This window comes from Carassius gibelio, chromosome B3 (genome assembly GCF_023724105.1).
Source record: "Carassius gibelio isolate Cgi1373 ecotype wild population from Czech Republic chromosome B3, carGib1.2-hapl.c, whole genome shotgun sequence".
In the NCBI taxonomy this organism is placed as follows: domain Eukaryota; kingdom Metazoa; phylum Chordata; class Actinopteri; order Cypriniformes; family Cyprinidae; genus Carassius; species Carassius gibelio.
This window is the reverse complement of record NC_068398.1, coordinates 13,491,391-13,635,569: the sequence shown is the minus strand read 5'-3', so window position 1 is coordinate 13,635,569 and position 144,179 is coordinate 13,491,391. Positions and strand designations below refer to the sequence as shown.

The window sequence follows — 144,179 nt, the reverse complement described above, 5'->3', positions numbered from 1 at the left end:
AGTTTCCACATAAAAATGTAACCCTGCCTGTGAAAACCCAGCTAAAGTCATTTTTTTGTGATTTACTGTTTTCAACATAAAACCATCCTTCATGAAGACGTAGAACATTCTGTGAAAATATAACCTTTATGTCTTTGATATTGACTGAGGCCATGTCAAAGATTGAAATCAGTGAAATGAAAGGCTGAAATCAAACATTGATGCTTGTTCTCTCATAATTAGATTTTGAGACTTTAGCTTAGATTTCACAGACAGGAGCACAAATCATAAGTAGAACAACTGTTTTCAACATTGATAATAAATATTGTGTCTAGAGCATCAAATCTGTATATTAGAATAATTTCCGAAGGATCATGTGACAATGAAGACTTTACATTTTAAAACATATTAAAACAGAAACTTTTTACATTGGCAACATGATTGGGTATGAAAAGAGCCTCTCAGAGTGGCAGTGTCTCTCAGAAGTCAAGATGGGCAGAGGATCACCAATTCCCCCAATGCTGCGGCGAAAAATAGTGGAGCAATACCAGAAAGGAGTTTCTCAGAGATAAATTGCAAAGAGTTTGAAGTTATCATCATCTACAGTGGATAATATCATCCAAAGATTCAAAGAATCTGGAACAATCTCTATGCGTTAGGGTCAAGGCAAGAAAACCGTACTGGATGCCTGTGATCTTCGGGCCCTAGACGGCAATGCATCACATACAGGAATGCTACTGTAATGGACAGTACTGTAATCTAGACTTTGTCTCTTTCAGGGAAGACCTTGCATTTTCCAACATGACAATGCCAGACCACATACTGCATCAAATTACAACATCATGGCTGTGTAGAAAGCATCCGGGTACTGAAAGTGCCAGCCTGCAGTCCAGATCTTTCACCCATAGAAAACATTTGGCGCATCATAAAGAGGAAGATGTGACAAAGAAGACCTAAGACAGTTGAGCAACTAGAAGCCTGTATTAGACAAGAATGGGACAACATTCCTATTCCTAAACTTGAGCAACTTGTCTCCTCAGTCCTCAGACGTTTGCAGACTGTTATAAAAAGAAGAGGGGATGCCACACAGTGGTAAACATGGCCAACTTTCTTGAGACGTGTTGATGCCATGAAATTTAAAATCAACTTATTTTTCCCTTAAAATGATACATTTTCTCAGTTTAACATTTGATATGTGATCTATGTTGTATTCTGAATAAAATATTGAAATTTTAAACTTCCACATCATTGCATTCTGTTTTTATTCGCAATTTGGACAGTGTCCCAACTTTTTTTGGAATCGGGTTTGTATATAAATAATGACCACTCATTTCTTTTATTGGCAATCTACTCTTTTAAGGATGACAGAAATATTCCACAAAATAAATGAATTGGAAAAATAACACATCAAATAAAAACGCTTCTACGCTGACCAGAATCTCAAACTGAATGCATAAAGGACATATAACACAGGCACAAGATGATAGTGTTTATGTTGTATTTAACTAATCAGCTGAGTAGTTTTGAAGCTAGGCTTCTTGTTCAGCAAGATCTGGAGCAATTACACGTACACATACTGCAGAACTTTCCATTTACTGTAAACAATATAGTCTACATAATGACTTAATGGCCTGGTTGTTCTTATCGATTTTCTCTTGGATAAAATTCAAAAGGCTACAACCTCCTGGGTGGAAAGCAGGCCAAACTGTGAGGGAAATCTGGAAAGGTATAAATAGTTTGATTTAATGCCAAATATACAACACAGATCGATCTTCTCACTCTACAGAACTTTGGTTCCCCTAAACATCTAAGCCTACATCTGACGTAAGTGCTCTGACAATGAAAAGCAGACCTTGAATGGATAACTCAAAGTAGTGGATGACAAAAGTGTGTCATCCTCAGTGAATGAAAGGTGACGAAACTGCTGCGTGGAGATCTTTTCATCATAATGACTCAGCAGCTGCATGGAGCAACAGTCAATAAAAACTTTTCAAGAACAAGATGATTTTATACTTCTGCTCACCTGATCACATGAAGTCTAGATGGTGAAGAGTCCGTTTGTCAAATGGCATGACCTTTAGGGAAAAGAACTGATGAGGCATCTTGGATGAAAACCTCTTCAGATTAGATTCATGAGCTACATGGGCTGATATTTTATGATCTAAAGAATCAGTAAGTCATGAAGTCGTGAAGTTGTGGCCTAACATTGGGTTAATGGGTTAAATACAAAATACGAATTCTGAGTATGGATCACCATCCTTGGCTGTATGTCATGACACTTTCAGTAGATTAACAGCATGGCAAGAGCTCTCATTATCCAGGGTTGTCAGCACTGTTTGCTGAATGTCGGAGTGCTGACGAAAAACAAATGCATTTGAAGGTTGTTTAAAGCTGATTAGCATGGCCCTGCTAGCGAGATGCTAGATGTGATAACTACACCATCTGACCTGAAAAAGAAAAAAGTAATGGTGCTCTCTGACAGAATCAAATTTTAATAAGCTATAAAAGTAGCTTACCAAACAAAAACAAAAAAAGTACATTTCAAGCATACTTAATGTAATACATCAATGTGCTAGTAGTATGTGTGTAAGTGTACTGCTATTTCAACACTTATTGAGACTAAATTGGCTTTTCACTTTGAGTACACAACTTCCTTTTGTATTGCAACTGTGAACAATGTACTTCTAATTGTACTGTAGTTTACAAGCTTTACACTTATTTACACTTACACTTATCCTATTTTCCTGAATGCGGAAGTCTTGCCAGAAAACTGGTTTACATTTCCAGTTTCCAGTGTTTTCAGTCAAATCATAGCTGATCATTTAATGATAAACCTATGAATATGGCTGAAAATAAGCATATGGCTGAATAATGGCGACACAGTGTTGTAATGACCGTCTTTTGCCAGTGCCTGAGCTATTAAAGATTAATGAGTGGGTAGATGACTTTACATCCACAACATGATGAGAGCACTAAAACACCTCATTTGTGAGGTCCTGACATTAGAAATCTAAATTTCCTTGATCTTTTAATATAAGAGGTCTTTGTATCATTAAAACAGCTTTAAACATCCTCATTATAAACAGTGCATTTAACCAAGCTCTAAAATGGCTCAATTGGATATTGTGGGATCTGTGACATCACAGGCAAATACAGTTGCGTATGAATGGCATTAGAGCAAGACAGTGACAAATGGCGATCCACCTATTTTTTTTCCCGTAAGAGTGGGCGCAGCCATTTGTAAAGTTAATGTGTCTGGCTTCCGGTCTAATCTGCTTCCAGCTATTTTTAGCTGTACAAAACAGCTCATTCTGCTGCTTGATGTTGCAAACCGGTGTTTCTCGTCATATAATTTTAATGTATAATCTTAATTCTGAACACACGGGTTTGTAGTGCAAACAGTTTCACCGCTGACCACACTTCGTTGTTCTTCTCATTAGACAGCGGCTAATGAACCAGTGAACCAATGTACAAAGCATTGATGCTATTTCCTATGCAATGCCATTAGCCATAAACATGGCTATTTACTGACAAGCCTTAAATACAGAGAGTCAGAATTAGGATTGAAAATAGTATTTTTTCTGTTCTTTGTTTTCATATGAATATCAAGGAGCTTATTAAAATAATAAAACCCCTGTCATTACCCCTATAAAAGCGAAATTTTATCTCATCAGTCTTGAGAATGCAAGTCATACCGATGCAGACATCCTTACCTCTGTAGTTTAAACGGAAGCAAAGCTGGACGTTACAGATATGAGATAAATTGTTAATCACCTAATTAAGAAAACTGTACTTTAAAGCCCTGGATATCATTTAGAGCTCTATTGTATTTACCTGTTTAGCTTTAGAAGTTTAATGAATGTACAGTACATACTGTCCAAGTTAAAGGATACAGACACCAAAAGGCTGCCAATAAATTAGTGAAAATGTAGACATGCACTAATTAAATGTGTATCAGTTGGACCCAGAGTCACTTGGCAAACTGATCTGACCTTTAGAAGAGCACTTCAAATCTACATTCCCGCTCTGAGATGTGTACATTTTAATTGACAGAAACAAACTCCACTGCTGGGCACGGCTGTATAATGTCATGCTGCGAAGGCTTTCTTCTCACCCATTGGCATGATTGTATCTTTGATTTCTCTGTGCATGATTTGTGTCGCCGCGATGTGACACAGATCACCTCCTGTGTGCTGTTGGGGAGGTGCTCTTTCCCTCTGGCCTTCAGCAAACATTTGCATTACCAGACAAGGCAAGTGATTAACATAAAACTGAGAACATGGGCTGCTTACACTGGTGTTTACTTAAAAAAAAAGAGAGACTTAGTGTATCTCCATATAATGAGAATATTCGGAACATCAGGGGCCTGCTGCACAAACTGTGCATACATTCAAATTGGGCACTAAAAAGTATGTACATAATTTCTCATTAGATACTTTTACTGAAAAAACCATTACCACAGTAATATGTGTTTTGATGTCAATATATGTATATTATATGCAGGTGAGGTTGTGCATATTCCACTAACAAGACTTTCTATAGTGATTCCTTTTGTGTTTTTTTTTTTTTTTTTTTTTTTTTTTTTGAGGGTTATGGTATAACTCTGAAAACTTGCAAACGCATGCATTTTGCACAAAACACTGGCCTTTTTGTAGTTTGAAACATTTCTGCCTGGTTGTTTACAGCAGAAGTAGTGAGTTTTTTTGCTGCAGAGACCACACAAATGGGCTGATGGAAGAGTATAATGTGAAGTGGGCTGAAGATTGTACTGTATTTATCAGGATAGACTGGTGAGGGCACAGATTCAGACAATGCACTCTACTGCTTCACCACATACCTTAATACAAAGCTCTGGAGTGAAAAGCATAGTCCATTTATGGAAAAGTTTTCAGCAGACTCAATGAATTGATGATATGCAAGCATTCCTAAAAAAAAACTGTAATATAAACCAGTTATAGTGTTGCATTCAATGGTGACATAGGATGGTTGACTAAGCAATTGGCAAGGTAATCTTTTTTTTTCTCTCCCAATTTTTTTTGCTTTAGCTTATTGCACATATTATATAAGATAAGAAGTGTACAAAAGTTTGTTTTGAAGCATATTGATAGAAGAATAATACGTTTTATTTATATAGCGCCTTTCCTTAGCTCAAGGTCACTTTACATAGTGCTATACAAAACATTTGCACACCCACATACACAGTACAAACACATGGGCCACATATCACCACATTATCCAAAGAGTCTTGAAGGTAGACAATGATATATTACGAAGTGTAAGGGGTAGCGAAATCCATAATTTAGCAGCATTAACACTAAATGAGTGTTAATATATATATATATATATATATATATATATATATATATATATATATATATATATATATATATATATATATATATATATATATATATATATCTTCTATATATATATATATATATATATATATATATATATATATATATATATATATATAACTATCTGTTTTTTTGTTTGTTTTTTACTTTTATTTATTTCAGTTTTTCATTTTACTTTCTGTTTTAGTTTTAATAATTTTGAATATGCTTTTGTGATTTTTATTAGCTTTTTTACATTTAATTTGTTTTTTTTTCTTCATCTAATATTCATTCATTCATTTATTCATTCATTCAATCATTCAGTTTTACTTGAATTAATAAAGTAATTGCTCTGAACTAGTTAATGAGTATAGTCAACCAAATTCATTTATTTATTTATTGAATTTATTATTATTATTACAGTTTTTCTCAGTCACTTTGGTGCATTTTTCAAAACAGAAATGCAATTTTCAAAACTACTTGTACAACCTCCACATCATCTAGTCATTAATACACATCATAAAACCAGTTTCTCATTCTTTTGAACAAGTTGCGATTGCTATTGTACATTCATGCAATTGATTACGCACATTTATCTGCGGTTTCCTACATTATCAGTTGCTAATGTCATGTTGCTCAAAATGTATTATACAGTTGTCTGTGCAATAGTCTTACCCCCCAAAACATCTAGTCTTTAGTTCATAGTATAAGTCATTAAATGCAAAATGGTTAATCTAGTTGTCATAAACTGCCAAGCACACTTTTTATTTGTATTTTTACACACTATTATTAGATGTTTTGTCAATTTGGCATGAATTGTGCAAGTGAATCTTTACTAATGAAGAGAATGTAGATGATAAACCAATGATAAACCATTTCTCTGAAATAGCTCAAAGGTTCATCTCATGAATCTTCAGTAGGAAAGCTTATACTGTATAGACAAAGGACAACACAAGAGTTACAAATTCTGAAAATGGAATTATTTTCATCTTTGTTCCCATATTTCCTTTTCTATATCACAATGGCATTGTAAAAGTATTTTTTATTTTTTTATTTTTTTGGTCAGACCACTAGTAAAAGTGTAACTGGGAATTCTATCCAGTCTCTTTCAATCAACATCCCACAAACAGTAATGTGTAAATGTGTAGTTTTGAAATGGATATATGGCATACATAAGCATATGGCATACTGTTCAATACAGTAGTTTACATCAGAACATCCCTCCACTGTTAAATTGACAACATGACTAAGCAATTTGACTGTCTTATCCGTAAACTATGACACAAGGACTTGTCATTCTGATGGCACTGACATGTTCATTGACACAGATATTTATTTTTGAGAGATGAACTAAGGATTTTGAGCAAGAGACTGGCTTTTGCAGGTCATCCATTGTGTTTTGATATTTGTACGAGTTGTTTTGAGAAATGCACTTACTGTTTTGCAAATCTCAAGAATGATTAGAGAAATGTACCAAAGCGACTGAGAAAAACTGTATTTGAAACAAATTTACATGCTATGGAAGAAAATTACCTATTTGTGTCAGTTGCACTATTTGTATGTGCACCATTGGTTTCTTGTTTTAATGCCACCTTTTTACACATGATGTACTATGTTATATCACATTGTCTGTCACAAATGACTCATGCGGCCCTGCAGCATCTATCACAAATAAAACCACACATAAAACCACTCTTCCCACACAACACTTGTCATCCATGGTCTGTTTTTTTTTCCAGGTGTGTGTCATTCCAGAGACATATTACAGACCATATGTAAAAGATAGGTTCAGTGCTCCGTGTGGATGAAGTCTCACACTTGTACCCGCCGGAAGCCCTGGAGACAAAGTGAGCAAGGGGACATGTCTATTGAGAGCGGTTCCTGTCCTGTCTCAGGCCCCTGTGGATCTCATGTGTGAAGAATGCAGCATATGGAAGCAGTGGAGTGAAAAGCCTACTGGGCACCTGAGCAGAGATGACACATTGAGTACAACTCTGTTTGCACCATGGAAACATGGGAGTGGATCAGCGCTCATCATTCTTTTATAGCCACATCAACCCACCGTGTTCTAACAGACGTCATTTTGTTTCATGCGTATATGAGCGTGTTCGGAAAGTGAAAACAACTGGGCTATTATTTATGACGTTGAAGCATCTTTTTTTATAATCAAAACAAGGCAAGTTCGTGTGAAGAACTCTTTTAGGGCAGTTCAGAAATCCTTGATCTTTCATGTCTGGATAACTTTTTCCTATTAAACTGAGATTGGAAAGTTCAGGGTGACTCATAGTGATGTGTTGGTTTGCTGTTGCTCCTGAGGAGATTCTTTTTTAACAGTCAGCCTTATCTAAGTCAGTAAATTGCGGCTGCTCAACCTACAAGAGAAGAGAAATGCAGAGGCTGAGAAACACGCGGTCAGTGGAGATCACAGACCAGATGGGAGGACACAGTTAGTTAAAGGAATAGATCACCTAAAATAAATGTGTCATCATTTACTCACCCTCATGTTGGTCTGAACTTGTATGACCTTATACTCTTTTGTAAAACTCAAAAAGAAGTTCTGAGGACTTTTACTGGACATTCTTTTAGCAAATTAGCTCAAAAGTGAAATGTATATAAATAATCACAATTACTGATTGGGCAACTGTGGTCTAATGGTTAGAGAGCCGGACTAGTTACCAGAAGGTCGCCGGTTCAAGTTTCATAGCTAGCAGGAGTTGCAGGTGAGAGGGAGTGAATGAACAGCACTCTCTTCCACTCTCAATACCCATGGCTGAAGTGCCCTTGGATCTATAGATGCACACTGCTCCGGGTGTGTGTTCACTTCTCACTGCTGTTTGTGTGCACTTGGATGGGTTAAATGCACAGCACCAACTTTCAAACAACGAGTTTCAGGTTTTTTTTATTTATTATTTTTATCAAGTTGCCAGTAGTAACTGTAGCAGAATGAATTTGCCATCAACTAATCTGTTTGTCCAGCGAACATTCAGTGTAACTTCATATAAACTCTAGGATATATAAGGATATTTTTTATAAAATAAAAATTTGCCTATAAATTACTTACCCTCAAGTCATTCTAGGTATATATGACTTTCTTCTTTCAGACAAATCCAGTCGGAGTTACATAAAAAATTGTCATTGATCTTTCAAGCTGTTTAATGGCACTCAGCAGGTATTGCAGTGCTTCAATCCAAAAGAAGTAAAATAAAAAGTGCCCATCCATAAAAAAAAGTGTCTCAATGAACGATACTTGCATTGCTTTGGTCGTTGACGAGTGTCCGGATGGTTTTAAGGTTTGGACTTGTGATCACGTTCTTCTGGTTCGAAGAGTGATGAACTTCAACGATGTTCCTTCCCAGGCGGAAATTGAAAAGCGAAGAGCGCAGAGCTCGAGAGACATCACCTGAAACCAAACTTAGGGGTCAAGAGTTCTAGCTCAGCATCCCCATCCTCTAAGGATCTACAAATACCACAGACTGAGCTGTGTTGAGGCCTGCCAGGCACAGCAGTTCACAGGCCCTTTGGCTTGCAATGATATACACATGGAAATGGCACAGGTTTCCTCTTTTACTTTCCTAGTCCATAAAAAAACAATAAGAGGAGGCAGTTCACTTGACAGACTTATTGCTCAGTGTCAGGGGATATTTGGGTCATGCCTTGTGGTGCCTGATGAAAAGAGAGAGGCCAAGAGGTGGTCAATCCTGTTCAGATATGCCCATCAGTTCAGATCAATACCGACCCCACGACCTGCTAGTGTGAGATATAGGTTTGATCACAGAAAGCCTGAAGCTATTGCCCGATCTATATGCACTGACCCTCAATGCTGTCAGATAGCTGGAGGTATGTTTGCCACTTACTAAATATTGCAAATGTTCAAGGTTGAACAGTTCCTCCATGTGCTAAAATCTGTCTGTTCTTTGATTATTAACCAAAAGGCTGTTTGTGGAGGCCAAGGAGTTCTATAAAGTCTGGGGAATGCAGAGTGTTTGTATTACCATTAATCTCAACTACACACTCTTTCATCTTCTGATGCAGAAGTACACAATTTAAAATCTTCCATCTTTGCTCATAGATATCTAGTTTTGCAGTCAGGTTGTTTTATGTCAATCACCTATTGTAGAACTAAGAAAAAAATAACTTAGAGGAAAACAGCACCATTTTTCCATATTCCACTATGTTCTTCCCTCAACTTGATGATATGCAAGTATATATATATATATATATATATATATATATATATATATATATATATATATATATATATATATATATATATATATATACATACATACACACACACACAATTAAGATTGAGCCACTGATGTCACATGGACTATTTTAACATTGTCCTTACTACCTTTGTGGGCCTTGAATGTTTCAGTTGCTTTGCTATCTATGCAGGGTCAGAAAGCTCTTGGATTTCAGCAAAAATATCTTAATTTGTATTCCGAAGATGAACAAAGAACTCACTAGTTTGGGACGATATGAAGGAGATTTTTGGGTGTACTATCCCTTTAATGGTGTAATGGCCCCCAAGCCGTAAATGTTACTGTATGTAACATCAGTTAGCCATCAGTCAGTCCCACTATACAATTATGAGTCGTTTTCATACTTTTAAGATCTGTACAGTTAAATATTTGTGATTTAGATTAATAAAACTTACATTTTATCAAAATATATGGCTTTCAATAGAAAAAGATGCTTTTGCAGCCAGATGGTATAGTTAAAACATCACCAACAGGGACTAATAGGGCAATGCTAATCAGACAAATCTTGACCCCTTGATGGAGGCAGTGTCACTGTGAAGTGCTCACAGGAAGTCACCGGATTTAGGCATCCTGTCTTATGCGTTATTCATTCTCTGAATAGGAACATGACACTCACTTTCTCATTCATTGCATATGTATATGCTCTGTGTATAAAAGTATGCATATTCAAATTAACACAATGGCATAGTCATTATTCTGTGCTGCCAGTTTTCTTACAATTAAAATGCAATGCATTAACTATGAAACTTCATGTTTAGTTTGTTACAAGCCGCTACACCATACACCACAGCTACAATCCTTAATGACAATGTGAAGTAGCTTGTTCAAATAAATTAAAACAGGGTCATGCAAAGGAAGACATTCATTATGTCCCTGACATCCTGGTCAATATAAAGTCTTTTTCCTTTATGATTAAAACACATATGGTATGGTACATAAGGTAAAAAAAGCACAAGTGCTATTCATTTCAAATACGCATTAATCTTAGAATATTGTGCACAAGTCCATGAAACATTAGCATTCATTAATATGCAAATGTACATCACATGTGTTGCCTGTGGTGCATGTGTATATGTAATGACAGTGATTTAATATCTCCACCCACCCCAAATACCAAAGACTGTTCAAATGCTTTATCATTGTTTCAACATGCCCCAGTCAACACTTCTCTGTCAATATAGTAATTGTTGGTGCTCAGTCAGCCTCAATGGTCATTGTCCTTCTACAGTGGGCATGGGAGCAGTTACACCCAAGGATTCGCAGATATTTTGATGTTGTGTAAACAACTCCAATTTTACCAATTTTTAAGCTGCTGCAGAGAAATATACAAATTAGTGCTGTCAAAATTAGCGCGTTAACGCATTCGATTAATTTGAAATATTTAACGCGTTAAAAAAAATTAACGCAATTAACGCGGTTGCGGTTTTTTTTTATTTTCAGTTGTGGCCTATGTGTGTTCAACGTGCAAAGAAATATGGATAAGACCAAGGAAGGACTTTTAGACGGAAAGTTTCAGTATAAAACTCTGCCGGATTACTCTTCAGTCTGCCACAAGAAACATTACTCTTCATTCAGTCTGCCACAATTAACAGCAACATTAAAATCATGAACTCAAATGTCATTGTTTAAAAAAAAACAAAAAAACAATGACTGTAACAGTGCGTAAATCAGACCTTTCTGTAACGCTAACGTTAATAAGCTTAAACGAAAATAACAAATAATTGTGTAGCGGAGTATTTTTGTACACAGTGCCGCGAACTGTCAATCACTCCTGTACGCGTGCATCACTGTCCTCCTCGCAGCTGCAGCAACATGCGCTCTCACTCTTCATCAAGCTTTAAAACAAAAAGATCATATTGTCTTTGTGCATAGGCTATAGATTAATTAGATAAATGAATATCTAAATTTGTGCCTTGCCGTCTAAGGTATTTTTTTAGAACTTAGAAAAAAGATGCTGCAGCCAATGAGCAGCCAGCGGGGGCTGCAGGACGACTCAACCTCCGCAGACAGTTTTTAATGTTTATCAGACAATAAATACTCAAGATTTTGCTTTAGTATAACTCACAACGAGTTTCACACACCTTCTCCGGCCACGTTGAGTTGTTGACACTTAACAGTGGGAAAAGCGACACATGCGCTATTCACTTGTATAACTTAAGCGTGAATGGGTAATGTAGTTTCTGCTCTGGGTGGGATGAATTAGGAAGCTTGCATTGTGAAGGGCGCTCTGAAAATCGGCAGTGCAGGTAAAAGATTAAAACCTCTATTAAAACAGATGTCCAAATGAGCGTACCGGTACGCTACAAGCACGTTCTGGGCGCACGGAGAGGTGGCGGTACGCTCAAGAGCTATATTTGGAAGTGGCGGTACTGAGTACCGGTGCGTACTGGCCCACTTAAAGCACTGGCAATGACTATACTTTGGAATTTTTTTGCAGTCCACTTAGAATTCAACATGGAAATCATTTTTGTTTTTTATTGGCATTGATTGTTTTGAAATTCAAATGGTACTTACATGCCTGTGTTTTTATTTCTGTAATAAATATGGCTTTCAAGCCAACAGTTAATTTGGAGGAAATTGATGGTTTATTGCAGGTATGTTGTTTACATGAGAAAATCAAGTTACAAGTTAAACAAAAATTCCAATAAACAATCATATTTTGAATTTAAATAGTTTCTTTGTCTTGAGTTTACATTAATTATTTACATTTTACATTTACATATCCAAAAAGTTTCAGTCTTTTAATTGCGATTAATCGCGATTAATTTTAAAAAAATTTGCGATTAATTAGTTAATTTTTTTTAATCGATTGACAGCACTAATACAAATATATTATTTTCTCTCTTGCTTTCATGTGCAGGGCAGGTGAAAAATATTAATACAATCAAAAGAGGAAGGTGTATTTCTATCTTCCTTTTGAAACTGGAGTGAATTCACTAAACAGGTCATTCAGTGTGAAGTCATTGGGCCTTATTCACCAACAATATGCATATCGACAACAGGTGTGTATGTGCATAAATTTGATTTTACAAAAAGACAACAGAACCCATTATAGGGTGAATTCCAAACAATGTTTTTGCATACTTAAGGTCACTTCAGGATGGGAAAACCATTTGTAGGGGTGTTCCAAACTAAAGTGAATGCCTGAATCCCTTTACAATGACCCTTCTATAAGTCCGTTAATGAAGGGTGCATGTGATGGTCACTTTAAAGAAGCAATTTTGCTTATGGTCATGTAACCCAGTGTGAAGAGTCCTCGTGATTAATATTAAAGACAGATATGGCGGTAAAGTTCGAGTTAACGATTAAACAGAATAGTTGACGTTGTTTTGTTGTGATGTAAGAAATGGATTTGCCATTTTGTTGCATCCAATGCATACAGCCTCAAATTCTTGCAACATGATGTTGTTCCAACTATTGCGTTCAGTGTAGACACAGTATTAGGAGCCATCACACATCATTTGCAGTTTAATGCGCATTAAGGCTGGAATACATAACGTGATATTTGCCCCAATTTTCTGCCAATTTATAGTCTGGAGAAGTTGATTCTAGCTGCCGATTAGCAGATTTTAGTTGAAAGGTTTCGATTAAAATCGTTTAGTCTATTGTGGTCACAGACTCTGATCTATGATCTAGTCAAAAGATATTAAACATATTTGATATTTTGAGCAGATTTAAGAACACATATTATTGTCATTTGTCATGCATCCCCTAGCAACAATGCTCACGTTTCTGTGAGTTTGTTGTGATGGGAACAACGTTAAAGTCTGGTAGTGTTTGATTCTTTAGACATTTAGTGTATGATGGCTAGTTTTTCCTCTGTGACTATTACCAAGTCGGTATACGTGTGTGATGCCCAGTGTTTTAAAATCTGGTAAGGAGGTGGGGTTTTGACCTATACTGCAGGCCAGCCACCGGGGTGATCAAAATATTTTGGAATAACTTTTAGTGATGGGAAGTTTGCATCATTTTACCACCTCGGACCTTTGAGTCTGGTTCAGCAAAATGAATTTATCTTTTTTTAATCATTTGTTAATTTAAGCAAAATGTAATTAAAATGATGCGTGTTACTCATAACATACCATCAGGCCAAAACCCAGTACATACCAGCTTTTTGTACATCATCTCAGTTTTTATATATAGATATATTAAATTGGCAGCTGTACAAGCCATTTAAAAAAATCAAACAGCTGTCAATAGGCTTATTTAATTGTTGTGTACGCATGTGTAGGACTAGCTGGTTCTAAATTTGAGAGACTACATAGAAAATAAATTGTGCAAACTTGATGCATCATGATCTCAAATTAATGGATGGTTAGTGAATGTAGCCCTTTCTTTTTATTTTCTATGGCAGTAGTTATTTATCAACTGATTATTAAATTCTAAAGAAGAGTGTTACGCATATATATATTCAGACATGCTGTGCAGACAAGTGCACTTTCTGCATGTTAAAGAAGAGCCGATTTAGGTGCTCAATGGATCGCAGTGGTGGATGATTCTGTAAAGTCCCAGTGAAGTATGTCAGATCGATAGTTTGCATCCTCCACAACCTTCAGAACCAGCCCACAAGAATGGGCATCGTGCAAATTGCAGCCAGCACAGATTTTGTGGATGTGTTCGCATTGTTACCTTATTTGCATAATTTCTTTAGTGAATCGAGAGCTAAAACAACCCAGGCAGCATGTGCGCATAGACGGCGCCATCAGTTGCCACAATTCACTCTTATAATTGAATTCCGTCCTTCGTCTCGCACTTTGTGAAATAAGGGCTGCTTTCACACAGATCATTAATACGTGAGACTCAAACGGCAGAAGGCCAGCCGTTATGCATATGTCTATAATGACTTTATCAAGTTCCTTCATCTGCATGCAATCATACGGTGCAGTCAGCCATTAAGAGGTGCAGGGATTAGGACAACCTGCAAGACTGATGAGGAGCCGGCACCCATCGGAACATCCAGACGGGAAATTATCAGTCAATCAGTAGAGCTGAGAATGTGACACCACTGTCTACTTATCAAAGACAACCTCTCAAAGCAGATGAAATCAACTCACTGCCATAATGGTTCTGTGATTTATTACAGCCAATATTTTGGCGTTTTGCATAACTTGAGCACACTCTGCTGGGATTGAATGGATGAATATATATCAGCCTCTGAACGTTTTGCACAAAAATGCCAACACACAAGTTCTCATTATTCAGTCTAGAAACAGATGGTGTGGGGCCAATTAGTTAGTGAATTTGCTTTATTAGTATTTGGGATTTTGCTGCTGGCCTCAGTTCAGTTTCTAGTTATGCTTCTTGTGTTTTGCTACTCTGCAAATTATCTTCTTACCAAGCAGGATGTCCATACATGCATCATAAGCCATCATCTGGGGGAGGATGATATTCTCCCTGCAGCTTGTTTTTCAAAAGCCTTCTTACCTTATTGTTCAAAAAGTAGAGTTGTTTTATGCAAATGACTTTAAAAACTGAAATATTACTTGCTTTTGGGGTATAAGGTGAATCCTGTGAAATTATGTTAATTTACAAGAGTTGCTTTTGGTCGTTTGTGGTCAAGGATAGAGATAGATAGATAGATAGATATTTAGATAGATAGATAGATAGATAGATAGATAGATAGATAGATAGATAGATAGATAGATAGATAGATAGATAGATAGATAGATAGATAGATAGATTACTGTTATTGTTATTTTAAAATCCAAAACGGTTGGAATAGTGGCAGTTATTATTGTTAACAAAAATCCAAAAAATATAAAAACATTTTTGTTTATTAAAAGAAAAATTACTTGCATGGGGAATAAATAAATAAAATTTAAAAGGCAAATAAATTACATTTACATAAGAACACAGAGGGGGTTTTTCTTCGTAAAACACCTCTATTTTTAAGAGTGTAGTTTCTGAAAATGTTTACAACCTGCTTGTGTTAAGCACAAAAATGACTCATTTAATGTGCTAAGCTAAGACACTGAATCCTATTAAACATCATAAAACCAAAACTGTACATTTCTGAGAAAAACAAAACAACAACGATAGAGTGAAAACTGTAATCTAAACTGAAAAGTCAAATTTGTTGCGATGCGATTGCTAAGGAGTTCTGGATTCTTGCTGAGTGGTTATTAACTGGTCCAAGTCAAAAGAGCTCATTCCAAAACATTGATATGGTCCCTGTATGCCCTATGAACCCAGAGCTCTATTCTATTCTGTTTTTTTGTTTTGTTTTTTTCGCCCATTTTATCATTCGTTGGGTCAAAAATGCAAGTCAGATTGCTTATAAATTTAATAGCCACTTGATTTGAGGTATCATTCATGTCTGCTGCTTAAATCGTGAAGGATAAGCGACACAGTAATAGTTCAAATCTATACCTTATGAGCAACACTTAAAGTGATTCATGCTTTAGTCACTAGATCCAAAACACCTATTCTTCATCTGAGATCCCTGGGTCACAATCATTTGTAATATATCTGGTGGGGATTGACGTCCATGTCTGTCACAATTTACCGACCACTGTGACAGAGGATTCAGAGGTAAAACCCTGCTCTTTCCTGCCTATTGATTTGGACAGAAAGATTTCATTTAATGAAAAATGACATACACTGCTCTATGCTCTTCCTCTGCTGTTGCACATTTGTTGCACGACAGACAATATCCCTTCAAGAATAGCTAAATAATTAGATAGTCCCCAGCTCATTTGCTATAATTGTAAAATTAAAATTCTCTGCGTGTTGGCACCTGACCCATAGAACTGAATTGGGCTGCTGTTTGTCAGCTTGCCTGTCCTTGAATAAAGCCACGCAGAGCTATGAAAGAAAGTTAGAGATAAAAGATTGAATTGGTTTATAGTAGTCCTCCATCACAGTGATTCCCAAACAGTATGTGTTTCAGCAGGAATAGAGGAAAACATTTGATTTTGACTTTTGACAAACAAACATTACAATGGGCAAAAAATGAACACATATCTGGCAATATTTGGAATCAATATAAGCGTACAGGAGTCATAAGACAAAAAAGTCTGGCTATTTTGTTGTGTTTGAGATCACAGGGGATCTCAAACACAACAAAATAAAAATATTGAATCCAACCCTATTAAGAGTAGTTCACTTTCAGAAGGAAATTTGTAAAAAGCTACCATCTTTACAAATACTGTAGTCATTAAGACAAGATTGAAAGGTGAATCTTTAAACACAGTGACTTGTTGTATAATCTAGTGAATTGTTGTTGCTCAAAGCTTACAAATCAATATTTTAGGATGACAGCTTCATTATAGTTGTAATAAGATTGGCATTGCACCAACACATTTTAAAAGGACAATGTGAGGGTGTCTCAGTTTGAAATGTAAGTTCACCAAATGTGAGTCATGCATCAAAATGATGTTACAAATGAAAAAGGAAAGTTGTTAATAATAAAAGTTCATTATTCTAAACAATTTTCAGGCAAGTTAAGAGTGAGGAATTCATGCAAGCAAGCATAAAAATATCACTGAAGCCATTGCTGCTTACCAGTCAGTAAATCAAAAGTTCAAAACGCTTTTTTACAAAGATAGTGACCTGAAGATCAATTTGATATACAAGTCTCATTCTCGTGTCATTTTAGCTGAATCATCTCTTTTATCTCTGACTTTGGGGGTTAATAAAGTTTCATAGCTGTGGGTGAAAACGTCTAAGATTCATACTCGAGAGCTTCAGTGAATTCAACTCTGTATTCATCTAGCTGTGTAATAAACTGTGTCTGTCATAATAACGGTGGCTATTTTTAAGGCTGTGTTATGTGAAAGTCTAAATTGTGTTACGCAAGTGGACAACAAAAAAAGAAACAGGAAAAGAAATCAAAGAAAAGAACAGTAGTTTGCTTCTTCCGATTGCCGAGGATGAAAAAGAAACGGATTCTCAGGGTACGGTCAGTCATTCTAGAACAATGAACAAGCCTTTCTGGAAATACAAAAGATAAGAATTGATTCCAAAACCATTCACAAGTGTTCATGTGTCGCAAGATATTTCTCATGTGCTTTCATCAATATTATATAAATATCATCAAAATACATTTTTAATAGATTCCTGGGATGAATGATTAAAAAGTCATGAAAAGGATCATACATCTTTCATTACTAATTAATTTGATTTCTAAATAATAGCCCATGGCAGAAAACCTTGTCAATCTTGGAAGCTGACTCATGGTTTTGGGCGCATTTCTCATATAAATCCCATTTGTACTTTGATTATATGTCACCATAAAGTGAGATAGCTGTATCATGACAGACCAGCAATTGATTGCTGCCATAATGGTTAAATTAAGAAAAGGACCTTCTAACCTCGCCACAAAAAGATCTTATTACTGCCACTTTAAAATTCCATGGACATTTACGCTCTTTGAGAGGGTCATAAGGTGAATGTGTCGGTGAATATGAAGCATTCTGAATGGTAATATCACGAGCAAAATATGGACTTGAATAAATGAAGACGATAAGCTTGTGTGCTTTTCACATAACCAGAAAAAGTACTCAGAGTAAGTAAATTTTCCCTCCAGAAAATCATTAAAATTACCCTCAAAGAGCATATCATGAATCATCAAACAGAAAGCAGCGGCTCTATAGTCATATATATACATAATGTCCCACAAGTCAATTCCTTGACCACACTGAAAGTTAACACGTAAACCGTTTGACCAATATACTTCTGAACAAGTAATGCATTTGAAAAGCTCTTTTTAATGCTCCTGTCTGAAGCGAATATAAAAGGGATGAACTTAAATGAAATGCACAAAGTCTTAGTTAGTTTCCCCCTCCACTCACTCTCACACACATGAAACACATCACAGACATAATAGTGTACATTTGAAAATGAAAGACATGCAAGAGCCATTTTGGGGCTTTGATTTGGGCTTGTACACGAGTTAATTTAATTTCAGCCAGTAAACATTTAATCCTCACTTTGAACCATATGCTGCTTTGAGATTAGAGCCATGCTTCCGTATTTCATGAGCAAGTGGCTGCCATAAAATGCGCTTTGAACTTTCACCTCAGATTATGTTCAATGGCCATGCGTTGAAGAGTTCAGCTCGTCGTGTAGCCATTCTGAAAATTGGATTTGTGACACAACATTGTTAACACTCATGGTTCATAAACAGCCAATAAGGACAGGCACGGCAAAGATGCTAAATGCTTGAAACTTCCAGTGCTTTGCATGTTCTTGCGTTCCGCTTCACGATTCGGCGAACCGCTCATCTGTGTAAAAGAAATCTACTGAGGAAATGCAAGATTGCCTCTCAGTCAATCTTGTCATCTCTAGTTCTCTGGCAGATCTATAATGTTCCCCTTGATTTGGTGGAGCATCAATCCCAATTAAGGAGAGACTGAGGAACACAGCGCAGCGTGTAAACCGTATACATCAGCAGCAGCATCTACGGCTACGGGATCCTTCGGCATTCTTAAGATGCATTAAGCTTTCACTTCTGTTCTTGAGAGTGTCCCACATAATGGATTCAGACTGTTCAAACTGTCAATATTTACTCAGTCGTAATGAATGAAATGCTTGTTTGAGATGTAATGCATTTTCTTACAGATGCTAATTGGCGGTAATGTACAATCCTCTAGTTTCGGCTGTTTGTGATCATTTAAATCTTAGAGGATTTGATGTTAAATTTCAGTGGGGTTACTATCGGGCCAATTTGTGCGCTTTAAATAATTAATCAAAAACAATAGCACAAAAACATCTTGTAGATCATTATTTAAAAGCTCACTTAATCATTGTACAATAGTCAGTGCTGTAATCGAAAAGTTGGAAGCAGACAGAATGGTTCATTTATATATATAATCTCTCTGATGTTTTGAGGGGAATTTTTAAGATTTATGTTCACTGTCTTGTTCAGGCAGCTGCTTTAGGGCTCTGTGGACTAAACTACTCATTGGCTGATGAAAAGAGCAGTAAAAAGGTGGAATGATGCTGTTACAGTTAGATTCTGCTCCAGTGTAGCACAGAGAAAACAAAATGTCATCGTTGCCCAGATCCGTAATTATTTGCTTACAGGCCCGTGATTAAGATCTGACTGCAAGCAATGATTATGGAATTTACAGAAGATATAAGCTGATGTCTAATTTATAAATCCTATTATACAAGAGTAAGTTCCGGTCCTCGAATCTGCCTTGCTGAGCAACAAAATAAAGAGTGCATATAAAGTATAACAGCTTTGGAATGTTTTCTTGTTTGTTATCCTCCAGGACAGAATGTGTGTGAGATACAAGTGTGCAGTACAGTATCATCCATGTACTGTATGTAACTGTTGCAAATGCAAAATGATCTCTTTACTTTACAGTTGATCTCAACTGATATAGGTGGGGCTTAAAAAGGTTTTAAGATATACACATACACTACCATTCAGAAGTATATATATAGTATATATATAGTATATAGTATATAACTTTTGAAAAGTAAATGTAACTCTTTTTCCATTCCATTATTTTTTTTTTTTTTTTTTTACAACCCAAAAATGAGTCCTCATTTACACATTAACCCAGGAGTGTCAAATTCCTGGAGGACCTGGAGCCCAAGCAAGTTTAGATTGAACCATAATTAAACACACCTGATCCAGCTATCAAATCTTTCAGGTTTATTTTAAAACTACATGTGTGTGTGTTGGAGGAGGATTGGAACAAAACTCTAGAGTGCTCCGGCCCTCCAGGAATGGAGTTTGACACCCTGCGTTAACCTGTATGACAGTGTCCACAAAAAACACTGAACTCAATTGACACTTTGCAGGGAGTTTGCTTGACAGGATATCTGACCAATCAAAACGCCCAAATCTGCCATTTCCATTCGACAAACAAACCAGACAGGAGAGCAGATTAACATCAGTGGGCTTGAGCTTGAAAAACAGTGTTTTTATCATCTTTCCATGGTTTAAAAACAAAATACCTTATGATGTTCATTCATGTTCATTTCATTCTGTAAAGAGATGATTGGTTCACCTGCTTGAACTAAAGTGCTACAGTGATCTGTAGTTAAAGATCCACAAAACTGTATTTATTGTTTGAATTTCTTAAAAAAATTACAAGCAGCACATTAAATAATCCTTTCTACTAGTTATATGAAATAAACATGAATTTACATCAGTAGGTATTTTACTTCAACTGGGGAAAGACTTCAATAAACACCATTTTTCAAGTGCAATTCCACTGATGTTAATCTACTTTCCTGTCTAGTTTGTTTGTCTGGCAAAATGGTGGATTCAGATGTGGAATAGTTATGATTGGTCAGATTGCCAGTCAATCAAATTCCCTGCAAAGGGTCAACTGGCTTTTATTGTTTGGAAAACAAACAAACAAACAAACAAACAAAAAAGCACACAACACCCCCAAATGACAGACTCTTCATTTTTGACTTTCAGTACTCCATGTACTGATTTATCTTCACTAACCTTACCAATCACATAAGGTTAGAGTAGAAGAGAACGTTTTTTGAAAACGATCAAGAGCTTGGAGGATTAGTTGTTTGGTTGGTACCTCTCTGAAGATGTCCAGCTCTGACATGCCCAGGTCCTCTGGGGGTACTTTCATGTTTTTTAAGTAGCCATTCTACCGGGGTCTCCCTCATGAGTACAGCCAGCTCATCTCATTCTCTCAGCTAAACCAAAGAGCTGCACTTGTGACACTTTGAGTTTAGATCAGCTTGTCCTACAAGGACAATTTTCCTTAGCGTCCCTCACTACCAGCGTCTGGATCACCAGGGGAACCGCCAGGCGCTCCCTCAGACACTTCAAAGGCAGAGACGCCTCAATCCAACACGGATTTGTTGAAAAGAATGTGCAGTGCATTTGCATAGATGCTGCATTACTAGCAGGTGCGTGGGAGAAAATAATAATCATGAGGGGAGTGGGGGGAGGGGGATCTATTAAAGGAAACCTCCACCACATTCCTCCTTTCAACATGAGTTTAACTTTTAAGCCCAGCATTTTGATAGAAAGAAACTTTGAGCAAGTCTAGAGCATGACTGACAAATAACTGAAAAGCAGCGCCAGTGCCAGACTTATTCTCAGGTGATGAGCAAGTTATTGTCAATGATTTAATATGTTATATATATACTTATTATTATTTTTATTTTTTTCTCACAAAAAGCAATAAAAGATATTGAAAAAGAATGAAAGATAAACAAAACAGAAATGTGGTCTATACAGGCTTCAAGGAACAAGGTCAGAATTATGTTGCCTAAACAGAAAAAAAAAAAAAACACTGAAAGGCATCCCACAATGCAATTCACTCATGCATTGTGACAAGAAATAATAGTTACACTTATATATATGTGTAATGGACACAATCAAAATCTATTTGTTTGAAATGGAAAAGTTGAACCTTTCGACTAATATTATTTAAAATCTTAGATAAAAAAAAATTAAAAAATTAAAAAATTATATATATATATATATATATATATATATATTAATAAACAATTAAAAATTTATAAACAATCCATATATGCCATGAGGGTCAATTCTGCTGTGCATTTTAGCACGTTACAGCCGGTTTAGATGGCCTACTCATAATTTCATAACGTACTGGGTGTCAGCACAATGATGCTACATGTCACCAACATTTTTAAAACCATCAGAGCGGGGGAAAAACGAACAGAGAAAAGATCTCCTCAAGCGCACATAAAATATGGACACCAATAGAAAAGGTAATGACAGATCTTTTGTGTCTTATCACTTCATGCTACACACAGGTGAAGCACTGATTTTCTGCTCATTTTAATAACACGTTGCTTCAGCTTTTCACGGAGTGAACGGTGATGTTGACAACTTAATGTGCTTCCCATAATTCCCCTAAATTGTTCTTTTGGATTACAGCCCAAGAAACCCGCCGAGGCTCATTAATGCACGTATTACATTAAAACTGGGCTTTAACCCTTTGGCACTGTTAAAGGTTATGCAACAACTAATCATTCTAAGTGCTGCGAGGTGGGGGTTATGTTGGGTGTTTTCTCTCCTGAAATAACCAAAGAACAAAGAACTGTCCACTAAGGGTCATGAGACAATGTAGAGGTCTATGATGTTTCTTCAGGTGCTTTTAAAGGAAAAGGTCAGCCAAAAATTAACATTTGCTGAAAGTAGTCACCCTAAGGCCATCCAAGATGAATTTGTTTCTTCGTAGGAATGGGTGCCGTCAGAAGGAGAGTCCAAACAGCCGATAAAAACATCACAATAGTGAACAGCTGTGTGTTTGCAAGAAACTAACACCTCATTAAGATTGTTTTAACTGCTAAAATACAAGTCGAATAACCATTATATTGATTTCTCCAGTCAAAAAATAAATAAATAAATAAATAAAAATCTTATCTGAATCAGGAGAGTAATATGCACAGATCTAGCACTGTTTACATCGAAAACAGTCGAGAACAGTTTAAAACAACTATATCTGTGGATTTTGATTAGAGAGGACAACATGGAATGGACTTTTTTCACTGGTGGACATGTTATTTTGGATTATAGACCAATTATGGGTTATAAATAGATTATATATAGATTATAGGTATTTTGTCTCTTATTCTGACAGCACCCATTCACTGAAGATCTTTTAGTGAGCACAGGATATAATGACAGATTCCTCCAAATCTGTTCTGATGAAAAAACTAACTCCTCCACATATTGGATGGCCTCAGGGTGAGTACATTTTCAGCAAATTTACATTTTAGGCAAACTGTTTACTCCCCATGTGTGAACATATGTCACTCATCGACGGCCCATGGTTACTCTTGTTATCAGAAATACAAATGTCACCGATCAAGACTGCAGAATTATCTTAACAACATCCACAGACAATAACAATCCCATTCAATCTGTCAAACCCGGCACCCAGAAACTGACACCTCCTGTCAAAATGCACATTGATTAATGTTGCTTACAGATTATAGCCCTGAATAATGCATGTTGTCTTTAGATATGTTACAAGTGCGATAGAAAGTGTTAAACAGCAGGCCTCCATTTGTGTGGGCTGATAAATCGCTGTGCATATCAGAAAACTCGCTCTCCCTATGTCGCATAATCTTCTGTTTTCGACTCCATCCACATGGTTTGTGAATACATATGCGGTTATTATAAAAATGATAATAATAAAGCACAGAATAAATCATAAAGAGATGCTTTAACAGATGTCTGAAACAACAAAAGACCCATCCTGCATGAGTCAGCTGTGGAGCAAAACTCTATATAACATACTTTTCCAACACTGTATGAAATGTATTCATGAAATGGTATCTGGCAAACGCTTGCGTGGTCATAATTATCGTCTTTTTGACATTCAAATGAATCAAGTGATTAATAAAGCATCAAGGTTGGTTCAACCTGATGCATGATTCCCATAAAGAATTGTAAATAATGTAATAAATATTTCAGACATTGGATATCAGTTTCGACTGAGCTGCATGACTGAAGTCTTTTCAAATAAAGCTTCAGATGATTATTGCATAACCAAAGCTTATCAGGGGAATAATTCATTCAGAAATATTCTAGTTGACAGTGAAATGTCTGGTTTAATCCTGACTCTAAAACAGGTACCATGTTCGTTCGTGCAGAGAAACCATCTTTGTTTTATTAGTAAATGGAGCTTGAGGTGCTTCCATACAGCACAATGATCATATCATGAGAGGAATTGCAATCCCTTAAAGATGTTTACATGCCTAGGCTTTTAGTGCTGTGGCACTAAGCAATTGGCTAATGGAAATGTGTTAAGTCAATCCTGACAAGTTATAAATGCAACTATTAATTTGCCTTGCTCCTTTCAACTTGGCATTACATTTTGCATCTCATCTGATTTTGATTTACAGGATTTTGACTGTAACATGAAATCCTCTCCACAAACGAATGAAAACATTGATTTATATGATGGTTTTGGATTTGTTACCCCCATCTCGCGGCATTTGGAGATCTGGCATTCAGACGACAAACAGAAAAACTGAAAGATTATGTCATGCCATGATTTCTAAAAAGGAAGGGAGGGAGGGAGAGAGATGCTTCAATGCACAGGCTCCGACTTGTCTCCCTTATTTGTAGTGACAAGTTACCTCATGCTAACACATCAGTCTCCTGAGCCCTCAGAAAGGAAGAAAAAAAAAATCATCCATTACCAGTGGGCAGGTTTTATTAGAAGTAGGAGAGCAGTAGGTGATGTGCAGACATTGCGAAATATAATAAACATTACTGATGGTTTCCTCTCGGCTATGTTGTCTTTTCGGTTACAGATGAGGACTGCAGCTGAAGAATTATTCATGACGATAGCATGCTTGATCACTAGCATTAAACGTTACTATAGAAAAAATGTAGATCTCATTTCACATTTCCCTTATGTCTCATAACGGTCATGCTCCTAGTTACGGGTTTGGAAAAACATAATGACAGAATTTTCCATGTGGAGTGAATAATCCCTTTAATCACACACACACACACACACACAAAATTATATGTTAATTAAAATAAATTAAATTGAGGACAGCTACTAGCTAGAAATAGCAGATAGCATGCAAAGACAAATAATAATAATAATAAATATTCTTATATGATGATAATAGATGCATTTAATTATTGTTATTATTATTATTGGCATATTAGCTGCTATTTTTAGCTAGTAGTTAACTGTTCGAATATCACGGCTATTACCATATTAACGTATTGGATTTTACTAACTGTTGTGATATCCAAATGCACTAAAGAATAGATAAATACTGTAAATGAAATCTGAAAGTGTTTGCTCTGAGCAGTTGCGGATCCTGGCATGGACTGTATGTGCGCTGCCTCCGCACACATCAGAAACAAGCGCCATAATCTGGACAGTTTCACAGGATTGTGCCCGCTCTCTGTTTCACTCGGCCCTCTCATAGAAAATGAATTGTGACCTATCAAGCAACTTTCTCTGAGCGGCTCCCTGTGCTTTACTTTTCCGCCCCCTCTCACTTCGGCTGCTATCTGTCTGCACCATAGAAATAGGATAAACGGTCTGCTCATGAAAAAAACTGCCTCTTTACCTGCTAGAAGCCAAAAACGTGGGAGGGATGATATTAGTGCTGTACAGATCAGATCAAATCTTTTAAATCCCAAAATAAAATGCTCCTCCACTTGTAATGTGCATCCACTAAAATGCAGTGTTATGGTATTTTGCTGGACTTCACGCTTCTTTGAGAAATTCAAGATGCTCGCATCCCTCTGACATCCACACTGATGTTATTAACTTTTTGTTTTATTTTATTATAGGAAATTATAATATATTAATTAATTAATATTATATTTTATAATTTATATTTTATTATAACCCAGTTAGTACAATGAAGTGTCTTACAATGTAGGATTTACAGATTTTATTATGAGAAATTTGTTTATTTTAACAAGAACAAACACACATTTCCTATCTACTGTATAGGTCTGTACATTCAATCTTGTATGAATAGTCAGGTTGTTTATGGGCACAGTGGTGATAAAGGCAGAATTTGGAGATGTTACATCTATGGGTCAAATGCAATTGTATCTATGTATTATTGCCATATGAGAGAAATGGAATTCCATAATTACTGGCTCTGAGATTGAGGATTCATAAGAACAATGATGAACAAAACATGAGAGATGCAGGTCTGCACTATGTCATCCTACAATTTATTTTATACACACACACACAAACAAAATGAACATCAGGGATTTGCAGTTGAGGTTTATACAACAACATGTGGGAGTTGTTCTTCAACTGCAGGCACTTTAATGTCCCAGGGGTTGAATTTTGTTAAAACTAAGAGATTTCTTTTTTCTTGTAGATTTCTCTCTCTGTTATATGTCACATTAAAATAATCTTGGAAAGTTGAAAACCTAACTTTTTTTTTTTTTTTGATAGTTTTGTATAAATTGTGCTGTGCTACAAACTTAAACTTCAAATCTGTGTGTGTTTATATATATTAATAAAAAACAAATAAATAAATATCAATACATATTTTGTGAAATCTATTTATATATGTTTATGTTTTAACACAAATTCTGACTACCCTGCAGTGCAACAACATCGCTAATGACCAACAATTTTTACAAAAATTTTTAACTTCTACCAAAAGTTTATTTGCTTCCATACAAGATGTGTGAAGAAAGTTTTTTTTTTTTTTTTTATCAACAGACTATTTGTGTTTTTTCCAGTTGAGCTTTAATTTAGTCAAATTGTGCAAAATTGTGTAAAACGTATTTACAACACAAAATACTAAACAGTAAATTGATCACAAAATGCTACTAAACACAAAATTTGGTGAAAAAGTAACTTGATTAATTATTGACCTCTAGAAATATAAATGGGACAAAAAACTGTTCTTACATCATGCATATACCTCCACTGTTGGACATAATTTATTTAAAAAAATCCACATGCTAAAAGTGCCTCTTAGTTGGAGAATCATCCATGTACATGTGCACACTGCAGGAATTATAAAGCATATTATTCTCCATCTGAGAAGCAAAAGATAAATGCTGCTAATTTTTGCTTAAGATAAGGACATTCTTGTCCACAGACAAACAAAAAAAGACAGAGATTGAGACAGCAAGTCATACAACAGCAACGCAACAAATTTCAAGCCGGAAATCAACACCCTTGCTTTTCAGTGGGTGTTGTCTGGAGCCAAACTAGATTCTTTAGCCAGAGGCCACAAGGGTTCCCAGCAGAGAGAGAATCCAGTAAACAGAAATAATGGAAGACTGATAGTGGAGGTGGAACATACAGTGAAACCTCTGTGGCCCGCTGAAAGCATTTATTGCATTTTTAAAAATGGCATAAAGGACGCACTCCAAATTCATTCACTTTGTACATATCTGTCTAAAGTGGCACGTAACGATAAACTGCCGTTTGTGGTTTTCTTCGTTCGAGCAACAAGCAACATTCGACCCACCTTTGAGAGGAAGTAAATTAGAGCCTGAAAAATCGTGATGGCTCTGTGGGCCAGATAAGAACAGGTGAAGTCAAACATAATGTTCCTGCTCAGTGGGCACATTAAATTGACAGATTTATCCTCCTTCTGTCAGACATGCCTTGGACACTAAGCACACTTGAGAAAACCACAGCTCCCTGTGTTCAGCTTAGCAGAGAATCTTTCCAAAACAGACCCCTGACTAAAGCAAACACGGCACAGGTCTGCCACACGGACCCCGGCGGCCCATCAAACACGCTCACGTACAGATGTCCTGATCCTTTTGAGCTCCACGGCAAGCCTTTTCAATCCCGCTCTGAGCTGATGTTGTGTTGTTAATTTACTCCAGCTGCCGGATGGAGAGAGGCTGATTTGCTGAGTAACACAATTTTACGCCGTCCCAATGGAAAGATTGTGCTCTTTCAATGAGTTCATATATGGAAATGATGCACGGCTACATCTGGAATATGGGATTTCAGGGCACTCGGCTGTAAATAATTTACCGTTAGATAAACATGGGCCAAGCAAATCCAAAACACTGTTTAACATCCAAAACCCCGTCTCCTACATCTTCATAGATGTCGTCTGAACATGTGTGATTAGACTGTGGCGTTAAACCAGGCTTTTGGTAGAGCATGACATCTGTGAAATGTCTTTATGGAGGATGATAAATAGATGCCTTTATTCCGACACTCGCTCTTAAGATTTCACGGATATATGGAAGTTACTGAATCAGCAGTTGGCGGAGTCAATTTGGATGAAGGAATAAATGAGAATGGAGTTGAGGCGTTCCATTAGCAGGTTCATCAATGGAGTGCTGCGTGGTCGGTGAAATTAATTTCTGTCAAGTCATTAAGGCTCACACAGAGTCGGATTTAAAGTTAGTCACAGTCTTTTGTCAGACGGTGCCCGAGGTGAAATCCCACAGTTTCCGACATTTCCAGTGTTTCCGAATTTTTCTCTGTAATGGTCACTAAGAACTTCAATGCGCTATGGATCTTGATCTCAGGGAGCAAATGAGGACGGGTCATTCATCTCTGAAATTACATGTCCTGGGAAAACATTCCCTGCACTTTATTTCAATCAGGACCCAAGGATTGTAAACAATGGACATAAAAGCCAGTGGTGATAAATCGCTCTGTTCGGTTACATATGACTCCAGGCCCTTTTAGGGACTTACTCTATCAAATTTTCAATTGATTCTGTCATCTCTCTCCATTCTGTTGCATGCAAGTATTTCAGGTGATGTAATTTGGGAATGTATCCAGATGGGTTTTAATTAGGGCTGTTAATTGATTAAAAAAATTATAATCGAATGATATGTAGATTCATTACCAGAATTAATCACATAAATCAATCTTTACTTAAAAAAGTAAAGTTAATAATATAAATTATATTGTTTTATACTGAATACAACAATAAAATGAATGCAAATATATTTAATAAATAATCAACATATTTCATTTTAGGTGTTCCTTAAATAATAATTAATATATATATATATATATATATATATATATATATATATATATATATATATATATATTATTTTTTCAAATAATTAAAATGACCACATTATTTTATAAACCCAGCTATAAAAGGATTTTATGAACAAATAATATTTCAAAGAGAGTCTTTAATTTTAATTAGACTTCCATATCCATATTTGCTTAGAGAACAAAATTAAGGATAAAGGACATGATAAATCAAATAATAAAGACTTCAAAGACACTCTTTGATGTTTATCAATGAATAGAATTGAACATATCAATTTCTGTGAAGCAAAGCCACGCCAAAAAAAAAGATAATTTAAGACATTACATTATTGTAACAGATGAGCATTAAAAAGACTAGACATTAGAGTAATGACTAGACATTTATATATAGACACTGTCTATAAAAAGGCAAATATTGAAAAATGAGATTAATTCATTTAAGATTAATTCTAATTAAAAGGTGGATTTAGAAGACTTTATTCATTTTATAATGAACAACACAAGCCCTAGTTTTAAAGAAAGAAACACAGCAACTAGAGCAAATATACTAGAGCAAATAAATACTAGAGCAAATAATCTCAGCTTCCATGAAGTCTCATCTCTTGCTTTCAGGCTTTTGGATTTCACGTATCAGACATTCAGGCTAATGTTACTAGTGTACAGAATAAGCAGTCAGGTCAGGGCCTTTCGTGTGCCAGCATGACTGACTTGGCAATATGAAAGCCCAATAATGTGATGGAGAGGCAATTTACCGCGGCTCTCCATCTTTCTCTGTGACCTTTCCTCAGATGTCTATAATGTATGTGTGTGTGTCTCCCACCACGGTAAATAATGCCGTGCTGGAATCTGGGACCTTTCAGCTAACCTGCGCTCAGCATCCACCTTGCACCTCCCATCATCAGCAGGGAGAGGGAAAGATTGATGCCCAAATTCAGCTCAGCCCACCCACAAAAACATCACTGTTGCTGCAAAATGCAGAACCCATTATTTTTTCCCAAAATAAACATATATTGCAACAAATTCATCATGAATGAGAGGAACGTTAATGTGAATGCATTATGCCACAAGCATAAGGATCAACAGCCAAAGGATGGTTTAGGAAAGAAACTTTACAAGCAAATGAGCCACATTTCAAGATATGCATAAATCAATTATCATTTTAAAGGGTTTGACCCGTGTCCCACTCTGAGACTTGATTCTTTTTTCCGAGCTTAATGAATTCTCCAAGAAGAAGAATTTGCTTATGAACAAATTCATCTTTTGACTCATTCCTCGGTGGAGACCAAAGAAATCTGATGAATATTTGATGCGACCTCTGCATGGGAACTCAGATCTCTGGGAATCATCAGGTGCGCTCTCAGGTGTTGAAATGATCAAATGGAATGCGCTACATTTCTGCGTTTGGACATTTCCTCGAATTCCTCTCAAATTTCTCTGTCCTTGTCTCTAGTCAACCACTTCCTCACAATGCGCAGAGATGTAAATAAAAAAAGAATCACACCACTTAACGTGCGGAAAGGTCCATTATTCAAGGACATTTCGAGACTGTTCATTTCTTTGGCTCGTTCGGCAAGTGCCCATCCGGCCTGCTCTTTATCTTCTAAGAATAGCTCGCACAGGAGATGAGGAGCTGCAGCTGTTCTTCCTGAATCTCATTTACCTGCTGTCATGTCCCTGCTCTGAGACCACATCAGTAATTAATAGGGGCCTTTTTTCCACCAGCATCATCAGGAGAAGCCCCTCCAGCCACTTTGTCGATGGGCGGCGGGACGAGCGAGACAACAGCAGCGGTTCTCTGGAGACACGCTGGCGAAGCGGCAACTTTGAGGGATCGCTGAAAAATTGAAAAGAGCACTGAGGCTGGTTTGGGCTAGAAATTAAAAGCAGCCAGCCACCGAGAAGCCAGCAGTGTTGTTTTAATCATTGATTGATTTAGAGCTTCACTTTTGTTGGCTGAGCTTACCCTGCCATTAAAATCTCTTTCTGAACTGTAGCTTCCATAATGGGATCCTGAAGAAATGCATTCTTCATGGGATGCAATCCAAAAGCTCATCTCCTCTTAAATAGCAGCAGATTTGGGAAGGATAGATCCTATGAAGTATGCATGAAGCGGTCCATACGTGTTTTGATCTCTGGTCTCGCATGAGCTGGCTGATGTGCCGCATTTGCATTAGAGAGGAAGTCACTGCAAGTCAGTAACAACTTCTGTGGAATTAGGGAACCCATCCTAATTATCGTGAGAGGGGGAATGAAGGCATTTGCATAGCGCTACGTATTCACGCTCACCTCGACCGTGGATTCTCCTGGGCCTTGTGAATGTCTCGGCGCGTTCAATTAAAAATCAGAAGTCATTCAAAGTGTAGTCACCTTGAGACTGCCTAACAGTGAGTTACATTGGATTCCTCCAGCACCTTGGATTGGTCTTGGAGACAGAGATAAAGCTTTAATTGTCTCCTTGTGAAACTATCAGTCAAAAAAGTCAGAAAAAAAAATGTGACTGTGGTGACATTTCTGCAAAATGATATCGCAATGCTTCTTGACCACAGGAGTGGAGCTAAAACTACATTTAGCTATATCGGAAACAGGTGAACATGAATCTGGCATGTTTATTACGTTGGTTATTGTACATATCACAGCAGTTTGGATGAAATGTTCATGAGTAGTGCTACAAAGTTAATGCTCTTGAAATTAACATGTTTCCACGCTTAACCCTACTTAAACCTAACCAAAAGTTTTTTAACAAAAGCAAATGTGAGGTAAAAGCACATGTGCTGAAGCAACCAAACCATTTTAGCTTTCTTCTACAAGTCTTTGATCTTCACTAAGCACTTTTCAGGTGAGCTTACAAGCAGGTTTATTATGTCAGAAAAAACCATGCATACCATTATGCATTATAAGAATCACAGTGTAGTCATTAAAGGCCACTTTAGTGGTAGGGCATTTTCACATTTGGCTCCTAAACTAGGAAATAGCCTTCACTTTGTATAAATAGATCTCTTCAGCCATTCATTCAAATGATGCATCTCATAGCCTTTAGTTTCACCTGATCAAATGTACATGATTGTGCCTAGTTTGAAATGTCATGAAAAGCTGCTACGCTAACTATTCTCTATTTTGCTTTTCTGTCTAGAGATTGCCAAAGCACCAGTTTGTGTTGAGTTTAATGGTCACATGAGATACAGGTAAACCAATAAAATAATGTGTATTATTTTGATTTATTTTATTTTAAGATGGTTAATTTTAATATTACAGTTTTATGATTTAAAGTAATTATTAGCTTTCATTTAAATCATGAACTCTCTGCAGTTCCTTCATGAACCCTAGTTCGGGAAACCTTGATATAATGTTGTATGCACTTCATGTTGTTAATAACAATGAATGGAATATATTATATTATTCTTTGTATTTTTATTTCAATATGGTACAAGATTATCAAGGTTCAAGGTCAAGGTTAATTTTTTATAAAGAGCCTAAGGCCTCGTCCACACGGAGACGGAGCTTACCCCAATCCAATCTTTTTTTTCCTCGTCTCAAGAAATATCCGCGTACACACGAAACCGCAAAATGATGTAGTATACATGCCAGACCAGTATGTGGCGCTGTAATTCTGCCACAGAGATACACAAAAAACAGAGAAGAAGACTTGGACTATGCTCATAAACCTTGCGCGTGGTACACAAACGAACATGGAACAATACATTTATTAATCAGTGTTAATGTTAGTTAATATAAAGACAATCGTTCGGTGTTTGTTCATGTTTTTGTTGTTGTTACGTGACGTAGAGGTGTCTGACTAGGGGGGAGACGTGGGCTGATAACGTCATCGTTTCAGAAAATATACGGATTAGCCGTCCAGACGAAAACGCAAAGACGGATCCGTGTGGACGAAACGCCTATCCGATAAAATATTTGTGCGTATTCACAGAAACGCTTCTCCGTGTGGACGGGGCCTAAGTTGAATAAAGTAGTTGCACACTCTACACAGTGGAGAAACAGCAGGTTAAATACTTCATGAGGTTGCTTTCTCACAACAACTGAGCACGAATAAAACAAGAAGCCCTTATTAAATAGACATAGGCATGGCTAAACAAACTGTCCCACAATTTACTCCTCATCCCTGTCATTGTTGGAAGGCATAGCTCCAAACATTATCGCCTACTCTGCGCTGAAGTTCTCACATTCCCCAAATCTCATCAGCACAACTCGTTTCATTTATAGCTGCTCATTTATATATGGCTAACACATAGGAGTCAAATGGCAACAGGGGTTTGATGGAGGTATGATAGACTGCATATGAAGGTTTTGTTTGAAAGTGGGGTTCACCCCACGGCTCCTGATATTTTCTCTTACACTTGATCAATTTTAATGGTGTCATTTTCTGTATGAATACACCGCGTGACACCCCGTCAGTTTATAGTGTGCAGAATGTCGTCATGCTTTAGTTCCCTCGCTGCATATATGCTCATAATAGTAAAGTCCCCTAACGGCGCAGGTAATAATAATGAAAGTAAATTTAAAAGTCTCATGTCTCTGTTTTAAATTAGAACAAAGCACTGGTCATAATGGATATGAAACGGTTCCATTAAATCATGCCACCTTCTCAGCGTCTTACAAAGCATCCGGATAAATCTTCCCATTATAAACATAAATAAACGTCCTGATTAAATTACTGTCTAATTGATCAATAATAGAACAAAGCCATGGCAGGTTACTTCAGGGGTCCATATGAATCACATTAAATGTTTAATTATATTTCAATTGAATAGCGAATAACAAAAGCATTGTAGGGATCATTTAAATTTAACGAGATGGGCAAACTGACAGCGGCTGTCACAAAGTTAATCAAACTAGCTCCATTCTGAATAGTGGAGGAATTATGTGAACTAATGACAGCTTTATTTATTTTCATGGCGTAAGATCTCTTTCAGTTCTCCAAACCTGTCAAAACATTATGTAACAGCTTCACCTCTGAAGTTACACCATTGTTCGTAACGAAGAGTGTGTGCAAGAGTGCAAATCACTGCCTCGTTAAGTAAATAATTTTGATTTGAGTCATTATGATCTCATAATGACTCACTGATTCCGTCCAATCATAGAATTCTATTGATTCTGAAATCCATTACGCTTCTGGGCAATGATAGTATCTCCAAGTTATTTTGCATAAGTAGTGATTGTACAAATGTGCTTGATTGCGTACTCGCTTGGAAACCAAGGCTACCTAAAACACACACGCACACAAAGACGAAAGTAAACAAAGAGGATGTCTAATAATAGCTTAGTGTAACCGTGTAATTAGTGCCACGAGAGAAAGAGAACAGGAAAGAACATTGCAGGAAGGTACACAGAATATGCCAGCAAACTCATACATGTGAAAGGGATGGGAGAAACAAGCTGTTGTTGTTGTACAAAGCATCTCTCTCTATCATACAAGTGTTTTGTGATGCCATCCCCCATGACACTCAAAGGATCCGGCCTCGGAGGACTAGGAAATAGTGCCTCCGTTGGTGTAGCTGATTGTCAACATCCCAGTAATGAGGGGGTCTATTGGCAGACAGCACACAGGGACGCAGGCTTTGATTATTCAGACCTCCACTGGTTTCCTCTCGTACTCTGACCAACAAACTAATCAGCCAAGTTGTTGTGTCTGCTGTTACCATCCACACTAATACACCCCCGTGCACAAATCAATATATCTATTTATATTCACCCTGAACATTCATGCTGTGTGGAAAGACTTTCCAAAAAGTTATTCTGAAGCAAATATATATATTCGGTCTGAAATGAATAACGTATTCAAAAATGAAAATTCTGTCACGGAATACAGTGAGATGCATCTCAGGGACTGTATTAATCTGATTTGAGATAAAACTATTCAGTCTGATTTTTGAATAGGAATATTTTGATGCATTTCAATTTGGATTTACAAATGTATAAATTAATGAACAATAATGTATCTAGTTATTAGCACTAACATGGGTTAATAAATGCTGTAAAAGTTGTTTTCTAGCTCATTAAAGCTAATGCATTAAATAATGTTAAATTATTTAAACCTTAATTAACAGAACAAAAAAATGGTCTTGTTTGTTATTAGATACCCATTAGCTCAGTACTAAGAATGTGAAAAACAGTGTTGTATAATTAAAATCACAATTGTTCATTATTAACTTGTGTTGGTTCAACAGTGAATTAAAGCATCTTTATGGAAGTTTTCCCTTTTTATCTTGAAAAATCTTTTTTGAAAATCATTCTGATGGTTCACTCACGTCGAAAGGTTATCATTTCATTCTCATGCTCTCCTCGTCTGATTTGAGATTCTGTAGGTTTTGTGAATGAATACGAAATTCTGGGAAAAGGGCTCATTGCTTTACGATAGCAAAAAAATCCACTGTAATTAGTGAAGGTGGCTACAAAGTCACAAAAATGCACAAACTAATCTTAATAGAAACAACTACTTCTAATTTACAGTATTTTTTTTATATATTAGTTAATCTTGTCTAATGTAGTTCATGTTAATAAATGAATCCTATTAAAGTGCTACCAAATCCAATTCTTAAAGAGCTAAATGTTTTGTTCACAAATTCAAATTGATCAAGAGTAGTTCTGGATATTATCTGTGAATAACAACTTAAATGTGGGCCTCTAAGCTATGAGAAGTAAATGCATGAAGAAAAAAAAATATTTATATTTATTTATAATATATATATATATTATATATATATATATATATTTTTTTTTTTTTTTTTTTTTTTTTTTTTTTAATATATATATTTTAAAGATCTTCTAAAAAAATAACAGCATATGGGTTTGTAGCAACATGAAGGCTAAATAAATCAATAAATTTTTCCTTGAGGCTATAGAATCCAAACAAAAATCCGGCAATAATGATGTCAGCTACTGTTCTCCCTATGGCTCAGAGCGTTTATGGGCTCGTGCATTGAATGCTGTGTCTGCATTTTTGTAGGTGGGGGCACTTTGCATGACAGGAAGGAAAACATTGTTTTTAGGCATGACCCATATGGTCAGCAAGCTTTTCTCGCAGAGCGATGGCTGTGACTTGGCTTCATGGAGCTGAATTGTGCAAGGTCAGCCAGTAGCATGGGAGTAGGCTGCTCTGCTCTCTCACTGCGGAGGTTCTTAATCAGCCTCTCTCCTCAGTGTGTCTACATCCACCTCCACTAGACCCGGCCTGAGCGCCACTGAACCAGAGTTACACTCACCTCACACCACTGAACACACTCACTGCATTAGATCGGAGGGTTAAAGAAGGAGCAGTGATGCAGTGTTTCACCCAATAGACAGTATAAATATAAATAAGTATTGACATATAAAAGACTATAATATAAAAAGTAATATAAAAAAACATATTTACATCAACAAAGCTTTTATATATACAGTTTTTTTTAAGCACATGCTCACCAAACCTGCATTTATTTGATAAAGAAAAACTATAATTAGTAATATTGTGGAATATTAATATTTAAAATAAGAATATAAATGGATGGATGGATGGATGGGTATTTTTGTTCTTTAGGAGTGCCACCATATATTATTTTGAGATGTTCTTTGGTCTTTTCTGTGGAATTGATTTTCTGTATAATTTACAGATTATTTCTATCATTTCAGAGCTGAACTGGCATGCTTTTAGGCAAATCTTAATAGGCTACTCTTTGTTTTAAATATGTGCGTTAACACTATGACTTGCATTTTAAAAGACGGTCTGGCAGCAGTTCATCTGAACTGGTTCTCTCCAACTGTCTTTAATTACGAATTAAAGGCCAAGTTGCAGGTTAACCACCACTTTCAATTAATGGGTACATAAATCACTCAAGATATGTATATCATTTTTAAAATGTCTCAAAAATGGCCTTAAAGACCAGTTTTCTACGTTTTTGGTATTAACGTTTTTTTTACGCAACTCTGTGATGATGTCACGTTGGGGAGAAGTCGAGGAAAGGTAGCCTAAGCCTAGTATGATGCCGCGTTTCAGGCAACCCGTAACCTGTGTTTTTCCAACCTTAAACCCATGAAAATGTACTGGAACGGCAGTCAAAGCGTTGACTTCCCACCCGTGAACTCGTGTCTCGTACTAGATCGATGTTCTCCGAGTTCCGAGGTCACACAGCACGCGAAACAACAATGGCAGCCCCTATGAATAATACTAAAAACGATTTTAGGTCAATGTAACGTTGCAATAAAGTAAATAATCTAGCTACAATTCCTTGTGCTCAGAAAGTTTGGCGTAACTTGCCTGGAACGGTATAAAGTCGTTAGTCGTAGTATGAAATAGTGATTACGAGCTCAAAAACCTGCCTGGAACGCAGCATCAGAACTAACGTTATAGCGACTGACTGGGATGAGGAAGAGGTGGCAAGTACCAACATGTATGATGGCCCGCAGCTGTGTAATTTCGAACCAGCCAGATGTGAGAGGGCAAATGAGGAATTGCCAAGAACTGATGTCCGTCAAAGCCAATTAAATGCATGGTCAGAGGAGAATGAGTGGAGAGTTGGTGAAGTGTCCTGGTGAGTTGCTATCATTTACCATCGCAACAATGGAGCTAGTCTACGAGCAGCAGTGCACAATAATGACACATATTTTTTACTGTTATTTAATAGATCCGAGTGAAAAATCTATGTTTTCTTTATATCTAGTGATGCGACATTCAGCCAAGTATGGTGACCCATACTCAGAATTTGTGCTCTGCATTTAACCCATCCAATGTGCACACACACACACCCGGAGCAGTGGGCAGCCATTTATGCTGCGGCACCCGGGGAGCAGCTGGGGGTTCGATGCCTTGCTCAAGGGCACCTAAGTCGTGGTATTGAGGGTGGAGAGAGCACTGTACATGCACTTCCCCCAACTCACAACCCTTCGATTGTGAGTCCGACTCTCTAACCATTTGGACACGACTTCCCCCTGTGTGTGTGTGTAGTGATCATGACGTTAGTTAAGATAAGTACCGATAACCTTTGTCATAATGTCTTAGAACTGGTAAACTTTGTCATCTAGAAATAGAAGGCATCATGCTAGCTATATGGGCGTTTCTAAGCGTTTATCTCTTCCTCCGGTGAAAATGTTGTTTCAAACGTAGCCTCGTGTGTGTCGCTGTGTTTGGCAGGTGCTTGTGTGGGCGGTGCTGTCCCATGGAAACTGCGTTGGAAAGCTTGTGCTGTAGGGAAGCGAGTGCGTTTGGATCGCTGTTGGTCGATATCTCTCTATCTATCTGTCTGTCTATCTATCTTTATATCTAGTCTATCTATCTATCTATATCTATATATATATATGCATTTATCTATTTATCTATAATCTGCGCTATCTGAATACTCTCGTCTACTACTCGTCTCTCTCAAGTCACTCTCAATGCTCTCAAGGCGGGCTTTGGTAAATTCTCTCCCCAACGTGACGTGACGTGATGCAATGCATTGTGGGGGAAAGGAGACTGCTGTAAGATAGTATCTACTTTTTCGTATTATATTCCATTTTGTGATACCCAACAACATATAACATAATGGATAACAGTTTAAATGTTTATTACCAACAAGCAAATTGCACAAATTCGTTAAGAAATTAACCCTGCAACATGACCTTTAAGCTATGAAGTTTCTATAACAAATACAACTTTTCTGCTTTTATGTTGATATGAGTCTTAATTAGTTAATGTTTCTAGGACTGTTGGTTTGCCATTCAGCATTATTTCTATAAAGAGATGGTGAGTCCTTTAAATATTTAAAAATATTCTAAACTGAATCTAAAAAAAAAAAAAAAAAAAGATTTCTGGAACTATTATTCAAAGCATGTTCACACTTCTTTAAATATCAGGCATTAATTTAAGATTGATTCATTACTTACAGGACGCTATAAGCATTATGGGAAATCCATAATGTGAAGCATGCTTTTAAAAGGCCACATTACTAATATAGTGTGTTTAAGTCTCCAAATTGTATGGGAATGCTATCTGTAATGCTGCACAGCACTCTAGTGGTCAGTTTGGGAAAGTATGCATTTCTTTTGAGAATGCGTGTATGTGTGTGTGTCTTTGTTGGTACACTTATTTCATGAATGAGCCCCTGACATAAGGCTCCAGATGGTAGAAGAGCAATTTTCATTACATGTATTGTTGACTTCCACTCACATCATGAATCTAGCCTTACAGATCAACATGAATCAGATGCTAAGCGACCGAGACGCCGATGCAGTGGATGAACTGGTGCATTCAGTCTCTCTCAAAGAGGGCTGATGATGTATTTCATGTGACGTAGATGCCCTTGAATACACATAAGGCCATTTACGATAACACTGAAAGGAAGAGGAAGGAAGTAGCTCTGAAAATTGTTGGATATTAAACATCAACACAACATCAAAATCAACTCTTTTTATTTTATTAATGCACACAGAATATCATCATTTGTCTTTGCAATCAAAAATCAATTCCCAGTGGATACAATCAAGCTACATTTTTCATATTTTATATGCTTGCTTTAACTTAAAATAACAACAAATAATAAGCAGAAAGTAAAACTGAAAGTAAATGTGTTAGTTTCGACCTCAGCCTATATAATCGCCGTCAGACTGCTGCATGTTCTATGTGTGTCTGTGGGTGTGTAGGACAGACAGAGCTGAATGTTGCCAGGGGTGGGCTGTCATATCAATCGAGCAGAAAGTATTCTGTGAGGTAACCGACCCATGGCAGCTTTCATTAACCCCTGGTGAGTGCACTCTTTCAGGGCTATGTTGGTCTGCACTGTGCCCCGAGCCCTAACCCAGACCCTTTGAATCTGACAACACCGTTCTGACAGGACACTGTAGTCCACACATATGAAAAACATATCATGATGTCCAGAACATACACATGTTCTTTCTTCATTCACATCAGTTTTCTATGATAAAAATAAAAAATAAAAATAGTCGGGGACACTGAAAATGTCCTCATAAATCACCTTGTCGTTGTAATACTTATGTCATCCCCATGTTATTATACACATTTGTGCCCTCATAAACCACATAAACACAAAGGTTTCTAGGATAGGTTTCTGTGAGGGGTAGGTTTAGGTTTGGTGTAGGTTTGGATGATAGTATATTTAGTCATTTTATAGTCTTTAATAATAGATCATGTCTTTTTGAGGTCCGCTTTAAAGACCCCCACAAAGTCAAACTTTCCTTATTTTATTACATTTGTGTGGTCTTTTGGTCCCCACAAAGTAGCTAAAACAAGACAACACACACATGCACACACACACACACACACACACACACACACACACACTTTTATATAGGTTTAGCACATTGCAGTACATTATATACATGTAATACATACACAAATATAAATCTAAATGAAAAGAAAATTAAAAAGTAAAAAATATATATTTAAAATATGAATGTTTGGGTGTTCATGTGTGTGTGTGTGTGTGTGTGTATGTATATATAATTATAACCTATATATAACTATATATATAAGTTTGCAGCTTCAGTATTTATAGATTAGGTTTTAACGTTTCTACTTACAATGATAAACATATAAGATTTAAAGGCTTTTATTGGCAAAAAATTATGAGGAGTCAATATTTCAAGTGTGTTGAGTCTTGTTCCTCATAACCTCTGCAGTTCGCTCTGGCATGCTGGATATTAGATTCTGAGCCAAATCCTAACTGATGTTGATCCATTCTTGCCTTATTCGTTTTCAGAGTTGATCACAATTTGTGGGCTTCTGCTTGTCCACTCACCTTTTGAGGACTGACCACAGGTTCAATGTGGGATTGAGATCTGGGCAGTTGCCTGACCACGGATCCAAAATTTAAATGTACTGATTTTCGAGCAACTTCTTTATCACTCTTGCTTTGTGACATGGTGCTCCATCATGATGGAAAATGCAGAAATCATCACCAAATAGCTCATGAATCATTGGAAGTTGCTCTTGCAGGATGTTTTTATACCATTTTTTATTCATGGCAGTGTTTTTGGGCAGAATTATGACAGAGCCCACTCCCTTGGTTGAAAAGCAACCCCACACATGGATGGTCTCAGGATGCTTCACTGTTGGCACAACACCACAGTCCAAACAATCGATTTTCCAGATGTCCCAAACAGTCAGAAGGAAGCTTCATCAGAGAAAATAACTTGTACTTCCTGCAGAATTTTAGTCTGTTCTTGACTCTTTCCTTGGAGAGAAGTGGCTTCTTTGCTGCTCCTCTTGACACCAGGCCATTGTCCAAAAGTCTTGGCCTCACTGTGTGTGCAGATGCTCTCAAACCAACCTGCTGCTGTTCCTGAGCAAGCTCTGCACTGCTGGAGATATGATTCTGTAGCTGACTCCTCAGGAGACGTCCTGCACTTGACATCCTTACAGTCTTCTGTACCTCAATTGAACCTCTACCCTTGAAGTTCTTGATGATCCAGTAAATTGTTCTTTAAGATGCAATATTCTTTTGTAGCTATTTCCTTGCACGTGAGAGCATTCAATGTAAATAAATGATGGCTGCACATGTTTCTTTGGAGGTAACCATTGCTAATAAGAACACAATGATTGGATTCATCCCTCTTTTTATAGCAATCTGTCTGCTCTTATTCTAATTAGTAGGATAGTGATTTTATCTAAACTAGTACTCATTCACACTTTCACATGCACTGCTGATATAGTTAGTCAATTAATGTTAGTTGGTCATTTTGTGTCAGGATCTTGTCTTTGTCTCAGGACTTTTTTTTTTTGTAAAAATAAAATATTTTGGCCAATGAAGCTTTAAGGAATTATTTTTAAAATTCATCTGATCACTCCACACAATAACCTAGAAACAATGTGAATGAACACCACACCAGCTAAGCAGCAAACTTTGCAAAACACAAAATTATTTTTGTTTTGTTTTGTTTTTATATTCGGTTGAACCATTCTTTAAATTATATAACTGTAGGGAATACATTGCTTTATATTTCTCGTGGTCTCGTTTGTGTCAAATCAATATGAATAATTACTCGCAACATGAATGAAACAAAAAGCTTAATTTTAAGTCACGTCTCCCAACCTGAATAATGGATGTCCATCACGTCTGTATAATCCTGTCCTTATTAGAAACCAGAACTAAAATGAAAGGGAGTCTGAACAAAAGAGTGTAGGTATGTGGCAAACTGTGGGACTTACACAGAGGATAAAATGTACCACTAATTAAATCCTGCCAGCCAATCAGACTTATCTTCCTGCTGCGGGAACAGAAAGAACCCAAAAGACATGCATATTTCCAGCAGAACATTAAAGAGATATTAAAATGATAGTCCTCTTCTTTGGGAGGTGTTCATGAACAATGAATGTGCTTGTTCCTTTCTTTTATAGGCCATGATAGGCATTTCGCTTGCTCCTTTCTCATTTCTCCCTCTGCCTCCGGAGCGCACAAAACCCATAAAGCTTCTGATTGGCGCCTCTTTATAGCACTTTGAAGAGCAAATCACTTCACAGCATGTTTATAGCATGCGTGCCCATTTTACCTAATGCTAACAGCTGAGAATGATTACTTAATGGTGCTTTAGAGGAAAAATGCTACATCTGAGATTTGTTTTGGCAAACGAGTTTCACTTCACATGATAGCAAAATATCACAGAACCATCATCGCTTAAGACCTTTTCTGTCATGACAGAACAATTGATGATTTTTTTATTATTATTGTATGACATGTTCAGTGATGGCTTATTAATTGCGTTCACATGATACTGGCCCAAGATGACGCTTGCTTTGCAGTCGTGCAACACATTGTAAATGGGATGATAGAGATCAAAGTCTATGCTACAATGTGCATTGTACATTCTAACATAAAATAACATTAATGTCACACAGTCGTGCTTTTACCCAAGATCTTACCGGAATTTTATTGTACAATCTGAAAAGCAACAATCGCAAAATGATCATAAAATCTGTGATGTTTTAAGGCCCATTCACACCATGATTGATAACTAAGGTTACTATAGCGCTGTTAGCGTCTAAACCAGAGTGCAATAACATTTTATTCATCATAGGAATGCGCTACAATTATGTCATCTGCCACTTCAGTTCCTTGAACTCTTTAAAGCAGGATTCTGATTGGCTTTCTATGTTTGTAGAATTATTTTTATGGAAAAATAGTTTTGAAAGTGATTCCAATGAAATCGCTGATCTGTGACATTATTGTTATAGCTGTGGTGTAGACTCTGCTATTCTTTACATTATAAAATGTTTTTTTTAAAAACAATATATTCATCATTATCATGATAGTTATTTTCCTTAGTGTAAATGGGCCTTTACTCTTAGTTCTGGTTTCAGTTACAGAAATAAAACTACAATGAAAACAACTGAAAAGAAAACATTCCTGACACTGCAATGTACATACGATACTGAAACAAGCAAATGTGTTGATGTGGATTGGTGACATTTTAAATGACATTTCACATAACTAATTCTCCATTCACCTGAGAGAGAGAGAGAGAGAGAGAGAGAGAGAGAGAGAGCCTTGGCACTTCTAGTCAGCCTTGTGACGAAAGTGCAAAGATGGCAACTTCTTTGAGGCAGATGTAAAGCTCAAAGGCTTCAGGATAAGTCTGCTGAGGAGCTACAGTCTGGAACACAAAGAGCAGCTTCAGTGAACATGGCACACACTGTCAAATGGCCTAGACTCAGCAAATGTATGACACATCCATACTAGATCCACTGACAGGGGCGAGGCAGCCACAAGATAAAGTTATCCAGACAAACCACACACAATCAGGTTGTTCCAGGAGGATAGAGAGGATAAAACAGTTTGAAATAGATTTGCTTGCCTGTTTGTTCGTCCGATAAAATTCCCTGGGCACTGTTTCTTGATCAAAATATTCAGACTTGCAACAAGCCTGACTCCTTTGCATATTGTTTTATAATTTATAAATACATTGCTTTTTATTCCGATATGATAATGGAACATTATACGAACAAAATAGGCTTTTTGTTTATTTATTTTTTTATGAAAAGCATCTTATGCGCACCATCAAGGGCCGGATTGACAACCCCAGGGCCCAAGCAAGGAGGGAGCCCCTGATTGGCTGTGGAGTAGATTGACTGGAGCACAAATCGAGAAAACGCCCAACCACGCCACTCACTTATTAGCAATTTTTTTTAGTGGAGTTTTTCTGTAAATTCCATGTATTAGCATAATAGATTGGAACGTCATGTTTCAATTTGGTTCAATCAAATGTATTTATTTTGTATTTACTTTTGATCTAACTGTACGTGCATCTATCAGGTGATTGCTGCTGTGCCTGATGACCGCATTCACCTCCACTCTTCACTTCCTTCTGGCATCATCTGGAAATTTTCATGCAAAGAACAATCTTCGATCTTTGGAAATGTCAGCTATTCTAAAACATGTGAAAGAGGGGCTCAAAAAAAAAGACAAACGTAAAAGACAAACAGATAAAACATAGTCAGTAAAATCCCCAGCTATCAGTTTATTTTACTAAAACTGATGATGGAGTAGAAGTTGTGGAACAGCAAGTGGACCGGGCACATGGAGCAGATAAAAACACATTTTAACTCAGGTTAGTTTGATTATTAACTTGATGGACATATCTGGCTTTTTGTGTTTGAACAAACTCTATATATTCGCTTGATTGGGAAATAACCCGGTAGAAATGTCAATCGTTTTGATGTAAACTTATCTAAATGCGTTTTAAGCTACTCAGCATAACAGAAGATATTTTGAAGAATGTTCTCTGGTCCCCATTGCCTCCAATAGTGTATTATTATTTTTTATTTAATTTTCATTTTAATTTTTGGGTGAACTATTCCTTTTAAAGCGACCTATAGCTGTTGTTGCCATTTGTGTCAATAATGTAAATCAAACATCAGAAAGAAAACCACTCACTGTCCTTGAGTGAATCACTTTTGTAAAATAAGTATTTTGAATTTATACAGTGAAGACTATTCAGTCTAATTGTACATTGACATTAAGCCAATATGGTTGCTGATACTCAGAATTCGTGCTCTGCATTTAACCCATCCAAAGTGCGCACACACAGCAGTGAACACACACAAACTGTGAACACACACCCGGAGCAGTGGACAACCATTTATGCTGCGGTGCCCAGGGAGCAGTTGGGGGTTCAGTGCCTTGCTCAAGGGCACCTAAGGCCTGGTTCACACGGGACGATTTTAAAATTGTCGGCCGATTTTCCAAACCTGAGAGACCCCACACACGGCGATAAAAAATCACGAGTCTAACAGTTTTGGTCGTTCCGTGTGTGGTGTGCAGCCACACGGCAATATCAACACATCACACACGAACCGATTTGACTCCCAAGCATTCCCAGGTCAGACGGGAAATCTCGCAAAATACCTCGAGATCAAACGTGACTTTAGAGTAAACAATCATGGCAGACGAAGAGGATGCAGTGGCCATAGTTTGTGCTTTGTTTTTAACTGAAAAAAACCATAAGAAAAACAAGAAAAGGCGATGGTCAAAGAGGTGGAGACAACGCGAGCATGGACTATACTTGCTATATCATAATATGGAGATAAGTTGTTGTTTTATCTCATAGACATGTTGTTACGTACTACACAGATTAATAACCGTTGAAATAAACATTCATATATTAGTTTCCATGTACTCTGGTGGACTGCAGTTGTGGATGTAGTTATGCCCATCGACTTTATTTGTATTTGTTATATTTGTTATATTATATACGCCGGCTGTTTTGATTTTGTTTCCCGGTACTTCCTCACCGCCTCGTCACCTCGCTTTCTGATTTGCTACACGCCACAGTCCACAGGCTGGGTGATCGTTTGTCCTCGGGGAACACCACACACGAGAAGAAATCGGGCCAAATAAATCCAACATGTTGGATATCCCCGATTTGAGATCGGAGCGGTCCCAACATTCTTCCGAGCAGAGGAGAGCATTCTTAACACACCACACACGGCAGGAATATTTGATCAGATTATTTTACGCTCTGGGCTAAAATCAGCCTAATTATCCTGCCGTGTGAACCAGCCTTAAGTCGTGGTATTGCCGGCCCGAGATTCAGACCCACAACCCTAGGGTTAGAAGTCAAACTTTCAAAACACTAGACCATGACTTCCCGAACTCTTAGCAGAGGATGGTTTCAATCTATCGACCTCTGGGTTAGTGAAGTGACATTCAGCCAAGTATGGTGACCCATACTCAGAATTTGTGCTCTGCATTTAACCCATCCGAAATGCACACACACAGAGCAGTGAACACACACACACACACACACACTGTGAGCACACACCCGGAGCAGTGGGCAGCCATTTATGCTGCGGCGCCCGGGGAGCAGTTGGGGGTTCGATGTCTTGCTCAAGGGCACCTAAGTCGTGGTATTGAAGGTGGAGAGAGAGCAGTTCATGCACTCCCCCCACCCACAATTCCGTCCGGCCCGAGACTAGAACTCACAACCCTTCGATTGGGAGTCCAACCCTCTAACCATTAGGCCACGACTTCCCCCAAAGGCACACTTCTGCTGCGCCGCAGCTGGGACTCGAACCTACAATCCCTTAGCAGAGTGAACCACATTAGTTGATGCATGTATATATATCCGTGGGCAGAAGCTGCAGGGGAGGCAGTTTCTGCTCTTCACGCCATGGCTATACTCCAGGTGTTCCAGGCAAAACTACTTCAATCCCTTGATGGTGGCACAGTTGGTGCTGACGTCATCAGGGATCTGCGTGCAGCAACTGATCTCATACTGATGGCAACTAAGCGGTCAGCTCAAGCCATCGGCCATTCCATGAGGTTCATGGTCGTCCTTAATAGGTACCTGTGGCCTAGCTGAACTAAAGGACGGTGACCGCAAGACGCTTTTAAATGCTCCAGTCACTCCCTCCGGCCTCTTTGGTGACGCCATGGAGTAGGTCATGGAGCATTTCTCCGAGACACAGAAGCACGCCAAGGCGATGAGCCACGTGATCCCCCGTCGTTCACTCGAGTCATCGTCTACAAGGTCCCGCTCTTCTTCTGCACCTCGCCAGGCTCAGGGATCGGTTAGACAGCCATCATGGCTCCAAGCCCCAAAACAGGCAGTTGTCAGGGCCTGGAAGGAAACATCAGGGTCAGAGGAGGAGCTGGCACCGCGAGAGAGCCAGCGCACCGTCCTCAGTTACCAAGCCGTCTTCCTGAGAAGACAGAGAAGGTGGCACATAAACCGTTTGGAATTGGTGTCCTTAGCCTTAGACTGGAGTTTGTCATCCATGCAGAAGGTGTATTAGGCCAATTGTGGAGCAATTGATCAGTAAACACGCTCTGGTAATCAATTTTCTCAGGGGAGCTAGGAGATTGTGTCCTTCTCGGCCGCCCTCCGTGCTGCCGTGGGATCTAGCTCTAGTTTTGAAGGCTCTATCTCTACAACCGTTCGAGCCCTTAGCTTCGATTGCGGTGAAGGAGCTTTTCCTGAAGACAGCCTTGCTTCTTGCGCATTGGAGACTTACATGCGTTTTCGGTGAACGATGATTGCATCTGTTTCAGACCTGGCGACTGTCGACTCTGTGTTTACTCTCATGCTTGAGTTCTCATTGTGTTGTGTCTGCCCTTTTCAGTGCAGCCTTCATGTTCATTGTATGAAGATATGTAAATTTTGTTAGGGTCGGAGCAGATGTTTAATTGGTCTTGTTCTGCTCATGAGATGCGAGTACTCTATTGACTAGAACTGTCTTGCTTATGGGTGCGTATGATTGACCCCGTTCAGGGCTTATCTTCACTGCTCTCACAACCGGATTTAGTACAGTTCCCATATACATCATAGCTGACGTAATGTTGAGTTACCGCCTTGAAAGGAAACGTTTCCAGTTACCATCGTAACCTCGGTTCCCTGAGAGGTGGGAACGAGACATTACATTAGTCGCTGTGGTTGCTGTTTGATCTTTACTAGCGTTCAGCCTTGATTCTGATGTAATTCTCGCGCCCATGCATTTTATACTGCCCGCTGACCTGTCAGTATTTGCATGCTTTGTGTCAATTGGCCAGCTGTCCCCAGCTGGTGTTAGCCAATAAGATTTCAGCAAAAGTGGAAAAGGGAGGAGTTCCCATATACATCATAGCTGACATAATGTCTCATTCCCACCTCTCAGGGAACTGAGGTTATGATAGTAACCAGAGGCGTTTTCCTCATCTACTTTACTTTGTGATCAAGAAACAAGGGCTGTACGATCAATCGCATGAGATTGTCATGCGCATCTTGTCAGTAAAGCCGGTTCTGTTATTAATAGTGTCCATTACGTGCTTTCAGATGGAAATTGTTCAGATGCATTTAATACACAGAGCCGTAGATCACTGACAAACTATGCTATATCGTGTTCATTAGATGAATCGTATTCGATTATTAACTCGATATTGCACTACTTTTCAGTGTTAGGGTTTTTATTAATGCCATTTATGTTTTTATTAATTACAGCACATAGCACTGGTCAACTAAATGAATGTAAAATGGTTAAGATTAATGCATTTTGGAAGTTGAATGTAAGGGAAATTTAATTTTGGAATTTCTGTGTTCTGTATTCTGCTTATGTGATACTGTTATTCATGTTCTTGTTCATGATGAAATGTTCTTTTATTGCTGTAATTAATTAATAGCATTAACAAGATGACCTGTTGAATTCATTTTGGAAGCGATGACTGATGAAAGTATTTTTAGTCCAGTGCCTGTATATAAGAATAGTATTGACCAAGTTCAATGTACCATGTTGTGCATTCCCATCAGTTTCAATATGAAAAATAACTTTATATAATAATAACTACACACACACACACACACACACACACACACACACATATATATATATATATATATATATATATATATATATATATATATGATAGTAAATCATAGCCCCAGGGCCCAGTAAGGTCTTAATCCGGCCCTGTGTACAATGACTGAATTTATTAGAATGAAATACAATAATTAAAAAAACAGTTATACTGTGAAATATTAAAACAAAAACAACAACAACAACAACAACAACAAAAAACGTTTATATTTGAATATATTTTAAATGTAAATAATTAATGTTATGGATGTTAAAGCTCAATGTTCAGCATCATTACTCCAGGCTTCGGTGTCACGTGATCCTTCAGAAAACATGATTTGCTCAAATAATGAACATCTCACGCACGGCGTTGTGCTGCTTAATATTTTTGTGGAAACTGTGATACATTTTTCATAATTCTATCATAGAAAACAAAAACATATGTCTGATATATATATATATATATATATATATATATATATATATATATATATATATATATATATATATATATATATATAGTTTTTTTACATTATATATTTTTACTGACACTTATTGCTGAGTATTAATTTTCTTTAAAATAAAATGAAAGAAAAAGAAAAGACGTGTATTGTCATTTTTAATGTCCTGACAATAATAAAAGTACAAATTATGTCATATACCTACTATTTAATGATTTTTTTTTTATTTAAAAAATATACAATCTTAAACAAAAGTTATCACTGTAGACAGAGCGTCTCCGTGCAGCTCGCATCTTTTCGCTTGTCATTGCTTTAGGAGAGACGCATCCCTGATCTCTTGTTCTTCTACGCTGAAGGATGTTTGAAAACGGATTCACATTCGACTTAAGAGGATAATTTACGACTTTAAAATAGCGGTGAGAAATGCGTATTACTTATATGGTATTTGTTTAAACCGTGTATATTTGCATAGCATAAGTCTGCTGCGTATAGCACGGTTGTTTGATCTACTGCTCCGCGTAAGTCTCTGAAGCCTCGGTGTTTCCTTTGTCGTTTGTCCGCTTTTGATCAGCTAGTCGTCGGCGATCTCATGCGGCCTAATGTCGTTGCAGCTACCTGCTTCTGCTAAACAACACAGAGCTGAATGAATGAGCTTCCTTGTTGTCTTTCGTTTGCCTTGCACTTAAAAGTAATTAATGTAATACTCCGTTTTCCTTCCTTTCAAATGTTTCAGTCGTGAGATTTTTATCTGGGTATTATTATGCTGCACGTTTATTAACGTTACTTTTATTTATTTTCAGGTGGAAGTAAATAATGGCTCCTCAACCCGTCATCCGATCTAGACAGACGGAAAAAACAATAAACGGAAACGCAACTCAAGTTGTCTGCACGGAGTTCAGCAACTACATTTTTATAGTTTTGACACAGTATGGTAAAATTGGGACTCTTGTGTCCATAACACCTGACACGAGGTCTGGTGAGATCAGCCTACCCTTGTTCAGCACCAGAGTACTGCTGGGAAAAGATGAGGTAATGAAGTTAGTTTTTCTTGGACAATCCATATGACAGATAAAATCATGTTTATATTTCACCTTGTCCCTTTTTTATCCTTTGCAGACTCTTACACATGTCTATGCCAAGAATGTTGCAACGTTTGTCTCACAGGAATCAGGCAACCGACCGGTCCTGCTGGGCCTTTCACTTAAAGACAACAGTGCTGAAACTATGAAAAACATTGAAGATATGATCAAAGCCTGCCAGGTTTGGTAAACAGGAAGTCAAACAGCACTATTTCTGGATGAGGACAAATGACGTATCTGCACAGTTTGTACAGCGTAAATCTTGTCAGAATGATCGCAAGTGCAGCTGCTATCACACACAGTTTGAAAAGCTTGAATTTTTATGTTGAAAATGAGTACTGTTCATGATCAATTCTGTTTGCCTCTATATAATAGATGTCTTTTAGATGCCCTGAGATTAAAATAATATTTTCTTACCTTTCATTTTTGGTGCTTATTTGAATGTCGTCTTTATTTCTACTTGAGGTGATAGTTCACCCAAATAAATTAAAGTTATGTCATTAATTACTTACTCTCGTGTCGTTCCAAACCTGTATAACCTTTTTTCATCTTCGGAACACAAATTAAGATTTTTTTTTTTTTTTTTTTTTTTAATCCAAGAGCTTTCTGACCCTCCATAGCAAGAGCAACAAAACTGAAACATTCAAGGCCCAGAAAGGAAGTAAGGACATCATTAAAATAGTCAGGGTGACTTCAGTGGTCAATCGTAATGTCTTGAAGCTCTGAGAATACTTTTTGTGGGCAAAAATTTGATTACCACAGAGCTTGCTTGTTAATAGCGTAATACAGTGTAATTAATGACAGATTTTTTTACATTCTTTTTCTACTCTATTACATTTATTTTAAATGTTTGTAATTATTATTTTATTATTATTATCTGTGTATGTGTATTTTTAATAGTGCTTAATTTTTTGTGTCTGTCTGTGGTTGAACTATGGGACAAGGAAATAAAGTAAAACAGAACAAAGAAACCTTGACAATTAAAGGACCCCGAAAGCAAAGATGTATTTGAAAATCGGACAAAACCCTGGTTAAGAAAAATTAAATAAAAATGAGTACTTAACTTTAATGAGGGAAAGAACCACAATCACATGAAGTGTAATTTGTTTTAAAATAATGGAGGTTTTTTTTTTTTAAGATACATGAAAAATGTAATGTTTATTGCAGTGTGTAAAGAGTATATGGAGGCTGACAGTGTAATACTGAAATGGTTGTGCGCTAAAGAATTCTATTGAGAGCTTTGTTGTGATTTTCCGATGGGTGGAGATTTCTTTGCAGAATTCTGGGTAATGTAATGTGTTGCCAAAAAATATTTTGTTAAACATTATATATATATATATATATATATATATATATATATATATATATATATATATATATATATATATATATATATATGTTTAAATAATGCAGGTTTATGGCTTTAACATAGGCATATACCATGGACTTTATAGCTCACAGTATTTAAAGCTTTTTAAGTTATCCTTAAAATCAATTTCTCTAGCTCTAAGACAAAATTAATGGAGTTCTTTACTCTCTAAAACTAACTGAGGCACCATACTGTTGGAGAAGAAACTATTTTTATTATGAATCCCTAATAGTGTGAATTAAGGTAATCTCTTCATGGCCCTCTTATATCTCAAAATGACCTGAATTAATACTGTATTATTGATGTCAGTATGCAAAATTTAGTTACAGATCTATTAAAATCAACTGAAGTGTATTGACTAAGACTGCACGTGTCAAGCAAGAAGAACGCAGCAGCTTTGAGCGACAGGTGCTCTTCCCTGCCGGTCCTGTCACGTGACCAAAGACTAATGTCAAGGTCACGTGACCTGGGTGTGTGGTTGTGTTGCGACGTACATACACCTGCCCTAATTTGACACGGAGCGAATAGATTGTTGGTCTGGAACTGGGAAAAGCCTATAGGAAGATAATCGTGGATAGTTTTCTTCGCTTCAGTATTTTGTACATTGATTAATTAGTGTTTGGGCAGTTTCCAGCGAACTGACTGTCCATCAGACCTGTCAAGTGTTAAACGAGGAAGTGCGCTTGACTCATCATCGCTGTCGTCGCTCGGGCCATATCCACCTATGGCTACAAGTCGTAAATTTATCTGTTTTTAATCACTAATGTATGCAGTGTATTTATTATTTTAGTCCCAGTGCGATGTTCAGAGTCAAGCGACGTTTACGGTGAAGTTACTCGAGTTTTATCGCACTAAACTCTTACAGGTGTCGACACTGAAGCAGGGTAAGTGTTTCAGAAAATATCTATGAACAGATCTTACCTTCTGTTTCAGTAATAGGTTTGATTGAAATGATTCCTACTTAGCTTTTTAAGTCTTTTACTGTAAAAAGGGCATATTTGCTTAAAAATACTACACTAGCATATGCTATGTATTAATTATGTATTCTGACGCTGCGTTTACAAATTGTATAATAAATTGACATGACATTTCCTTCAAACAACATAAAGACTGTGGATTGTACTTCTAAATGAAACACCGTTATTGTTAAAAAAAAGTAATCATGGTAATGTTTTGTTTATATATATATATATATATATTAAACCAAACATTACCATAATTTATTATATATATATATATATATATATATATATATATATAAATATGTATATATATGAAGTCTTTGTTCTGTTTATTGAAACATATAGTGCAATTGATAGATAAACATGGATAAACAGATTAGGTTTAAATTTTCTCTTTTTCAATAAAATTAATAGCATTAAATTGATTAAAAGTGACATGTAATAGTACAAATATATTTTTATTTAAAATAAATTGTTATTTTGAAATCTGAAGTGAAAATGTATCAGTTTCCACAAAAAGTTAATCGGGAAAGAAATTCAAATATTAAACTGCAGGTTGTTTATTACTATAAACTTTTTTTAACAATTTGTTTACACTTTTTTTAATACTTTTTAATAAAATATATATATAAAATAAATAAGAATAAGAAATAAAATACTGCTGCAAAGTTCTCCACTAAATAAAATACTCTCAGTCTCAAACCAATATCATATAGTGAAGTGACATATAATAAAATATAATGAAAAATATAAAAAAATAACTATGATTACAGTGCAGCATTACCAATCCCAGCTTGTAGGCCTGCTCATATTTAAAAAAATAACTTTTCCAAAGTGTAAAGTGCAGCATCAACAGTTTCAGTTTTTAGACCTGCTCAGATTTCGTTATTGCGTTGGACCGATCGGAATTAAGAGCAAAGGTCTGTTTAAATGCCGACGGGAGCTGAGTTTGAATTACAATAATTTTTTTCCTAGTTGTAGTGAAATTCACACTCGTGTAATGCCTTTTGAAAACTTTAGGCCGGTGACACACTTGTATATTGCACCTGTCAAACAGTCTATTTTGCCGTCAATACTGTTAACGGTGTCCTTTATCAGTAGGCTTTACATTTATGCTCAACATGAAGTATAGATATTGTTGTCGTGAAGACAAGATCCTGGTCTGTCGGCAGCCTCCCTCTATGTCATCTACAGTAGCAGCAGCGTGCCAGCGCCGCGTCAGGCACGATTCTGGTGTGTAAAGACACAGAAAACACGAAGCAGCTGTCACGCAACTGACACGCTGCAGAAACGCCATGCTCACGCCACGCAGCCAGTGTGCCGCTGTAGGGCGTGACTTCGCCACATATTTACGTTTGGAAACACAAAAATGTGCCTATGTTCCGCACACAAAATATTGCATTCGGTCATTCAATACACACGTGCACCATGCCGAAAGCCCTGTACCGAAACGGTCCGGTACGAATACATGTACCGTTACACCCCTAAAATATATAAATATATATATATATATATATATATATATATATATATATATATATATATATATATATATATATATAATATTGTTATTTAGTTTATTCATTCTTGAGCACCATGTCATGATTTCTGAAGGATCATTAGTTCTGAAGGATTTGAAAAATAATGTATGAACAAAGGTGTAAATGAAAGAGATAATAAATATTCAGGCTATAACTTATATGATATCAAATGGCTTTTATTTGATTTTGAAAAAGTATTTAAGTTTTTAATTTTATTTGTTATTTGTTTCACACAGATGAATGAGTCCGGGTCCACTGCGACAAATTTCAGCACTCTGTCAGTGGATTCAGATAAAACCATGGATAATTCAGTCCCTTTGTCGTCATTCTCAATGCTGTCAAACATAACCTATATGTCTAACATGACCGTGATCAGATCAAGTAATGGGACTGAAGTAGTGGGGGACGACCAGCTCTTCCTCAACACCCGCACGGCCCAAGCCTTGTCAGGGATTTTCGTTTGGTCTGCGCTCATCATCACCTGTCATCAGGTAGGCTCATTTAGAGGAACTAACTGTCACTCACTAGAGGACAACTAATTCATAGTAATCCTTTTACAGCCAGGCACTCACACATCCAGCACAATTTCTAGACCACAGAGTTTCTTATTTGGCAAAAGAATGCATCACTGCTGCTTTATAAACCAGTATGGAGTAAAGCAAGTATAGGGCCATTAGACGAGAAAAACAAATCTTAGCATTGAATGGACTGGTTTTGTGGCCTGGGGAAAACTGGAAGCTCTAATAGCCGCGGTTCATTCAGAGCACAGGCAAATAAAAGCAAATAACCCAGGCAGAGAAAACAAGAGCTTTGCCATGCTGTCTCCCCCCTCGTACCTGACCACAGGCTCATTATCATCTGCAGATCTTGATAATACTGTGTTATTTTAGAAGGTTAATCTTTGCCACAATGTCATTAAAGACTCACTGCAGTAATTACTAACCCTCCACTGGTTATCGATCATCAGAGATCAATAAATACCTGCATGTTTGTTCTGGACCGTCATCCATGTTTCCTTTGCTCTAAATGATTCATTTAGAGTGCTGTTACCGTCCTTGACCAATCAAAGTGAGCTACAGAGCAGAGTGGTGCCTGTTCCCAGAGCTGATAAGAGTGCTGTGTAAACACACAGTATGGCTTTAGTGTACCCTGGTGATCTAATGAGAGGATATTTAACCAATAATACATGTGCCATCTGCCATGTGCACCACGGGAACGCTTTTTAAGGAAATGATTGTCTCAAAGCTGTGACAAAGCTTGTGTTTCACTTGGTCTTTGTGTGTGTACTAGTGTTTGGCAGTATTTGTTGGTGTGTTAATGTTTGCCGATGCAGTTTAAATAAATCTGTAAACAGTGTCTAATACACTAACAGTAAAAGATTTGGATACAACTGAAAAAAAAAAGCGAATAATGCTTTTCTTGAAATTAGTGTTAAATAAATTGAGCCAATCTACACTAACATTCAAAAGTTTAGGGTTAAATATTTGTTTTTTGGGGGGGTGCTCTTATGATCACGCTTTTGCTCAAATATGCTTCTTAAAAAAAAAAAATACAGTTAAAAATGTTAATATTGTGAAATGTAAATCTGTTTAAATATACTGTAAACGATGCTGCTTAATATTTTTGTGAAAAATATTACTGTGATATGTTGCCTTAACATTATAAATATCTTTACTGTCACTTTTACTGACTCAAAACTTTTCAACTTTTATTTCAGTAAATATAGCAAATTATTTATTTATTGTAAATGGGTGAGTTTCAAATCTGTTTAAAAGTACAAATGTAGGTTTTGATTTAACTTTTTTTATTTAACATACTCCCATTCATGTTTAATATTCAAATTGTTTTTTTTTTAATATTCATAGTTTTTTGACTTACAGTATATTATGATTACTGTAACTATTTTAATATGTGGAAATAGTGTGTCCAAACTGTTGACTGGTATTTTATGCTCACAGGTTTGAAGCAGAAAGTACAGCGGGAGCAATATTTGTGAGCCCAGCCTTTTGTTTATAGAGGAAGTTCTTTTGTGCTTGATGAAAGACCATCAGTCACTAACCTTTACACCAGCTGTATCAATAAAAGAGAGAGATAAGGGCAGCTTCTCAGACACCAGACTGCTCAATAAGTTTTCTTGCAAAGGTTTGGCCGTTTCTTTATAGATATGTAGATGCTGAGCAGTTCTAATTCGCTGGGGTATTTCCCTGTCCTTTAAATTTTGATGTTCATTACAGCTAAAAGCGCACTTCATACGTGAATCTCCATTTCTGTGGCATATGAATGAGTTCACTGTGTTGCCTACAGCAAGATGAAACCGGCTGGTGGTGGATGAGTTTTGTGTAAAAGTAATTGTCAGGTGAAGTGCCGCCACAGTGTGAATATACCCATCTTGTGTGTCGAATTACCAATTATATTTGCCCACATTGTTCGGTTTCAGAAAAGGCTGAAATCTAATTTCCCTGCTCTTGCTGGTATAGTTTGAATCCCTTTTCATTGCAGCCTAGTTGACCCATGAAGAAATTTAATATAAGAATATGTTTCTCAAGCATCTGTTATGTAATTGAACTACTGGGATCGTACTGATGGAGAGCAGAGGTCAGGAAAGGTATTTCTTCAGCTCTGAATCGCAGCGCCCGCAGTGTGCCCAGAGGACTATGATTTGATTGCCTCCAAAGCGTCTTGTGTGCCATTCAAAAGCCAATACCTCGGAGAAGCTGACAGTTTTGAAGCGGCCAAACAACGTCGGGATGCTGTATGGAGCCTGGAAATGAGTCCCTGTGTAGTGGTTTTCTTCTTCAAGCCATAATCAAGTCAAAACAGCCTGGTTTTTGTCCCTCAGAGTAGCAGCAGAACGACTCATCTACCGCCACCTCATCCGCGGCTTCGCAAACAGCCGCCCGCGGAGGGTTGCGCGAGGCAACATATGTAAATCCTGAGGAGATTAAAGGAGCCTTCAGGATTGTTTTAGTATTTCACTGCCTTTCTCGGTTTCGCTACAAAAGATTCTCCCGGCGGAGCTTTTCTCGCGCGCTGCATACTAAAGGCAGAAATTGAGATTGCGCTCCTAAACCAACACTGTTCTGAAGTTACTGATTTGCCTGCAAAACTTTCCCATCAGTGCCAGGGATATCAAAGGAGTCTTTGAAGACCAGCTATTTAGAACATAAGCACCTTCTGGGCCAAACCTTCTTAAGTGAATTGTTATATATTGCAATGACAAGGCGCCAGCAGCGCTCTTGTGTCGGGCTTTTCTCAGCTCCGTAGTTTTCAAAAGCTTTACGGTTTTAAAGTTGGTGCTACACCTTGTGATTCACCGGCCTTGGTTTTTGGGTGCCTCACAGCTCCGCCGGTAGTTCCTCTCTGCTACAGACAGGTTGTAATTAGCTTTGACTGCATCTCTGCGACAGCCAGCAGACACACAATGGCCAGAGCCATTATTGTGAGCACGGCTCTCTCTCACTGTCAGCCCCGCATTATGGAGTCGCGGAGACTATGAACTTATTTCCCCTGCAGGCTAGGTGAAATGGAGGACATCAGTTCAGAGAGCAGCTCCCCTTGCTTTTCTGAGAGCCCACAAATACATCAAGCCTCCACCCGTGGAATGAAGGACTCAAATAATCTGATTTCAAATGATTGAGTGTCCAAGAGTTTAAAGAACCCAGCAAATATTGAGCCCCCTCAGTAATATTGTGAAGTTCAAAGGGACTGCAAGGACACGCACATGCCCTCCATAGTATTTTTCAAAGATATGTTATAATACCGATAGTGCCAAACTTTAAAACTATAGAGCCAGTATATGCACATGTGAATTGTGGAAACACATTGGTTGCATTCTGTGCATGGTTACATTTATTTCTTTGGCGTGCATGTTAAAAAATAAGTGCATTCACAAGGAGCAGCACTGATTGGATAGTCTTGACGCCTAGTCTATTTTTTGCTGTGCTGTTCGTGCACAATTAAAATGACCGCACAATTTTGGTTGTAAAAATAAGTATGATTTCATGCAACAACAAAAAAATCACAAAATAAGCATGTCTAATGTGTTTGAACAACAATTGGAGTATGTCAGTGAAGAAAATGAAGAATCAAAAATATAATATAAAATATAATAAATATGTATAGAATATTTACCCATCTAAACTTGTTTTTAATTGTTCCGTTTGTTGAAACGACATGATCAGAGCTGTTTTTATTGTGTACCATTTACATGTAAATCCCCGTCTTAACATGCAAATCCCCATGTTAAACTATCAAGACTTTAAAACTTTCAAGTTTATAAATGACCAGCTTCTAAATGCAAATGTATAGTTGTCTGTGTAAAGAAATATGTAGTTTTGATGCTGATGCTGTACAAACACTTCCAGCGTGAATGTTCTCTCAAGTCTGCAGCTGCAGTCAGTGATGATGTAGTTATGTTGATGTGAAGCTCAAGCTTGCGATGTGAAACAAGCATAAAGCACACTGCCACTGGACTCTGGAGCAGTGGGAACCTGTCCTGTGATGAATCTGTTTGGCAGTCTGATGGCTGAGTCTGGGTTTGGCCAATGCCAGGAGAATGTTACCTGTTTTCTGCATTGTGCCAACTGTATGGGGCTGCTTAGTTCCAGTGAAGGGAAATCAGTGCTTCAGCAAACCAAGACATTTTGGACAATGCATTGCTTCTGACTTTGTGGGAACAATTTGACGAAAGCCCTTTTCTATTTCAGCATGACTGTGCCACAGTGCACAAAGCAAGGTCCAAAAAGACATGGTTAGGTGAGTTTGGTGTGGAAAAAATTGACTGACCCTGACCACAACTATATCAAACATCTGGGATGAACTGGAACTGAGTTTATGATCCAGGCCGCCTTGTCCAACATCACAGCCTGACCTCAGAAATGCTGGGAATAAATGGGCAAAAATTCCTACATAAGCACTTCAAAATTATATTAGGTGGTGGTATTGAACCTTAAAAAAAGACGATGACGCTGTAGCTAATATACTGCCAAGAAAATGCATGTATTGTGTGTTAACAGCTAGTGATGTTAAAAGTTATTTTGAAGTATATAGCTGTTCATATCCTGTAAGCGTCAGTTTGGTTAAACATGGATTTGTTCTATGAAGTGTTATAGACCTCTACAGTTACCCATTTACTGTTCTTCAACGTCACTGGTACTACTGCCTTCAAGTTCCTGTTCGTCCACCTCACTTTTCCTCATACTAGTGTTTAAGAATGATACTTGTTCTTGTCATTTTTTTGGTTTGCACTGCAGTGTATTGATCCACTGCACTCACTAATCATTTGCATTTGACTGTTTTTGCTGTCAAAATTTTTGTAGTCGAGCTTCTTGCTAAACAAAATCTTTGTCTTTTATAGATATACCTGCACCTAAAGTCGTACACGGTGCCAAATGAGCAGCGCTACATCATCCGCATCCTTTTCATCGTCCCCATCTATGCTTTCGACTCCTGGCTCAGCCTGCTGTTCATCAGTAATGACCAGTATTATGTGTATTTCGACTCTGTTCGTGACTGTTATGAAGGTACAGTAAATCTGAGCTGTTCTCTGCTCTTACATTCCCTCCTAACCCCCGAGGCATGATATTATTTGCTGCAGAGATCACAGTGGAGGAATGACGTCTGTTTTTGTTGTTTGGAAGTTTGACCTGCAGTGAGGGAGGAGAGCCTGCTTTACAGGTGTGGGGTGGCAGGTTTCACAGAGGGGAAATGCTCATCGTAACTGAACAAACCAGTTTGTCATGTTGCAGCCAGAAAGGAGGGCGGCCAAATGTCTCTGTTATCATCTTTTCGGGCCTATCCCATTACTCCTAGACACTGAAGATTTGAAACACAGTTCTTCCTGCGTTATTCAAGTTACATGGGGAAATTTTTTGTTTGGCACAATCCATCTTTGTATGGAAGCATATGGGTAGCATTATTCAATTTGGGATGTAATATGCAAAATGACAATGCAATATGTAAAATGGAAATGCATTTCTGTATTTACATTTACATTTTCCAATACATTTGTGCAACGTTTGGTGCGAAATGAAAATTAAATTACATAATTTTCATTTGCCATTTCCTACAACAGTTTTAATATGTTAAATGAATATTAATTTTAACGCTTTATAAGTTGCAAAATTAAAATGAATTTACATATTGCATTGTCATTTTGCATATTACATCCCAAATTGAATAATGCTACCCATATGCTTCCATATCTTTGTACTGTATGGAATAATACTTTTATATAAATTAGTGTGCTATGAAGTTTACAGTGATTATGTTGTTGTCTGTAATAAACTACCCTTTAAAAGTTTGGGGGTTGGCAAGAAGAAAAAACATTACTTGTGCTCACCAAGGCTGCCTTTATTTGATAAATTAAATAAATAAATACAGTAATGTCAAATATGATCACAGCTTAAAATATCTGTTCTTTTATTTATTTGAATATATTCAAATAATTATTTTTTAAATAGATTTTTACATTTATTCCTGTGATGCAAAGCTGAATTCTCAGCATCATTATAAAAGTCATTAACTTTAGATCAATTTAATGTGTTCTTACTGAAGGAACACCTTTATTTCCCTTAATAAAATATAGGTCATGTAATCTAATTGTGATTTTCAAAGTGGTCAAGTCATAGAGACCATCAGGAAAATCCTACCACAAGTAATGGTTGCACACAATGAGAGACAATGAGATCAAACCGTCTAATCTGTCTTTAAATAGACCTCTCATGTTAAGATGGATTTCCTAGACACAAACTCCTCAATCTTGAGCTATTTTCTGCACAAAGTGACAGGATTTTTTTGTTTGTTTGTTTGTTCTGTCTGCTTATTTAAAACTCTCACTGCAAATTCAGCAACATGTTTGCGTTAGGCTCTCATATATGATTGACTTGGCTGTTTTTTCTTTCTTTTATCATTCTAGCGTTTGTGATATACAACTTCCTGAGTCTGTCCTTTGAGTACCTTGGAGGAGAAAGTGCCATCATGTCGGAAATAAGAGGAAAGCCTATTCAGTGAGTGTCTTTACATTTTATTTTATTTTATTTTATTTTTTTAAACAACTGCGAAGTTAATAAACCTAAAAAGCGGCATTTTTAAGGCATGATAAGTGTGTCTCTGTTGTAAAGGCTGTCCCAAATTGTAGACAATTCAATTATGCTACCAATTTAATATGTATGCTGCCACTCTGTAACTCATTTAGACAGCATCACATAAATCCAGCTTGGAGAAGGAAGTCCTACAAAATGCATAGTGAAGAGCTTATAAAGGGAATATAAATGCAGCATGTTGGACAACGTTGGCAAAATGTTCATTAACATTCACAGATCATAATTAAACTCTATTCTCATGAAGCCCCTGGAAGAATGATGGTCGTCATCACTCACATGACCACCATGATTCAGTGTGTTCGAGAATACATGCTAACCTTTAGGTTAAGAAACAAAATGTCTAAAGTGTTTGTGCAAAATAACTTTTTTTCTTTGAAAGATGATTTCATGTACCCTCAAGAATAGCATCAACTTTCAAATGTTACTTTTCATTTTCCTTTAACAGGTCTAGTTGCCTGTATGGGACATGCTGTTTGGTAGGAATGAGTTACTCCATTGGCTTCCTGAGATTCTGCAAGCAGGTTTGCTCCCGATTTTCTTTCATATTAAAATCACTTTTCCTTAACATCAATGTATGTCATAACATTTCTTTGTTTAAACATTCTAAAAACCCTAAAATAATTTGCTTATAAGTGTTAGACCAAACTGACAACCTGAAATGTAAAATCTGGAAATCAGCTGAACATTTTAGGATTTTATGATGTCTCCTATTCGATTCTGTTTTAAGTACAAATGGCTATATGTAAATGATATGAATATGTTAATAAGAGGGTCTGAATTTCTTTGACTTTGTCTCCTCGACCTATATCTACCCTTTCTACCTGAATTGTCATGAAGTGGCAGCTGTTATCTGTGTACTGTTGTGCTCCAATGGTTAAAGCAGGATTAAAAACAGTAGGAAGCAGGTGCAAGTCACTCGATAATAAACGCAGAAAATAGCTATTGCCGCCAGCCTGATGCTGTCTGCGCGGCAGCTGAGGAACCCGCTCGCACTTACTGATGAAAATTGGATTTGAGAGCCCCGTGCCCAAAAAAGAATGTGATTTGAACTTTTTTAATAGCAAGTAGAATTTCAAATCTCATAGATCTGTCTGACCAGACACCTACATGTAGGACTTTTCAAAGCATCAACTCGCGCTATGCCAGACTGTAGTGGAGACGGAGCGTGCTTTGATTATTTTGCGACGGCTTTTCTCCCAGACAGCTTCGATTTAAAACTTGAATTCCACGTTGATGTTTCAAGCAGTCGATTCCGGCTTGCACGTAGCGAGATTGGGGGAAAATTCTCCTTTGTGTCATTCTCAATGAGTGGATTTGTCAGTCATGTCAAACTATGTGTTGATTATGTAAGAAATAAGCACTTCCTGTCAAAAATAAGCATGCAACATTACCATGCCTTTGAAAATGATGAGGACTGGAAGTTCTCTATCACTCAGACTATATATGTTAACTAAATGGAACCGGCGTACAAACTAAACCATCACTGTTACTCATCTGCTTCTGTTACATCTTCTAGGCCACACTTCAGTTCTGTGTCGTGAAGCCCATCATGGCTGTCATCACCATCCTTCTGCAGGCTTTCGGCAAATATCACGATGGAGATTTTAAGTGAGCCATCCAGTGATCAATCATCTCATATCAACGTTCCATAATAACATCCAACTTTTTACATGACCTGTTTGACTCTGTCATGTGTCTTTTCATATAGTGTAACGGGAGGTTACCTTTACATCACCATCATCTACAACATCTCTGTCAGTTTGGCTCTGTATGCCCTATTCCTCTTCTACTTCGCCACCAGTGACCTTCTGAGACCTTTTGAGCCTGTGCTCAAATTCCTCACCATCAAATCTGTCATCTTCCTCTCATTCTGGCAAGGTTGGTTACATTGTGTTATATGTTCAGTTAGGGCTGCATGATTAAGACAAAAATCATAACTGTCAATTATTTCCTTGAAGTTGTAATTACGATTATTAATTACGATTATCACTATTTACACTGAAAGGTGTTTATGCCATTGTTTGATGCAACTGCATGCCATATTTTTACATGAAATAGGCGGAAAACACTAACTGATTTTTTGTGTGTGTGTGTGTGGTTTACTATAGTATTAAGTCCCAAATGTAAAATATACATTGGATTGATTTCTTCTTCAAATTATAAAAAAGTACAAATATGAATGCTATTATAATGTAATACTAAAACTAAAACGATGGAAAAACCCTTAAGAAAACATGTAGAAAGAAAAAAAATGCATCTCAAGTATGCAGAATAACATAAGTGGATGAATAATTTCCACTTTGAACAGTTACGTAGTTGTGGCATCCATAATTGTAATTGCTATTAGAAATTCGACTGTTCAGTATTCATCTCAAGCTGTTCATTGACACATGAAACATTTTCTTTTTATATCGTTGTGGAAGAGACAGAAACTTAGAGTCAAGGTTCTCACTGCAAATGTTTTGGTTTGTCTTTATTTAGGTATGTTATTGGCCATTCTGGAGCGATGTGGTGTGATCCCGAAAGCTCTGGTCATTGATGGTCATGAAGTGGGGGCTGGTTCAGTGGCAGCTGGTTGGCAGAACTTCATCATCTCCATCGAAATGTTCTTCGCCTCCATCGCCCTCCGCTACGCCTTCACCTCCAGTGTGTACCGCGAGAAGAAGAGTGAAGCACCAGGTTAGATGCTCATGAATGTGACACTTCGGAAAAACAAAGCAGAACTTTTTAACTTGTTATTTAGAGCAAAAGTTTAGAGGATCTTAGAAACATGCCACAGCAAGCTTTTATGAGGCAACCTGAAGTTTTCCTCCTCAGGAGGGTTATGACTCACGGTTCAGAGGACTGCTGGAAAGCTCCCTTCATAGACTCAGATCATCATCATAACTCCTGTGTGCTGAGAAACTCAGACCTGTGGCAGGTCGAATGATGCCGTTTCACTTGAAAAAATAGGAAATTAAATTTTCAGTAGGTGTTTTCTGGTAGCAAAACTTTCTTTTGGGAATTTCTGTTGCAGTATAATAAGGTCAAACTGACGACAATTTCAAAGAATAGTGACAATTCTGACATTCGTGCTTATGTTGTTTGTTCGTAAGCATAGGTGTCATGATATCAGATTTTCACTACACAATTATTGTGGCTTAAAGAATTCATATCACCACAATACCTGTAGAAATTTTGGAGGGACAAAAATGCTATCAGTCAAATTCTTCTTATGTTTTCTTCTTTTTTTTCCCCACTTAATATCACTCAGAAGACTTGATTTTGAGAGAATCGTTCTCACAAGAGTCTGTGACCTCCTCTGACATTATTTTGTGTGGCAGTTATAACACTGTTGTTGTTAATCACTCCTTTTTTGACATTTAATGTTAAGTGGCAACCAGTGTTACATTTCAATAACACCACCTACTGTGTTGGAGTGTCAACCAGACAAACTGCCAGTTACTGCCACTGGAATATTTATTGTAATCCTAACATGAAATCAATAACTCCTTTTATTAAATATCACGGTTATCATCAACTGCTGTAAATTACAACACCCATAGTGCACAGAACATAATAGGAGAAATTTAAAAGCATGTTTTTGCAGCTCTTTCTAACGCAATGAAAGCAACAGGGAAAATTATCAGCGAAAAAAAAAAAAAAACTATTCCTTGAAAGTAATCCAAATGTCTACTGCACTATATTCTAAGTCTTCCCAAACCATACGTTTGCTCTGTGCAACAAAAGGACTTAGATTTAAGTAATTTGCTAAAAACTCTCCAAATGATGGTTAGGACTTAAATGACAGGGTAAATGACGTCACTTGTAAAATCCCTTCTTTAACCAAGTCATACAGGCTGGGAACAAACATGAGTCGTTGCCTGTTTACATTCTTGTCACTTTATGATCCGATAACTATGCCGTTTTGAAAAGACCTTTTGTAAATGCCCTCCAAAAAAAACAAAAAAAAAACAAGTGACCAGGTGTTAACAGGCCTTATGACAGAATTCTCATGCTTTTATGAACTACTCCTTTAACTCCTTTAACAATACAGATGGAAACATTTAATGTTGCATATCATACACATTTACATACTTCTCTTTATTTTAACTTTAAAAGTATGTGCTGTGCAGAAAGCAGTATGCTTGTATATCATTCTGATCATATCCTCAGGCCTACAAAAGCCTCTTCACTCTTAACGGATTAGTCATAATCTGCCGCTTGTGCTTTTCAAGGTGGTGAAGAATAGTTCTGTTTCAATTTCCACCGATTTAAGCTGTAATGTCAGTTCAGCTGCTGAATGTTAAGAGCTGCATTAGATTTGAGTTCTGACTTCAAGAGGCCTCCGTGAAATATAACTCGACTGTCAGTCAGATATGCATGTTTCAAGCCTTGTGTCAGTTCGAATGTTAATATTCTAAGAAAGAATTCCTTTTTCACAGAAAGCTTTTTTGAAGCACACTGCTTAACAGTTGTTGGCATGGATATGTGAGAAAACCTACACATGTGTTAAGAACCCTTCCCCTTACTGGCATATGGAGGCATGGTGGTATTTTCCATAGTTTAACACCGAGCTCAAAGGGTGAAGTCACTGCTGGTTTCATAACCTTTCACTGGTGAAAAAAGGTCACGACTGTCGTGAAGCCTGTTAGGCAGAGCAACCTTCTAGGATGGCCTTTTCTCCCAAGCGGCCCAGCTGTGAAGACGTTCAGGACAGTTTTCTCATCCTGAGTTTTCACCCTCCACCCATGAGGGCAGAAACATCCCAAAACGTCTATCTGTTAACACACAGTAGTTCTCAAGCCAGCAGCTGGAGACCTACAAGCACAGTTCAAGTATTTCTCGAATTGGAGGTCAGAAACATGCACCCCTCTTGTGGCAGCCTGCCGTCACCTTTATCCAAGCTCTCATCCATCAGCCACAAGGCAAGATGCAGTTAGCTAGAACTCATCATTCTGCAGTGTATCAGGCTGTACACTGTAACCTCGTTTAATGCATCCACAGCTGAGACAAATCTGGGAACAGTGGGATTTTGAATTTCTTTCCTGGCCTCTCCAGCCTGTAGTAGATAAATGAAGCGGAAGAGTGATTTGGCAACCACATCAGTGGAGCGGAGAGCACCACATTGCTAGTGTTTTCATCCTGGTTTCTATTTTGCGAACAGCTGGGTTGGACCTTGGCGGTGCCCGTGGTGATGTGCTCACAAGAGTGAGGATAATGGCAAGTAGGTATTTTGCTCTGGAATTATTATAGAGGTTGTGTGAGGGGAAAACACAGTCTTGGCAGATTTGGTCGGGATTTAAGGTATAGTTCACCCAAAAATGAAAATTCTGTCATTTATAACTCACCTTCATATGTTGTTCCAAAACCATAAGACCGTTGTTCGTTTTCGAACACAGATATTTGGGATGAGTTAGCAAGGACTTTGTTAAAATAGTCAGTGTGAAATCAGTGGTTCAACCTTGATTTTATGAAGCTACGAGAATACTTTTTGTGTGCAATGAAAACAACAGTAATGATTTTTATTCAGCAGTTCTTTTCTTCTGTGTCAGAATTCGTTGCACGCAGTGTTGGGTAAATTACCGTATTTTCCGGACTATAAGTCGCACCTGAGTATAAGTCGCATCAGTCCAAAAATACGTCATGATGAGGAAAAAAACATTTAAGTCGCATTGGACTATAAGTCACATTTATTTAGAACCAAGAGAAAACATTACCGTCTACAGCCACGAGAGGGCACTCTATGTCTTCAGTGTAGACTACAGGAGCACTGAGCAGCATAGAGCACCCTCTAGCGACTGGAGACGGTAATGTTTTCTCTTGGTTCATTTCTCTTGGTTCATGTCAAATTAATTTTGATAAATAAGTCGCACCTGACTATAAGTCGCAGGACCAGCCAAACTATGGAAAAAAAGTGTGACTTATAGTCCGGAAAATACGGTACTCAAAAAAAAGTGATTCACTACAAATTACTATTTACTTCTTTAAAATTTTAATTTGATTACATTTGAATGATTACTGCATTTAAAAAGTAATCAGATTATTAATTACTTTTTACTTTTTCAAGTTTACTTTACTTTTCAAGTTATCTAACCTAGAAAATACACTACAAAGAGAAACTCTCAGTTCTTTCAGTGAACTCCGGTTCATGTGGTACTGTCACGTTCATGACAGTACCACAAGGCGTGCGTGTGCACTCCTCTCTTTGTAAACAAGCCTCAGCGCATCTGGGTTCTACGCCAGAACGCCGGCTCCTGCACCAGCAGCACCACATGCATGCATCGTGGTACTCTTGTGAAAGCATGGCAAAGACTGACACAGCAGAGAAGAATTGTTGAATAAAGTTATTTTGTTTTCTTTGCGCACTAAAAGTATTTCTGTAGCTTCATAACATTACAATTGAACTGTTGCAAGGACTATTTTAACTATGTCCTTTCTACCTTTCTGGGCCTTGAATGTGTCAATTGTGTTGCTGCCAATTCAGGTTCAGAAAGTCAAAATGATGCCCTGGAAAACTAGTCCTGTCTGATTAGGGCTTAAGTTTTTGAGTCCCACAAGTAATTTCTTTCTCTTGCTTTCTGCTCAAAGATGAATATTTTTTTTTCTCCTTATTCAAAACTTGACCCGTACTGGCCAGGTCCCACAGGAGTACACACCTTTACATTAGACAGGGGCTCAAATGTTGACCTCTTTATATTGTTATAATGTCATGCGTTTTAATAACGAGGCTGTGTGTGAAACTACTGTACCTGTTACCTCCTTTGCCTTTTGGTTGCATCAATCTCAAGTTTCTTGCCTTTCCCAGTCCTGGTAGTACAAAAACATTCGTATTTGCTCAAGTCTCCGATGTCATCAGAAATATGTCATGTGATATTTGACGCTTTAATCTGTTGTTTCATTTTGTTTTTGTAGAGAATGTAGCACCTATGCACAGCATATCCAGTGGCCTGAAGGAGACCATTAACCATGGAGACATGGTTCAGGATGCGATCCACAACTTCTCTCCAGCTTACCAACAGTACACACAGCAGTCCACCCAGGAAGTCGTGCAACCCAACATGAATGGCAAACCAGGGACCAGCACCTCCAAGAGTTCCAAGAAATCTGATAAAGTGATGCTGATCGACACGGATGATGAGTTCTAGTGCCCCGTCTGTCCTGATCGGTCTATTTATTTAATCCGAAACGAATCCGACTCTGAAGAACTTTGAGGACCCTAATCATGTAAATCGCTCCTGATTTTTTTTATTTACATTTTTTAAAGAGAGCTCAATAAAGTGATCTGAACTGTTTCCTGACAAGTAGACCGTGTCGAGCTGGGGTTGTTTTGTTTTCCTCTTCGTAGTCCTGGAGCTCATCCTTTCTTCTGATCCTCCGTAGTAGTCTCGTAATGAAGAGTCTCCTTCTCTTCTCCGACCTGTTCTGAGGCATGGCCGATAAACATGAGGCACAGGGAGCTGTTCAGATGGAATGAACCAGAGACCGACGCTTTAGGGAGCCATTCTTGCATCTGGTCGTTTGAAGTATTTGCTCAGCAGCCCTCTGCTGGGTCTCAGGATGAATTGAACTGGCTCTCAGAGATGCCCTGGCTTTGGAGATCGCACTTCAAACTGTTGTCTGCTGCTCTTTGAAACCTTTGTATCAATCATGCCACTCTGAGCACTGCCTCCACTTGATTTGGAGATTCATTAATTTTCACACCAGGCCTTCAAAGAGTGTGAGATCTGATGCAAAAAAATGCAAGTCTCAGCCGTCATGGTGTATTTTAATTTTAAATCGTTTGTATTCAGCATTATTGGTTGGTTAAAGCTTTAACCTGTGACAAGTGTATAATGGCACAGGTGTTAATTTGTTAATGTTAAATTATGTTGTTTAGTTCTCTACTGTTTGCCGTTCAAAGGTGGTCTGCCTAAATTGTTTGTAAACAGTCCGACATGAAATATAATTTAGGTAATTATCAGACAAAGCTATTGGAATATTTATTTACTACTACAACTTACCACAAAGTAAGTGAGTTAAAAGTAATTCAGTTAAAAGATTTGAAAATCCTGTCTTTTAAAGTTTCTGAAGGCGCCATGTATTGTCTTGATCGAGAATTGTTTTCTAAATGTTTGTTGATGTATTTCTTAATCTACTCTTGTAGTTCATTGGATCACGTTTTGCAAATACTATCATCAAAGATGGCTTCAAAATGAAACTACCTATGTTTTGTGATACAAAGTTGCTGTCTTCACTTTATAGACAAAATAAGTTGACTTGTTCTGTCTAAATTGTAGCCATGTCTGTCATCTTTGTAAAATGAATGTTAAGAAGCAGCATTATGCGAGTATGACTTGTGCCAATGATTGCTGCCTTACAGTTGTGGATAATGAAGTGATAGTGTTTAATATATAGTGTGAATCAGAAATGATCTCTAAACAGATACTGATATTTTAGCTACTTGTGCAGTTGGTTTTGAGGACAAAATCTGTTCTCATATTAAATAAATTCTTTTTTTTCTCTCTCACAAGACTTGTGAATCAAACAAGGTTAGTTACATGGGAAAAGCTTTTATTTAAAAGTACAAAATAAACACTGCAGACTTTGTACAGGAATAATTTACCACCTCAAATTTAGCCAGAAAGGAGAAAAAAAAGAAGAATGATTTAATTTGTACATGAGGGTAGTTCATTAAAAAGGACACAGAAGAATGTAAACAAAATAATTTAGATGTTGAAAATAAAAAACAAAAACAAAATAAATATCAAAGATCAATGTGATACAAGCAGATTAATGATTAATCTAAACCTTTTTTTGCTGCCTTTTTATGGTGTCCGTATTTACAACCGCTATGTTATATATAGCACAATTACTCCTACTAAACCTATCAAACAGGCAAATCTGTGGCTGCACATTGGAAATAAGATTTTACAAACAACCACACCCATTCATACAGTACTTAAATGATGACAAGCTCAATGTTAAAGGCACTACTTTAACTACAAATGACATGACTACTTCCCCCAATACCTTACAGTTTCATCTTAACGTTGACGAATATAAAGTAATAATTTGGAGCAGCATACTTTATATGTCATGGAGTCTCACTAAGATTTTTATAGGCAAGTGTGTTTTAAAGAGCATTGGTTAGAATTCCTATGTGCGTTCATGGTATGGCGTAAATAGCTTTTAAAGACTGACTGAGCACATAGTATATATACTTTAAAAAATAGATATATTCATATGTAAAATATAGAATAATTTATCCTATTCCGCCCAAAAGGCCACATACAGCATATATAGAATTAAAAAAAGACAGAAAAAGTACCCACTTAGTTTAAAGACCATTTTCACCATCTAACTGTGTCGGGAGGAACATTTACTGTACAAAACTGCTTCAAAATAGAGAAATATCTACAGGCCTCAGTCACAAGATGACCTGAAATGCCTCCGTCAGTACTGATTTCGTTTTTGATCTAATTAAATCTACACAAATAACTTCAACGAACTGGCCAAAACCACTGGCATCCCTTTAAAATTACAGAATAGTTTTGTGATGGCATGTTGGGTTCTCATTAGTCTGAATTAGGGCATCACAATCTAGTTACTAGAGGGTGTAGTTTTATTTAACTCACACTAAAAAAAATATTAATAAAAGAATAGAAACGAAGTGAGCTTTAAAGAAAGCGCACTGATGGGTTATGGCTTTGGTGGCAGCTGAAATGAACACAAAGCAAAACAGCAACGCCTCACTAGTCAGAAGAAATGATGGCTCTTGGTGTCATCCGCATTCGATCACAGCATTTTGGAAAAACAGAAAAGAACAAATCACCACCAGATGTCAGTGTAAAGCACAGAATGAGCTGTTTTGTCAGTTTCTCAAACAATAAAAATACTATTTCCATAAAGAAGAAGTGACACATCGCACTTCCTACCAAGGGTTAACTCTGATAAATTCTAATATTATGTAACGTATTAAGTCTTAGAGGAACAACAAAAATTGGCCACAACATGACGAATGAAAAATTCCAGAGTTATTTCACCCTAAAATGCTTTTGTGGCCTAAAGGGAAAATATAGACAGCAATTTAAAACCCATGATTCCAGAAAAGAGGATCTGCCAACCATTTGTGGTCACATTTAAAAGAACTGCACCGGACGCTTTCACAAACGGAGGTCTGAAATGCTGACTGTAGGACCAAAAACAATGGCAAATAAATGATGAATACTGTAATTACAGGTTCTTAAAATCTGCACGCTTAAAATAAAGATCCACAATATCATCTGAACACTACCATTCACCGTAAAACCAATAGTGTGTTGGGTTTATGTACTGACACATAGGAATTGAGAGTGGGGCTTTCTTCTATTGGACATCTGAACTTAAATCAGTTAAATAAACCACTGTAACCAAATCACACCACTCTGAAGGTATTTCGTGTCCTGGATACATATAAACTACAGAAACAATTGGGAACATCAGATAAAGAAACATAAATGTAAAATAAGATGTAAAAATGCTTAGAGCATAACAGGACAGATGTGGGTCAAACAGTGGGCATCCCAGCAGCACAACACCCCTCTAATGCTTCCTGCAGTGGTGGAAGGGCTCACACGAACAGTCATAGCCACTTAGGTAAGAGACAATCCTGATTTCAGCCAGCTTCAGTTTAATGACAGATCAGTTTATACAAATACGGACGGTGTGTTAATGTTTTAGGGATGAATGGTTGAGCTGGTTTCAAGGACCCCAGGATTCTCCTTACCCAAAGTGTCTGTGTCGAAATATCAAATATTGGCATTTTATGTACATTTTAATCAGGGTCACCAACACCGGCAGTGGCACCTTAGCAGTGGGAATGCGTTCTGAGCGGACGGAATTCTCTATACGAAGTTGGGAGCTTAACTTTGACATTACTTTTTTGACATTAACTCAGTTCTGTAATATACAGGTTATAACTGAACTGCATTTTTTTCTTTTTTTGTTTTGCCAAGACAGCTCCTGTTATCACAATATCCAATATGGATTACCTACCATTTTATGGCGTCGTATAGAGACAGGTCATGAAAAACGGTATATCTTTGAGATAACGGACAACACAGATGTGCCGCTTGGATGTTATCATCAACACGTTTCACTTTGAGGATAATTAACTTTATACTAACTAACCTCTAATGAAACAAATACAACAATAAAAAAAAACTCCATGAAGTGCCCTTTTCTAGAAACTCAGTTACTCTGTAATTTCAGTCTTGAATGTTCACATATGTCAGTCTGCTTTGCAAGTGCTTCATAGTATTATACTGTAATTCAGCAGTTAAAATACGGTAAGTGCTGTTTTCCCATTTGGGATTATTATGTTTAAACTGCTGACTAAGAAGAATTGGCTCATTTCCCATTGGATAATTTGCATTGTTTATCAGTTATTGTAACGCTTCAGGATAAGGATTTGCCCTTGATGCTAATAACATCATCCTCAACTTTGGACTGTGTTGGTCAAACCTGATTTCTGACCTCTGGTCTTTCACAATGATTGGTAGCAATGTATGAGTTTATGCCGACGTATTTCATGATGCCAGATGACATCACATAAACTGTGTCAAAAAACTGCTCCCATTCAAAATTTTGGGGTCTGTTATAATTTTTATGCTTTTGCTCACCAAGTCTACTTTATCAAAAATACAGTAAAAACATTCACATAGTGGAATATAATTACAAATGAAAATCATTTCTATTTTAATATACTTTTATGATTTCTGTGACGCAAAGCCAAATTTTCAGTGTCACATGATCCTTTGGAAATCATTCTAATTTGCTGCTCAAGAAACTACTACTTTCTTCCAATTATCAGAATTATCGGTTGTGCTGATTCATATTTTTGTGGAAAACCGGAATTTCAGGATTCTTTTGATGAATACTGTCTTTACTGCTACGTATGATCAATTGTGACCCTGGAGCACAAAAGCAGTCATAAGTAGCACAGGTCTATTTGTAGCAATAGCCAAAATACATTATATGTATAAAAAAAATATTGATTATTCTTTTAAGCCAAAAATCATTAGGATATTAAGTAAAGATCATGTTCCATGAAGATATTTTGTAAATGTCCTACCATAAATATATCAAAACTTAATTATTGATTACTAATATGCATTGCCAAGAACTTAATTTAGACAACTTTTGAGGTGATTTTCTCAATATTTAATTATTTTTCTTTTTGCACCCTCAGATTTCCAAATAGTTGTATCAAATATTGTTCTATACGACCCAAACACCAATGGGAAGCTTATTTATTAAACTTTCAGATGATCTCAATTCATAATTTAAAATAAAATTTTTAAATGGACCCTTATGTGGTCCAGGGTCACAATTTAATGTGTCTTTGATGAATAAAAGTATGATTTTTTTAAAGAAAAATGTACTGTCCATAAACTATTGAACGGTAGTGTAAGTTTACAATATTCGCCTAATATGAATAATAATTACGTCTTATAATGATACATTATTCATTTTCGTTTCTGGTGCATATACAATAAGTCACGGGCATCCTAGCTGTCGAACAGTGCTGCCATGGCAGGTTAAGTCAAGTACTATCTCACACTTTAACAAGTGCTCATCTCTGCTAAGTCTCAGCCTGTGGTGAAGCTGAGAGAAGGGTCGATGTGCCCTGCCGGTGCCGGAGGTTATACCACAGTGCACAGACAATATAGACGTGTTTTTTTATGCAGGTGTTTTGTGAATGTGTAAAAAAAAAAAGAGAGTAGTGAAAAGAAAAAAAAAAGATGCTGCCTGTTGTAGTTACGCATATTAAGGCCCCCACCCTCCCCTCAGTCTGACCACTGAGCTTCCTCTCAGTGTGGGTCGAGCGGTGGCACGCGGGCCAGTATAGGTTCAGAGCTGGATTGGACCAGAAGGCCCGGAGCAGGCGCTGTCAATCAGCACTACGAGTGCGCTGAAAAAGGGGCGGAGCCGGCGCTGTGATTGGCAGACTTGACAATAGTGATGACGCTGGTGGTAGCCACTTTACCAGGAGGCCCGCGTGTGACAGTCCGGGCAAAGCACTGCAGGGCCTCGTACTTGGCACGAAGCGCGTCCAGCTCCAGCCGCATGCTGGCGTTTTCACGAGCCAGTTTGTCCACCTCTTGTTGCAGCTCTGTTTTTTGCCGTTCAAGCTCCTCTTTCTGCGTGACGCGCTTGATGCGGCAGCTGGCCGCGTACCCGCGGTTCTTCAGCGTGCGCCGCCGCTGCTTCAGCCGGACCACGTCTTCCTTCGTCAGCCCGCGCAGGTGCTGGTTGAGCTCCCGCACCGACATGGCCACCAGCTCGTCATCACTGAGCGCCGGGGCATTCTCACCCACCTCCTTCTTGACCTGAAACAACACAAGAGAGAGTTCTGGCACATTACCATCATGTTTCACCTTGCCATTCAACAGAGAAACAAAAGGAAGGTTTTTAAATCAGATAATAAATACACTACAGTATAATAATACTTATTCAGATTCATGAAGGATGCATTCAATTCATCAAAAGTGACAATAAAGGTCACTATAATGTTACAAAAGATTTATATTTCAAAAATATTCAGTTTTTTAGAGCTTACTATTAATCAAGGAGTCCTGAAAAAAAAGTTAACTACAATATTAAGGAGCACAACTCTTTTTAACAGTGGTAATAATAAAAAAGTTTTTGATGCAGCAAATCAGGACAATAGTATGATTTCTGAAAGATTGTGTGCCACTGAAGACTGGAGTGATGATGCTGGAAATTCAGCTTTGCATCACAGGAATGAATTACACTTTAAAGTATATTACAACAGAAAGTTGGTTGTTTTTACCATAAAGTATTTCACAATAATACTGATTTTACAGTATTTGAAATAATAAAGAAATAAAAATCCAGCCTTGGTGAGCATAAGAGACTTTGAAGAACATTAAAAAACTTTTGAACAGAAGAACAGCATGCTCTTTTACTAAAACTCCCACACAGTTACAATTATCAATATACACAGACAATTAAAAGTAAATAAATATTATATAGTCACAGGGAAAAGTTCTTACCTTTAAAGCTTTGCCTGCTTTAAAATGAGTCGTCATGCCCTGCATACAAGCAGCTAGTCAGAACTCCTCAAAAATGTGTCTAAAGAAAACAAAAGAAAGGAATAAACATATATTATATAAATGTGCATAAAAGATCTTACTATTAAGGAACTTTTTTTGTGGTTGCACGTGTCAGTCTCAGTCAGGTAAACTGCATTAAAACTGCTGAGTTAAATGAAGTTATCTAAAGCAACCAGCAGAGGTCACCACAACTCTGCACAATATCTGCGAGACAAGGGTTACCCTGTTTACTTGCTGATCTCGCGTTCTCACGATGGAGCTCACTAGACCGTTACCAGAGTGCAGTAATAGAAGCAGGTCAGCTCTCGGCATGAGGCTTTGTCTGATCTCTCTGCTCAGCCGTTCATGCAAAGCTATTTTGGCCACTGCGCTATTTTTAAAAAGGCCCCTCTGTGCATCTGAACTCAAGGCCTCGAGACACCCGCCACCACCAAATTAGAAAGAAGACGACATTAAAAACCCGCGTGTGACACGCGCTCCTCGGGGTTCATGTCAGGAGCGTCAGAATGCGTGAACCCTGTTCAAGATAGCTGCCATGGAGACACGCTGCTAATAGATGTGGGAGTGCATGCCACGTGACCAGAAAAAAATGGTAAACAAGCTTCATTCATAAACTCGCCACACAGGAGTACCACTCTCAAAACTACCAAAAAATTCGAGTAGACCCTCTGAACGATGTAAGGAGTGAATAAAACCAAAATATCACGTAGGGAGGATAAACATTAAACTAAAGTGTTAAGAAAGTGACACCCTATAGGCACTGATATGCAAAGTGTTGCAAAGTGTTGATAGATAGACAGACAGATGTATAGATAGATAGATAGATCTCTGTTTAGTAAATGGAATATTCTAGGAGGCTGTCAGTCACATGGGAATAGTTTCCCTTATACAGTTATATCTTTTAGACAATGTTCTTTATCAGGTTTAGAACTGTGGCTGAAAGACTGGATCCTGTTACACTAGGCTTTCCTGGCTCGTTCCATGGCCTTATTTAACTGTGCTTGTTATATTTAGCACAGCACGCTGACACAAAACTCCAGTTGCCAGTCACACAATTTTGAGTGGAAATATTACAAGCAACTCATTAAGAATCATTGTGGAATCGCTTCACTTTCACCTGCAACTATTTGCAGTTTTGTTTTTTGTAGAACAGAAAGCCCATGTTCCAACTTGCGCTGTTTATTTCTCCAGTCCAGTCATCTGGCCTTCAACCCTCTGCATACCTCAACCATTTTAAGTGATTGCCTTGTCTTGGTGAGAATTCTTGAGTAATGGTTACATTAAGTATATCTGACCAGAGAGCAGATTCACTGCCTTTGGCATGTTTGGTAAATTCTGAGTCATTCTTTTGATTCAGTCCTAGTAAACCACACCGGACGTGCATCAGTTGCTGGTTTAAATGTTTCAGTTATGACAGGACAAAAGAGTATAGATTTGGTATGAACTGAGGAGCTGAAACCAAATACCACCATGAAAGAAAAGAAAAATCACTTAAGGCTTGATTCGTTCCATCTGGCCCTTGATGTGAGGGCTACATTAAGGGCCCCTCAACTCATTTGGCTACAATCAAACTGGCAGCCAAAAAAACAATATCGCTTTATATTTGAAAAAGCCAAGCATAAGTGGAACTGCAATGGCACTCATTGAAATAATCAATTGAATCAGAATTAACAGATTATCAAATCTGCAATGTGCCATGCATGTTCATCTAAAGCTGTATAACAAACAACTTAAGACGAGATCTGACAAGAAGAGTTTTCCTAGATAGTTGGCTCAGCATGGCTGATTTAAAATGGCTGTGACAGGGAGACCCTGCCTTTCTTTCCAACTAGGACCATGGAGTCACATTTAAAAAAATAAAAAAAAATGCTTCCCTCTCCATTCATAGGGCCTCCAGGCTTTCAGATCTTTCTCACACACACAAACTTCCTTGAAATTCCTTGAGCACATGGTCCCCCTTTTCCATTTGTGCTGAGAACTGGGGTGAACTGACAGGGGGCCCCTCTTTCCTGCTCAGCCCTCACAGAGAGGAAAAGCCCAAATGCCCCAAGGCCAGAGCCGGGGTTTCATAGTTTCCTGGACATAAATTATAAGACTGAACGCCGCCTTTGATGCTAAACATTTGATAGTCCACATGAACACTATTCTTCTTATCGTGGATTCTAAGGCCAGGAAACAAAAGAGAACAAAAATAATAATAATGAATTTATGTTACAACACAAGGCCCTGTGAAGGAAGCCACAAAGGGTGTGTAAAGTGAGGATAACCGAGACATTCCACACACACTCACAATGAGAAGGGGCCCCACTTTCATTCAGAGAACTGCATACTTAACACTATGCATAATAATTATACTACATGACTGCAATCCACTAAATATATCCAGATGCACTCCATGTTATATTTAGCGTCACTTGTTGCAGTGTGCTAACAGTGAAAAAAAAAATGGTAATGGCATATAAGTGCATGTGACTTTATATTAGTAACTATAATGTTTACGCTAATGCAATACTACTATAAATTTACTTTTAGGGGTAAATAATGCAGAAAGAACACTTTTTGTGGGTACGATCCCAGCAGAAAGCCCAAAATCTTTGCACATGTGCATTAAAATTGTATAGAACAAGTCATGTCGCTAAATTTTACTACTTAATACTTCAAGTTTCTGCAAGCACTGCATTTTGGTTGAGAAGACCATATTTTTAAAAAGTTGATAGTTTATGCCTCACTGTAGTAAAGCTACAATTACTGTACATCTTCCGACGGATGTAAGGGACAACAATTATAAAACTGCAGATCTCTCTGACAAAGACAGATTATTGTGGTAGATCTGCCATATTATTTTGCATCAACCATATACTGGTTTGTCCAATTAATACGGCGGTGCTTACACAATCACATGCCTGATTTGCGTTGCTTTAATATGTGGGCGCATGCAGAACTGAAAGTATTCAGTAATCACAAGGTGAAGCTGTTCAGACATGTCACTGGCATCACAAGGACGTTGGTCATGGTATTAAGCCCATCAACAACCTTCAAGGGTCAGCCTTTATTGTACATTAGTTATCTCATGATTCAGCAGTTGTAGATTACAATGGAAAGGACTGTCTGCGTCAAGGTGCTCCGCCAAACATCGCAATCATTTCCCACGAACTACAAACCATGATGTAAACTAGTTTGGCGTCACATAACTTACATTTCAAGTGATTACTTACATGACATCTGATCCCAATAAACCCAACGAGGTGGATTATTACTGACTAAACCTCTGGACCGCACGGATAACGTCTGCTACAGCACTGCATGCTTTGGCTGATGCAGGGATGACGTTCTTTCTAGGCTCCCTGAGCAATATGGCTGGGTGACCGCATATTTTGGTCTTGAGATTGTGAGCTTTCTCAGAAACAGGCCTCAAAGGACCTCTCCTCTTATGGAATTTGACGCCAGCATTGCCATGTCAACACATGTGAGAATGTGAGATTCTCTTGTTTTGACCACTTATGAAAGGTGGAGAATTGTGACAAGGCCTAGGGCAAAGCCAAACACCACTTCAAAGCCATGTGTGCTTGTGTTCCCATGACAAATGGAGGCTTGGCTTGTCTTGGCTGTTTGTTTTTCCTCTTTTGCTCCACTAGTTAAGCAGCGAACAGATAGGCCGCTCTGCTTGGCGGCCGGCTGCTGCGTTTCTGCGCGAGCGAGCCACTCTCGGTTTTTCACAGGGAGGTGGAGAGCTCTGTTTCCTTTGGTCCCAGCCCACTTTTCTCCACAGCGCTGCATTCGCAGGGATATTATGTAAAGGAAATGGAGAGCATAGCAGAGCCTTGAGTCATGCTGTTTACTGGTAAGAGCGAGGACGATCGGCAGGGAATCACACCCTCCCGACTTGACGTTTCCTGGAAAATCCTGTTGTTTCGCAGGGGCGGCAGGAAAAGTACGTGGAACCTTGGGAACGGTTGGCAGGGCCGCCAGAACTTTCTGCGGATTGGGAGGAGAGGTAGTGAGAGCAAAGCTCCTTTCCAACTGGGGACGCAGGGATTCAAAGGAATGTTAAGTATGCGCTAACCAAAGACAAACCCGCCCAGTATGTACAACAGGGAAGCCAGTGCAACGTGGTTAATAAGTGAAGAACAACAAGCACAGTTCTGCACTGGAAAATCGTAACTTGACCAACTTGGTTTTAACCAACAACACTCACTCTTCTTAACTCATTTCTGATGTAACATGGGTTCTCCACCCTCATGCCATTAAACATCTACGCTTAACTAATGGTCTACAGCAAACAGGACAAGCTGGGTGATTGCACAATGCGGCATCAACACATCATAGCCTTATAAACATCCAGTTACTCAAGCTCTTGAGAAATAAGTACCAGACAGCTCTTCCACAGACCTGACCACAGTGTGGTGAAGTCAGTCCTGTCCGATCCAGAAACTGGAAAAGGCCAACAAGAAAAGGGCAGGGTGTTGCTTTGTGGTCTAGACACCCAATAGGCCAATAAAGTCTTGTTCTGTAATACACGGATCAATAGCATGACCTTAATTTTTCTTATTTCTGGATCTGTTCATTTATTCAACGATGTTGTAGCCTTGTGGGCAGCCATTGTTTCCGGTTTCTCATGCATACAACTTTATAAAAACATTAAAAGGCTATTTATACATAGAGTGACTTAATAATAATAATAATAATAATAATAATAATAATAATAACCTGTTCTATATGTAAACATGTTTTTTTACATTTCTGAAATAAAATTCTATTAGATATTTTGGGTTGCAAAATGAAAAAAAATATATATATCAGCATGGCCTTATTAAAATGATTAAATAATTGAAAAGAAAATATTTTAATAATAAATATTTGAAAAGTAGTTTAGCATGATCATTTATTATTATTAATTTGAAAATAAAATATGAAATTTATATAAATTATATGAAAATTATATAAAATATTTCAAATGTTTAGACTATTCCTAATAAAATTTCTGTTAAAACAGAAAGTAAATTAAAACAGGAAATGATATCACATAGAGGACCCCCTCATGACTGTGTCACGATGACAACAAGTCTCTTAAAATGTCAGATAATCTGACCTTTTTATGACATGACAACACTATTTTAAGATTAAAAAAGGTCATGTGGAACAAACACCCCCAAAACCAATGATATTTATGAATTATATGACTTTTTAAACATTTTTTATACACACACACACATATATATATAAATATATATATATATATATAAATATACTTTTATATATATATATATATATATATATATATATATAATAAAGCATTCAGTTTAAAACTTCTGGTAAAAATAGTCTAAGAGCCAAACCATATGAAACCAACGTTTCTAAAAACTTGGCACGAATGACATATTTCCCAATCCTGGCAATGGGCAGATCAAACACTCTCTGGCTCATTGTTTACCTGCAATATTTCTAGTGATAACACAGTAACCTTGCATGTCTCACAGAAACCCATTCAAATCAATAAGGCATTGATTCATGATGACTGGTGATAATGTCGCAGACTAGGTCAAGACGTGGCGCTCAGAGAGAAAGCGACGGGTGCGCTTGACGTGAGAATTGGGTTTGGAGTTCCCCTGTGTTTCATTTTGAGTCATTAACTCACCAACTACCGCTGTCTCATTCACTTTCAAAACCCACGGTCCTAACCACAGAGAGTACTGTAAGGGTTCCTGTTCTCCAAATGCACCATCTAAACCACAGGATTTATTTTTCCAGTTATTCTAGACTACTCTGTCTTTAGAGGTGTGAGACACTTGATGCTACAACAATAATCGTGAACTAAAATTGACACCATGTGACTAACATAATGCTGATGGGTAAACTGTTTACTCATAGAGCATCGCTTAGTGACAAGACACGAGTGGCTGCCCCCTTCAAGTGATCCCATGTGTGTGTCTCATGACAGTGCAGTGTGTGCAGTTCACTTCCCCTGGGTTTCTAAATGCAGCAAGTAGACAACATGCAAGATGTGGGAGGCCATCACCACAGATACCTCAGCAACTCTGAGTCAGACTACCTCTCAGACAAGGTCACACAACCCCACATATAGTAGGAATAAGGAGACATGGCAAGGTGGCCCTCCTCCATGATTTTCCATAGAGATCAAGATGGGAAAAAGGTCACCACAGAATCTAATAGTTGCTCTATTCTCTGTGCCATCTTCCCCAATACACTCTTAAACCAAATGTAATCTGATCCAAGCAACTGTTTGGGTGTAATGACAGGCACTCGATGCAGTTTCCCCTTAGCTCTGCTCACACAACTCTTCCTGGGCAATGACTGGTGCTGATCTAGCAGCCTCAACAACTGATCTTCTGCTGACTCTGGAAAAACTAAGCCAAATTATCAGATTAGAACACAGCAGCCCCTCACAAGTGGATGGTGGCCTTTTTATATGTTCCAGGGTGTGAAATCAACACCCATTCCCAGCCAAATGCAGATACTGTTTTACACAGTGGTGGATATTTTTGCTCATCTACATGTGTGGCGGAGGATGTATAGAATGTCTCCAAATGCTGTTACATACGAAAAGGGCGATGCACACATTCGATTTTATTTGGAGGAACAGATGAAAGACATGCTTTCAGTGTGCGTACTTGTTTTGATGACCTTCATGCATACTATACGAGGTCTTTCCATGTAGCACACATGAATTTCTATACCTTACACCCGAAGGATTTTGCCTTACATGTAAACACTCTTAATTAATAATCTTAAGAGGTGCTTCAGGTACAATTCACTTTAAATCTGGGGTGTGTTTGTTACACATTGAGAAAAAAACCTCATATATTCATAATCCTCCATAACAAAGCTTAAACTTACAACTACTATAAGTATATACAATTTGATCCGCACAGTACACTATCACTATGCCACAAATTAGACTATATAACAAATCTCAGCTGCTTGATTGTTTAGGTCATCAAACTTTGTCATCTAGCTCTAAACTCCTAAAAACAGACAATTAGGTATTAACGTTATGAAACTCTTTAAAGCTGTTTTGAAATAATGTGCATTATTTAAAGCACTGTAAATAAGTTTCCTTGACTTGATCACTTCTATCGATGTACATTCAAAGCTCTCAAAATTGACGTGAAACATTTTGTAATCCCAAATGTCTGTGGCTATACAAAGTTCCACACAATACAACACCTTTTGAGGTTGAAGGTAAATTACAAAAAAGTGGAATAACGTGACATAAATGTACATTGTTGGACCATTTAAAGGGTCTTTGCATGTATATCAGATATATAGTTATTGTAGTTATTCAATGATCCACTGTGAGTAATAGGTGGAAAGTTAATTTCCCACCCTGAATGTCCTTAAACTGTCCGACTGTAGTCCAACACGTAGCCACTCTTTGAGCACAGGACATGCATTTTTCTAGTTACAACGAACGGACTTCACTTTGATGTGGTTTTATCACATTATAATTAGATTCAGATCTGCTATTTTATCATCCAATGTGGAAATGAATCACATTATCCAGTAATGACTCATTTTTCCTGTGAAGGCGTTGCTCTAATGCTAACCTGCCAGAATACAGTGGACACAATCATTCTTAAACAATGTGTTCATAGATATTTCCAATCACCTACACATCACAAACTCATATACATTCCATTCCATATGTGCCCTTCATACAAAATCATGAGAATATTCAATCGCTAGCTTGTTATTAAGTCGAATAAAGTGTCCTAGGTTTTAGTAGACACGCTGAAGGTGACACATGCTCCTTTATTATGAAGAATATTATTTTGTTTTTGCACTGCGCAACGAAAAAATCGCCTGTAACAAAGACAAGGGCAAGCAAGCCTTTTATAGAAGATAATTACAGTGCATTCTTTAAGTAATAGGCTATTCATCACGCGGTGCGCGTGCACTGAGAATCTGACATAACGTCACCCTGTTCTTGAACCCTCGTGTTGATTAAAGAGCGCGAGTCTATGGAGAAAACCGAATCTTTCCGCGCGGCTCGGATGAATCGGGATCGTTATAACAATCATTCCATTCCATCGCTTTAAAACTTCCAATAGTGCGCCAGCCACAAATATGCCCTTTGTCCCAGAATTCCTAAATGCCCACCACGTGTTATTTCCTTGTGTCGTAATATGAATTCTTTTGAAACATGCCCGCTATGAAAAGAGACAAAAGTTGGGATCGTCTCGCCAAGTTGCTTCAAAAAGTTACAAGACGCAGTTGTTTACTTAGTTAAAGATATGATACACTTATCTATTCCGTTTAAAATTTAGCAAACTTCCAATTTACGCAACATTAAAGAGTGTCAGTAAGAGTATTATTTTTTTTTATATAAAAGTGATCCTTTATATAAAAGCAAAAAAAATCCCAACAAGTATTTGTAGGCTGAATTCCGAGTTGCAACCTTTAACACGTGTCCAGACCAGACCGATACATTTTTGTTTTTAATACTCAAATATTTCAAGTATTACATTTCTACTTATGTTTCATCTTTAAAATGAATGCAATTGCTTACTGAACTTTATAATTTTAGAGAAGAATACATTACGCTACGCATCGACCGACTACACAAATATCACGGACAGGCTGAAATCGTCTCCGTCATCGTGAGAACACCAGCAATTTCGAGAGGAATTTCAAAACACTTCCCAGAAAAGCTCGCGCACTGTACCTTGTGAACGGGGAATCTGTGTCCGGGACGCGCAGAGTGTCTGAGGGGTGTCCTGGAATCAACAGGTCGAGCCCTGCCTCGCGTCCTGCAACCGAAGCGAAATGTTTCCCTGTGAACTAAATTAACTACAAAACAACAACAATGTATCAACATTCCACTCTGTGCTTCCGCAAGCACTGACGTCACCGCCCCCTCCATTCATGAAAATAACTTTATGCTGACGTCAGTCAGGCGGGAAAATAGGGAGGCCAGAAATAGACACAACTGAATACTTTGGGAAGGTTTGCTGTACTTAACGCTAAAATTTAGCATTTGTAGGTCAAATTATGTGTACAAGAAACGAAAGGGTATTTTAGCACTTGGTTGAATGATCTTGAGCTAGATATTGTCAAAAGTCAAAAGGTGACATTATTGCGGGTCAGTGCCCTAAAATATAGTTGTTGTATGAGATGACTGTTATATGAACTCGTACACCCATTTATATCTCTTTCTGTAACGTCAGTATTTATGAAAACAATCTGTAAAATGCACATGTCAGTGAAGGGAACCCAAAGCGCCCTCTGTCTGCCATACAAGACTCTGCTTTACAGTTGTTGAAAATAAGCAGTTGCAAACAGCTTCTGTCACTGTGCTTTTGCTTCCACATGGAGGGGAACCGCTGTGTTAACGTTCCACTGAGAGACTAGATGATTTGAATAATTGAATGCATATATCTACATAGCCAATGGTTTTTGAAAACAAAATAAAAAATATTACAATGTAGATCCTATGTGCACAATATTATTTTTTCTGTGGGGCAGAAAATCATCTTGGCATAATCGACTTAGATTTTTCAATTAGTGTTTATTTTAGTATTTTCTGTTTTCATTTTAATGTTACGGTTTCAGTAATTTTGTTTATTTTTATTAGTTTTTTATTTAAAAAACTAGTTTTAATTATTTTAATACATTAAAATAAACAAATTAAAACAAGGAATGTTGCCTTTCAATTTTTATACATTATTTTATTTTAATTGTAATTTTGCAGTTTTTTGTGTAACAAAATGTTGTTAAGTTTCACTTAAATATAATATATAACCCTGCTGTGAGGTAAATGCAAAGTACATAATATAATATATTGTGATATAATATAATATGGATAATAATTTATTCATTTTTAATTGATTTTATATATATATATATTAGAAATGTGGACCATTACCATTTACAGTATTCTCTCACTTTCTCTACCAGAGAGTGACTCAACACAAACACATTCACTATCGAGAAAGCATATGGGTTTGATATCAGTGTGGGTTTCTGACATCTTTATTTTTTCATGCCCAGAATTCCGGGTGGCATTTAATTTATTCTATGATCTTTATCATCAGTACTGAATTTTAACGTAAGGCAACTGAAAACATGTTTTTTTTTTTTTCTTCTATTTTTTGGCATTAAATCTTGTGTGTGTGTGTGTGTGTTTGTGTGTGTGTATTCTCACAAAATAGTGCACAACATCATTTCTAAAGATTGTTAAGAAATCTGTTAAGAAAACGAATTCAAAGTGAAATATCTTCAAGTAATTAAAAAACTAATAATTAAAGTTTGATGAAAACCACTCTCCATTATAAATACTCACAGACAGGTGAAAAATATCACTTTACCAGAACCCCCCACCTGATCTTTGGAGCATTCTTATGGCAGCAAAGCATCCATATACACACCTCCAAAGAGAAAAAGACAAATGTAGCTCAAATAACATAAAAGAAGTGATGGACTGCCATTCTGCTTCCCATGAGACTTGTGGGAAACCACCATGTGGATGTAAAAAAAAAAAAAGTGGAAACACATCCTTAACCCATGCTGGCTTAAGACAAACATTAGACAGACCTGCGTTAATCTTCCAAGACTGAAAATATGTTTAAACTATCTTTATGGCACTTTAGCCATATTCTATATAATTTCTGATACTATAAAGAATCCTGATGATTTCTTAAATTTAAAGTGCCTGAAATACTTAAAAAAGGTCATTTTTTTGCAGGTTTCAAATTTCCCCTGTGACACTGAATTTATATTTGGAATAGTTACTAGTGTGCCAATGACATCATACAAATATGGTTAATATGAAAAACACTTTATATAACAAGTGGGCAGTTTGGTGTGGCAAATAAGTAAGTAATAAGTCTTGTATATTGACTCAGCCAAAATGTTACTAATTAGGGAATATTATTTTACAAGTCCCTCACAACTGCAATGCTCAGGAAATCTGCCTTGTAGTTTAGGGAAACACATGGGATATTTTGTTCCACTCGCAACATTTTAGAAGTGGCATGCATATTTCATATCTGGAGGGCTTTCAGAAGTGGCCATCCATTGTTCCTGTCAGAGAAGAATGTTTTCAACAATACTTACAGCGACTGTAACCAGGCACATATGCGTGTTTTGTTTCTCCACAGAGGTCAGATTACAAACATATGTTGTTTTTGCTGAGTACCTTACAGTGTGTGTTCTCTGCGGTGTTCTTTTCTGGGTGAAAGTTCTGTTTTCGTTAGTCTGGCAGGCACAGTAATGTCTGTTTCCATGTCTGACATCATTTTCAAAGGGAAGATTCTTGGGAACATTATTCATTGCAGTCCCCAAACGCCTCATACCAACAGTGCCACCCAGAGACGGACAGAGTATAAGTGGTTTAAGCGAAAGATCCCATGATTCTGTGGTTGTTTCCATAGGCAGGGATGAAAAATGAAATAAACAGAGGAACATGTATAGGCTGTCGGTCACACTCCAGTGCTGTAGATGGCGCTGTCTCAGGAGACTCTCCCACTGCAGCAGAAGCAGAAACAGGACACCGCTAATCATGTAGCAGCGCCTTTGATAAGCTAAGGTAGTTTATAAACATTCTTTTCATATTATCTACTTATTATGTCAGTATATTTAACATATTTTACTGTTAGCACTAGGTGGTATTTAAACAAAAAGTACATCTCGGCTAATGTTCGATGTTTCTTCTTTTTTACCATGATACAGTATGCTAACTTACCTGCTCAAAAGACTCAAAGACACAGCTTGTAAACAGGACAGAAGACACGGAAATATTAGCTGTTAAAGGCAATAAATGTCGCTTTATTAACACTGCATAGCATGATGAATCAGTAGGTTTTCTTAGTGTAATCATATCAATGCTATCAGCTACATATAACGACGCAGCTTGTATAGTTTACCTGAATGCAGATCGTGTTTGTTTGAAGGATATGATCGTAATTGCTATAATATAAATAAAAGCTTATGGTGTTTATGTCTTATACAGTTACAGTAAGTTGGAACTTTTGGAAATTGTCAAAATGAATCGACCAAAGCCGACAAGCATTAGGCGACCTAGTAACACCAAACCATCAGGTAAGGTTACAGCTGTGATTATGGCAAATAAATAGATGAATTTAATCCTGTATACCCCTCAAATCCATCTTTATCATCCTGTGACGTCTATCAGGTCACCCCCCTCCAGGAGATTTCATTGCTCTTGGAGCGAAGGGTCAGAGCAGTGAGCCGAAAGCCATCCCAGCTCTGTTGAAGCCGGCGTCCAGTGGTTTGCCCCCGGACCGCAAGAGAGAGGCGTCTTCATCTCTCCCCTCTTCCTCTAGCCTGTCCAGTCTTTCCAAACGGCCCAAGCACTCTTCTACTCCACCCAGCGCCCTCTCACGCCTCGCTGAGGTGGCTGCTGTTGACAAAAGATCTATATCCCCCTCCATCAAAGAGCCATCCGTAGTTCCTGTTGAAGGTGAGATAAGAAGCATTTTTAATCACAGAAAACTTTCATTCAGTTTAGGGATTTATAGTATCTGTATTTTAATAGTTGAAACCAATGGCAGTGAAATACATAATTACTGATACCAACTTTGAATCCACAGCAAATATAATTATATAATTTTTTTTAATATATATATATATATATATATATATAAGTAATGTGTAAATATGAACCAATTAAAATGACATGAAGCCTTAAAGGGATACTCCAACCCCAAAATGAGAATTTTCCTTGAATCACTTACCCCCATGTTGTTCCAAACCCTTAAAAGGATGACAGTGTAAGACACCTTGACAGTGTAATTTACTTGGCAGTCTGTTGAACAGTCACAAACCTCCCGGTTTTCATCCAAAATATGTTTAAAATGTAACCTAAATGTATGTAGATTTTCTTTTTTTGCATTTTGTTGCAAAATGAAATTTCTTTACTATATTCCTTCAGAGTGTGTGTGTGTGTGTATATATATATATATATATATATATATATATATATATATATATATATATATATATTTTTTTTTTTTTTTTTCATAAATGTTCAAGTAAAAATCAAATGCAAGTTCAAGTGCATTTGACTAATTAACAGCAAATATTTTAGTATTTACGTGTTACGTTAGACATTCATAGTCCAATCCAGTGTTCGTATTTTCATAGACCTTGTTTGTACACCCGGTGTACATTCATACAACATGTGATTCACCTTTTTCCAGTGTCACCTGCTGTGCTTCTGGATGAGATTGAGGCAGCGGAGGCAGAGGGTAATGATGAGCACATTGAGGGTGTGCTCTGCGGGGCTGTCAAACAACTGAAGATGAACCGAGCCAAGCCTGACATGACGCTATACCTCAGCCTCATGTTTCTCGCCAAAATCAAGCCCAACGTCTTTGCCACAGAGGGTGTGATAGAGGTAGACAGAAACTCCTGTGCTGTAATACTGGAATTACTGTTGCTGCAGGTGACAGCTTCTTAGGTTAAATGTCTTTGTTCAGGCTCTCTGCAGTTTGCTCCGCCGTGATGCATCAATCAACTTTAAGGCCAAGGGGAACAACCTGGTGTCTGTGCTGGCCTGTAATTTACTGATGGCTGCCTATGAGGAGGATGAAAACTGGCCTGAGATATTTGTTAAAGTAAGTGATCGAGCTGTCCAGCTTTCTGATCTCACTGTAATCATGACACTGATACACAGTCATTGTGGTGTGTTTCCCAGGTCTACATCGAGGACTCTCTCGGTGAGCGTATCTGGGTGGACAGCTCGCACTGTAAAACTTTTGTTGATAATATCCAGACTGCCTTCACAACCAAGATGCCCCCCAAGAGCATGCTGCTCCAGACGGAAACAGGGCGATCAGGGGGAGACCTCAGTGCTGGTTGGTGGTCCAAGACTATTCTCAGTCATGGACTGAAATGTGTTAGTTCGGAATATCTAGAAGAATTAACACAGAATACTGTATTTTAGGGAACAGCCCTCATCCTTCCACTCCAGATGAGGATGAAGGTCAGACTGAGCTTTTAATTGCGGAGGAGAAATTGAGTCCAGAGGATGATGGACAGGTCATGCCCAGGTAGGGAAGCACATATATTCAAGACTATGTCCCACCCAGTCTTTAATTATATGCACTAAGTAAATGAATTACATGAAATTTATATTTGCAATGGTAATATTTCTGAAAATGACAAAAGCTTGCATGCTTTACTACATCATGTGTTAACATATTTAAATGTCTGCTGTCTGAATTAATTAATTTATTAATTAATTCTTTTAAATGAAAAATAATTATTTTAATTCAGGTTTGATGCCCACAGTAAAGACTTTTACATTGCTTTGCAAAAGCTTTCTATTTCAGATCAGTGCTGTTCATTTAAACTTTCTATTCATCAAAGAACGCTGAGAAACAAGATATCTTGTTTTCCAATATATATATATTGGAAAGCACATCTTTTTACAACATTGATAATAATACGAATCCTTCTGTGACACTGAAGAGTAGAGTAAAAATTAATCTTTGCATTAACAGGAATGAATTCCATTTTAAAAATAGATTATAAAAATAGTTATTTTAAAGTATAATATTTCACAATATTACTTTTTTATATATTTGATCCAATAAACACCTTTGTGAGCACATGAGGCTTCTTTAAACAAAATATTTAAAATGATCCAAAACATTGAAACAGTTGTGTATGTAACAACGTGTAATATTGATATATATTTATTTATTTATATATATATATATATATATATATATATATATATATATATATATATATATATATATATATATATATATATATATATAATAAATGAATGTCTTAAGTAGTCTATTAGATTTAGCTGTGGTATTGAAATGGATGTTCTGGCTTCAGGTACGATGAGCTTGCTGAAAGTGTGGAGGAGTATGTCTTGGAAGTTTTGAGGGAGCAGCTGAACCGGCGTCAGCCCATGGATAACGTGTCCAGGAACCTCCTGCGCCTCCTCACGGCCACCTGTGGTTATAAAGAGGTCCGACTGATGGCCGTGCAGAGACTCGAGATGTGGTTACAGAATCCTAAGGTACGGAACTGTTGACGAAAGAGAGGAAGCGTCATTGTCTGAGAGTCTGAAAGCGCATACCTACAGGTTTGTTTTTGTCTGGTGATTCTCCAGCTGACTCGGCCAGCACAGGACCTTCTGATGTCTTTGTGCATGAACTGTAACACACACGGCTCAGACGACATGGAGGTCATCTCGAACCTCATCAAGATCCGCCTCAAACCTAAAGTTCTCCTCAACCACTACATGCTGTGTGTCAGGTCGGCATTACACCTTCAGACCTGAAGTCTCAGTTTATGCTCTACATAATTCTAAGTCAGTACTGTAAAGCTGAAATGCTTTTTTTAAAAATGTTTTTCTTTCGTTTTTCTTGTGTTCTGCAGGGAGCTTTTGAAGGCTCACCGAGATAATTTGGGCACTACAGTGAAGTTTGTGATCTTTAACGAGCTGTCAAATGCCAGAAATCCCAATAATATGCAAGTGCTCCATACAGTTCTGCAGCATAGCCCAGAGCAGGCACCCAAGGTGACTTTTCAACCAACCTTATTGGGTTCATGCACATGTACAAATCACTGTCATTATTGCTTATGCTCAACCCTAAGTATCTAACTTTGCCCTAGACCATATGTATTATTTACATGAAGCAGAGACCCGAGAAGTTGAATAACTTTTCTTTGATTTTTCTTTCAGTTTCTGGCCATGGTGTTCCAGGACCTGCTGATCAATAAGGATGACTACCTGCGGGCCTCACGTGCCTTGCTCAGGGAAATCATCAAACAGACCAAACATGAGATCAACTTCCAGTCTTTCTGTTTAGGCCTCATGCAGGAGAGGAAAGAGGCCAGTTATGTGGACATGGAGTTTAAAGTAAAGGCTTTATACCTCTTTCTATTATCTGTAGAAAATGTGATTTTGATGCTTTGCCTGTACATCAATGTCTCTGTTTCCATCTCAGGAGCGTTTTGTCATCCAAGTGACGGATCTCTTGACCGTGTCTATGATGCTAGGGATCACGGCTCAGGTTAAAGAGGCCGGCATCTCCTGGGACAAAGGAGAGAAGAAGAGTAAGAGTTTATTTTTCTCTCTGTCTCTCAGTGCATCATATATCCAGAAATCAAAACTCTGTTTATGCTAATGAAGAGGCATATGTATTTCAGATCTGGAGGTGCTGAGGTCCTTTCAAAACCAGATTGCTGCCATCCAGAGAGATGCTGTGTGGTGGCTGCACTCCGTGGTTCCCACCATCAGTAAAGTGGGACCTAAAGAATATGTGCACTGGTATGATTCAGCTGGTTGTTATTAATGTTAATGGTCAGTAAATATAACCTTAAAATAGATGGAAAACATAAATTAACACTATAGGACTAATTTAAAGTGGACATATGTATCATAATTTATCATTTAATGTAACATATTGCACACGAAACATAATTTATTTGATATTTCCTGACCATTTAACACCCTCGTTAGACTCTTAAAATTAATCTAGCATTTTCTGGCTGCTTGTAAGACTATGTAAACGCTGTAACATATAGCAGATCTTTATTTTACTGATGGTTTCATTGTGTTTCAACAGTCTACACAAAGTGCTTTTTACAGAGCAGCCTGAGACGTATTACAAATGGGACAACTGGCCGCCTGAGAGTGACAGAAAGTAAGACATCAATCTCTGCTTAAACATTTTTAGTACATTGATATAATGGATGCTAAAGGATCTCTCTTGCTTGTTAGTTTCTTTCTCCGGCTGTGCTCAGAGGTTCCTCTACTGGAGGACACACTGATGCGCATCTTGGTGATCGGTCTGTCTCGGGATCTGCCCCTGGGCCCAGCTGACGCCATGGAGCTGGCCGATCACCTGGTGAAGAGGGCTGCGGGAGCTCTGTCTGATGGTAAGACAGTGCTCCTGCATAGACACATATATATTAAGGATTAAAAATAGCTCCGAATTTTTTAGAAGTGGTCTGTTTTTAAAAATGTCTTCTCACATCATGAACTGTAGACTTGGAAGTGTTGCGAGTCGAGAGGATCCAACTCATCGATGCTGTGCTGAACCTGTGCACTTACCATCACCCAGAAAACATCCAGCTGCCCGCAGGGTACGGCCTTTACCTTTCACCGAGTTTAGTCCCTGCTGTTTCACTTCTGTTTTATTATTCAGTGATCCATCAGCTTTATATTGGCAAGTAATCACTGGGTGTCGTTTACTATTGCATTGAAAGTTTAAGCTACATTGTGGCATCCGGTACACTTTTTGTGGGCTGTTTTTTTTTCTCAGAGAGGTGAGATACTTTATTAAATGTTCCATTTCAGCTATCAACCTCCAAATCTGGCCATATCAACTCTTTACTGGAAGGCTTGGCTGCTGCTGCTTGTGGTCGCAGCGTTCAACCCACAGAAAATCGGTGAGGCCAGATATGAATCAATACTTGCATTTCATCGTTAGAATGCTATTATATCACTGTCGCTGATGGTTTCAGGTTTGGCAGCGTGGGATGGTTACCCCACTCTGAAAATGCTCATGGAGATGGTTATGACAAAGTAAGGCTTCTGCATATTGTGTTGAAATGTGTTTTTTTTTGGGTATGTCAGCACCTGACACTTTCTTTTGCTCGCTTCTCAGTAACTACTCCTATCCTCCATGCACGGTAGCCGATGAGGAGACCAAAACCGAGATGATCAACCGAGAGCTGCAGATCTCTCAGAAGGAGAGGCAGGAGATCCTGGCCTTTGAGAGCCACCTGGCAGCCGCCTCCACCAAACAGACCATAACAGAGAACAACAGCCTCCTGCTGTCCCAGCTCACCTGCCTGGACCCAAAGTATGACTTCCTGTCTATACAACGAGACTTGCAATAGAGCGGCAAAGCAATTTGTCAAAGAACCAGCAATATTTGTGATGTTCAACGGCAGGTGTATTAGACAACTGTTCAACTAGATTAGGATGTTCATCAAGGTATACTGACCCAGTCTTTTATTCTGTGCCCAGGGGCCCTCCTCGTAGGCCACCACCTCATGTCCTGGATCAAGTAAAGAGTCTGAACCAGTCTCTGCGTCTGGGCCATCTTCTGTGCCGCAGCCGCAACCCTGACTTCCTGCTCAATATTATCCAGAGACAAGTACACGCTCTCATATACTAGCAGAGCTGTTCTTTATGAAGAGCCATGTTTAAGGCACTTTCTAAATGTCTGATTTCCCCCCATCCAGGCTTCTTCTCAGTCTATGCCGTGGCTGGCTGATCTCGTCCAGTCCAGTGAAGGGTCCTTGGATGTGCTGCCCGTTCAGTGCCTCTGTGAATTCCTCCTCCACGATGCTGCTGATGACTCCACCTCCGTTGATGACGAGGAGGAAGGAGAGAGTAAAGAGCAGCGAGCGAAGAAAAGACAGGTAAAGCTCAGCCATGACTGCACATTGCTGTTTTTTTTAATGTTTTTTTTTAATGTTTTTTTTTTCTCCTGAAGTCTTCTTGTAATGTTAGTCAAGGAATCTTTAACCAAAGTTTTATGAGCATTTTTTTTTTTCAAATCCTTACTGTAGTAATTTACGCACTGATTGTGTTAGGATGGTCCAAATTGTAAAATATATACAAATAAAGAAATGTGATTAAAATACATGTATTATGATAAAGTAATATATCATAAAAATAAATTAAAGATACACTGCTGTTCAAAGGACTGAGTTCAGTAAGATCAGAGAAATACTTTTATTGCAGCAAGGATGCATCAAATTGATCATAATTGACAGTAAATGCATATATGATATTGCAAAACTAATATTACAAACTTTGAAAATCCTGAGAAAAATGTATAAATATTTCTTAAGCAGCAAGTCATCATATCTAACTATATATATATATATAATATATATATATATATATATATATATATATATATTAGTAATTTTAAATTATTATTAAATTTAAAAACAGTCATTTTTAATTGTAATAATATTTCACAATATTACTGTTTTCACTGTATTTTTGTTTTTTTCCCTCATCTCTCCCTGTCAGAGGCAGCAGAAACAGCGGCAGCTTCTTGGACGGCTCCAGGACCTACTTCTGGGTCCTAAGGCTGATGAACAGACCACATGTGAAGTCTTGGACTACTTCCTGCGCCGTCTCAGCTCTTCTCAGGTGGCCTCAAGGGTGCTGGCCATGAAGGTGCGGAGTTAATTTACCAATCACTAGTAACTGATTCATTTTTGCAGTTTAATAAGATGGTTGTTGTGATGTGTGTATCAGGGTTTGTCTCTGGTGCTGACTGAGGGAGCGTTAAAAGACGGAGAGGATCAGCTCATGGAGGAGGACTCCAGAGATGCTGAGCTACTGCCAGGCTACCAGTGGCTCCTTCAGGACCTCCCCAAACTACCTCTGTTTGATAGTGTAAGATGCTTGACGTCCAGCGCCTTACAGCAGGTCAGTCCTCCTACACAAGTACAAGCTTATCAATATCTGTGACTTCCTCAGCTTATTTGAGTTCGTGTGGGTTTCCATTTCAGGCCATTCACATGGAGACCGATCCTCAGACCATCAGCGCATACCTGATTTACCTTTCCCAGCATGCACCAGTGGAGGAGCAGTCCCTCCACAATGACCTGGCCTTGGTTGGTCTAAATCTACAGCTTGCCTGAAGTAAGCTCAAGTGTAATCTTTCTCTTCTCTCACACCTTGTGTTTCCTGTCTTCTCAGGATGTGGCTCGTCTGATAGTGGAGCGCTCCACTATAATGAACTGCCTGTTTTCCAAGCACTCCTGCAGGCCCGAGTCGGATGCCGTTCTCTCTGCTCTTATCTGCATCTTCTCCACCTATATCCGTCGTATGAGGAAGACAAAAGAGGGAGAGGACCTCTATAGCTGGGTACTAAGGAACACCTAGCTGTACTGGAAATTCAAATTTTGTAACCACTGCTTGTGCACATGAATAAAGACCAAATTTTGAAATCTCGCAGTCGGAGTCTCAGGATCAAGTGTTCCTGCGGTGGACCACAGGAGAAACGGCCACCATGCACATCCTAGTGGTCCATGCTATGGTCATCCTGCTCACACTGGGACCTCCCAAAGGTTAGTATCTCTATCTGTATGGGGGTTGATTTAGCACTTGCCTGTAGTAACAGCTGATGTGCTTGTTGCCTTTTTAGGGGAAAGTGAGTTCTACACACTGCTGGATATCTGGTTTCCTGATAAAAAGCCCCTTCCCACTGCATTCCTGGTTGATACATCTGAGGAAGCCCTTCTGTTGCCTGATTGGCTGAAGTTAAGAATGATCCGATCTGAAGTCTCCCGATTGGTCGATGCAGGTATTATTAACTCTATATAGAAATAAATATTTTATAAATCAATACCAGTATTGACTGTGGTTTTGAATTTAATTTAATTGTTTCCCTGATTTTGGCACTGACCCACATATAAAAGATTTTAGAGCAATATACACTACTGTTTAAAAGTGTCTTATGCTCACTAAGTCTGCATGTATTTCACCTAAAAATACAATGATTGCTCATTTTTTAATTTTTCAGAATCATTACACCAGTCTTTAGCGTCACATCAGAAATCATTTTTTTGCTGCTCAAAAAAAACCCATCTCTTATTATTATCAATGTTAAAAGCATACATGTTGTGCAGCTTAATATTTTTGTTGAAATTGTGATAAATGTTTTTCTGTATTTGTTGATGAATAGAAAGTTTTAAGAAAAAAATATTTATTTGAAAACTTTTGTAACATTATAAATGTCTTCACTGTCATTTTTGATTTATTTTAATGCGTCCTTGCTGAATACAAGTATTAATTTCTTCTTCTTCAAAAAAAAAAAAAATCCAACTTGTACCTGTAGTGTAGTTGAGCTGAGGGGTTATTCATCTAATTATTTTTGTTGGTCACATTGTCAGCCCTGCAGGATCTGGAGCCCCAGCAGCTGCTGTTGTTCGTCCAGTCCTTCGGGATCCCCGTCTCCAGCATGAGCAAACTGCTCCAGTATCTGGACCAGACCGTGTCCCATGATCCTCAAACACTGGAGCAGAACATCATGGACAAGAGTGAGGATTTCATTTGGTATACTCTGTTCTCCCATGTTTGAGTGTGTGTGAAGTAACACTAACATCATGGATGTTTCCACCTGTTAGACTACATGGCTCATCTAGTGGAGGTCCAGCATGAGAGAGGAGCCACAGGTGGACACACGTTTCACCGTTTACTCAGTGCTTCACTTCCTCCGCGCAGAGGTCAGGATCAGTGCCCTACACCGGGGCTTCTGTTAGCACTGATTAATGGTGCTGTTTCACTCCGTTTGTACTAATGAATCCTTTGCTGATCTGATGTGTTCCAGACAGCTCCGAGGTGAGCAGAGCTAAGGTTACTGTTGAAACGGCCCATGGCTCTGTGAAGATGAGAGCAGTGAGTCAGGTGCCCGTGATCGGCCCAGAGGATGATCTCGCTGGGATCCTACTACAGGTGCAACATCTCACTTTGATATGCTTATGCTGCTTCATTAGAGGGGTTCTTTCTCCTGGCAAGATTTAATTCTGTCATTCTGTTTTATTAATATAAGATCTTGTCAGAGCTGTAGCACAGCTGCGGTGCTTCTGACAGGGTCTCTGTTTGGCATGCTTTGTGTCTCGATCACTCTCTACTAAAACCTGGGAAATGTTGTCATTTAATACACCGTAATGCATCACTATATGAATATTATTGGATTGTGATGAAATAAGTAAGAAACACTTGATCGGATTTAAAGGAATAGTTCACCCCAAAATTCTGTCATTTGCTAACTCTTGTGGCATTCCACAGACTTTCCTTCATCTTTGAAACACTCATGAAGATATTATGATGAAACCTGAGAGATCTTTATCCCTCCATTGAAAGTCCATTCCAGTAAAAATGTGATTCATAAATACATTGTAAAAGTAATTCGTATGAACCGAGTGGTATGATACATTATTGATATGTAATCCATTTATTCATATAGAAACATTGATTAGTGTACATACATAGAAGAACACAGTATATCTCAAGTGTGGTACATTTAACCTCAACCATGTTCAAGAACAAATATCATTGGTTTGTCATGTTCCAGGAATATTTTACACTGATAAGCTGTTGTAAACCACTTAAACTCCAAAAGACCTTATGTTCTGACGAGATTTTGTGCCAAATGGTCACACACCTTCATTTTTGGATTTTCCTTGAAGTATATTGGGCCGTTTAATCTGTTTTATTTTCACTTTTGTTTGGCTCGACCCTTCAAAGCATCACTGACTGACGCTGACGAATCTTTGTTCCAGGGTTTTCTATTATGGAGACAACCTTCTTCACTAATACAACTTGACTAGTGACGAATGAGTTCATGCAAATAAAACAATATATAAAAAATATAATGAATAACAATTAAATTAAATCATTAATAGTATATTAAAATCAATAATAAAAACATTGATAGAATATAAACAATTTTCAATATTATTTTATAAAAAAAAAAAAACATCCTATAATATTAACTGTATTGCTACAGCTTTAGTGTACTTAATAAATAATATAATGTATAAATTGTTGTAATGATTTTCAAAAATATGAATTTAGTTATTTATGGCTTGACGGTGATTGTGACCTTTTAGTTTTCGCTGTATTCTCTTTTCTCCATCTAGCTCTTCCCTCTGAAAGTGGATCCTCGCTGGCCTCCTCCTCCGGTCCGGCCGTTGTCATTAGCTCTGCAGCAGACTCTGGCCCAGGAGGTGCTGCGGGCACGACAGGGTCACGTCCAGCAGGGTGGTCCCGCGGGGCGACTCCTACAAGCCTTAGCAGCCCTTCTAAACTCGGCCCACGCTGGAGCCCTGGTCACGGCAATGCACCACAGCCATACGATCTCCTGCCCTCTACTGCGCCAACTCCATCTCCACCAGGCACATAACCTACACACTCACTATCCACACCGGTGCTTCCTTTTGCTTGCTCATTCACTCTAACTCCCTTTATTCTCTTCTAGCGTTTGGTGTCTCAAGATGTTGGCTTCTCGTCACTGTTCTTCAACACCGTTGTGCAGATGTTAACATGGTTGGAAAACTCAGCGCTAGAGACAGGGCCACTCCACAGCCTCCTGAAATCTCTGGCAGCTCAGTACTCTCACAAACATCGCGTCACAGATGGTGAGTGGCTCCTAATCCTGAATCTTAGCACATATTGAAGCTTACAGCACAGAACCACACAGTGCTAGTCCTAGCATGCTCAGCACGTGTATTGGCTGTGTCCTGTGTCATCAGTTCGTACTGGATTTCTGCACTTGGCTGAAGCCCTGGCGTACAGACGGGACTCTGAAGTGGCAGTGAGGGGCATTATTGCCTCTCTGAGAGCTGGAGAAAAATGCAACGCTGAACCTGAACTCATTCGAAAAGGTATTTAAAGCAGAACTTGTTCATACTTAAATGGGAACATCATAAAGAATCAAACTGTCCTTGATCTTTCAAAATAAGAGTTTATTGCACTTTGAAAGCATACTGTACATCTTGAAAATCAAAACATCCTTTAAACACACTAAAACAGCGTTTAGTGAAACAAGCTGAAGTTGCACTTTCCAGACTTCACATTAATGCAGGAACACATGACTGCGCACATTTACATGTCAGAGATGCATATTCTGTCCCTGAATTCTTAAGCTGAGCCTTCTCAGTCATAAGGTAATGCAGAGGAAATTAGATCGAGATTATTTTCCTAAATATATAAAGAACTAGCGAGAAGACTTGATGAAAGGGAGTTTAACAAACCTTGTGCTGTCTCAGTCTGTGTGTAGCACCTGCCGCTCTGCACCTCAAACATACGCTCAAAACCAATTCACAACACATCTTTTCTTCAGTATTGTGATATACACAATGCAGACGTCTGACACGATTGAGAAGTCGGACGTTTCATAAGGAGATTGAGTTATGATGTTATGATAGGCAAGCCAAGGCCACAAAAAAGTCAAAATACAACATATAGGAATTTTTCCCAGTAAGATCAATAACAGACAATAGATGAGGGGAATTTTAATTTAATGTTGACTTTAAGCATTAACACAACTTTTTTTTCACAAATTACTTTTTTTCAAACATGGAAAGTGAGTTGTCAAAAGATGTTTATTCAGTGGGCGTAGGATAGAATATGTTAGATCAAATGAAATAGTATGATATAACCTCCTTGAATGTTTTGTGTTTCCTACATTACACAGCACTTGTCTGTTCTGATGTTATTAACTGTAATAGCTCCTCTAGGAACCAGGTGGGGTGTACTCTGACAACAATGTATGCATTGGAAAAATCTCTTTTGAACTGGTGAGATGTTCGTGGCAGACGTAAGGCGAGGAGGGAGGTGTAAGTCAGGTCTGTGTGTTGGTGTTGGAGTGGTTGCCAGCATTAGTCAGTCTCTCCAGAGGGCAGCGTTTGACTCATGCACCAGAATCACCGCCTCTGTCCTTAATGTGTTTCTCTTTATGATTTTAACATTCCGCTCTGAACCTCACCAAAACAAAAAACAACCTCACACACACACACAGGGCCACACATCCACTCCAGGGCTTGTTTACGTCCAGCGACGGCTTCCACGGCAAGGGATGACTTACATCTTTATGAAAGTTAGTGTGGTGTGGCTGGAGGCCTAGCAGACAGGATTACTCAGAAGCGAAGCGTGATGTAGTTCTCATTTTTGCGATGTGGTATTGGCTTCGATGGTTTGTTTTTAATTTTTTGGTCCTGTGTGTGTTTCACAAGAGTGATGGCATTATAAAACTAAACCCCTGCGTGTCTTAGTGTTGCAGGGCCTCATGGAGGTGAAGTCTCCATATCTAGAGGAGCTGTTGTCCCTGCTTATGACCATCGGTACGGAGACTGGAACCACGGGACACACAGCCGGCCCAGTTTCCATGTTGATCTCTCTGCTGCTTCAGGAAACAGAGGAGCGAGGGGTGAAAATGGAGGTGGATTCCAAAATGTAAGAGTGCAATGAGTCACTCGCTGCCTCATCACAGATTTCCTTACTGTGTGCTGGTGATACTGTTTCTAGGTGGGGAAGGAACACAGTAAAAGTGGTTTACACTCGTTTGATCCTTGTCGAATGGCCAAAGACACAGATTAAATGCACATCATACATAGTGTGACTTTTTGTACCCCAACAGTAAGACTCAAAAACCCCTTCATCAACAACAAACTAGAAAATTATTAATATAATTATTATTTTTACCTCTAATAATACGGAGTCAGATTTTTGTCTGTTTTAATCAAATATCAAGTTCATAAGATTTGTGTGCATGAATATACACGACTGTATATGCACACAAAACTGTTAAGTCTGGAAAAATGAATATGGAATATTTTTATTCAAAAAGGATGCATTAAATGAATCAAAAGTAACAGTAAAAACAGTTGTTACAAAAGATTTATTTTTAAACAAACGGTGTTCTTTGTATTCTTCAAAGAATCACAAAAAGCACAAAACTATTAAGCAGCACAGCTGTTTTTCATTTATTAATCATAAAATCTCTTGAGCAGCAAATCGGCTTATTAAAATCATTTCTGAAAGATCATGTGACACTAAAGGATGGAGTAACGTTGATGAAGATACAGCTTTGAACACAGGAATAAATGACATTAAGAAGTATATTCGAATAGAAAACTCTTTAATAATTTTTTAGATGGTAATAATATTTCCTAATGTTATGGTTTTTACTGAATTTTGTGACATAAATTAAGCCTTGGTGAGCGTAAGAGACTTCTTTCAAAAAATCTTACCGATTCCTTAACATGTAAGGAGTGGTGTACAGAATGTGCCACTAATTAGGAGTCACTGTTTTAATTAGTGTACTATTTATTTGCTGGAAACCCTGTGTGTTTTCTTGGTGGATGATGGGTGTGTGTGTTCTCCTTGGCAGCACTGAGTCAACGAAGCCTGGCTCGTGTTCAGGGCTGCTGGTTGACTGGCTGGAGCAGCTTGACCCCGAGGTGACCTCGGTCTGCTCAGATCTTCAGCAGAAGCTGCTTTTTGCTCAAAACAAGGTACAATAGTTTCTCCTAACTGATCCTCATGAGGGTGTGGCTCCGGGGTTTAACTGATACAGAAAATGTGTAAGGATTTTTCAAGGTTATTTTTGTTTTCTTAAGCATTAAATACTTTATCTTTTTAATATAGATTAAATTGTATGCATGGCACAAGTAGTTCATTCATTCACTCACTCGTACATAAATGCAACTCTTGTCCATTATTCAAGCTTCAAAACAAGTGTTGTGAAAATGGGAGAAATACTTCTGAAAGGATTTAATTGCATTTATGTGCAATAACTTTGTGGTTGTCCGTCTCAGGCTAAGAGTGGAGTGAGTGTGGCCCCCTCCTACAGGCCGTACCTGTTGGCCCTCCTCACACACCAGTCCAACTGGAGCACCTTACATCAGTGCATCAGCTCTCTGCTCAACAAACACAGAGACCAGAGGTCACTGGCTCCTCTCTCTATTAAACACGTTCCCTATACCTCCAGTGTGTGTAACTCTCTTTCATCTGATCTCCAGACTGGACCCAACCTCAGCACTGGACTTCCTGTGGGCCTGCAGTCACATTCCACGCATTTGGCAGGGGCGGGATCAGAAAACCCCCCAGGTCTGATCACAGTTAATATAACAGCACTGTTTTCTAATGCATTTAGATAACAACACCTTTTCAGCAACCTGGCTAGATCGAATTGTCTTATTTTACATGCAAATAATTTAGCCAGTCTTAAACAGGCTCAAGGCTCCCACTGTCTTGAGTATAGTTTATCCTGGTTATGCTTGTCCTTATAATATTCTATTGGCTAGAAGCTTTAAGAAATAAGCGTAAATGACATGGAAGATGTTGTAGAAATGAATTAGTCAGAAGGTGTGAGAATGCACCCTGCAGATGTACTTTACATGTGGAGTTCTTAAAGGTACAGTAGCCTAAACAGTCAGGTTTATTTTAAGGACCAACAAGAGCGTAGACAATAATCACTGACTGCTGTAAGAATAAAGTCATTTTGTTATAGAATAGGCCCCTTCATAACTATTTTATTGTTAACCAGGCTCAAGCATAATTTGTAATGGTCTAAAACCCCAATGTCTAGCCTCAAGCTGTATGTTTTTGTAAGTGTATATGTATTAGATGGGGTTTTGTGTGTCTCTGCAGAAGCGCACGGAGCAGTTTGTGTTGAAGCTGTCTTCTGAGGAGCTCATAAGTCTGGTGGACCTCATTCTGTCTGAGTCAGAGCTGAGCTGCCGTGACTCAGACACCTCCAAGAGTGCTTTGGACCAGGTCTCCTGCTCTCTTCTCCAGTCACGCTTGCCCCTCCTGCACAGCTGTCTCCACTCGGACCTGGACAACGTCAAGAAAGTCTCAGAGTACCTCATCAGCTGCGTCAAGAAATGGGGAGACAGGTACATCATTTCAAGAAAATCTCTCAAAGAAGAAAGATTGATTTTCATGATATGGCTAGTGAGTTGCCACTTTCGTTAAAATGGTTTAATAGTCAGAGTCATGATCTAGCGGTTAGTGCAGGTGCTTCAGACGCATTGCATCTTGGGGCTCAAAGAGGAAATAAAGGATTGTTGTTGTTTTTGTCCTTCTCCATAGTTTTCAACTCAAACTGCTTTACATGTAGGTTGGAAACAGTTGCGCCGCCTAATATTCTCATGTGGCATTTGAGTTTGCATCCGAATTTAAGCCTGAAACTTTATCTTACCGAAAAACTACCAGTATTTTCTTGCTGCCTTAAAAGCTCTGCTGTTTCCTTCATGAAGTACAATTTCAGTACTGTTCTAAAAAAATAAGTGGATTCAAAAACCCCCTCAAAACAGCAAGGACATCAGCGTCAGACAGAAGTCAGGGTTTGTACCATGTTGCAAACACTCTCCACCATTACAAAGCGAAAGCACTGAACTTCCTCCTTAAAGGCCCCCTTGAAGACGTTGATAGATGGACGTGATTCCATGCCATTGCTTTGCTTACAGCAGAAATGCTCTACATCAGGCTCAGTAGCAGGAGGAGCTGTAATTAGTTCTTGTGCTGTGAAATGAGAAGCGAGAGCTCGGTGTAGTATAATGAATGCATGAGGATTAAGGCTCCGGCTCTTCCTTTGGCTTCTGTTGTGAGGCGCAGCTCAGACTGGGGCTGTCAAAGAGATCAGACCAGGGGCTTTTTGTGATGGCAGCCCCCCTTCCTTTCGTGAATTTGCCTTTGGTTATTAAACCTCTTAATGAGGGGGAAAAAAATCTTTGGACAAGGTCAGACAAAAAAACTGACTCCCAGAAATGCAGTATTTGTAAGGGGAGCTAAGCTGTCTTATGATGGAGAATGGGCTGGGGTAATGCTGGCATGTAAAGTGCGTGTTTGGTGGGATAAACAGTCGTGTGTTTGTTTGGCATTCTCTCCGTATCTGTTGCTTGTGAGTACAATGGCAGATTAGCAAGCATAAACCACAATTTTATGCAACGACATTGTTGGTAAGAAGGCTTTCGTTTGATTGGACGAGTAGACAAGAGCGTGTGTTCTTCTGTTGGTAATATAGTCTGCTATTGATACTGGCTGGTTTTTATAGTCTCTCTCACTTTAATCTTCATAGTCTTTCTGGGGCGCGTTTCCCAGAAGCATAGTTGGCTAACTTTGGTCATTAGTTCCACTGAACTCTATGGGTAACGACAGAACTTGTGACTATACTTGCTTATTTATTTATTTTTTATTGATAATTATATATATATATATATATATATATATATATATATATATATATATATATATATATATTTAAATGGCTCATAATATGTAATGTTCATTATTATTTAAATTGCCAAAATGTCATATAAAAAAATATTTTTACAATTCTTAATTATTTAATACAATGTTCTCAATAAAAATTGTTTTTAATACAATAAAATAATTATTCATAAAGCAGTTATGACTGTTTCTGGACGATTGACATTAAAAACTTTTGGAAAGTTGTCTTTCTGTAACATGAATCTAAAAGTATTATTATAAACAGCGTTTTGTGCATTTCTGAAATATAATAGTTGCTAAAGTAAAAATAATAAGTAAATAAATTAATATTATTACTATTTCTTTAATAATTACAATAATTATTAAAACGGGCAAAAATGTAATATTCATTATTCTTATTGTACATCTTATGTATTTAATGTTTAGGCAAATAATATTTATTATTAATATACAATATAAAAACTATAATGGGAAAGTTTCCTGCTACGTGGCATTATTTTCTGACTATAAGAGTATTTTAAACAGCATTTTTCAGATTTAATTAAGAAATCTTATTTTCAGTTATTATCAAGTAATGTTATTAAAACATTAATTTAAGTTTTAAGATATTTCAAGTTAAGTCAACCATTAATACTAAAATATAATAATAGTAATTAATAATGTATTTAAATAATATATTATAATATAATATCTAATCTAATTATTTTATTGCTTAATAGTGTTTTTACTTAATAGTATAATAGTATAGTGTTGTGTACAGTTTTAAAATCTTCTTTAATTGTCTTAAATTTATTTGTCATACCACAGGAGCATTTAAAGTGAACTAGTAAGGGACGAAATGGATAAAAAAAAATGGTGAAAAAGAGAAAAGAAATAGTAACCGGTCACAAGACATGACACATTCAGGCAAACTGATGATAAAAAAAAGTTAATGCTTATGAATCAAGCACTCTTCGTTGTACTTGACATATTACTCATGCAGCCTCTCCTGTAACCATCTGCAGTGTAACTTAGTCACAGCTGTTGTGTGTGAACTGTGAATGCTGAAGTTGTTGGCCTGTTTAAGTAATGGTTCTTTCCAGTGTTGAATACTATGTGTGATGTTTCCAGTATAATGAGTAAGAGGTGTCAGACGCTGCTGCTGCAGATCTACCTGCACTTCCCAGAGGTCATCCAACACCTCCGCCTACCAGAGACCACCCTGAGCGCTGAGGGGGCAGCAGACGGCAGCACCTGCAAGGTAACCGCCGCAGTTTCTGACACGTCAGGCCACGAGCTTCCTGTTCACATCACCTGGAAGATTAATGCTGTTTGTTGTCTGTATATTCAGCTGGATGTTCTCGTGCATCGTCTCATCACTCTGCTAGCCGACACCGGCGACTCCGAATCAGCTGAGAACCGCGCGTCTGATGCCAGTCTGGCCTGCAGGAAACTGGCCGTCTCTCACCCCGTGCTTCTACTCAGGTTTATCACACAAGGGTTTTCCATTCAGTTTAGGGCTGCACGATAAATTGCATGCGATTAATGTCCATCACATGCTTTTAGATGGAGCGGCATTTAATCCACAGAGCCGTAGATCACTGACAAGCTACGCAATATGGCCTTCATAATCGGAAGGCAGTTCATCTCATTGATTCATCTTCATTCAGACAATCACATGAGATTTATCGTGCAGCCCTAATTCAGTTTAAGAATCAGAAATATTCTAGTCCAGCAGGTGCTTTGTGAGTTGATGAAAAGCTAATCATTATTTCAGTCATAAAAATACTAGATAAAAAAAATAAAAATACAATATATAGAGATCTGTCTAAATAAACAGTGTGTTCAAATTGATTTCCTATAAATATTCTCATATTTCCTTAATTATTTTATTGTATAAATAATTTGTTATTCCTCCTCCTGGCGTAATCATAGAATGCATCGAATATAAAAACTATCAAAATAAAACATTTATTAAAACAAAAATCCCGTCCTCAGAGAGCAATAAAAATGTGTTGTCAAATTATTGAATTATTATTTTAAAACCTGGGACACCATTTAATTCAATGAAAATGTAGCCAATCAATCAGTCAATTCTTGATTGTTATTCTTCTTTTCTTTTTTCTTTTTTTAAGTGGAGAATAAAATAATAAATAATTTAATAATTAGCCTCGTCAAGAGATTAATATTTTAAATTTAATTTTAATGCCAATGATCAGTTTGGGTTGAAAAATTACCCCTTAAAAGATAATTGATTGTCATTACTGTGATTTGTTTCTTCTTTTTTTTTCTTTTTTTAAACATTAAAAAAAAAGTATCTTTAGAAAGAAATATTTAAATTTAACATTGAATTTATTAAACTGAACTCTAAAGGCTGCAATGTGGCCATAACGTTTTCAGGAGCTGCATCTGAAATGACATGACAGGTTTGGGTGCTTTAAATATGTTAAGAATTATATTAAATGTGCAATAAGTAATATTTTTATATGCATAATTATTCCATTATGACATGAGAAAGTTAAAATAATTTTCATGTATGTGCTGAATGCATAATAGAGTTGTTGTTTTTTTGTTTTTCCAGACACCTGCCCATGATCGCTGCGCTCCTGCACGGTCGCATCCATCTGAACCTGCAGGAGATCAGGCAGCAGAACCATCTGACCTTCTTCAGCGATGTCCTGGTGATCCTGGAGCTGCTGCAGCCGCTGGTTTTCCACTCTGACCACCAGAGGGCACTGCAGGACTGTCTGCTGTCCTTCATCAAAGTGCTGCAGGTAGAAAGAGTAGACAGACCCAATCTAGCAATGTACTCACGTTTTTTTCACGATTGCAGACCTCACACAGTTGCTTATCTGTTAAATTAATATTTGTGTTCGATATAGTGTACCTACTGCTGGGAACATTTTTTCAGCATTTTCATGTACTGTTCTTGCAGAACTTCAAGAGATCATCCCGTATGCCCGTCATAAACAAATTTGTGCAGTTCATCCAAAAGTACATCAACCATGATGCAGCATCTGCTGTGCCGTTCCTTCAGAAACACTCAGATGTGCTCCAGTAAGACCTTCCTTCCTTTTGCATCACGCATGCATTCCTGCATTATCAAATACCCTCAGTGCTTCATTTGCATAAAACGTTTCCCTGTGTTTTCTGGATCTCAGGGGACTATCCACTGAGAATCCGGACCTGGTGCAGCTCAAGTCTTTGCTCGCTGGACTGACTCTGCCTGTGAAGTGTGGTTCCTCTGAGAGCGCTGCTGAGGACAGAGAAGGTAGGAGCTCCAACACCTCACTCACAAGAGACAGAGTTACCTGCGAGATGATCGTCACCACAGCTCGTCTCTCACTCTTTGTATTTCAGCAGAGGATTCGTCTTCCGGCTCCCTCCCTCTGCTCAACATCTCCGCTTCCATGCCGCTGACTGACATGACTAAATGCCTGAAGAAGATCTCCAAAGGAGAAGCAATTGAGGGTGATAGAAATAAAACCGTTTTCAGACTATTTCCTTTAAAAACTGTACTATTCTTAAAATAGAGCCACATTAAATCATGGATGTTCTCCATATTTAGTTTTTAAGAATTTTTAGAATTAGAAGGCATAGAATAAATGAAATTAAATTCAAGTTGACTTTACATTATAATTAAAATTGAGCTGATTGTTTTACACTAATTTTGGAAGCTATAAGAAGGGAGAGGTGTAGGGAATTTTTTAATTATAGGCATTTGAATCTTGCAAATAATTATTTATTCTCAATATTTATTTATTATAAAAAACCGAATAATTTCAGAATTATTAAATAATCCTATACATATAAAAATATGAATAGATTGTTTTATAATACAAAAAACACAATATAATTATAGATTTAGTATTATTCTAATTATATTATTATTATTATTATTACATCAGTATAAACTAAAAATAAAGTGGTTTTATTATTTACTATATAAAATACAAATAATATTGGAGATTAAATTCTAGAATTATTTTAAAATTCTATGTATTGAGTTATATGCATTATTATATGCATTATTATTATTATAACATTAGCTTTATATGCTGCTCACTGTTTAGAATTTATTATGAGTAAAAACTACTCCAGGTAATGATTTTATAGTTATGTTTGGTTGCACTTCACGGTGTCCTTCTTGTAGTGTAATTTCTGTATGAATATTAGTGCTGACTAAATTATAGTAACAACTTGTACTTACTGTAGGGTTAGGATTGTTTAGTTTAGGCTTAGTTGCACTGTAAAATAGTGTTACCGTTTCATATATTGTGATGATGTACGTTTATCTTATTTTGTTCTAGATGTGTTTGAGGGGTTAACTGAAGTGGATGAGAAATCCAAAAGAAATCCAGAGATCATTCAGTATTTTGTTGTAAGTACATTGCACAATGCACACAAAATTGCACAATAAACAGAAATTAGCAAGATTTAGCAAGTACAAGCAGCTTGTCATGTATTATCAGAACGATCTGCAGAGGTTGATGAGTTCCCCTGAAGAAGTGTGCCGCAACATGGCGTTCAGTCTGGCCCTGCGGTGCATGCAGAACATCCCCAGGTGAGGTGCCCGAGGCAAGTATGTAGTATGTGTTAAATCGAAATGTCATGTACAAATACACTCACCATTATCTTTGCTAACTCTAGTATGGCTGCTGAATTCCTGCCAACCTTCATGTACTGTCTGGGCAGCGGGGACTTTGATGTAGTGCAGACGGCCTTGAGAAACTTGCCTGAATATGTGTTGCTCTGTCAAGGTATGAAAACAGATGATGACCTTATTATAAGAAACCATGATAATTGTTTTTGCTCGCTGCTGTTGTGCAATATATATATATATATATATATATATTATTATTATTTTTTATTTTTTTTTATTTTTATTATTATTATTATTAATGGTTAGTTCACCCAAAAATGAAAATACTGTCATTAATTACTCACCCTCCTGTAGTTTCAAACCCGTAAAATCTTTGTTCATCTTCTGAACACAAAGTAAAATATTTTAGCTGAAATCCAAGGGCTTTCTAACCCTGCATAGATAGCAACAGAACTGACATGTTCAAGGCCCAGAAAGGTAGCAAGCACATCAGTAAAATAGTCCATGTTACATCAGTGGTTTAACCTTAATGTTTTGAAGCTACAAAAATCATTTTAGTGCGCATAGAAAACAAAAAGAGCTTTATTAGACAATTTCTTCTCTTCTGTCTTCAGTGTGTGCTTTCGTTTACAACCGTGAGCGCAAGCTACTGTAGATTACAGTGATTATTACGTTTTGAATATGGATATTTTTCTCACAAAAACACATTTTATCATTTTATCAAAACTGTCTTGTATTGTGTTCCGAAGATGAGTGACGGTCTTTTGCATTGACATGAGTGTGAGCAATTACTGACAGAATTCTTTGGGTGAATTAACCCTTAAACTAATCTGACAGCATCTGTAAAATGATGCTGATTACCACAGAATTTGGCTCATTCCTCGGTAGGAAGTGGAAGTTCTAGAAATCTAAGAGGCATTTTGAAAGGTTTTAAGCAGAAACATGCAGCTTGTATTTCCTTCTTTAAATTGTTTCCCCCCACAAAGTGTGTGTGTGTGTGTGTGTTTTCTGTGGAAATGGACGGCATGCCACAGATTCTGTTACCAGTGCTTAAAGATAGCATTTGTCTTTATTTCTTTTTAAAGGAACTATCTCTATTTTGTTTGTTTTTGTTCCCCAGAACATGCTGATATTCTTCTCCATAAGGCGTTTTTAGTGGGCATCTACGGTCAGATTGACACCAGCTCCATGATCACAGAATCCTTGAAGGTCTTGCGCATGGAGGCAACCACATAGACATCCGTTTCAATCATAATCTTGGTCCCTCAGCAGTGTCGTGCACTCTTGATCCTGTTCAGATCTGTATTCAGATACAGCATTTCTAGACGTTATTCCTCAAATACTGAAAAGCATCTAATGTTTCCAGTGATTCTTGTGTCTGCTGGGAGTGAAGCCTGTCATACGTCTTTTTGTCTACTGCTTTGAATAATAAAACAATGAGTGTTGGAATGCTCCTAAGTTGTTTTTCAGGGTTGTTTTACTTCTTTTCTCTCTTTTTTTTTAACACTTGAAGATTGGTATTGTTTGTAAAATAACTCTTTCCGTTGGAGGATAGGGGAAGGCTGTGATCTTTTTCCTTTGCATGATTGCAATTGAGTGAGCATGGGCTTTTCGCTCCCCTTTTCTTCATGTTGTATCCCTAACAGATCTCAGCTATGCTGTGAATGCTGTGATGGAAGTCTATTTGCCATGAAAGTGCAAGTTGTTCTTGTCCAGTGTCACTGATTTCTATCTGTGTGGAGACGGAAAGGGAGAACAGCGCGCCAGCATGCCGGTGAGCCTCGGCTAAATTAAGCGTAGTGGTAATTGTTCAATCACACACACCAGAGATCGCTGTGTGAAGAGTGCATGGGGGCTGGGAGTGAGTGTGCGGGTGTCTGGTTACACTGGGGTCTGAGGAAGCGGGCGATCGGTGGACATGTCCGCACTGGCGGCTGGAGGACTGACAGCCTCTCACCAAGTCCTCCTGATGAAAGGGCCTTCTTCCTGTGTTCAGTTTCACGCTCTGTGCTCTGCTTTTAACATGTCATAAGTGGAATTTGTGAATCTTCATCTCATCTGTGTTTGAACTCTGCCAGACATGTTTCACAGATAGGGAGCAGGAAGACGTGTTATTCATTTACGGTGAAATTATTGACTCATGAGTGTAGCACGTACAGGATGATTATTGTTAGTATTAACCCTCTCAGGCTCAAATTAAGTTTTAGTAACAAGTTTTTAGTACTCCAGATACATAAAATATGTATCTGGAGTAAATAAGCTAGTTAGTTTTTAACTGTTGCAAATCAGCAACGTCTGCCTTGATGTTATAGCACAAGTGAAAACCAGTAAAATAGTGAAAAGGTGGCATTATATGAAAATTACTCATAGTACATTTATACGTTTTAAAAATTCTGAAGTGACTGTAAATACAGGAGATTGATCTGAATTATATATTTGCTTATTTTTCTAATTGAAGGAATGTCTTAATAATAACAGATTATGATTTCAGATTTAATGATTTGTGTCAATTGGCCAAAAATTGGTTATGAGAAACAAGGGTATTTGAAATGTACACCATTGTTCAGGTATTTGGGCTCAATGAGCTTTAGGAGGGGGGAAAGAAGTAAGAAGTGTCTTGTGGTCACAATGCTGCATTTATTTAATAAAAATAGGAAAAAAATTATTATTATATTTGAAAATAATAATTTATATATATATATATATATATATACACGTGTATATATATGTATATATATATATATATATATATATATATATATATATATATATATATATATATACACGTGTACATATATATACATGCATATATACACATATATATACATGTATATATACACATATATATACATGTATATATACACATATATATACATGTATATATACACATATATATACATGTGTATACATATATATATATACATGTGTATACATATATATATATACATATATATACATATATATATATACATATATATATATACATATATTTATATATACATATATATATATACATATACATATACACATATATATATATATATATATATATATATATACACGTATATATATATATACACACACACACACACAATTAAATATTTCAAGTCTTAAACATTATAAATATATTTTTGGTCAATTTAATGTGACCTTGCTGAATAACAGTATAAATTTCTTAAAAAAAGAAACTTTAAAAAACATTTTGTTTTGTTAATTACAAACCTTATTGACGACAAACAGAAAATAAGTTGATAGTCAGCATTTTGTAAATGATGAGCATCTCCATTCACTGACACTTAAAAAGGGTTTAACACCCTATTTTTTTTTTCTCCCTAATCATACAAAAAATATGATTTAGCCTCTTTTTGGTTGTTGTGCCAAAGAAGATTGCTACCATCCATCTTAACCTTCACATACTATGATAAATTAGACAAGCACATACCCTGCTGTCAGTTTATTTGTTCAAATTTGTGCAAAAAAACTTTTTTGATTAACAGTGATTTGTGCATAAAAGGTAGATGTCATAATTGCATTTTTCAAGTGTTATGATTACTTAATGTTTAGCCAATCTCCTTGGAGATGCTGTAGTCAGTTTTTCTCATCATTTGTCACGTGTTGGATGTGCTTGATCAGTCTTAATTGTGGCAGTAAGCTGTCACAAAACAGGGGTTTCTTTAGTGGAGTTTCTGTTCTTTTGGTCAGTGCCCCAGCAGGTTTTCTCATAGGCTGGCTTGCGCTGGGGCAGAACGGAGATGAGTGACAGCATGGGTGGCGTGTGAGTGAGGAGTGAGTGTGATGAGCCACTGACACATCCATAACCACTCACCTTTTCATGAGGAATGCCCTTGCTGCTCCGTGAAGCAGCTGCACTGCTGTATATCGTCTTGAACGTTATTTAAAGTTTTTGTTAGATGGTTCTCTGTTCCTCTAGCAGATGGGCATGAATGAAGCAAGCAATGTCAAACACTTGGGTTTGGATGAAACATGGTGGAAAAATATGTGGAAACAATTTTCACTCAAATATTGCTGGTAAATTCAATTATTTACAAAGATATGGCAAGTAGCATTCAATTAAATGTGACCCTAGATCAAAAAATGCAGTCATACGGGTCAGTTTTTTTAATTGAGATGTATACATCATCTGAAATAGAATAGAAAAGCTTTCCATTGATGTCTGGTTTGTTAGGTTAGGACAATATTTAGCCGGAATCTGGAATCTGAGGGTGCAAAAAAACAAAAAACAAATCAACATATTGAGAAAATGGCCCTTTAAAAATTTTCAAATGAAAAAAAAAATAAAAATATTTTTTTTATATATTTATGGTAGGAAATTTACAACATATATGAAACATGATCTGAATATCCTAATGATTTTTTTTTTTTTTTTTTTTTTTTGCCATAAAAGAAAAATCAATCATTTTGACCCATGCAGTGTATTATTGGCTATTGCTACAAATATAGCTGTTATTTATGACTGCTTTTGTGCTCCAGGGTCACATATGGGAAATTTTAAAGTAGATAGACTGAAATAATATTTTCTTATACATTTTAGTAGTAGTGAAAAAGCATTAAAAAAATATTATTAATTGATGTAATTCTACAAAAAAATCTGGAATATTTGGAGACATGAAGCCTAAGCTAAAACCTATTTTATATATATATATATATATAAATTTAAGCCATTTTTAGGAGTATATGTAAACACTAAGGTCTTTGGAAAACATGTACCAACACATTAATCAACATTGGATGTTTATCACACAGTTTTCTATATTTAATTGTGCTCCTTCACCTTATTTTTGCATTTTGATTACCTTTTACATTATCTAACACTCGTTAATGTGTGCATTATAATGTTGATGCCTCATGCAGCATTGGTTTCTGTTTTTAGTGACTTTTTCTTTTTAATGCAAACTAGTATAGTTTAATATTTTATTTGAATAGTTTTAATATTTAATTTATTGTTTATCGACCATGACATGAAAATATTTATCAGAATGTTGCATGAAGCAACATTTTTATATTGCCCATCTATAACATTTTTGTTCATATTTATGACACTTGGTCAATAGATGCTGCTGTCACTAAATTGCTCTTGTACATTCAATACATAGTTGCAAAAAAACAAACAAAGATAAAGTCCTAAGATCTTTGCTGTTACACATGTTGATCGGTTTGATAATATGTGACCCTGGACCACAAAAGCAGTCTTCAGTGTCAATTTTTATACATACAGCTGAATAAATAAGCTTTGCATTGATGTCTGGTTTGTTAGGTTCTGACAATATTTGGCCGAGATACAACTATTTGAAAATCTAGAATCCGAGAGTGCAAAAAAATCTCAATACTGATAAAATTGCCTTTGAATTTTTCCAAATGTATTCTTAACAATGCATATTACTAATAAAAAAAAAGTTTTTCTTCATGGAACATGATCTTTACTTAATATCCTAATGATTTTTGGCATAAAAGAAAAATAGATAATTTTGACCCATACAATGTTATTGTGGTTATTTCTAAAAATATACCCCAGTGACTTAAGTTTTGTGCTCCAGGGTCACAAATATATGAGTTTTTGACAAGTATTGTCTTAAGATCTTCTCTCCCAAATGATGAAGATATATTAAAGTATTGTATAATGATAATAAGAAAATCAAGAGAGATAAAACAGCAGTTTATGCATCTTCTGCTTTGGCCTTTGATGGATATATTATGACACTGAACTGCACTTAAAAGTGTGTGCAGTTCATTGAATTAGACCACAAACTCACTTTTCTTTGCTTTCTAACTTCACTCAGTTCAGTGTCCAAATACGTTTTGGGACAACTGCACCAAATTCCCCAACTTTTATTGATGTATCAGTAACTCTGTTAACTGTGATTTAATTTTCGTAAGGGTAGCAAACATGAAAGTGAAAAAAAAGTGAAAGTCGTGACATTTGCCAAGTATGGCAACCGATATCAGAATTGGTGCTCTGCATTTAACCCATCCAAGTGCACACACACACACACACAGCAGTGAGAAGTGAACACACACCCGGAGCAGTGGGCAGCTATATATCCAGCGCCCGGGGGTTCAGTGCCTTGCTCAAGAGCACTGAGGGTCGAAGAGAGCGCTGTTCATTCACTCCCCTCCACCTACAACTCCAACCATCACCGAGACTCGAACAGGTGATCTTTCAGGTAACTAGTCCAAGTCTCTAACCAGTAGGCCACAGCTGCCCAACTCATCCACAAGTACCAGCAGGTGACCGCAGATAAATGGAAAGAGCTACAGTAAAGCACTGCTGTCTCACCATTGGGAGGGACAGAGATGTGCTGCTACCTGCCTGCGCTCACCTGTCGGCTCTGTGTTCCTCAACAGTCCCTTGGCTTAGATCATCTCCTCTTCCTCCACGCATGAGTTGTGCCTAGCTAGCGTGGAAAAATGTGGACCGGCTCTCGCCTCCCTTTTCCCTTGCACTTTGAAGTGTAAAGTGTGATTGCTTTTGGATCGCAGCCGCTCTCAATGAAGGGTTTGACATGAAAAGCAGCCTGGGCTCTCAGGTTTATCCCATTGCCAGTGATCCAGGACTAAAGCAATCAGCTCACTGCCTGAGAGAGATACAATTACCAACGATGACTGAAATATTCTTACCTATATATCACTTTTGTTGAGAATTGCGCCATTTCTGTTTGAATAGGAACGATTACATGTTGTTTGGCTTAAGAACCAGACCATGAAGCCATTTAATGACGATTGACCAGAAGCCTGACTAGTATCTGTAAAGGGAATGGAGAGAATCTTGTTATAACCTTAGTGACTCAAATAATGGATCTTCATTTCACTTGCACTTGTAAGAGTGCAACAACTGTTTTGTCTGAAAATTAAGGCACTTTTCCCATGACTCATGGACAGTCATCCGTCATATTTAGTGTTTCAGGTGTTGTGTATTCTTAAGTGTCACTCCGGTGTGTATTAATGTTATTATGCATTGTCCCAAGAGCCTGTGCCGACACATCCTCAGGAGAATTTGATCACTTCAGAGCTGATATCAGAGACTGTGGAATGACTTGAGGGTGTGTTTCATTTTTTTTTGTACATATATAAATTTATGTGTGTGTGTGTATTTGACTTTTTTTTTCGACTGCATGTTTAGTTTATCTCAAAATACGCTCCAAAACAGTAATATTGGAAATATTATTACAATGTTTCATATATATGAAAGTCATGTTTATGTCCACTTCGTTTTAGGGATAATGTGCATATAAAAGAATATGGCTAGTTTTGGTGCTTTCTTTAGTGAGTTACCTTTCATTCTCTGCATTGGGAATGCAAGTCTGCATTCAACGGCCACATATTAATGCAGAAATCATTTCCTGTTGCTGCTGAGGCAATGAACCCCTCAGAATTATGATCCAGCATCAGAAATATCTCATTCAAGAGAATTTCTGCCACACTAAGAACATTTGAAATGGGAAATTGGATCTTGAATTAAGCCTATCAAATGGTATTCTCCGTTTATTGTTTGATGTTTTTGGATGACTCATTTAGGCAGTCTATTTCCCATTTTATATTTCATTGATTTACTTTAATTAGGATTCCGCATTAAAACTACTGAAATTAGCAACTTCAACCCCAAGGGAATTTTCAGGCTGTTGTCTTAATTCCTCTCTCAGATTTAAGGAAAATTCACTCTTGTATGCCTTCACTGACGCCCCGAAGCACTTTGAGCTGTTGTTGATGTTGTTAAGCCCCTGTGTATTCAAATGACGGCACACAGTCCCAGACAAGTGTGAGCCTAAAAGATCAATACAGGCCTGCAAGATATGCTGCCATTGTGCCCTAATGCCTCCTTCAGTTAACTGGAAAAGGCTCTGAAATATCTCCTCTCTTTTTTTCTTCACATACACTTTTTATGTAGACCCAGTTTATGTAGTTTCAAATCCTGTGATGGGTTTTCATGAATTTTCTCCATTGGGCTCTTAAGAATGTAACCCCAGGATGCCCCAAGCTTCAGATAAAAGTGTTTTTTCTATCTCTCCAGATGTATTTGAGCCCTGACAGATTGTTGTGGAAAAGTATATACAAGCATACTCTAATAATTACCATTCTAAAAGTATGAGAAAAAGCAATTTAAGACTAAGATCCCTCAATGTTTTGACAGCTGCCTGAAGAGTTTTTGTCCTTCACTGCTGTTGTGGCCTTAAAGTCAGTGACTCACTCAGCCAAGATCGGCCCAGCTGTGTAACGTGGATGTCTGGATCTGATCAAAGTTAGCGCGGGATTAGCGGTTAGCGCTGAGGCTGGTGACAGCTCTTGAGTCTCTCTGCAGTTTGATCTGATTAGCGGATAGAGGGTGGATGAAGACGATTGTGAGGTGAAATGTTCCTGGGAATTAATTCACACCTGTTGTGTTCTCCAAGAGGTCATGACAACTCTTCGCTTATCCGTCAACAATAGGGATGCAGATGTGTTGCTGTCTGCTCTCAGTATGAATGTCTAAAACAGAAAGAATTTAGGTTATTTCAAGTTATCAATCATCCACTAGCCTCTTTTTTTGTGTGTTATTGCATTACGCCAGTCATTCTTTCTGAGTTCACCAAATATGACAATTTCTGTCATCTTTTACTCACCCTCATATTTCTGCCCTTTTGTTCTTCTGTAGGACAATGTAGATTATTCTAGTAATTTGCTGATCATTCTGGAGATCTGGTCGGTCTACAGTCCAAAAAGACACAAATTATCATAAAAGAAGTCCATTTGACTCGTCCACCAAATGTTGTGTCTTCTGTATTATGAACAGGTCAACAATTTAGCAATTTTTCACTGATAATTTTCTTTTTAATGACAACATCCCAGATCTACACTGTTCATGTAACGTACCACAATGTTAGATTAAATAAATTACTTTTTACTAGTTTAATAAGGAGAGGCTCTGAAATGTAGACCTTCATTTATGTGTTTTTGTCCTATATTGTACATGACTTGAGAACTGTTCACTATTTAGGTTTGTTCCTTAGCCAGAGATACTTTGCTGAAGTTCAAGATGAAATTACAATTTAGCTTGAGCAGAAAAAAAATTGTAAGTTAATAAGTATGTTAACCAGAAAATGAATGTTTCGTCTTCATTGGGGTTTATTGCTTAGGAACATTTTGCTCTGTTTTGTTTGGGTTTAGGAAATGTGATCAAATAAATTCCTTTACTCATCCTCTCAGGATGGAATCTGTGTTACAAGTACACCAGGCACATTGTTTTTCAATTTTTGCAGCTCAAACACCTCAAATCAGCTCAAATTGATTTGCAGCTCAAATCAATGAAATCTTCCAATGTTTCTCTATGGCGCTAAAAACGAAAGATGCCTGAGTTCTGGTTTGCATGCAACGAATATTCAACAGCCATTGGCTCATCTGCATTTGAGCTGAGGGGCTTAATGATAGGTCAATTGAAGTTATATTTAAAATGCAAGACATTGCCATAGCGTACGCTCCAGTGAAAAGTGCAGAGGAGAACAACACACTAATTGGGAATTAGAAGTACAAAATAAGGATTTATAAAGAAAAATCTCCTTATAAAGGATTGCGATATAAGCCAAGAGGAGACTGGTTTTCCTTTGCTAAACTCCATTAATCCTAAAAAAACACTTGGTTCTCGCGAGACTAGCATGTATTCTCACCAGAGTTAACGCTACGCATACGTCATCCGCTGGATCGCCACTCTCTCGTGAAAGAATGTACAACAGTTAGTGGAAGCTAAAGATTACGGTTTACAAAGTTGTAAATATTGTTTTTTTTTTTTACAAAAACACACCTATTCACTTCAGAAAGCCTTTATTAAACCCAAAGCTGTGTAGAGCACTTTTCATGATGGATGGACGCACTTTTTGGGGCATCAAAATCTTGACCACCATTCACTGCCATTATAAAACTTGGAATAGTTAGGACATTAGTTAATAATACTCTGATTGTAATTGTCTGAAAGAAGAAAGTCATATACACCTAAGATGTCTTGAGGGTGAGTACATCATAGGGTAATTTTCATTTTTGGGTGAGCTATCCCTTTAATTCTTGAATACACTACTCGACTCTTGCCCTGCTTTACAGTCTGCAGAGTTCAATGCTAGTTTCCAAAAGTCGGAGCCAGACTGCATTTCACAGAAAAGTGTGTAAGGTATGATGGGCAGAGATTCAGATATTTTTATCATGCTATGAATCTATCAAGTCCGAGGATATCATGTTTGCTTAGAACACATTGTTTTTAGAACACTCATCTGTTACAGAGTTCTTAGTAATGGTGCGTGTTTCTATGTGAAGTTGTGAGTTCAAATGTGTGATCCTCAGTCATTTAATTTTTAAAAAATCTATAACCATTTCCAAAGTTGGCAAGCGTATGATGCATAGTTCTTTAAAATATGTTCTGATTTGAAAAAGCCGTGTAGCATATTCCCGTCTTTGAGATTTAAATCAGCCTGATATGCGAATGAATGAATTAGATGGTCGATTAATTGGGAAATATGATTCCTTCATGACAGTCATAAGAACCACTTATCTACATGAAAAATATAATTTCTCACTCACAATTTCCTCAAGCTTCAGTGAATAGTGTGGTATTCCTCTCAAAGTACAATTTGGTCTTAGTTGGGAAAGTGATCTGTTTTCAAAGACCAGAGATCCATGACCCAAAACCATTGTTAGTGAACTCTGTCCTTGGCTCAGGACTGAACAATACACCTTGTTTGGACAGGTGATCTTATTCCTAATGCGCAGAAGGCTTTGAGTGAGATAACAGGCTTAGACGTCATTTGGAACAAAGGCGTCGGGTTTTAATCTGACAGCAGAATTCCCAGTTGATGCCACACATTCTTCATTTCAGATGCTTTCACAAAGAGGAGCACGTTGATTATGAAAACTCATCAAAGCCTTTCCTGAAGGATTTTTTTTTTCATTTAGTCATGTTGTATCTCAAATTAATGTCATATAAACACCCAAATGCTGCAAATGGGCTTGTAAATGAATGTCAATTATGTGGGCCAATTAGTGTGATGTGTTTACTGTGTAAACAGAGGCTGTTTGCTCGCGCTCTCTGCAGGTTTCAACTAAAGCTCTGTTCGTACTGGGTTTTCTTACCGAATGCTTTGATTCTCCCTTAATGATTTAATATCCATCTGTTACTTCGCCATGTTTCAAGATCTAACCCTTGTACGCCGACAGCAGAGCGAGAGCAACAAACAGGTCTCTCTGGCGGTTGTACGTGTCTTGGAAACATTTGCAGCACAGGAGCGGTGCTTTTCCCCATTTTCTCGCCACACTCCAATTCCAAATGTCTGCTTTGTCATATTAATACGTGAACACAGAAGCTGAAGAGTGCCTGAACTTGTCTATGGAATACTTCAGAATGACAGGCCTGTCCATATACAGTACTCCCCCCAGAATGGAAGTGGTGGGACATTACTCATTTACTTTCAGAGTTGCTGAGGTGTGGATTAGGAGGCATCAGGTGTCACCGTTGGACGTCTGCTGAAGAGTGATGCTGTAAGAAGCCTCTCTTAAATGAAGCATGGAATCAACGGTCCCCTATGATTGGGTGATTTCCTTCAAAGCTGGCCCTGTTTTTCTAGGAGTAGTGGTCATGGTTGAGTCATGTGACTCAGGGAGAGGGTGGGACTCACACCTGACTCAGGTGAGAAGAGTTCTCTTGGAGCTGGATCTTGTTCGGTAGCACTTCAACGCCTGAAGAGACTGTTCATCACGTACATGTGTCTATTTCTGGAGCCCTTTCTGGACCTTGCTGAACTTGGGCCATGTTTGGCACTGGGCATTTGGTGTCTCCTCTGTCTTCTGCGGTCTTCCACTCTTCGGCTGCGCATTTGTTCCCAGTGTTTCCCAGCAGGTTGAGCTCACCGCAGATCTTCATCCCCAGGCCTCTGTTCAGCTACGAGCTCCTGCGCAGTTACCTGCAGCCCAAGCCCTACAAACAGGCTCTGCTATTGGCCGCTCAGTCCACAGGACAACATGCTGAGATTATCGGTGAGCCCATCTGACATATTAAATTAAACCATCAAAAGATTGTAAGTGCTGTGTAGCCAATCATTTATTTATTCTTGATTGGCTATCAGCTATCAATTAGAGGGCTTAATGAATGCTGCTTTACAAACTCAAGTATTTTTTTATCATAAAAATAAACAAGTAGATGTTAGAGTTAGAGGCTCAATATGTATATATAGATTTTTTCAATAAAAGTAAACAAGTAGATAAAATAGAAATAGATTATAGATTGTTTGTGTTTGAGGGTCAAGTTTTTTTTTTTTATCAATTAGAAAAGCAAGTAGATATATAAAGAAGAGAAGGTGCTAGTGTTAGAGGGTCAAGTTTTATATATAATAAATAAATAAAACAATTAGAAAAGGAATAGAGTGCTAGATAGAATAACATGTCAGAGGCTCAAATTATTTCATTAAATAAAAGTAAACAACTATATTTTAGAAACAGAATAGAGAGTGTTAGTTTTAGAGGCTCAGATTATTTCTTTAAATAAAAATAAACGTAAACAACTACAGAAGAAATAATAGAAATAGAATAGAGACTAAGTGTTAGGTGCTCAAATTATTTTGTTGAATGAATAGAAGTTAACAACTAGATATACAGTAATAGAAATAAAATAGAGATCGTTAGTGTTAGATGCAATGTTTTATAATGAATGAAAAAAGCAAGTAGAATAGAAAGAAAGTGATAGTGTTAGAGGGTCAAGTTTTATTATTTTATAAATAAAAGAAAACAATCAGAATAGAAAAATAACGGAGAGTGCTAGTGTTAGAGGGGGTTTTAAGAAGTAAAAATAAAAGAAGTAGATAGAATAGAGTAAGTGTTAGAGGGTCAAGTGTAAATGGAAGAGATGTGATCTTAGCAGGTTCTTGAAGATGGCTTAAGACTCTTTGATCTTTTATCACCCTGATATTGAATATTTATTGTATAATTTGTCACTTATTGTAAGACTACTTACAAAAAAAAAAAAAAAAATGGACATGAAATATTTATTATGCTTCGAAATCACTTTATTATGTGTGAAGAAAGAGGCCAAATAGTGATAGGAGAGACTTTTAAGAAACGGATTGCCTTTGACCCCAATCAATTATGTAGTTTAATAACTGGCTAAAAAGAATCATGTATTCAATAAAGCTGTGTAAATAAAGCCTTTGAGATAAGATTGCACTCTTATATAATGTGTAGTATGGCAAAAAGCTTGACTGGTGAGATAGCTCTAGGTGTTGTACATTTAATTAAGTGATTTGCTCTTAATAATACATATGTGTAGCATTCATTAAGAGAGGCCATTTGTGAATCATATTCTCTCATAATTGTCCATCCTCATTTTACAGTATTTAATAGGATTCAAAATGTTTACAAAGGATTGGCTAACAACTCGTAACTAACAATCAATTATCCGGCTCTGCTGAAGAGGGCTTAATGAACGCTGCGCTAATTATCCAATCTAGAGCCATTAGTTCCTTGTCAGCCTCTGGCACTTTTCTAATTGGTGGCTGCGATGTGGCTTCCAGATGAACCCCGGCCAGTGAAGCAGCGGCGAGCTCGGGCCAACTACAGCAGCTGGCAGCTGGAGGAGCTGGAGAAGGCCTTCGAGAGCACACACTACCCAGACGTCTTCATGAGAGAAGCCCTGGCCCTCAGACTGGACCTGATCGAGGCCAGAGTGCAGGTTGACATCGCTTCGATTACTTTGACTGTTGTGATGCACAAAATAATATGAATATTTACTAAATATTTCTCTGAAACATTGCTAAGTTTATTATTATTATTATTATTATTATTATTATTAAAAAAAAATATTATTATTTTTTTTAATTTGCAGCAAGTGTTGTTTTGTCCCTAACATTTTCAAATGCTGTATTGACATAATAACATCTAGAAAAATCTCTGGTTCTCTTAATGACTCAATTATATGTAGATTTTTCTACTAAAATAGAAAACTCTTGAGAAGCAAAGCTGGAAAGAGAACAAACAACTATTTAGATTTTCTTAATGAGTTTATTTTACTTTCCTAAGTCTATTTTTTTTCTGAAAATTTTTTTTTTTAAATAAGCTAAATCCTTGAAAGGGAAACTGTAAAAATAAATACATAATAATAATAATAATAATAATAATAATAATAATAATAATAATAATAATAATGATAATAATTAATAAATAAAAACATTTTCACAATTTTTTTTATGATAATCGTATATATATATATATATATATATATATATATATATATATATATATATATATATATATATATATATATATATATATATATATATATCAATATTATTATTATTTGTTAGGACTTTTCTAAGTTAAAAAAAAAAAGGGAACTGAAAAACTGGGAAAAGAACAACAACAACAACAAACTATTTCGATTTCCAAATTATTTTTTAACCTGTTAACTGTCACTCACATTTTTGAACATAAACTTGAAAGTGCATGAATCCAAACCTAAATTACATGATATTGATGTACCATTTTCATGGTAATGCAAAGTTTGAATTTAAAATGGGTTTCAAAGGATGAATTTTGAGATTTTAAGTTTTCAAGTGATATATCATTTCTGTTGATTTCTAAAGTGTGATCGAGAAAAAGACAACAAAGAAGACACTTTTTTTTGACAGAGGTCAGAACTCCTGTTATGATGTATAGGTTTTTGAGGTGCACTCTTGCCATAATTTATTACTTTTCCTACATCATTTTTAACAAAAATGATTGGTAAAATATCTTTTTAGGAGTCTTAGACCTTTCCAACGATATATAGTTTGTCAAGATTAGATTAGATTTAATTGTAATATAGTGAAGTAAATGTAGGTGTCCTGTATACGGGACGGGGTGACAGTTAACAGGAGTCTTTTTCATATTTTTTCCACTAACAATTCTTAGGATACAAAAAATCAGCTTGAGAAGCAAACAGAATAACAAGACTTATATCAATACTAAGACTGTGACAGTTTTAGAATTTAGAAAATGTAGAATTTTAGAAAAAATGTCTACGTTCCCACAGGTGTGGTTCCAAAACCGCAGGGCTAAAATGCGGCAACAGATAAAGCTCCAGAGCCAGGCAGGAGAGCAGTGCGGCCGGTGCGAGAGTGACGACAGATCGGTAGATTCGTCCAGCAGAAGCACAGCTCCAGAGCTCCACAGCAGCAGCAGCCCAGGCCGGGACAGCAGGCACGAGACTGGAAGCCCCACTTGGTCCAAACCGTCCTCATCAGCTATCCACAGCCCCATAAGCGACATGCATCAGCGGCCAAGAGATCAGGAGGGGTCAGAGGAGCCCAGTCCAGAGGACTTCCGCTGCTGCAGCATTGCCAAACTGAGGGCGAAGGCCAGGGACTATGAGGCAGAGATCCACAGCACTGTGGCCAAGGCCAGCAGAGAGAGACAGCTGAAGACCCAGGGATCTGCTGCAGGCCGGGACAGAGACTGAAACAGAAGCAGCCGTTACACATTACCTCAGAACACGCTAGAAATCACATTCAATGTATTATTTATTATTATTCACAATTACACGAGCAATAAGGTTAAACAAAGTGACTGAGAGCAGCGAAGCACACATTTCTTCACTCTCTAGTTGTTTTTGTTTCTTAGATTCTCACAATGTCATGTATTATCTGTGAAACCAGTAAACCCTTTTCAAATTTCTGGGATTCTCAGAAGCAAAAGTCATGGTAGTTAAGAAAACTTCAATAGGGGATGAACAAACTACAACAAATCTTTTTTTGTGTGTGTTTTCCCATTTACCCTAATAGCAAAAATACAATGATAGTGTTTCTATGGCTTGACATGCAAGGGGAAAAAATCTAGATTGATTAGAAAGATGTCAAATTTGCCATCATTCTCTCATAAGTTGTTTTAAAAACACCCAGCAGTGTTCATTTTTATATAATTTAATAGCAGTGTAATATAACACAATCTGTAGTGTAATACATGTTTTAAAAATGTAAAATATATCTGTAGAAAAGCGTCATCTCAATTTTGAAAAGGGTCTGTATCAACATATCACCAAATGTGAAGCTAAATGTATCTGCTCTTTTCTTAATTTTAAATGTTTTCTTTAATTATTATAAGGAGCAATTTCTATACAGCATTTAACATTTTTTAAGGTTGCTTGCTTGGCTTTCTTCCTACAGTGGACATTTGCAATGGTAGTTTTCTCAGATGTTATTGGACTGAGAGCTAGTGAACAAGAAGAGCTAAAAGAGGAGCTCATGGTGATCTCATCGATGGCCAGCTCTCCTGTTACTCTGTGTGAAAACACAGGATGTCTGCAAGCTGCCACAAGCCCTTCACAAACACAATAGGGATGGCTGTAAAATTACTGCCTTTTCTGACAAATGTGCTTTTTAAAGATGGCAACACACTTTACATGTCTTATTTTTTTACAGTAGGTGCTACTATTTGTGCTACATTTGTTCATATTCTGTAATTATTGCATCCTTTTGGAAATCACTTTTTAATTGCATGTTCCATGCTGAACATTTACATGTTTTTCAAGAAAATGTGCTACCTAAAGGGATCATTCAACCATAAAATTAATATTCTGTCATCATTCACGTTTTTCCAAACCTGTATGACTTTCCAAACTATTTTTTTCTGTGGAACACAGAAGAAGCTCTTTTGAAGAATGCTGGTTGCCAAACAGGTTTTGGGTGCCATTGACTTCCATAGTATGGATATAAAATATGGGACCTGAAACTGTTTGGTTAATGATGCAGAATGTATATTCGGAGTATCTGTTTAAATCCACTTCAGATAATCCTGGGAAATGTTTGTTCAGAACTGCAAACCCGGATGACTTGTGAAATGCAGGACAGCGCTGGTTTATCTGAAAACATGGACAGAGTACCTGCTTCTTGTCAAACTAATTTAAAAGTTCTCAATTAGGGAATGTCCAGCTTTGTGCAATGTTTGTGTGACCAAGCTGGTGTTGAAGAGCCTGGAATTTCATTAGTGTTTAGGTCTATAGGTCTATCTCTGAGAAAGGCTGGAGTAAGAGTGCCCTCCTCTGGGCAACAGGGTCCTCTTGAGTTTAAGGGCATCTTGTCTTGAGGTTAAGCCATTTTGTTTGAACACAACAGTCTATGATAATATCATGCATGTGAAATCTGGAAGAGGATTGGATGTGTAACCATTAGCTCATATTTTCACAGCTTCATCATAGTCAGGTTTCCGTCTTTTTGAAGTCCGGTCAAGCTATAAATAATCCCACCCATCCACAACTTGATGCTCACCGTGGGTTACCTTAGTCAAACTTAAAACCATCAGAGGAGGTGGATCATCTGAAATTACACTGAAAACAATCTCTCTCTGCCTCAGGACAGCTGAACGGTGATGGTATTTCTCTTTACACTAGGATTATATACATCCAGGACAGCAACGCATAGATTTTAATTGGGTAAATTAAAGAAATGTTGCTGTTAATTGTAGATATTATGTTTATTAAGTAAAGTTTAGACCATTTAAATGAATATATATATATATAAAAAATTTATTATTGTTAAATTAAAACAAAAGGCTGAATATTTTTTTTTTCTTCATTTCCCATGGGTTTGTATTTGCCTGTGCAAATGAGGTGGACAGTCTGACCTTGTTAAGAGGCCATTGTAAACATTCATATTCATGGAGCAATAATTTGAGGTGATCTATGATGATGGTTGTAAACATCTTCTGCAGCCCCCTGTGGTTTTATCATAAACATATTACACGTTTACAATGCCTGTGTCATGAAAATATGGGTCATTCTTGTTATGAAGTACCTTATAAACAATGTACTTAAATGAATGTGCTTTTGTTGCAGTTTAAGAAAGTATTTTTTTAAAGCATACACAGGGCTTTCAGAAATGTAATCTGGGCGAGCTGAGGCATTAAAACTTTATTACTTATAGCTTCGTTATTTACTAACAGGATATAACCTATAATAAAGAGTTAAAATCTCTGCTCAGTGAGCAATTTGCTAGTGTTGACCTTAAATTCATTTAAATTACTTTAATTCATTTAACCTTTTGAATTTTAGTATAATATCATGTTTTCTAAAGAATATCTTTGAAAAGATGGACTGCTTGAGGCACAATGATAACTTGCATTTGGAAATGATCATTCATGGTTGTGCTGAAGCTTTCCAAAATGATTTCACTGAGAAAAAAAAACAAACAACAACTTTATTTTCATTGTTAAACACAAACACAATCATTGCTACAATAATAAATCTATCTATCTATCTATCTATCTATCTATCTATCTATCTATCTATCTATCTATCTATCTATCTATCTATCTATCTATCTAATATGAATAAACCAAGAAATAATGCAAATTCTAAATGTTGATCGATATAGTCTATATTTTAAGTAATATTTTAAGTGCATTTTTTTCAGCTGCTTTAACCTAAGTCTGATATTATGACTAAAATAATTTATATTCCCAGAAATTTGAATGTAATACATTGTAATATTTAAGTAGGTTATGTTAAGTTTCCCACATGACATGAACTTGAAAATGAACCGCAAAACTGGAATGTTTTTTTAAAGTAGGCCGTTATTACGTCACATTCCTTGCCATATAACACAGATATAATAACGAGCGAAACATACCCCTTAAAGAAAGATAATAAGCAATTAGCGTTTAATTATTGATGATTTGTTGCTCCTCCCCTTCATTTCCTCTGTTCCTCAGGTGTCGTGGCGGTTGCTCTGCTGAAGGGAACAGCTCTGAGGAGACGCCAGTCACAGATCACACATCCGCTTCAACTCTTCACACTCTTTCTTTGGGACTTCCCGCCGTGTCTCCACACTCATTTCCTTCAAGTTCCGTTATTCCGTCGAACAAACGTCTTCTGTTGTCCTTCTGTTATTTAGTAGACTATCTCTGGCGTGTGTTCTGGCGGTAAGCGAGGTCTTTTGGAGAGGATGGCGGCGATCAAGGCGCTCCAGCAGTGGTGTAAGAATCAGTGCGAGGGATACAGAGATGTGAGCATCAGCAACATGAGCACCTCTTTCAGAGATGGACTGGCCTTCTGCGCTCTCATACACAAGTTCAGACCCGACCTCATGTAAGAGTCCTTGATCTCTCAACTGCCTTAAATTGTCACTTATTAGGATGCGGAATTTGTTGACACTTTTTTGGGGGGGGGATTTGTGTAAAGTATCAAGCAAGTCTTGATGAGGATAACATCGTATAGCTCAAAGATGTGGGTCAAATATTTGTTTTGACTTGATTGTGAAAAACTGTATATGCTATATTATATTTGGGTGCATATTGTGGAGCTTGTTCACTATTAGAGGAGTAATTAATTTGATTGGAAATGAACCGGCTTTTATTAAATACATCCATTAGATCACATTCACCTAGAAACCAGATCCATAATGGAAAAAATTATTAAAAATTATTTTATTTTTTTTATAGATGAGGGAGAAAAGTTAAGTATGAATGTACTGTAGCTGAATTGTTTCTAAAGCCATTGTAATTCATTATACTGCAGTGGGATTAGGTCAGCCGATTCATGGATAGTTTACATCCTGCTACGTGACATACTCTTCCGTGATATTACAATATTAAAGTGATTTTATGTATGCAGCTTTTTGGACTTTATAGAGACTACATGGAATATTTGTATTACAGGACTATTTTGATTGAACTAGTAGAGAGAGAGAGAAAAAAAGTGAAAATAGAGACTTCTCATAGGACCCAAGATTTACACTTCCTTGATTATTTCACATGACATAACATTTACATATTTAACCCAACAATCTTGACCACAGTCTGAATCTATGGGCATGTTGGGTCACCTGCCCATACAGTATACGCTCACTATTTATTCATTCTGAGCCTCTAATGTTATTTTTCTTTAGGCCTACTTCTTGTGTAAAATGTGAATGTTGTATGTTTTGTGAACTTTAAAAACTGTTTGTGTTATTAAACTTGCATCAGCATTGTATTCTAACACTTCTCAAGGTTTCTATCTGTCTGGTGACTCATGTTCTTGTTTTCTTTCAGAAACTTTGAGTCTCTCTCCAAAGACAATGTGTATTACAACAACCACTTGGTAAGTTATTCTGTTTGGCCTTGATCATAGGAAATGACCACAGACCTGATGGCTTGACGCATACTGTAGCTTGTGTGTGTGGCGCTTAGTTTTAGCTGCATCCTGTTCAGATGTGTGTTTGTTACAGTCAGATAATGCACACTCTTGATTTTTTTTTATTAGTATTTTTTTTTTGACAAGTTGTCTTATGTACTTAAACGTAGTTTCTCACGTACTGACATGAGTAAGAGCACTTAAGACTCTTCTCACAGCTTGTGAAATGCATGTGATCTAATGTTTACGGAGTTCTTAAATGGACGAGACTTGTGGCTCAGTAAAAGAGCCTATTTATGGGTCAAGTCTTCCAGCTGTAGCTTTTGGCACAAAGATATCCTTTAGTTTCTGCCAACATTACCTTGCAGTGAAACGTCTAAAGTTTCAAGCTTGTACTCTGTGAACTTGGGTTAGAGGGATGAATATTGTCCTAAACCATCCAATTTTATTTTTCAGGGCTGAGTTTTTTTTTATTTTTTTCAGTGAGTAATTACTACACAATCTAGATCGATTTGGATCCATTTATTCATTTGATAGATTCCACACTTATGCTTTGATCATTTGATCTATTGTTCACAGGCAACAGGTAATTTTCAGTTTATATTATGAACTTCTTTAGAGTGGTAGATTTCAGATTGCTGTAGAACTGTTCAGAGAACTGTTACCATAATTTAATTGTTTGAACCAATTATTTTCATTCTGAAAGTGTTAGCGATTTATATGTAAGATTTAATGTGCATTTGAGGATATGGATGCAGTCTGACCAGGACCAGTGAGTTAACTGTTTTTCATCCCTGTCTTTTTTTTTTTTGCTAATGATGAGCTTTTCCTTGCGTTGCTTCCTCGGAGACTGTAGTTTATAAGCCCCACACTTTGAGATCTATTACAAACCCTCACCACTTCTATAGATGGCAGTCTGCTGTAGTTTGAACCCGAGCCGTGTGGATTCTGTCCAGTTAATGCATTATAAAGAAGGGTGACCGTCATCACAGGACACCTGATCCTCTCCGTCAAGATTAACTTACCTCTGTTCTACTACTGTATTTACAGATGTTAGTTGCGCATCTGTGCATTTAAATGCAAATATTTCCACAAGTGTCCTGTTTAAACCCAGACAGTATTTACCAAAAGTGTTTAGTTCGTACTATTTTCATACTCTGTGCTGGAGCACAAAAGAGAAACAGGAAGTTGCAGCTGCATCATGGAGGATATGCCGCCCCTCCTCAGCTGTCCTGTAAAATGTAATGAGTGTGTCCAGTTCAGTCCTAAACAATGGCCTGGTATCCCCCTCTCCTGTCCCCGTTCCCAGGCTTCTGTAAACACAGGAAATGTGCTATTCATTATGCGCTTCCTGCCCGGGCTGTCTTGCTGTGGTGCCAGATTGTGCTGCTTACTGGCCTGTTCTGTTTCTGACGTCTACCTTCTTTGTGCCTGGCCTGTGCTTACAGTTAATTGGCAAAGTGCCTTTCCCCTAGAAAACGGTTTCCACAGCGTGATGTCGGCAGCCTAAAACAATCGTATGAGGTCATGTTGAATGAGGATGTTCAATGGTTGTTATAAACAAAGGGTACTTGTCTTGCGTCTTTGTGGTCGTCAGATTGTTGTTTTCTGTACTGATTCATCCTCCTATTATGTGCTGTTGTAGCTGTGAACTTAATGGCTGATTTGTGTCATGTGATGTGCTCCAGGCGTTCCGTGTGGCTGAAGATCATCTGGGAATCCCAGCTCTTCTGGATGCAGAGGACATGGTGGCTTTGCCTGTCCCAGACAGACTCAGCATCCTCACATATGTCTCACAATACTATAATTACTTCCACGGCCGCTCGCCAAGTAAGACTGTGATTATCCACCATGACAGTGTTTAGAATGGAAATTAGTTTTTTTTTGTCGTCGTATCTGAATTCTGTACTATGTTCAGAATGTTAAAGTACTAGAACACACACTATTTAAAAGTATAGTGAAGTATGCAGAATGTGAAGCATGTATTATGCCACGAACATTTCTAACAGAAGTATGCACCAGTCACAAGACCTCATTACATTGCATCTTTAACTCTGCTAGTGGCACCCAATTATCCCTGGAAAAAAAAAAAAAAAAAAAAAATTCTATATATAATATTAGTCTTTTTTTTTTTTTCTCAATGGCTTTTTTCCCTCAGTCGGGGGAGTTGGAGGTATCAAGCGACACGCTGAGGACTCAAAGGAGGTGCCATCAGAGAAAAAGAATCTGCCTGTGGTTGCCAAAAACCACAATCTTAAAACCAATACAGAGAACCGTCCTCCTCAAACTGAAATGCCAAAAAATATCAGAGACAACCATCCTCCGTCTCTTAACATCCAGAAAAGTGCTCCAGAGAAGCACATTGTAGCTGCTCCAGCTCGACAGACTGGCACGGACCGGCAGAAATCTCCAGGGCCGAAATGTGTGCCGGCACCCATCACGCCACTAGGAGCGAGATCTCCTCCACAACCACACAGAGATACTGAGAAGGTGTCAGTTCAGCCTTCCTTTGTTCTGCTTCAGAGTAGGGTTGCAAAAATTGGTACCTTTCCAGTAAATTTCCGAAAATATTCCAGACATTTTGGGAACTTTTCAGGATTGTTTGGAATATTCTGTGGATTTTTGGAAAGTTTCCGGAAATTTTCCACCCCTTTGCAACCCTACTTCTGATTTGGTCTAATCCTAGTTATAAAAATGCATGATTCAGTTATGGTTTGGAAACTGATTTTTAGTTTGCAGAGAGATTTGTCTTTGCTTATAATTTCACATTTATTTTATTTTTAATTATCTTTTATTTAATTTCTGTTGTAATAAAAAAAGTGTGTATATATTTATTTATTTATTTATTATTATTTTTTTTGTAGAAAACTGTTTTGGTGGAGAGTTCAAATAAAACCGGTACATTGAAAGGTGAATGTGCGGTATGTGGAAATCATGTACATCTGGTCCAGAGACACCTGGTGGATGGAAAACTCTACCATCGGAGCTGCTTTAAGTGAGTATTCACTGATGGTGCTTGCGAGCCATCAGTATTATTTTGCATAACTATCGATAAGTGTTCATCTGTGGAGTGAGTGGAGCGCACTGTTTAGTCCTTTTATTGCCTTGTAACAACTACAATAATGCAATGATGTTTTTTTTTTTTAAACAGGTGTAGTGTATGCTATGGCACACTGAAATCTGGGGCATATAAACTGGGATCAGATGCTGGCTCACTGGTCTGCGCTATTCACCGCCATGGCCAAAATGGGTTCAAGCCTACTGTTAAGCCTTTTAAGAGCAGTGGCTTTACGCTTGCTGATTTAGTGCCCAAATCTGACAGTGGAGATCAGCCATCTTCACAGCGCTACACCTCTGTATTATCTGCCCCCATCAAAGCTGCGCCCCGACCAGTGGAGCTCAGACCCGCTTCGCAGTCGTGGACCACTTCTGCTCAGAGGACTCAGGATGCCAGGCAGAAGTTCTTTCAGTCCGGTGGTTCAGCAGCAGAGCATTGGTCCACCACAAGACCGCAGTCAGGCCCCTCAGAGTCCCGCACCAATCAGAACACAAGACTAAAGATGGAGGAGAAAGACACAACCAGTGTCCTGACAAATGGAAAAGGAAACACCAATAACAACAATGCGCTTAATTCTGACCCAGGAGCACAGAAGCAGTGAGTGTCTAGCAGTGGTCACTGTCATGGTTTGATCAAGCAGGGCTGGTCAGTGTCGGTCCTGCACACTTCAGCTCCAACTCTAATCAAACACACATGAACAAACTACAGTAATCAAGACCTAAGGGTTACTAGAAAGCCACAGGCAGGTGACTTATGAAGGTTGGAGTAAATCTCTGCGAACTGTGGTTCTCTAGGAACGACATTGGCCACACCTGGTTTACAGTATTGTTGTTGTTGTTATTATTATTATTATTATTATTATTTATGTGCTTAAAAATACCCTGCACTGTTACTTTTGGTCTGCTAAACTTATATACTCAGTCTGCTGAAGTGGAATAATTTTATGCACAATGCACTTTAATTGTGGGGAAGTAGTGCTGAAGTCCAACTAAATATATATTTAATTGTTAAAGTGGAATTATTGCAAGTATTCTTCAGGTACACTTTAAATATATTACATTTAAAAACTGCTTTTATTCAAATATCATACAGTCCTCATTAATAGTGGCAAAGCAGATTTTAGGCTTAATATTAAAGGGGGGGGGGGGGGGTGAAATGCTCGTTTTCACTCAATATCCTGTTAATCTTGAGTACCTATAGAGTAGTACTGCATCCTTCATAACTCCAAAAAGTCTTTAGTTTTATTATATTCATAAGAGAAAGATAGTCTGTACCGATTTTTCCCGGAAAAACACGAGCGGCTGGAGGTGTGACGTGTGGGCGGAGCTAAAGAATCACGAGCGCCAGTAGGCTTTTGCGTTGAGAGCGTTTGGAAACTGTGACTTTACGTGAGGACAAAACCATCATCCAAAACAAACCATGGCTTACAGTCAGATTCAGCGTATATTTATGATCCAGAATCAGATCCCGAGGCTGAAACTGAACGAGAGCAGCAGCAGCAACGACTCGCTCCGAGCGGGGCTCGAACCCGGGTCTCCGCATGGGAGGCGGATGCACTAACAAGGAGGCAGAGATATTTGAAGCAGTTTTACTCACCGCCTGCGGTTCCAACACACGATCGTGACCCTTTTTCGTTGGGATTGCATCATCCTTAAGAAATAAACGATACCCAAATCCGTCGTCAAACTGGGCTTTGTTTGTAAAACAAGCATCTTTGAAATGCAGGGAAAAGACAAAAACACTTGCACAACTCCGTTGATGCTCTGAAAAAATAAACTCCATCCACTGGTCCCTTAATGCTGTTTCTCTTTTGGTAATCTGTGCAGGGTTGTCTTGCCCTGGCAACCAAAAACACACTCCTTTTGTGACTTTTCGCGACACTCTCGCTCTGATCAGGCTGTGCTCAGCCTCTCAGTGCTCTGCTATACAGGAGCGCGCGCTCTTCCGGGAGAAGTGCCCTAGGACCCATATTAGGAAATTCCGCTCCGTCTAACCGCTCCGTCACACTCGAGCCATACTCGAAAAAAACTTTCCGAAACTTGTGACAAACCGGAAGGAGTATTTTGGGAACAAAAATACTCATTCAAACGTACAACCTTAATTTTTGAAACTTTGTCCGTTTAGCATGGGAATCCAACTCTTTAACAGTGTAAAAAAAACTCAATATGCATGAAATAGCATTTCAACCCCCCTTTAAGAAACGTGCTAGTACTCAAAATAAGGTTTATAGTTTTTTTTTTTTTATCAGTAAGGCTCAAGCGATATGTTGGAACAATATAAACTTGGAACAAATATAAACTTGGAACAAAATAAATTTCTTTTTTTTTTTTTTTACTAGGGAAAGTTTGTAAATTGTATGTTAAACTGCATTTTCATAATGTGAAGATTACAAAGTTTATGAAGGTGATAATCCTTATTAATAGGGTTGTTTATTTTATTTTGTTTTTGCCTATCCACTTTTGAAAATAACAAGTGTAAAATTTTGCTTAAAGGGGGGGTGAAATGCTATTTCATGCATACTGAGTTTTTTACACTGTTAAAGAGTTGGATTCCCATGCTAAACATGGACAAAGTTTCAAAAATTAAGTTGTACGTTTGAAGGAGTATTTTTGTTCCAAAAAAACCTCTTCCGGTTTGTCACAAGTTTCGGAAAGTTTTTTTCGAGTATGGCTCTGTGTGACGTTAGATGGAGCGGAATTTCCTTATATGGGTCCTGAGGCACTTCTCCCGGAAGAGCGCGCGCTCCTGTATAGCAGCGCACTGAGAGCACAACAGGCATTCACTGATCAGAGCGAGAGCGTCTCGAAAAGTCACAAAAGGAGTGTGTTTTTGGTTGCCAGGGCAAGACAACCCTGCACAGATTACCAAAAGAGAAACAGCATTAAGGGACCATTGGATGGAGTTTATTTTTACAGAGCATCAACGGAGTTGTGCAAGTGTTTTTGTTTGTTCCCTGCATTTCGGATTGCACGTCGTTTATTTCTTAAGGATAATGCAGTCCCAACGGAAAAGGGTCACGATCGTTTGTTGGAACCACATGTGGTGAGTAAAACTGCTTCAAATATCTCTGTGTTGTTAACTTAGCTATCAGCCTGTAAGCACATCAAGTAAACAACATGCGATGTTGTCATCAAAACTGCACTTTCCACATGTACAGCTTAAAAAAAAAAAAAAAAAGACGACATAAAGTGGAACTTAGTCATTTTCAAAAACCGCTAAGCAAATATATACAGTTTCAGTACATACCACATAGAGACGCCTTTGCTGATGCTGCTCTTGTCAAATTTCAGCCTCTGGATCTGTTTCACAGCTTCCACATGCTCTCAACTCCAGTGTTAATTTCGTTGACTAAATATTTTCGTCATTATTTTCGTCACGAATATATTTTTGCTGACGAAAACGAAACGAAAACTAAAATAGAAGGCACTGATGGAGACTAAAACTATGACTAAATTGATTGACATTATCGTCAACGAATAAAGGACGAGACGAAAATAGACTGTGACGAAAATCAAATCAGCAGACGGGAGAGATGCGAGGAATGAGCAAAAGAACCGGCAAAACAGAACAGACTGCATGAGAGAAGAGAACCAATCAGAGCCTGACTTATTGAGACGTGAAGCGAAGGTTTTCAGTTTTTATGAGCTCCCGGGAAGTCGGCATTCGAAGAGGTGATAGGGACTTTAAGCAACAGCCTCTGGTGGAACGGCACCTGCGCGAATTTAACTGCTACTTTCTGACGTTCTAATTTAACGGTCTACTACGGGAGAACAGCTGATTTGCCGGAGTCGCTACAACGTGAGAGGTTAGGTAAATAAATGTTATGTTTTTAGACTTATTTACATCATACAATATTAAAAACTCCTCTTCTGACAAAAGATTGTCATTTAACGCCAAAAGCAATCCTTCTCTTGCTTTTTTAAATTATATATTTTTTTGGATCTCAATAAATGAATTAATGCTGCGTTGCGCTGTTCTGTTTTACCGTTGCTTAGTGACTTTTACGTTCTTGGCTACAGCGGTGTGACGGCAAACTTCCGGTCGCTGTAGCCGTTCCATTCGCAGCTGTTGCTTAAAGTCCCTACTGTCTAAAAGAGCGACAAAATGTCCACAGCTCACTTCACGTTTGACGACGAACAAAACAAAACAAAGTGTAAAGCACGCAGAGCGCTCATTCGTGGCAAGAACACAACCAATTTGAAAAGACATTTACAGACGAGCCACCCGGACATTTTCTCAAATGTAATTTTACAACGATGTTCTTTTGTTTATTGAGCTAAATATTACGAACTGAAAAGTACTGTAAAATAGCCCCTTCTTCAAATTAGATGCGAGCACAATACTAATACGTAATATCATGATAAATACATTTGATTAATACTAATGTTTAGTATATTTTATAATGTTCTACTTGTTGACAATATCACAAATATTTCTATATTAGTCATGTGAAACATGAATGTTCACATCCTATCATTATACATACAAATCTAGCAATATTGTAGTATTTAAAACATACAATATTGCTAGACAAATGAATACCTTATAAAATCTTGTTACTTTTTTTATCCACCTAGCTGCCAACTTATTAAATATTTACTTTAAATGTATGCACTTATTGTTCAGCTCAGCTGTAAACTTTAAGGTCCTGGACCTAACTTTATTTTTCTTTTATTGATGGTCAATTGGCAGCTAGTTATTGTTTACATTATCATGACAGTGTTTGTTGCTGCATAAAAGCTTTTGAATAAAAATAAAGACACAGTTGTGTTGAAATAAAGTTGAATTTGTGGTTTATATATTTTGGTTAGGTTTGTTTCCTATACCAGCTGTAAAAAATTGTCTAGTGAATCTGTTATTGATTTTAGTCTTATTTTAGTCGACTAAAATACCAAGCAATTTTAGTCGACTAAAATACCAAGCAATTTTAGTCGACTAAAATAAGACTAAAATTAAAACAAATCAGATGACTAAAACTTGACTAAAACTAAAACGAATTATAGTCAAAAGACTAAGACTAAAACTAAATTAAAATTTCGTGTCAAAATTAACACTGCTCAACTCAAAAGCCTACTCGCGCTCGTGATTCTTTAGCTCCGCCCACACGTCACGCCTCTAGGCGCTCGTGTTTTTCCGGGAAAAATCGGTACAGACTATCTTTCTCTTATAAATATAATAAAAATAAAGACTTTTTGGAGTTATGAAGGATGCATTACTACTCTATAGGTACTCCAAGATTAACAGGATATTGAGTGAAAAGGGGGGGGGGGGTGAAATGCTCGTTTAAGTAAAGCTTTAACTGGGTTTAAAGACATTTAAGAAATACTGTATTAAGCTTTAATGAATGCTCGGAGGACTATGTTTGGGAAGCAAATTCTGTAATTTACTGCTATTCAGAAGTTTGGGATGATTAAAATGCTTTTAGAACATCAGGTTTTAGAACATATCAGTATTTAAGCGTTCACTGTTTCATTTGATTGATTTAATCTCTTTGGGGGGACAAAAAAACAAAACTGAATTCTTAAGTCTTAAAAATGAGCATTCAGCTGGTGCATCTATTGCCTGTATGATCATAGTGTGAATGCTTAATGTATTTGACCTTTGTTACCATCTATCCCAGGCTAAAAATCAGATGCACTTCTGCTGAAGTCTCTAGCTGGGGGCAGGAGTTACACGGACGAGTTGCAACAGGAAGGAGCTCATATCAGGCCACTTCTACCGGCTCTGCTATCAGTGGCATGAACTCTAAAGAATCCCTCTGCCTCACTGCCGTCAGCAAGGAGCGCAGCAGACCTCCATCCCCACTGCTTTCTACTGCCAAAGGTGGTGTTCACTCGCAGATGACCTTTGCTTGCATGGATTGTTCATTTTTTTTAAATGCTTTCTAAAGGTCGCATGGGAAATATTGCCATAAACATACGCAATAAGTAGGAACAGCGAATATAGGCAGGAAACGGGTTAAATTAAGCCACGGGCCAGCATCCATTGTTTTTCATGTAGCCCACAGGAATAAGATTGAACCTGAAGACTGATTTTCACCCTGTAGTATTTTTGTCTTTTCTGTTTCGGCTTCAGCCAAAGATGTTCAGAGCTGCGACGGCCCATCTGACTGGAGATCAAAGCCAAAGGCAGCTCCAAATGGACCAAGACTCAAGTAAGTTGGATGAGCCTAGTTATCCCTAATGCTTTCTAATCCACACGAGGGGAAGCAGGCAGAGTCACTCGGGTGTGAGCTGCAAAGACACTTCAGAGCTGAGTACTGACAGTGGGGCCTTTCATGTATCCATCCTCTAGCCGGCGGATGCCTCCTGTCTCCCCCATAGTGTTTGACTGCCTCAGAATGCATCCGCTCACTCTATCCCCAGTCCTCACCAGTCCCAAGGAGTGCTGCGCCTAAACCAACCTCCCCTGAATTGTTATGCTCTAACTTTGAGTTCCTCAGATGAGCATCCTTTTAGCTTTGTTTGCTCCTACTGTATATAAGGTGAGGGCATTTTAAATGATGCTTTTGCATCTTTTTGAAGGTTGCAAATGTTATCTGGATTATACAGTTTTGCAACAAAATGCAGTGCTTCTACTTCGGAATTCAATGTTATTTCCCACTACTTAGTAAGTTTACTAGCAATTTATGAGTGAAAACTGTTTCACCTCCAGTTTTCAGTGTAGTAAGGTTGTTTTGCTATGGATAGATCTCCGGATGACGCCAAGGAAATCCTGATGACTTCAGAAAAAAACGAAAGTGACCATTGTGTGACAGCCCAAAATTCTCCAACCTCCATATCTAACAACTCTAGTTGCTCCATCAGTGTTGCCCCGAAACCAAGAAGGGAACAGCAGCAGGGTACCTGCGGTAAGCTGGTCTCCTCGCTGTTAAGAGCAAACTTGTTTCTCAATTACCAAACTGAAGTTTACCCTCTTTTTCTCCTACTCTGTTTGAAAAGGACCATGTCCATCACCAGGTTCCTCTGCCCCTCTCCAGCCATTCAGTCCTGTTGTCTTGTGTTTGGGAGAGACCTGTGATGTGCAGGGTAAGTCCAGGCCACATTATCAGTTGTAGCATGGGAAGATTTGCATTTATGAAGATCTTATTCTTTCATCCATAGGTTCTAAACCTGACTGTTCCTTGCCCTCTGAGTCCAGTCACAAACCTTCAACTCCAAAACAACCTCGCTGCGGGTCGACAACCTCAAGTAAGCATGTTCTAAAACTATGCAAACATAATTTCTTTAAGGAAAAAAAAAAAAGAATCCTATAATATGTAAGATCATATTTAATATCGTGTGTGTGTATATATGTATGTGTATATATATATGTATATATATATATGTGTGTGTGTATATATATATATATATATATATATATATATATATATATATTTATTTATATTTTTTTTTATTATTATAGTTAGTAAATCACTTCACTTGTATGAAAAAACAGAGGCTTGGTCAGTGTGTCCTAATCTTTTTGCTGAATTTGTGAAAAATTCTTAAAGAATTTTATTTTTATTGTGAGTTCTTTATCTGAAACCTCTTTCATGTTTGACCACATTTAACCTTCAGCTTTTCATATACACTAAAAAGCAGTATTTATCACTTTAGGTTACGTAAATGGAAGTATTTCGTCTACAAATGTCTTGCTGCATGAAACAAAACTGCCTGCTGTAAGTTATTGCAAAAGCTAATCTCGGGAATATGTAATCTCAGGAATATTTTTCTACATTAAAGGAGTCCTACCCATGGTTTTCCTGGTTACATAATTTCTTTTCAGATGAAGCCTTGCTACATCACACCAGATCAGATCTCAAAAGAGTTGCAGGACATTGAGAACAAGCTGAACGATCTGGAGAACGAAGGGGTGGAGTTGGAGTGGAGGCTTCGCGTTTATGAAGAAGGTTTGAGATCAGATGTTACAGTAATTAATGTAATGGCAGCATTCCGCATTTCTCAAAGACAAAAATCTGAATTGAATTTTAAAGTTCCCAAAAACAATTTTCAAGGTTGTTTAGGACAAAAGCTTATTGGGACATCAGATGTTCCTTTAGTTGCAATTCGAGATCCATCTGAAGTGTTTTAGACTGCATGTAGCAGCCCCGTATATGTGGTTCATTGAGTTATGCGAGTCGTGCACTCATTCCAAACCTGTTAGCTGAGCCCGTCCACCTGGGAGTTGGAATTCGGATGTAGCCTTTAGGGGAAGGCTGTGGCCAATAAAGGGCTCTCGATTCCAGCTGCCAGGGCCAAATGAGGCGAGGCGCTGAGGAAGCTCCCTTTCCTCCTGAGGGATGCTGGGATGGAAATGGAGAAGCGGCGGTGGGCTGCTAGCTGAATGGGGCGAGGGCACTTGATTGGCTCTTTTCAAGGTCACCATGGCACAGTAATATCATCTCCAGATTCGCTCCTCCTCCAGTCACCTGTCCTGCTGCTAGCAGCCGGTGGAATTTCCTACTACCTGACTGCCTCTCGGTCCCAGCAAAGCCGAAACCACCACTTGATCAAATTAATTTTGTGTGTGCGTGATTTGTACTTCTATTTATTTTTTGTACCACCTCAAGGCAATGTCAAAGGAAAACATGCTTTTTAGCCCGCTTTAAAATGCTCTATTAGGAGACAAATAGAATTCAATCATGGCTAAAATAGAAGCTGAACATGAGCATTTTGGATGCCCGTCTCCAGAGCACTTTAAATTGTGGCTTGAGGTTGAGTGTCTTATGGATAGAGCAGTTAGGACCTTGGTGTCCTCAGTGACACTGGACTGTTTTACAGAGGGTCATGGGGACCTGCTGATGGATCCCTTGATGGTGGACTGGTTTAACCTTATTCGGAAAAAACAAAGCTACATACGGAGGGAGTCAGAGTTGATGTACATGTAAGTGATCCCCGTACTCCACAACTACGGTTTCTGTCTAGATGCTATTTCTGGATTCAGAAATTCTCAGAATGCTTAAAGGGATAGTTCACCCAAAAAAGGAAAATTGTGTAATGAATTACTCGCCCTCTTGTTGTTCCAAACTTATAAGACCCATTCATCCTCTGGAAACAAATATTTTTGATGAAATCCAAGAGCTTTCTGATCCTCCCATGGACAATAATGTAACTGCCAAAATCAAGGGCCAGAAACGTAGCAAGGATCATCTGTAAAATCCATGTGACATCAGGGGTTCAACCTTAACTTTACGAAGCTACAAAAATACTTTTTGTGCTCATAGAAAATAAAAACAATGAATTTATTTAACAATGTGTCTCCTTTGCGTCATCTTGGTGTCTATGGAAGGGTCAGAGAGCTCTCACAATGCATCAAAAATATCTTAATTTGTGTTCTGAAGAAGAACGAAGGTCTTATGGGTTTGGAACAACATGAGGGTGAGTAATTCATGACGGAATTTTCATTTTTGGGTTTCCCATCACTTTAATATTAAAAGAAAACATGCAATGGAGAAAACCAGCCATTATAACTAGATGTTAGCTCTTAAACGGCGGTCTCGATCTTTTTCAGAGCAAGAACGCAAGATCTGGAGGAGCAGCAGCCTGGGGTCGAAGGAGAGCTCAGGAGATTGATCAATAAACCTGGTAAAAATTAGCCTGGGTTACTAGTGTAATACCAATATCGTTCAGCTTTTTTTTTTCATTAGAAATAGACTGATCGTTTTTGGGGGAAGTGATCAATAGCTGTGTTCTGTTTTTATCTGCATTTTGAAGTATCGCTTAAGAAACGAGTGAAGGAAATGCCATATTTCGAATGAAAATGGTTTAATTTCCTCGAGGTGGTTTTTGACTTAATGAAATTGCACATGTCTAATACACACACACACACAAAAAAGAAAAGTTGAATGGGACATTGAAACGCATTTGCCAATAAATGTGACTTTGCATTATGGGAGGGCATAACCTGACTAGCCGGCGGACCGATCTCGTTGCACAGAATCTGAAATATTATGGTCATTCTTGAAATGCCTCAGCAAAGTCTGTCGTCAAAGTACTACTTTATAATTGCCTCCCTCTGAAAGCAATGACTGCATTTGTTTCATCTGCTCGCTCTGGGGCTCGAGTAATTTATTATAGCCAATGTCAAAATTATTATATTCATTGGCTTTTCCTACTTTTCTTATTTATTGCCAGGTCATCAGGAAATTACAATGTATTTTTTTTTTTTTTTACTCGTCGGATGAAAATGGCTTATTTGCCAATGTTTTATGCAAAATTCCAGTTTTATGCACAAGTTAAATTTGCTAATTTGTATAGAAACCCAGCTAATATCTATAAAATATTTGTTCGAGAAGAATCTTCCTTTTTTTTTTTTTTTTTTTTTTGAAAGTTTCTAAAAGTAAATTGAAGGGAATGATTTGTTTAAAGATTTTAGTATTTATTTAATAAAACTTTAATTCAACAAATTGCAATAAGAAGCTTTTCTTATATATCTTTACTCTTTTGGTTGCTATGGTAAGTCTGCATTTACAAAGCTGCACCAATTATAAATGAAGCTTATTCTTAGATCTCTTGTGACACATGGAAGCAGTTCTCGGACAGGTTCCGAGCTTCAAATCATCAGTAATTATTTTAATAATGACACAGTGTTTTAACCAGATGTCGTAAGTGATGCAAAGTGAAATTGGAAAAATGTCAACTTTTGAATCCAATTCTATAATAAAGTTTAAATGTAATAGCGGTATTACTTCATTTTACACTTGTACTCTTTATAACAGCTGAAGGGGAAGCCATGAAATGTGTATGTTTGCGTATTAGAACATGTCAAGACTTTAGATGAGAAGACGAGGGAAACCGAGCTGTTGAACAGACTGATGAAGATCGTGAATGACAGGAACGCCATTGTTGAAGGACTGGACGAGGACAGGAGAAGGTAAGTCAAATACTGTCTTTTTAAATGTGGTCGATTTTGCAAAAGCACATTTGTGAATGGAATCTGTCACATTTTAAGGGAGGAGGAAGAAGATCAACAGTTGAATGAGATGATGCAAAGACTGGGTGAGAACTTGTCCCTCTTGTCATTTTTATCTTGTTCTGAGAGTAGATTTGACATCTTAACTGTTAACATTCTTTCTAAATGTCTTTTTTTTTTTTTTTTTTTTTTGATGCAGGTCTTTCGAAGTTTAAAAACAAACGAAAGTCGTCCTTCTCGAGGTTATTTAGACGGAGAAGTAAAAAAGCTTCAATGGGATAGTGAACTTGAGAGCTGCTGGAGTGAAGTGATCCAGAAGTTCTGCTCTAGGTTTCTCCAGGTGACATTAGAAGCGGGATTTGTATAACAATCATGCCAGGTGTTTCAGGGATTTAAGAGTTCTTGGAGCAAAATGGTGTTCTGTGTAAACGCTTTTCTTTTGTAGTTATTTTCACTTCTTGATTTGATTTAAGATGATAATAGTTCTATTCATTTGCTTTAAGTTAGCAACACATTGGTCCTATATGCTTTTTGCCTTTACTTTAAATGTGTGGGCTAGTTTGAATAATTATTGTTCAAAAACAACATTTATTTTGTTCTCTTGTCGTCTTCCACCCCCACACTTGTTCAGACATAAACGGTAACTTATATTAGCAGATAAACAAACAGATGCCCAAGGCTGGCTGAAACGCGCTACTTGACTGTGATCCAAAAATCTGTGTGGAATCTTAATTTAACCCCAACCCCCTAAAAAAATACATTCTAATCATTGACCTGCTAAATCTAGAGGTCTTGAAGATGCAGTGCTTGCAGTGATCTGAAGGGGGCACTATGAGCTCACATGCATTTGCACAGGCACAGGCAGAGTTTTCCTTATTTTATATTCCTGAGAAAGCTAAATCAAGCTGGAGATCAGACAGCAGAGGATCTTGTGTGCTGGAAAGGCATGGATTATTGGTTTTATTCTCTTTTTAAGCCCTCTAACCTAGTTTCAATTAAAAGTGTACCTCATTTAACTTGTGTAAGAAATATAGTCTGTCCAGAGATGTCTTTATACATGTTTAAATATGACTTAACTGTTTGAAAAACCTACACAATGGATGTTTTAAGAAGTTTTAAAAGTTGTCTTGAGAGATGCTTACAAGTGGATGTGCTTTATTTATTGTATAGCCTGTTTGACTTTTACAATGAGTTCTCTAATAAATCTTAATGAAGTTTCTTATGTACCCTAAACCATTCCAGGGTTTTGGTTTTATTTACATCAGCTTTCTTCATGCTCTATTCTCTCAGATGCATGCATCTGAATTGTGAAGCCCACAAACGTTAAATGGAAAAGCCTAATGGTCACCATAACTGAACTGCCCAGTTTATTCCAACCTTTCGTTTGCAGCTCGTAGCTAATTGTTGTCCCCATCATCGCTCGTGCTGTAAAACGGCCCGTTTACACAGCCATCATTTAATATGGGTTTTAGTAAAATGCGTTAAGA

The 144,179-nt window shown here is 37.6% G+C and overlaps 6 protein-coding genes across 7 annotated transcripts; 5 read left to right on the top strand and 1 right to left on the bottom strand.

Annotated features, from left to right (window-relative positions):
* Window positions 1-49,465: 49,465 nt before the first annotated feature.
* On the top strand, window positions 49,466-50,699 carry psmg3 (proteasome (prosome, macropain) assembly chaperone 3). The gene is made up of 3 exons (XM_052550816.1): window positions 49,466-49,613; window positions 49,998-50,226; window positions 50,314-50,699. Exons 2-3 carry the CDS (start codon window positions 50,011-50,013, stop codon window positions 50,464-50,466), a joined length of 369 nt encoding a protein of 122 aa, XP_052406776.1. The 5' UTR covers window positions 49,466-49,613; window positions 49,998-50,010; the 3' UTR covers window positions 50,467-50,699.
* A 1,386-nt stretch (window positions 50,700-52,085) lies between these two features.
* Window positions 52,086-69,742, top strand: LOC127952392 (transmembrane protein 184A-like). Its single transcript, XM_052550809.1, has 9 exons — window positions 52,086-52,529; window positions 54,385-54,639; window positions 59,505-59,670; window positions 61,065-61,155; window positions 61,697-61,772; window positions 62,768-62,859; window positions 62,960-63,129; window positions 63,733-63,930; window positions 68,146-69,742. Exons 2-9 carry the CDS (start codon window positions 54,385-54,387, stop codon window positions 68,376-68,378), a joined length of 1,281 nt encoding a protein of 426 aa, XP_052406769.1. The 5' UTR covers window positions 52,086-52,529; the 3' UTR covers window positions 68,379-69,742.
* A 20-nt stretch (window positions 69,743-69,762) lies between these two features.
* Window positions 69,763-84,196, bottom strand: LOC127952396 (transcription factor MafK). Its single transcript, XM_052550813.1, has 3 exons — window positions 84,013-84,196; window positions 75,270-75,348; window positions 69,763-74,582 (listed from the first exon to the last, which is right to left on the bottom strand). The coding sequence occupies exons 2-3, from the start codon at window positions 75,312-75,314 to the stop codon at window positions 74,154-74,156; spliced, it is 474 nt and encodes a 157-aa protein (XP_052406773.1). The 5' UTR covers window positions 75,315-75,348; window positions 84,013-84,196; the 3' UTR covers window positions 69,763-74,153.
* Window positions 84,197-86,727: 2,531 nt separating this feature from the next.
* ints1 (integrator complex subunit 1) lies at window positions 86,728-110,095 on the top strand. 2 transcript variants are annotated; one of them, XM_052550790.1, is made up of 48 exons: window positions 86,728-86,874; window positions 87,298-87,386; window positions 87,481-87,768; window positions 88,508-88,704; window positions 88,787-88,924; window positions 89,005-89,164; window positions 89,254-89,359; window positions 90,162-90,348; window positions 90,442-90,587; window positions 90,711-90,852; window positions 91,018-91,194; window positions 91,283-91,391; window positions 91,485-91,605; window positions 91,904-91,981; window positions 92,059-92,216; window positions 92,327-92,423; window positions 92,638-92,729; window positions 92,805-92,865; window positions 92,948-93,145; window positions 93,313-93,442; window positions 93,531-93,710; window positions 94,333-94,482; window positions 94,564-94,737; window positions 94,821-94,925; window positions 95,011-95,178; window positions 95,270-95,381; window positions 95,459-95,617; window positions 96,207-96,353; window positions 96,441-96,539; window positions 96,644-96,768; window positions 97,959-98,213; window positions 98,297-98,456; window positions 98,571-98,702; window positions 100,092-100,272; window positions 101,210-101,333; window positions 101,637-101,764; window positions 101,841-101,928; window positions 102,472-102,719; window positions 105,166-105,295; window positions 105,386-105,519; window positions 106,616-106,808; window positions 106,970-107,091; window positions 107,196-107,305; window positions 107,398-107,505; window positions 108,345-108,415; window positions 108,507-108,598; window positions 108,685-108,794; window positions 109,758-110,095. In XM_052550790.1, exons 2-48 carry the CDS (start codon window positions 87,332-87,334, stop codon window positions 109,871-109,873), a joined length of 6,561 nt encoding a protein of 2,186 aa, XP_052406750.1. In that variant the 5' UTR covers window positions 86,728-86,874; window positions 87,298-87,331; the 3' UTR covers window positions 109,874-110,095. The 2 variants fall into 2 exon arrangements, with proteins under 2 accessions (XP_052406750.1, XP_052406749.1); XM_052550789.1 differs by having other exon boundaries at window positions 107,395-107,505.
* A 10,202-nt stretch (window positions 110,096-120,297) lies between these two features.
* LOC127952395 (visual system homeobox 2) lies at window positions 120,298-124,747 on the top strand. The gene is made up of 3 exons (XM_052550812.1): window positions 120,298-120,643; window positions 122,173-122,330; window positions 123,669-124,747. Exons 1-3 carry the CDS (start codon window positions 120,418-120,420, stop codon window positions 124,092-124,094), a joined length of 810 nt encoding a protein of 269 aa, XP_052406772.1. The 5' UTR covers window positions 120,298-120,417; the 3' UTR covers window positions 124,095-124,747.
* A 2,568-nt stretch (window positions 124,748-127,315) lies between these two features.
* On the top strand, window positions 127,316-143,925 carry micall2a (mical-like 2a). The gene is made up of 18 exons (XM_052550792.1): window positions 127,316-127,715; window positions 128,660-128,708; window positions 130,430-130,571; window positions 130,900-131,231; window positions 131,606-131,736; window positions 131,893-132,396; window positions 137,420-137,622; window positions 137,875-137,953; window positions 138,489-138,649; window positions 138,741-138,827; window positions 138,903-138,989; window positions 139,398-139,459; window positions 139,567-139,690; window positions 140,562-140,664; window positions 141,292-141,365; window positions 142,539-142,653; window positions 142,732-142,778; window positions 142,892-143,925. The coding sequence occupies exons 1-18, from the start codon at window positions 127,573-127,575 to the stop codon at window positions 142,972-142,974; spliced, it is 2,526 nt and encodes an 841-aa protein (XP_052406752.1). The 5' UTR covers window positions 127,316-127,572; the 3' UTR covers window positions 142,975-143,925.
* The last annotated feature ends 254 nt before the right edge of the window (window positions 143,926-144,179 follow it).

Coding starts and splice junctions, on each gene's coding strand:
- ints1 (XM_052550789.1), top strand. CDS start 87,332: ATGAATCGACCAAAGCCGACAAGCATTAGGCGACCTAGTAACACCAAA. Junction 92,730..92,804: donor GTTCAACCCACAGAAAATCG/GTGAGGCCAGAT, acceptor TGATGGTTTCAG/GTTTGGCAGCGTGGGATGGT. Junction 93,146..93,312: donor CTCACCTGCCTGGACCCAAA/GTATGACTTCCT, acceptor TTCTGTGCCCAG/GGGCCCTCCTCGTAGGCCAC.
- LOC127952396 (XM_052550813.1), bottom strand. CDS start 75,314: ATGCAGGGCATGACGACTCATTTTAAAGCAGGCAAAGCTTTAAAG. Junction 74,583..75,269: donor AAGCAGGCAAAGCTTTAAAG/GTAAGAACTTTT, acceptor GTGTTGTTTCAG/GTCAAGAAGGAGGTGGGTGA.
- psmg3 (XM_052550816.1), top strand. CDS start 50,011: ATGGCTCCTCAACCCGTCATCCGATCTAGACAGACGGAAAAAACAATA. Junction 50,227..50,313: donor TACTGCTGGGAAAAGATGAG/GTAATGAAGTTA, acceptor TATCCTTTGCAG/ACTCTTACACATGTCTATGC.
- LOC127952395 (XM_052550812.1), top strand. CDS start 120,418: ATGTTTGGCACTGGGCATTTGGTGTCTCCTCTGTCTTCTGCGGTCTTC. Junction 120,644..122,172: donor ACAACATGCTGAGATTATCG/GTGAGCCCATCT, acceptor TGTGGCTTCCAG/ATGAACCCCGGCCAGTGAAG. Junction 122,331..123,668: donor TGATCGAGGCCAGAGTGCAG/GTTGACATCGCT, acceptor ACGTTCCCACAG/GTGTGGTTCCAAAACCGCAG.
- micall2a (XM_052550792.1), top strand. CDS start 127,573: ATGGCGGCGATCAAGGCGCTCCAGCAGTGGTGTAAGAATCAGTGCGAG. Junction 128,709..130,429: donor TGTATTACAACAACCACTTG/GTAAGTTATTCT, acceptor GATGTGCTCCAG/GCGTTCCGTGTGGCTGAAGA. Junction 139,460..139,566: donor ATGAAACAAAACTGCCTGCT/GTAAGTTATTGC, acceptor ATTTCTTTTCAG/ATGAAGCCTTGCTACATCAC.
- LOC127952392 (XM_052550809.1), top strand. CDS start 54,385: ATGAATGAGTCCGGGTCCACTGCGACAAATTTCAGCACTCTGTCAGTG. Junction 61,773..62,767: donor TCCTGAGATTCTGCAAGCAG/GTTTGCTCCCGA, acceptor TACATCTTCTAG/GCCACACTTCAGTTCTGTGT. Junction 63,130..63,732: donor CTTCCTCTCATTCTGGCAAG/GTTGGTTACATT, acceptor GTCTTTATTTAG/GTATGTTATTGGCCATTCTG.